At 31.9% G+C, this 142,940-nt stretch overlaps 14 protein-coding genes and 1 long non-coding RNA gene across 17 annotated transcripts; 7 read left to right on the top strand and 8 right to left on the bottom strand.

Annotated features, from left to right (window-relative positions):
• Nucleotides 1-5,177: 5,177 nt before the first annotated feature.
• LOC126680402 (cyclin-J18) lies at nt 5,178-15,522 on the top strand. 2 transcript variants are annotated; one of them, XM_050375533.2, is made up of 10 exons: nt 5,178-5,338; nt 5,424-5,500; nt 5,959-6,058; nt 6,166-6,264; nt 6,361-6,378; nt 6,448-6,518; nt 6,603-6,729; nt 6,821-6,881; nt 9,889-10,011; nt 15,116-15,522. In XM_050375533.2, exons 1-9 carry the CDS (start codon nt 5,267-5,269, stop codon nt 10,008-10,010), a joined length of 747 nt encoding a protein of 248 aa, XP_050231490.1. In that variant the 5' UTR covers nt 5,178-5,266; the 3' UTR covers nt 10,011; nt 15,116-15,522. The 2 variants fall into 2 exon arrangements, with proteins under 2 accessions (XP_050231490.1, XP_055961658.1); XM_056105683.1 differs by lacking the exon at nt 15,116-15,522 and adding an exon at nt 11,228-11,581.
• A 27,044-nt stretch (nt 15,523-42,566) lies between these two features.
• Nucleotides 42,567-44,004, top strand: LOC130015606 (uncharacterized). Its single transcript, XR_008790848.1, has 2 exons — nt 42,567-43,066; nt 43,130-44,004. It is a non-coding gene; the product is annotated as an uncharacterized LOC130015606 (long non-coding RNA).
• A 10,750-nt stretch (nt 44,005-54,754) lies between these two features.
• On the top strand, nt 54,755-60,227 carry LOC126680987 (65-kDa microtubule-associated protein 6). Its single transcript, XM_050376324.2, has 12 exons — nt 54,755-55,411; nt 56,261-56,464; nt 56,739-57,005; nt 57,175-57,390; nt 57,465-57,620; nt 57,693-57,852; nt 57,950-58,101; nt 58,492-58,579; nt 58,654-58,727; nt 58,823-58,897; nt 59,035-59,390; nt 59,859-60,227. The coding sequence occupies exons 1-11, from the start codon at nt 55,337-55,339 to the stop codon at nt 59,368-59,370; spliced, it is 1,803 nt and encodes a 600-aa protein (XP_050232281.1). The 5' UTR covers nt 54,755-55,336; the 3' UTR covers nt 59,371-59,390; nt 59,859-60,227.
• On the bottom strand, nt 60,197-63,997 carry LOC126680986 (PHD finger protein MALE STERILITY 1). Its single transcript, XM_050376323.2, has 3 exons — nt 63,580-63,997; nt 62,550-62,832; nt 60,197-61,714 (listed from the first exon to the last, which is right to left on the bottom strand). The coding sequence occupies exons 1-3, from the start codon at nt 63,875-63,877 to the stop codon at nt 60,331-60,333; spliced, it is 1,965 nt and encodes a 654-aa protein (XP_050232280.1). The 5' UTR covers nt 63,878-63,997; the 3' UTR covers nt 60,197-60,330.
• A 2,952-nt stretch (nt 63,998-66,949) lies between these two features.
• Nucleotides 66,950-69,448, top strand: LOC126682013 (uncharacterized). Its single transcript, XM_050377569.1, has 3 exons — nt 66,950-67,148; nt 67,580-68,882; nt 68,972-69,448. Exons 2-3 carry the CDS (start codon nt 67,584-67,586, stop codon nt 69,446-69,448), a joined length of 1,776 nt encoding a protein of 591 aa, XP_050233526.1. The 5' UTR covers nt 66,950-67,148; nt 67,580-67,583.
• Nucleotides 69,449-70,201: 753 nt separating this feature from the next.
• LOC126682012 (uncharacterized) lies at nt 70,202-72,217 on the top strand. The gene is made up of 4 exons (XM_050377568.2): nt 70,202-70,267; nt 70,368-70,841; nt 70,928-71,575; nt 71,737-72,217. The coding sequence occupies exons 1-4, from the start codon at nt 70,202-70,204 to the stop codon at nt 72,007-72,009; spliced, it is 1,461 nt and encodes a 486-aa protein (XP_050233525.1). The 3' UTR covers nt 72,010-72,217.
• Nucleotides 72,218-72,427: 210 nt separating this feature from the next.
• Nucleotides 72,428-73,359, bottom strand: LOC126679879 (uncharacterized). The gene is made up of 2 exons (XM_050374890.2): nt 73,114-73,359; nt 72,428-72,857 (listed from the first exon to the last, which is right to left on the bottom strand). Exons 1-2 carry the CDS (start codon nt 73,285-73,287, stop codon nt 72,603-72,605), a joined length of 429 nt encoding a protein of 142 aa, XP_050230847.1. The 5' UTR covers nt 73,288-73,359; the 3' UTR covers nt 72,428-72,602.
• Nucleotides 73,360-74,373: 1,014 nt separating this feature from the next.
• On the top strand, nt 74,374-79,486 carry LOC126682740 (IAA-alanine resistance protein 1). Its single transcript, XM_050378491.2, has 11 exons — nt 74,374-74,900; nt 75,522-75,605; nt 75,796-75,845; nt 76,031-76,082; nt 76,344-76,463; nt 77,471-77,724; nt 78,142-78,300; nt 78,428-78,535; nt 78,749-78,850; nt 78,950-78,994; nt 79,077-79,486. Exons 1-11 carry the CDS (start codon nt 74,591-74,593, stop codon nt 79,227-79,229), a joined length of 1,437 nt encoding a protein of 478 aa, XP_050234448.1. The 5' UTR covers nt 74,374-74,590; the 3' UTR covers nt 79,230-79,486.
• Nucleotides 79,487-80,155: 669 nt separating this feature from the next.
• On the bottom strand, nt 80,156-81,162 carry LOC126682011 (uncharacterized). The gene is made up of 3 exons (XM_050377567.2): nt 81,053-81,162; nt 80,790-80,945; nt 80,156-80,705 (listed from the first exon to the last, which is right to left on the bottom strand). The coding sequence occupies exons 1-3, from the start codon at nt 81,080-81,082 to the stop codon at nt 80,451-80,453; spliced, it is 441 nt and encodes a 146-aa protein (XP_050233524.2). The 5' UTR covers nt 81,083-81,162; the 3' UTR covers nt 80,156-80,450.
• A 10,854-nt stretch (nt 81,163-92,016) lies between these two features.
• LOC126682682 (protein BASIC PENTACYSTEINE2-like) lies at nt 92,017-93,979 on the top strand. Its single transcript, XM_050378431.2, has 2 exons — nt 92,017-92,142; nt 92,799-93,979. Exon 2 carries the CDS (start codon nt 92,804-92,806, stop codon nt 93,650-93,652), a length of 849 nt encoding a protein of 282 aa, XP_050234388.1. The 5' UTR covers nt 92,017-92,142; nt 92,799-92,803; the 3' UTR covers nt 93,653-93,979.
• An 866-nt stretch (nt 93,980-94,845) lies between these two features.
• LOC126682741 (F-box/FBD/LRR-repeat protein At5g53840-like) lies at nt 94,846-97,914 on the bottom strand. 2 transcript variants are annotated; one of them, XM_050378493.2, is made up of 4 exons: nt 97,674-97,914; nt 96,243-96,779; nt 95,713-95,856; nt 94,846-95,242 (listed from the first exon to the last, which is right to left on the bottom strand). In XM_050378493.2, exons 1-4 carry the CDS (start codon nt 97,674-97,676, stop codon nt 94,928-94,930), a joined length of 999 nt encoding a protein of 332 aa, XP_050234450.1. In that variant the 5' UTR covers nt 97,677-97,914; the 3' UTR covers nt 94,846-94,927. The 2 variants fall into 2 exon arrangements, with proteins under 2 accessions (XP_050234450.1, XP_050234449.1); XM_050378492.2 differs by lacking the exon at nt 97,674-97,914 and having other exon boundaries at nt 96,243-97,625.
• A 7,221-nt stretch (nt 97,915-105,135) lies between these two features.
• LOC126682009 (F-box/FBD/LRR-repeat protein At1g13780-like) lies at nt 105,136-107,051 on the bottom strand. Its single transcript, XM_050377565.1, has 4 exons — nt 107,037-107,051; nt 106,672-106,755; nt 106,444-106,587; nt 105,136-106,230 (listed from the first exon to the last, which is right to left on the bottom strand). The coding sequence occupies exons 1-4, from the start codon at nt 107,049-107,051 to the stop codon at nt 105,934-105,936; spliced, it is 540 nt and encodes a 179-aa protein (XP_050233522.1). The 3' UTR covers nt 105,136-105,933.
• An 8,372-nt stretch (nt 107,052-115,423) lies between these two features.
• LOC126682008 (putative F-box/FBD/LRR-repeat protein At5g22670) lies at nt 115,424-116,897 on the bottom strand. The gene is made up of 4 exons (XM_050377564.1): nt 116,796-116,897; nt 116,522-116,623; nt 115,943-116,086; nt 115,424-115,651 (listed from the first exon to the last, which is right to left on the bottom strand). Exons 1-4 carry the CDS (start codon nt 116,895-116,897, stop codon nt 115,424-115,426), a joined length of 576 nt encoding a protein of 191 aa, XP_050233521.1.
• LOC126680032 (F-box/FBD/LRR-repeat protein At1g51370-like) lies at nt 116,528-117,542 on the bottom strand. Its single transcript, XM_050375066.2, has one exon. It carries the CDS (start codon nt 117,385-117,387, stop codon nt 116,935-116,937), a length of 453 nt encoding a protein of 150 aa, XP_050231023.1. The 5' UTR covers nt 117,388-117,542; the 3' UTR covers nt 116,528-116,934.
• A 1,517-nt stretch (nt 117,543-119,059) lies between these two features.
• LOC126682889 (putative F-box/FBD/LRR-repeat protein At1g78760) lies at nt 119,060-121,683 on the bottom strand. Its single transcript, XM_050378656.2, has 3 exons — nt 120,655-121,683; nt 120,003-120,146; nt 119,060-119,742 (listed from the first exon to the last, which is right to left on the bottom strand). The coding sequence occupies exons 1-3, from the start codon at nt 121,585-121,587 to the stop codon at nt 119,428-119,430; spliced, it is 1,392 nt and encodes a 463-aa protein (XP_050234613.1). The 5' UTR covers nt 121,588-121,683; the 3' UTR covers nt 119,060-119,427.
• Between the last annotated feature and the right edge of the window lie 21,257 nt (nt 121,684-142,940).

The following is a 142,940-nucleotide window of genomic DNA, read 5'->3' as shown; positions in this document are numbered from 1 at the left end:
TGTTAGTTTTGTCAATTAGAATGGGACACCAAAAACTCCATATTTTGTCAATTAGAGTGGGACGGAGGGAGTATTTTTTTGATATTTTTTTCACAGATAGGGTCATATTTAAGATTACAAATACATGAGATGCCAACAAAAGAGATGAGGTATACATAAGGGATATTTTTGTATATTTTCTCAACTTCTAAATTAGGTGTTTACAAACAGAAATAATTAACTTTATGGTGTAAACATCTCTCACAATACAATCGGCTTATGAATATTTGAGATTAAAGGCCACCAAAATTGAAGCTCAACAAATTAATGAAAAAATGATAAAATAATGCATAATTTTATTTTATTTCCTAAGGATGATTTTTTTGTTAGAAATCTCAGAGAAAATCCCTTATTTGTGCCCCTATAGTAAACTATTTCTCTATACGTTATCCGTTTTCAAACAATTCTTGATTTGTGCCTGTTTTCTTAGGGTTGTTGCATAATTTATTTGCAAACAATCTCTTTTTATGCTGTTTGCAGAAAACTTCTACGAACACCATGGATTTTTCACGGTGGCACACCAACATGAAAAATATGACGACGTTAAGTTATGTTTGCAGAAGTCTTATGTGAATGACATTTAATGATTCATTGCCTTGTCAGAGAATTAAATTACCTGACTTGTAAGACACTCGTACGCATAAGACTTCTACGAACAGGTCTCTATATAACTCCTAATCCGTTCACAAAACTGGAATTAGGTGTTTACAGACAGAAATAATTAATTTTATGGTGTAAACATCTCTCACAATGCTTATGAATATTTGAGATTAAAGGCCACCAAAATTGAAGCTCAACAAATTAATGAAAAAATGATAAAATAATGCATAATTTTATTTTTTTTCCTAAGGATGAATTTTTTGTTAGAAATCTCGAGAAAATCCCTTATTTGTGCCCCTATAGTAAACTATTTCTTTATACGTTATCCGTTTTCAAATAATTCTTGATTTGTGCCTGTTTTTTTACGGTTGTTCGCATAATTTTTTTGCAAACAATCTCTTTTTATGCTGTTTGCAGAAAACTTCTACGAACACCATGGATTTTCCACGGTGGCACACCAACATGAAAAATATGACGACGTTAAGTTATGTTTGCAGAAGTCTTCTGTGAATGACATTTAATGATTCATTGCCTTGTCAGAGAATTAAATTACCTAACTTAAAAGACACTCGTACGCATAAGACTTCTACTAACAGGTCTCTATATAACTCCTAATCCGTTCACAAAACTGGGTACCTCTTGGGGTCTAAACCCACATGGGAAAGACCAAATTTATAAACCCAATAAATTGAATTCTTCTAAGCAATGTGGAAAAACCACAAAACTCTTCATATTCTCATTTCTAACAATAAGGCACTTTTTCTTTAATTTTTCAAATTCCTTTTTAATTTTCAACATTATCTTTCAAATATATGTGAGTTTATGAAATGTGCACGAGATATCTTGCAGTGATTTATAATTTTTTTAATATATGATATATGTAGCAAATATATCTCTAGTACTTTATTAATACGTAATTTATAATTTAAACTGTTATATATATACACATCGGATACACACACTCATATACGTAATATAACAATTTTTGTTTATTATAAAATATAAAATCAGTTATGGAAATATCAATTACATACATAGTTTTAAATAATTTGATAAAAATTGATTTTAATGAAAATAATAATTATTTTATTTATCAATAATTATTACATTTGCTTGATCAATTAATATTATTTTTAATTTTTCTAGAAAGGTAGAGATAAAAATAAAAAAAACCAACGCGTTAGCCTCTTGTCCTCTAATTGTTGTCTTTTTACTCACACTCTTTATCTCTGTTTTTTACGTGTCTCTATTTGATTGGTTGGTTAGTGTAATAACCCGTATTTATATAACTTCTTTTGGTGGCTGGTTGTCCGATTAAAGTTTGGTTTGTGATGGACTTTGGCTGTGTTTTCACTTCGACATGTTCTCGTTGTGCTTCCGACTTGTTTTCGGATTGATTTATGTGCGAATTAGCATATGTGGTACCTTGGTTGTGTCATGTTGAATGACTTATGTGTACCCCTTGAACCTTTAAGTATTTGATGTTGAATTGATTTATTTCCGGGTTGTTATCGAAACAATGTCTGCATGTTTTCTAAATGTGCCATGTTGTAGTAAAACGTCCATATCTCCCAATTTAACCGTCGGATCGGGCTGCCCTTTGGATATGTTGTACCTAAGAGGATTGTCTTTCAGTCGACCGTTCGGATTGTCGTTTCGACCCTTTTTCGGGTCAACCGGACCTGTGAACCGGACCTGCTGGGTAGATCAAGCCGTAGGTCCGGTCCACTTCGTTTTTTTGGGTTTCAGTGAGTAAACCGGTTCTATAACCGGTTCTACTGGGCAGAACCGGCCATAGAACCGGTTGGGTTCGTTTTGGAGGCTTTAAATAGACTTTACTCGACCTAAACAGCCCCCATTCAATTTTTAAAAACCCTAACCTCATTCTAAACTATTCCTAGGCGATTTCCCTCTGATTATTGGTGTCCATAACACTTGGTAAATGTTCTAACCTACATTCCATCATTCAATTCATGGTTTATGTAATCGAATCGTTTGGGTATTCATTGGTCATTTGATTTTTCATTATTGTAGCAATACATCCACTATTTCTCTGAGATTTCCCTTGCTCCTTGGGTTAACAAGGTATTCAATCCACTCTTTTGTCATTCGATTCGAATCTATGTGTTGTGTTGTGGCTGTGTTACGTATAAATCGATTATTGATTTTGATAAGGCTTTACCCACTGTTTTGTTTGATTGATTGGCTATCCATTCTTGATTTGGATTAGATCCTTGTATTTGTGAATGTTGTATCATGATTTGGTTGAATCTTAGTCACATATCAAATTGGTTAACTGTTACAATGTTGTAGCGATAATGAATTGTTATAAATTGTTTTGGTTGTTCTTAATATAGGGCTGTAAATTGTTGAAATACCATGAGTTTGGTGATCTAAAATCAAATTAATAGAGTTGGATTAGTTGGCTTTGTGTATATCAAGTTGTGCGTTAATTGGTTTGATAATTGTGATCATTAGCATGTTTTGACTAAAGAATTTGAATATGAAAATAGAAATAGTTTATGCCAAATGCCATTTTTTAATTTCTTGTTGTGTTTTGGTAAATTGATTACAAAATTGCTTTGTGGTGTTACTTTGGCTTAGGTTGTTAAGTTTGTTGAGTTCCTTGGATTCCAAGTTGATATTGTTATAAAGGTTTCCGGATTTTTTTTTAAAACTTGGTTTATACTTTGGTTGTTGGGTCGAGTTAGACATTGGTCGCCCGACATGTGAGAAGAAACTGAGCGACGAGATGACTCAGTTGACTCACTACTTTGAAATTGGTTTTTACGAGATAATGAATTTTTATGATTTATCAAAGAATGTTCCAAATATTACTATGGTTTTACTCTGGTTAGTTTTTGGTTCGGGTTAGACTTGAGTCGCCCGATTTGTGAGAAGATGCCTTGCAACTGTGGAGACTTGGCTGACTTACCTTGTTGGTTTTAAACTTGGTTTATGAATTTAACTAAGTTATTTGAAATGGATTTACGGATTATGTTTTCAAAATGGGAACTCAATTTAACTTAACTGGTTGTATGACTTTGGTGATAGTGTGAGTAAATATGATTACTCCATGTTTGTTATGCCTTGGCATTTTGGCTATTTATGTGTAATGACATTGTGATGGTCTATACTTCGGATTGATTGATATCTGTGCTAGTCTTATGTGGTGTCTAGTACTCTCTAGAGTTAGGGGATGATATTAATTATTATTTATGTTTCTTAGACTCGTCGACTGCTCGTGCTTCGGAGTCGAATCAGGTTTAGTTGCTTGCCAGATTTTCACGTGGATTCGCAAGCAGTGAGTTTATATCGCTATTTACCTCTTTATTAAGTAAATTGTGTATTTTCATATATATAAATGTTTGCGAACTGTTTTAAGTCATTATGGATCTGGATTGGAACGAGCTACTCGATAGGCATGTATCGAGACTGTGTGCACCGGTAAGTACTCCGGGATCGGCAGACTAATGTCTTGCTTACGCTGGGAATTGACGAGGATTTGTTCCCGTCTACTATGGGATTCAGTGTGATACGTCGCACTTACGCTGGGATCATTTCAATACAGTATTTCCATAATGTTATATTATATTAGTATAAAAGTGATTTGGGTTTTAAAGGTTTTCACTTAATAAATGTAAATAGTTGTATGAACTCATCTCAGTATATCTGACCCCGTTGTTTTCCCAATTTTCCAGGCTTATGGTTTTGAGAGCGTTGGTCATCTCCGATTTCTTTGATTCCTCGGAGGTCTTTTTATGTTATTAAACTAGTCAACTGTTTTACTTCTTAGACCGCAGTAGAACTAGTATAGTGTTGATTATTATACTTTGGTTTGTCGTAATGGTACGACTTTTATGTTATCATACTTTGGCATGTTACATTGGATTTTTATATATGAGGCATGTTTCGTAGTTTCGAATTGTTATCAAATGATTATATTAGAACTGTTATATAAACTGTTAAACTTAGGCTGAGTCTCGGTTGCCCCCGAGCATTGGTTTTCTTGCAGGTTTATTTGTTTATAAGGTTCTCCGTGAGGCTTGTTACGGGTTTTGGTACAATCATACCCATATCCTAGCGCCGGTCGCGATCCATGAAATTGGGTCGTGACAGTTAGATAATATAATTTTTTTTTATTTTTTCATATATGTAAAAAATTTGAGTTTTGAACATTTGACTTAAAAATTATTTAAATAGTAATATTTTTATTTTATTTTTCTCTAAAAAATACTGAAATATTCAATCAATTAGGCGCACCTTTTTGACACCACTAAGGTATATGTATAGTAATAAAATTTAAAATAATATCTTTATATATTTAAAATTTCAAACAGAATTTTTTCAAAATGGATAAAATAATTTTGTAATTTCTATTTTTTAGTTATATTTGTGAATATTAATGATTTTTGCGGTAAATCATGTAAATTCTTGGAAGAATGGAAACAGATTTATACCTGGGCTCAATTAGATCCAGAAAATGATCAATCAGGCCCAATTAAAATTTTCCTCTGCACCGTGTTTGAATCTTTTATTTTTATTTTTTTAATCACTGGTCGTTTTAGACATCATCTCAAAATTTACGAACTCCCGCCAAAACTCATTCGCCGGAATAAAGTTCTCCATGTCGACGAATTGTGATCTCCCTCCGCATCTCCGCCTCCAATCACTGGAGTTTTTAATCGAATCCGCTCATGTAGGTTCAAATAATCATCTTTTTAGCAATTTAATTTATTGTTTTTGTTTTTATTTCTCTGTAAATTTTAATAAAATTTGCGTAGGAACTTGAAGTTACTCCACTCGTCAAGTACACTGCGTTGTCTCTCTTCGCTGATCGATTCTTCCGTTCTTTCTCCAGGTAATTGCTAATCAGTATTTTATTTCGTTCTTAATTATTGTTTTTGGTGATTTGTTATTGAATTGCAGTTACTGTGCTTAATTATCGTTCGATTAGTTTTAATTAGGATTTTAAATTTTTTGTTTGTCGTAATTAGGTTAGTTAATTTCCTTCATTGGAAAGCACACTGCTACGAAAAATATTGACACGCTTTTTGCAAGATTTAGAATACAGATTATATATGAGGTAGCACGGACACGGTGAAACTGTGTTATTTTAAGGTTTCTATGTAGAAAATGAAGTTTCGTGTCTGAAACGTTTATGAAACAAGACAATTTATTAATGAAGTGTCCGTGCAATCTATCGTGCATAGGTGATTTATTATTTCAAATAATCATTAAATTATAAACCTATGCATATATAATGATTGTTCATAGTATGATATGCTATGCTAATTCAGTGTGTTCTGCTGGTGAAAGGTTTGTTGGACAAAAAAATCAGAGAAATTTGCTTTTGCAATCCATAACAGAGAGCAATCTGCAGTTATTTGCACTTATTTCTCTATGGATTTCTAGCAAAGTAAGTAATTTACTATGCTTAAGTACTATCACTATGAATTGCCTTTTATTGTCCATGAATTTCTTGCACATCATCAGTTACTGTATATGTGAATTCTGTTTTTTCAGATGCATGATTCTCGTCCATTGTCTGTCAAAACTTTGAAGATTTTAAGCCATAAAACCATTAAAGAACAGCATTTTACAACTCGAGATTTCTTGGAAGCGGTAAATTGTATATTTTTGATTAGAATTTATTTCCTAAATTTGGTTAGTCTTTATAGTGTTATTTTACTTTAAGAAATTGACAGGGGCATTCTTCAGGAGGTGGTCTTTTTGCAGGTATATCTAGAATTGTTACACCAGTTCTGATTCAAGTGAGTTGGTTAAAGTATTGGAGTTTATTTTAAGGTGCTGAATTATGAGATTGGTGCTGGAAATATTGTTTTTAAATTTCTTGAAGATCTTCTTGATCAGTTCAGGTAATTATCTTTTTTCATTAAACCATCAAAGATCAAGAAATATGTACTGAATAGTGCATAATTGTTATGTAATTTTCTATCTAGGGAAGTGGCAAAAGTTGGAGAACTAGTGAAATTTGAGGCATGCATGGATATAATGGATCTTCTGTACGAAAAGGAGGAGACGTCAATTCTTTACAGTTCTCCTTACTCGCTTGCTGCATCCATCTTGGCATGTTTTCCTATCTTATTTTAGTCATTTACTTCTGTTTCTTACTTGTTCCTTTTAGCAAAAGTGTAATGTGGAGCTGAATCTTTGCTAGGTTGCTTCATATGTTATCACAGTTCCTAATCGGAGATGGAAATTCCCTGTTCTTGCTTGGGGTAAGGTTCATTTCAAAGTGTATCATTGGTGCTATAAATTGGTTTAATAGAACCTCTTTGCTTGGGGTAAGGTTCTTTCTTCCATTCGACATTAGTAAGCACTTAGCAGTTTAGAACCTCCCTAAATGGTTTTCAGAAAATTAAATTGCCAAATGAAGTACTAGAAGAATATGCGAGTTTCAACATTTGGGCTTAAAGTTAGTTTTAATTTTATTCTGTGCATTGAGCCCTCAAATTATTAGTCAGGCCCATTTTTCTCTTGTCAGTGAACTACTTCTTGAATGCCATTGCGTCTTCTATTTTTTCAAATTTCTTGGTGACAAGTGCAGACCAAGTTCTAATTCTTTGACCCAGAAAGTGGCTTGGTACTTTGATACCCCCTCATTAATTAGTACAGTCGTGCTTCATTTACATGTGAACTCACAGCCTACAAAGAATGACAATTGACCACCGCCCACAGGAATATCAGTCATCGATTTGGTGGTCCTCCACTGATAGTAACATATCTAGGACTGTGGTCCATGGTACTATTTGTGCATGATCTTCTTAGAATCCCTGATGACAGCATATCAGATATCACCAGTGTAGAAGCTATGTTCAAAAAATGTAGAAGCTATCTGTCACCGTATATAAGTTGCAAAACAGCCCATGTCATGCCTGCCTAAGCCTTCTCTTTTCTTTATTTAGGTCTAGTTTTGATTACTCCCTGAAGACCACAAGCTGTATCCATAATACCTCAATATACGGGCCGCATTTGTGTTTACTTTGATATTCTGAGTCCTAATAAGTGGATATGAATAAATCCAAATTTCTCTGCCTTAGTAATCATTTTAAATGTATTTCATGAGAAAATTAGAAACTATAGATGTGCATATTTTGTATTTATATGTTGTTTTCTGAAGAAGTGCATACATTTGCATGAGACTAGGGAGAACTTTTATCATGGTTTATATCTTAGTACCCTACTATTGCATCCTTAGTCACTTTCAGATTTTGAATGAACTTAAAACTGAGATTTTAGATAACAACATTTTGGATTTCTTTGTTTCGTTTGTCGCAATGTATTTAAGAGCGGAATCTAATAAGGTTGATATTTCTGTCATTTAAGGAAGTAGAAAAAGAAATGTACATAGATTCGTGAGCATTGGTTCAGTGTTTTTTTTATATAGTTCCGTGGCTGATCAATTCATTTATATGTGAGTTTATGCATACAGAATTACTCTGATTGGTTTAGTGACTTTTAAAATCTTATAACTATATCAGTCTTAATTATGCTTGAATAAATATGAAATACAATTCTTGTCTCCACTGACTTTTATATGATGATTTATATGTTGCTTATAACACACTCGCTAAAAGAAGTCGCTAGTTCTTACTTCCCAATGATGGTCCCAGTTACTTTGAACAAGTCATCTCTTTCCTTATTGGATTTGTCTTTGATTTAATTGGTAGGTAAGCTTTTTGGCTGTTTATGTTATATGTCCCTTCACTGGTATCCATTAATTTACTTGTATGATGTACACAGTTGAAACTTATTTTAAAATTTAATACTTTTCAAATATCATTTCGTTATATTTGTTTCTGAATCTCCCGTTTCAGCATTTATAAAAGAGAGGTCTCGCATAAAATAGCCATACTCTTAAAAGTTTTAAAAATCAAAATGTAGAACTTCAACATATAGGAACGAAATTTCCTTTTTCTTCTAATGGAGAAACGAATCTATTGACTTATCATGAATTTGAATGTGTGGACTCTTATGATTAAGGTGGGTGATAATGGTTGGAAGGGATTCCTTCAACAGGCTGGCTATGACTCCTGAACTTGTATGAACTAATTTCCATCCACTAGAAACATTATATTATACTGTTGATGCTAGTAGGATGACCATAATAGTAGGGGTCTCTACTTGGACCCAGTGGCAACCCATTTTTAGTTTATCTTACTTTCAAGGAAGACTAATGTTATTTCTTTCACTGCTACCAAATCTACCCTGTTGTTGCTGGGTCCTTCCTGTATTTCTACTTTAAATAATTGTTCATTATTTGTCCGTAGCTTTCTGGTACTCGTAGCATACTCATTATTCAAATTATGAACCTTTCATAGCTTCTACTACCTAATAATTAGTTGACCCTGTTTAAATTGATTCACGAATTTGTCTTATTTTGAACCTTTTGCTTCTCTTCTAGGTTAATATTTATAGTTTTATACCTATCTTTATGCACATGGACAATGCTTTAATATAAGGGTTAACTGCTAAAAAGAATTATGAATTTTAGCTTTGTAATGTTACAACACGAACTTTAAAATTCGACAGTGTATATTAATTTTCAGCAATTAAGAACATCTAATCATTTCTCGATATAAAAATATTGATGTGGATATTGTATATTTTGGTGTCTACATCGGCATCTTTTCATTGAAAAGTAGCTTGGTGTTCTAAATTGTAAAAGTGAATAGTTTATTTGTGACTTTCCCAATTTCTAAATTTGTGTTGTAATTGTAAAACACCCTAAAGTTGATGATTCAGTTTGCATTTAACCCCTTAAATAATTGAACAAAAATGTGTGATTAGGTCATTCATGGGTTAATGCTTAAACCTATACTAATTTAGATCTTGTATTTTGTACTATTCCTATTCAATTTAGCTATTATTCATACCTCATAGAATAGGATCAAGATTCTATTTTACCTGTGGTTTAGATCATGTTCATGTTTGGCCAATTAAGTAGTTACTAGATTGAATAAATGTGTTAAACTAAATTAAGAGGGCTCCACCGCCATGAATGTCCTGAAGAGTTTATTGCCTCATCCATCCCATGAAGTGATTTAATATGTTATCCCCACGTGTATAATCTCCTGTTATCTGTTATTTGTCATGAATTATTACCAGTATGGAAGCATGTGAAGTCTTTTAAATTTCTGATTGATTTTGTGTAATAATATAGTTGCGGGATTCTCCGGCAGAGATACGAATTTTTAATGTGGAGAATTTTATTGTTGGATGCAGTTAAGTTTGCAACCTCATTCAAAGAAGAGGATATTGTTGAAATTGTCAGAGACATTCTTAAGCATGTGTTTGAGCCTATTGATAAGAGATGCAAAGTAATGGAGGAAAAGACATTCTTTTAAGGTGCATTTCTCTTACTATATCAATACTTGAATTAATTTTCATGTCTGTTTTAGCCCTTTGCAAGAGTTAATTTGATGGAGAAAAGGGTGAGTTCAGTCCATAAACGTATGTCGTAGGATTGGTTAGATACAGTTTCATCTATTAAAGTCAAATAGACCCAAAACTTTATAATTTCAGATCACATGAATTCAATTTGTTTTTACTTTCATCTTGATTTGGACATATTTAACATGATTTTAGAAAATTTTGAGTCTTTGATTCTTTGATATAAATTTGTGAATTGCAACCATCCTTGTGCTCTACTTATAGTGTAAAAGAGGAACATAAAAACTATAAATATGAAAGGAAAAAAAAATATTGAAACGAGAATTTACTTTCCAAACACATCAGTGATCAGATATCTGTGGCCTTTAGGGGTCTACCACACGGCCAACTACTATTTTTTGTAGGAAATTGAAATGTATACATACACTTCTATTTTTGAGCTTTTCATTGGCAGTGGGTTCCATTGGAAAAAGCTGAAATACAGAGACATAACTTGCCTTTGGATTTCAACTTCATGTGGCACTACTCACTACCTTTGCTTTCCCATTACTTTGTTCTCTCAAATCATGTTTTATGGTCTTTTTTCTTTTTTCTAATCATTTAAAAATACTTAATTTTTTCTGATTTTTTTATTTATGGTTCAATTTTTAAAAAACCTCGGTCAGATCTAATTTCGATAAATATATTTCAATTGTAGTCAAAAGATTCCCGCCCCAAACTTTTTAGTTTCGTCAATTACATCTTAATGTTTATTAGTATTATTCAATTGGCAAAAAAAATAGATATGGTAAAGTAAAAAAATAGAAAAGGTTTGATTTTTTTATATAAACATGCGTAGTTGCTATAATTGAAATGTATTTATCGAGATTAGGTCAAAATTGACGTATTTTAAAAAGTTTGATCATAAATAAAAAAAAGTTAAAAAAAATTAAAAATGATAAAGCCCTTTTCGTATTTCTCTCATTTTTTTTAGATGTTTGCTAATGTCAATTAGATTATAGAAACCTAGTGGATTTGACATATGATGATTATGTATCTTTTGATGATATGTTTATAGAGGGCGAGATACATAGTTTAGCACCAGCAACGTTACAAACAAGAAGCTAATAGAGTCAATTTATGTAAAGCCATTCCTTTATAATTTAACATGATCTTATTTAAATGTCCCTAGGTGTATGTCAGCATTATTAATTATTTGGATAATTATGGATTAAGAGGATAAGTAGAGGATTGTGATTCAGATAGCGCTGGCCATTTGGAACCAACCAGCTGCTTGTGGGGTTCATGATTTGCTTAGGCTAACTCCGACGGTAAATATCCCATTTTCTCCGTCCCCACAACTCCAACAACGAACCATTTTATACTCCATTTATAGGGTGATGCACCGTAGCAAATATTATGTTATCTTTAGTGTATTGTTGTTTTGAAATGAATAGAAATAAAAATAGAAGAGAATCTAAAAGAAATATTCTGTGTTAAAATTGGTGCTATGTTTTGGATTATTAGAGTTAATGTGGTGTCTTTACCCTTAGTTAGCTTCTTTACCTTTTCTTTAATTTTACTCATATAATCTATTTTATGATAAATTACACAAAATGGTGTTTGAAATTATTAAGATATTAAACTTTATAGATCAGTGAACTTTCACTAAATTTTAAAACGGTTATTAGTATATTATTTTTTGTTTCTTTTTAGATACCAAAGTTATTATTTAATTTTACCGAAAGTCATTTGTCGAAAATCGATACCAAATTATCATTTTTGTTTTTTATTGGTTACTAAAATTAGTATCTTTTTTGAAATAAAATTTAGTCTTCTATTTTATATGAAATTTATAGTTCAATGACTTTTTTGAATTTAAATCTCGGCAATTAACCTCCTAGTGAAATAAAATGTTAATTTTGATATTCAAAAAGAAAGTAAATATACATTTTAAAACTTAGTAAAAGTTCAGTGACCTATAGAGTTTAATACTCATTTAAAATATGTAATTTGAATGTCTAAATGTTTATTTAATTTAAATTAGTGTTTTAATTTCTTCTTTTTTGAGGTTTTTGATCAGCGGACTAATAATAAGACCAAAAATTATTCTAAAATTTGCATATATGGGTTGATATTCTAATTATATAATAGTAACTTGTAAGTGTATCATTGTGCACACAAACATATTTTTTACTAATATGAGGTACAAATTAAAATAAAATGTGACTTATTTTTATTTTTTAGCACACGGTGATTGAAAATGACTACATGCACCTATTCAGCTACAACTGGTGTAATTGTTTTTCTTTATTTTATTTGTACATAATTTATTTAGTAATTCGTATGATATAAATATAACCCATTCTATAAACTTTTTATAAAAATTTAAAAAGAAAAAAAAATTAAAACGAATTAAGCGCAACTATATTTATTTAAATTTTTTTTATAGAATTCATTTAAAACAAAAGTCCCATTTAATTAAATACTAGGATTTTATTATCTAACTTTAAATACAAGTATAAATTTTGCAGGTCACAAATCTCTACCGATATGTGTATTTTTTTCTTTCTTATAAGGTCCACCACACGAGGGACTTGATCCCTTCACCAAATTCATATACATTTATAATTTACATTTGTTTGGTTGTCAGGAAATAAAGCACCAAGCTTCCAAAAACTACCTAAAATGTGTTAAAGAATCTAAAAAGGAGGAATGCAATGCAATGTCTAATAAAAACCTAATTCTTTTTTCCCTTTTCTTGTTGGTACAATTGTCCTTAAAATAAATATGGTATAGGTGCTTGTCTATCACTAACCAGGCATATTTGAGTTAAATATGGATTTTGGTTAGTTCAAATAAACATATGGTATGGATTTTAAGTTTCACATATTGAATTCTCCGAACATTCTTAATTTAATGAAAAACAAATTGCTAGTAAATTTCTGTTTCTTTGAATTATTTTTAAATTTTATTTAAATAATAATAATCATGCTTCAATTCTAGTTCACACCCATCTGAAGTGATGGTACATTTTATGTAAACTATTAGTCTAGGAGTATAATCAAACTTGTCTAATGTGGTAATTAAGTTGATTATAGATTTAGGTAAACCATCATCCTAAACAAGTCAATTATCAAATAATCACTTAATTTGATTGTGTTTAAATTGAGGCCACACATAGCAAAGCGCAAAGCATAAGATTAAGATCAAGTTAGTTATGATGGTGATGTTTGATTTTCTTTTAAATTCACTAACTATCATATTTAAGGAAGATTAGTTAAAGATTAAAACAAAACTTGCTAATGACTTCTTTTTGTTTAAGGCCAAATATTATTTATGTGTCGGTTAATAAGCTTAATACTTTTGTTAATTGTGAACCCCACACCTACTTATTGCATAAGAAAAAGTTGGGTTCATTCAAAAATACATGTATTTGCAGCAATATATATGTTCTTGGTAAGTATTAAGTAATATTTAATGTCAAAAAGAAAAAATTAATTAACATTTCTATGTTTCTGTTTCTCTTTGATTGGGGTAGTCAGTCTAAAATGGCTGCTGAAGGCTAACTAATGAACCCTAACAAATCATTTGTGGGTCTCAATATCTCTCCAGTATTTTAAATGGTTCTACACTTAAAAAATTAAAAACATAAAACATATCCAACATAATATAGCTAATATATATGTAATAAAGTTATAACTATCCAAAATATATAGATTAATCCATTTTAAAATCCTTAAACTTTCAGTTTTTAGTTTATCTTGTCCCTGAATTTGCATTTGATTTTATTAGGTTTCTGAACTTTCTATCTTTTAATTTATTTGGTTCCTAAACTTTTATCTGTTTGAGGACCAGAGAAAGCGAAAAAAATCAAAGTTCAGAAACCAGATAAGATCAAATGAAAGTTTAAGGACTAAATAAAATAAAAATATAAAGTTTATGGATCAAATAAACTAAAAAATATAAAATTTAGGAATCAGATAAAATCAAATGAAAGTTTAAAGACCAAATAAACTAAGAATGTAAAGTTTAGAACCCGATAAAACTAAATAAAAGTTTAAAAATCAGATTGATTTTAAAATAGATTAGTCCAAATATATATAAAGAAATTCATTGGATTGGTATTTTAATAATCTAAGTTACTGTATCCTTATAACATTTTAGGATCATATGAACTAAACTGGGGGAAGACTAGTCCAACAATCCTACCATTAGGATCTCTCTCTTCAATATGGATTATAACAATTAAATCTAAAATGTCGTCTCTATTATGGAGATAGAAATTCGAATCAGTGACCTAATCATATGTCCTCAACTCACACTATATTTCTTTGCGGATTGAGCTACCATATAGCTGACTATGTTTACTAAAGATACATGTACACATCAGTACCAAGAAATTAAGTCATGCCAATTCTATTTAAAGAACAAAATTGTGTCTATTTAATAAATTTTTGGCAGCAATGCGGGATTTATAGAGAGATTCTTAGGTAGACTCAGTTCACCACGTCATCCGTAGACTAGCCTATAATATAATGACACGTCATTAAAATGATGGCAATCTTGTAAATTAGTCTATTACTTATTTACACATTTGAATAGTAATATTACAAAATTGCCATCATTTTAATGACGTGTCATTATGTGATACGATTAGTCTACGGATGACGTGGTGGACTGAATCTACCTAATAATTTCTCGGGATTTATACTTGATTTGGGAAGCAAATTTGCCCTTTTGATACTACCTTCTACGAATGATAATTTATGTAATCCAATTACTGCTCACGGGGTTGTGTTTTTATTTAAGTGTGGTGATCTAATATATATAAAAAATGCAAAACTCTCTCTCTAAAAAAATTGCTCTCCTTTCTCTCTAAAAACTTCTTCTCCATTTTCATATTTTGAAGGATGGGAGAAGGTGATTTCCGATTAATCGGAAATCACCTCCTCTCCGCCCATGAATAATTTATATTACATAGTTTATTCTTGTTTTTAATAAGACCTCTTCGATTTGAAGGCTATCGCTCCGGTAAGGATTTTATCTTTTTTTGTAAGAATTTCTTTGTATTTTGTAGGATTTTGTGGCTTGATTTCTTAGATCGTTCAAGAATGTTTAGCGATTGTTCGGGCTTTCGAAGTAATCTCTTGTAGATCTACGATTTGAAAAGCTATTGATCTATCTTCTTAAAATTTCATTTACAAGATGATCGGAAATACAAACATTCAAAGGAACAAGCGGGTCGTGTATGGCCGGTCTATCGGAGTAAAGGGCATATCCAAGTCCCGCTCCAACGGAACTCTTGCTTCTCGTTTCGTCAAAAATTTATACGGAATCTATAGCTAGATTTGCCGCTCCTTCGATTTACTTAGCTTGTATGATAGTTTTGTTAGTTTTTTAGATCTACAAATTGAAAGATCATATTTTAATTTTGTGATATGACTTTCTTTATGTAATTTAATCTTGATTAATGGATTCTAACTATGGGGCTAAAAACCCTTTGGAAAAAAAATCTAATATATACTAGTATTTTATTATTTGCAGCATTATTATGATGCATTTTGCTGATATGACAACTAACTTATTGAATGTACATGATGGACTATCAGTTGTGATTGTAAATTTTTATTTAAAAATTAAAATGATGTAAATTTCCTATTGAAAAGGTTAACACAATGTGTGTTTTGAAAAATAAGCTCACACCTTTTATTGATTTGATGAATCGTTTATATACAAGAAAGAGTAACTGCTATTTACAAACAGAATAACTAACTCCTAACAATCTTTGTTTAGTCAACAAATGACAGCTACTGACAGCTAGCTACTAGACTTGCTTAATTAGCAAGTAACAGCCTATGAACTAAATACATGCAGAAGATGAATTACATAACTTAGGAGCTGAAAAATAAACTAAGTAATATTCTGTTAGCCCCTCTCAAGTTGGAGTATACAAATTTTATATTCCCAACTTGACAATTGATGAATGAAAAGCAGGAGCTGGAAGTGGTTTGGTGAAGCAATCTGCTAACTGATTTGTTGATGAAACTGGGAACAAGTGTATCAGCTACTCATGGATTTTATGTCTGATCAAATGGCAATCTATCTCTTTATGCTTCGTACGTTCATGGAAGACTGGATTTTCTGCAATTTTGATATCAGATAGATTATCACAATAGACCTGTGCTGTGGGAGAATGAACATGCAGGCCTTGTAAGAGGTAATACAACCACTGGATCTCACAGGTTACTGAAGCTAGGGCTCGATATTCAGCTTCTGAAGATGATCGAGAGACTATTGCTTCTTTGATTTCCATGATATGAGTGTTGAACCAAGAAATACACAGAAACCTGTGATAGATTTCCTTGTATCAGAGCAGGACGCCCAATCAGAGTCTGAGAAGCTTCTGAGTTTCAAACCATTGGTAGCTGAAAAATGTAAACCTTGGCAAGGTGTACCTTTGAGGTACCTAAGTACTCTGTGCACAGTTGAGAGATGGAATGTAGTAGGGCAGTCTTAATATTGTGATAGTTGTTGTACAGCATAGGAAAGATCTGGTCTTGTTGTGGTGAGATATAATAGCTTTCCCACAAGTTTTCTGTAATCATGACTATCTGTTAAAAGTGTTCTTGAATTCTTAACTAGTTTGCAAGAGGGAATCATTGGAGTGGTAACTGGCTTTGCTCCCAAGAAATCTGTTTCTTTTAATAGATCCAGTGCATATTTTCTTTGACAAAGATTGATTCTTGAGGTAGAACGAGCTATCTCCATGCCAAGGAATAACTTAAGGGGTCCCAAATCTTTTATTTAGAATTCATCATCCAGAAATTTCTTGATAGATGTAATGGTAGTCATGTTGTTGCCATTTAAGATGACATCATCAACATAGACTAAGAGTATGGTGATGGTTGCATTGTCTTCAAGTATAAACATGGAAGAGTCAGAGTTGGCATTATGAAATCCTTAGCTTATTGAAATAGAAGTCAGCTTAGAATGCCACAGACGACTAGCTTGTTTTAAACCATAGAGACTTTTGTTTAGTTTGCAGACCATTTGATGATCGTTATTTTCAAATCCAGGAGGCAAAGACATATAAACCTCTTCTGTTAAATCCCCATGAAGGAATGTGTTATTGATATCTAACTGACGAAGAAACCAGTCTTTAGATGCTGCAAGTGCTAGGATAGCTCTAATGGTTTTCATTTTCACAACTGGTGAAAATGTGTCTATGTAGTCAATCACAAATTTCCGGGTATAGCCTTTTGCAACTAGGCGAGCCTTATACCGTTCAATAGAACCATTTGATTTATGCTTGATCTTGAAAATCCACTTGTAGCCTATAGCTCTTTTAGAAGGAGGTAGAGTTGTTAACTGCCATGTATTATTATTTTGAAGACCTGTAATTTCTACTTTCATGGCTTCATGCCAGCATAAGTGCTTGATGGCTTCATTGTATGAGTTGGGTTCAGAGGTAATTGATAGTGCTAGGGAATAGTATTTATGATTTGGTGTTAAGTTTTCATAAGAGAGAACTTAAGAGATGGTCTGTAGAGATGAGTTTCTAGTAGCTGGTTTAGAAAGGATATAATCCTTGAGATGAGCAGGTTGCTGAATTATTCTTTTAGAATGTCTTTGAGGATTAGAAGAAATAGGTAAAGGCTGTGTAATGGTTATGGGTGAATTTGTTGGTAAGACTTCATCATTTGGAGAAGGATGCAGTGTAGATGAACTAGAATGTGTTATATCAGTTTGTGTCCCTGCATTAAATTTAGTTTCGTATTCATAATAATAAGAATTATTTACATTAGGAAAAACAGTGGAATATGTAATATCAGAATTATCAGTGGAAGCAAAAGGAAAAATATGCTATGTAAATATGACATTACGAGACACAGAAATATTGATGCTTGATATGTCATAAACTCTATCTTTCATATTTGAAGGGTAACCTATGAAAACACAATTGGTGGCTCTAGAGTCTAATTTGTTTCTATGAGGACCTACTATAGACATAAACCATTGACAACCTAGGATTTTGAAATCATCAAAAATGGGTTGAGTGTTGTAAAGGACAAACTATGGACTTTTATCATCAAGAATTGGAGTGGGAATGCGATTTATGAGATTTGCATGTAATATACAGTCTATCCAGAATTTGAAAGAAAAAGAGGCCTGAAGTCTAAGCAAATGAGCCACATTGAATAGGTGGTGGTATTTTCTCTCAACTACACCATTTTGTTGAGGTGTATAATTGCATGAAGTTTGGTGTAAAATTCCTTTAGAAGCAAAGAAAGCAGTCATATTAAATTCTTTACCTTGTCTTCTTTATTTTCATAGAAAATTGAGTTTTAACTAAGGTTGCAAAATTTTCAATAATTGTTCTAACTTCTGATTTTTGTTTCATTGGATAAATCCATAAGTATCTACTTTTGTCATCAACAATGGTAAGAAAGTAGTAATGACCATACACTGAAGGGACAGAAAATGGTGCCTAGATATCAATATGAACTAATTCAAAACAACACTTGCTAACAGTTGTACTAATAGGAAATTATGGCTTTCTTTGTTTAGCCAAATGACAAACATCACAATCAAAAGGGTTATTCAGAGTAATCTGATTGTCTAAATTATGAAGGACACACATCCTTGAGAATAAAGGGTGACCAAGTCTGCAGTGCCAGCGGTTTTGAGGTGAAATTTTACAACTATTGATAGCAGTAGCATTTTTAGAATTTAAAATAGAATTAACAGAAACATCATTAGAATGTAAAACAAACTTATTAGGTATCACTAACTGATATTAACCATTGATGAGTTCAGCTATACCAATCGTTCTCCATCTGAGAATGTCCTAAATAAAATAGACATGAGATTGAACAATTAAGCAACATTTTATGTTTTGCAGAAGTATGCTTATAGATATCAGGTTAAAGGAAAATGTGGAACATATAAAGCATTATGTAAAATGAGTGTATTGGATATATGAACATCACCAATGTGAGTTACTCTAACAGTTTGTGAATTTGGTAATTTGACAAACATGTGAGAAACTGGTTTATAGTTTTTAAAGAAATCAAGGGAACTAACTACATGACTAGTTTTCCTAGAGTCGATGATCCAGGCATGACTTGATACTTTAGTTTTAACAGAATTAGAGTTTAGAACTATACCTGAATCCTCAGCTTTTTTAAAGTTTGCAGTAAGAGCATTGACTTGTGGTATATTGTCTATAACAGCCTGGAATTATCTATGAGATTGCTGAGATTGTTGCATAGGGTGTTGAATTAGAGAAACCAGTTGGTTATATTGGTCCTTGGTGAGAAACATTGGAGAGTTGTCAACTTCATCATTGGTTGAGTAGGGTTCATTTGCACTCATTGCAGTCATTGTAGTCTCTTGTGAGTAATTAGTGTCTGTCTGGTTCACATTTCCAACATAGTGCTGCCCTGGAGGTTTGTAACCGAGGGGGGGGGGGGGTATCCATGCTTTTTAAAGAATTTTTCCACAGGATGCCCAAAACCTCCACAGGATGTGCAGGTTGGCTTCTTGCCTCCATTTTTATACTTCTTAGGAGGACCAGAATTGTTCCGGTTGAAGGAATGGTTATTTAACCTATAGTTGATGTTTGTTTGACCATTGTTGTTGTAATTTCCTCTTCCAACATAGAGGATATTAGGCTCAACAATCTGAGGTGGAATATAGTTACTTCCAGTCCCAGATTCACGCTCATGTTGTATAACAAGAGAAAATGTTCGGTTAATAGCAGGCAACCTATGACTTAATCATTGCAAAACCTTCATTAAGTCCTTTAAGAAATCTTATCACAAAATCTTGATCACGATATTTCTCAACAGTCTCAACTAATCCACAGTCACAAATTGATTGACAATGACATGTAGGAGCTGGTCTCAAACTACCCAATTCATCCCAAATAGTTCTTAAATATGTAAAGTAATCATTGACAGATGAATTACCTTATTTTTCAGTGAATAGATTTCATTTTATAAATTAGAGATTCTAATAGCATCTTCTTGTGCAAATCTTTCATCCAGATCATCCTATAGATCTTTAGCAAAATCAATCCAGATTACAATTTGAGCAATTGCAGGTGATAAAGATCTTACTAGCCATGACAATACAAGAGTATTGCATCGTTCCCAAACACAATAACTTATATCATTCTTGCCTGGTACAGGAATTGTGCCATCAACAAATTTAAGCTTGTTCTTAGAAATCAATGCCATTCGCAGTGATCTAGACCACGAATGGAAGTTATTTTCAGTTAACATAGAAGTAGTGAGAACTAGAGAAGAATTCTCATTTGGATGCATATAGTAGGGACTAGAAGGAAAATCTTCTGATCTGCTAGTGTTCGCCATTGATAGAGCAAACAAGAGAGCAAAAAATGAATGAAAATTATCAAGAAATGAAGCAGTAATTGACTATTTGGCTACTGAGAACGTGCAAAGAAAATGGTGAGAAAATTTTCTTCAAGAGAAGAAGAAAGATGAGCTTAACTGCTCTGATACCATAACACAGTGTGTGTTTTGGAAAATAAGCTCACACCCTTTATTGATTTAATGAATTGTTTATATATAAAAAAGAGTAACTATTATTTACAAACAGAATAAATAACTCCTAACAAACGTTGCTAAGTCAGCAAATGACAACTAATAACAGCTAGCTACTAGACTTGCATAATTAGCAAGTAACAGCCTATGAACTAAATATATGTAGAAGATGAATTACATAACTTAAGAGCTGAAAAATAAACTAAGTAATATTATGTTAAAGGTATAACACTACTAGAAAACAGTCGATTTGCGACGGATTTTAGCGACGGATTTGAAATCCGTCGCTAAAATCAAAATTTGCGACGGATTTAGCGACGGATTCAAAATCCGTCGCTAAATCTTAAAGAAAATTGGCGGGATGAATCCCGCCACTTTTAGCGACGGAAATTCCGTCGCTAAAAGTGGCGGGATGAATCCCGCCAATTTGTTTTTCACTTTTAGCGACGGATTTTGTAATCCGTCGCTAAAGTAATACATTTAGCGACGGAATACCATATCCGTCGCTAAATGCTAACTTTTAGCGACGGATTACTAAATCCGTCGCTAAAAGTATTATTTTTATTAAAAAAATTATAATTAAAAAATATATTTATTAAAAAATATATTTATTAATAAAATTATAATTAAAAAATATATTTATTAAAACAAATATTTATTAATAAAAACAATATTAATTATAAAACAATTTATTAAAAAATTATTTATTGTAATTATTTATTAATAAAATAATTATTTATTATAATTATTTATTTAAAATAATTATTTATTTATTATAATTATTTATTAATAAAAATAAATATTTATAACAAAATTATTATATTAGAATGTGGGAGTAAAGTGTAATATTAATAACTTGTTGTTTTTATTTAAAATAATTATTAAAAAATAATTTATTTTATTTAAAAATAATTAGTATGAAAAAATAATTATTTTATATAATATGGGAGTAAATTGCGGGAGTATCTTTTTGTTATATTTAAATATAATATACATAGATATAAAACAAGAATTTGAGCTGGATAAGTTGGAGTCACGCGCGGGGGAACTACAAAGTTAAAGAGGGGTGGATGGGAGTAATGTGAAGGATGGGTGACCTACTGGGAAGTTGGAAAATTTGCGATATTTGCGGGTCAGTGCGGGTGTGTGTTGTATAGCCAGTGGGTGCGTGACGGTGGTTGACCGTTTAAATAATATTTCATTTTACGATTTTAATTAAAAAATAATTTTTTTTTATTTTTAAAAATTTGCGACGGATTTAAATCCGTCGCAAATTTTTTTAAATCCGTCGCAAAAAAAAAAAAAAGTATTCGGTCGCTGCAAAATTGGCGACCAGATATTTAGCGACGGACGTTGTCCGTCGCTAATCCGTCGCTAAACTCGTTTAGCGACGGAATTTAGCCATTTAGCGACGGAAAAATCCGTCGCTAAATGGCTGTTTTTTAGTAGTGTAATAAATAATGAACATAAGTGAAAAAGATTTACCAACCCATTTCCATCGATTTTGAGTCGAATGTGGTATTTGGTCCATAATTGTAATTCAATTTCTATGCTGGTAATTTTTTTTATATTGTTCTTGTTTAATAATTGATAAAAATTCGGAATAAAGTGACTATAGATAAAAACTTTGGGAGTGATATGTGGAGCCATTTCAAAATCTCCACGGATTGAATACGTGAAAAGTTGAGTGGTTCAATGTAAAAATAATTAACACTTGAGAGATAGATTATCGAAAATATGATAAATACTGCATTAATAGAATGAAAAACATATAAAAATGACTAACTAATTCATTATTTTGGGATCTTGGGTTGATGTGGTTTTCTTTCCAAGCTCATAAATTTGTTATACATTGTGTTTCTACAGACTTAAAATCAATTTTTTGAGTTGAAAGGACTAAACTATAAGAGATTTAAATTCAAGGGCTCAAAAAGTATATTTCTTTTAACGTTAATAAAAGAATTTATTGATTGTCTTTTGTCACGACCCAAATTATTGAGCCGAGACCGGCGCTAGGGAATGGGAGTGGTAGCTCCGAAACCCGTAGCAAGCCTAAAACCACTCTAACTTTTTCGCGGAAACGCAAACACAACTATTCTATAAACGTGTAATAAGAAAGACACGTTTACAATCATAACATAACATCATATATAAACACATCATCGATACAATCATAGTGGGCATTTCACTTCCGTAACTGGTACGTACTAGCCCATCTATCGATCAATACAAAAACTGACAACCAAAAGATGTCACATCAAACAAACATTAAACACGTACACAACCTATAAGATCTAACTATACTAGGCTAAGACTCGTCACACGTATACTACTGCAGCACCAAGGGGTCTTGTACCCAGCACACCAAAGACGGTCTGTCTGATCCGACTCTATACACCTGGAAAACATCAATGTGAGGGGTCAGTATTTGGGGAAATACTGAGTGAGATAACACATTACTAGGGTATTATAGAAAATAACATCGCATTTAAAACAAAACACATATATACAAACATATTATACTTCAAGCATTTGATCCGATCGAAACCCTAATACCTTAGTATGCATAATGAACATTATCACAACATCTAACGATCGATCGATATGAGTCCGGGATAGTTCAACCAGCCGACTCGCAGATACAGGCCCCGGGATAGTTCAACCAGATAGGCTCTGTATCGCATGCACAAACAAGTATGATAGACGACCCATGAAATCTCTATCTATGACTTACCCGGACGCTGGTGATCACACAGCCTATTGACACCCAATAGGTAGCTTGTTTCCCCCGGATCATATACTAGTTTTCACAATCTATATATATTCGATAATACGATGCACAAATTCATTTCTATCGATAAAATACTATAGCATGCGATGTAGTTTAATATTATATTTATAATATAAAAACTATCTATTGCGTAATAATACTCAAAGTAAAGTTTAACTCACAACGATCGCTATTCCTTATATCCAAACGTAAGCTCCAGGAGACTGGTCCGTCAATCCTCGTCGAGCTTCTTGGTTCGTCATACTCGTAGATCGATAGTCCGTCACATCTATCACAGGATTCTATCGTTAAAATATATACTTAGAGAATCTTGTTCTTAAAAACTGCACTAGGTACCTAACACGACAAAAGCACGAAATATAATCGTCGTGTTCTAAACGTATCTTTCTCTATAGATCTCTATTCATATCTCTATTACTCATCATGTTAATGTTCATTGCTATAATGTCTTATTAATATTCATTTTAAGACATTTGTCAGAGTTCTACGCCCAAATCATGCCATCAGAGGCCAATTTTCGCTCCCGGAAGTCCCCCGGAGGTCACGATCGAAGTAGGGCACGTCGTGCTAGCTTGGCACCTCGTGCCCTTCATTTTTCATGAAGGGCACGACGTGCCCTTCACTGGTGCACGTCGTGCACCCTTGTGGTGCACGTCGTGCACCCTTCTGGTGCACGTCGCGCACCAGCACGACGTGCTGAAGTGCAGCACGTCGTGCGCACTTTGGGGGCAGCGTTTTTTGATGCTTCTGGACCATTTCCGAAGCTCCAAATACCCCAAAATTCATACCAATGCATACCTAAATCATCTAGGCTCAAAACTTATCAAGAATCTATACGAAAATGGTGGAAAACGACGTGTTTTTAGCGTTTCGATTCAAACATAGCATTTTTCGTCGAAACAGCCCGTAACCTCCGATTTCAGTAACCAAAACAACAAAATTACCTTGATTTGAAGCTTGAGTATGATAGAGGATCGAATTCTGAACGAATCGATATAAAGAACTCGCGATTTGGGCGAGAAACGGCGAAGCGGCGGCGAAACGACGGTGATCGTCATTTTCTCTCTTCTCTGGATCATTCCTTCTGATCCTTTCCTCATTTCCTTATGCTTAAGGAATTCTTATATATATATTGGTTAATGTACTCTTTTAATCCTTCATTTCTTTAACTTAAACCCTTTCTCTTTTAAACTTTCAATTTTAACTAAACGGTTATTTATTCATTTAACTCGATTATCTACGTATTATTTATATCCCAATAAATAATACTACTCCAAAAATACTTATTTCCGTCGATAATCTTCCAATTTCTATTCTCGAGGCTAAATTGGCTAATTTGTACTTTGATCCTTGAATTCTTCAAAATTGACAATTTAGCCCAAAATGAATCCGCGTCCAAATTTTAAAAGGTCTCCGATTGACCTGAAACTTTTACCACCAATACTATAAAACATTTCGCGGACCTTGGCGAAATAATTCTATTTTCGGACTTAACTGGTTAAATTACCACTTCAGTCCCTGAACTCTAGTTTGTGACTTTTCTTGATATTTTTCCTTATTTTCTTATTCCAATCCATAAACAATTACGTCCTACTCCATATTATCCTTTTCTTTAATATCCAATATACTTAGTTCTGTAACTCCGGTCCTTCTCTACCGGACACGTTGTACTAAACGGCACCTGAACTTACGGGGTATTACATTCTTCCCTCCTTATAAAAATTCGTCCTCGAATTTTCATATTACCTTTTAATTTATCTTAAATCGTTAACATCTTTAGCTCCAAAATGTATAATCATATCGTCATTCCATCATTGACGATTTTCTAATATCACGCAATATTCACATCATCTTATCATAAGGGCAATCTTCTATCTTCAAAGCATAAACTATAAATCGATTCCTATACTCAACTATCCTCTTTTCATACTCCTATCATACAATATGAACGTCCTAGTTCACCGTCCAATCATTTTCATTCCGCTATTCACGTACATCTATCATTCACTTCTCTTATACAAACTTCATCCTTCATATCCACTTCTTCTCTTATATCCTTGTTTAAGATCTTTGACATCCCGTCAAAGAGATACTTACTTTCTAACACATCACTAATCGGGTACATATCACTGTTCAACGTATTCACGATCTTAACTATATACTAGCTCGTTAACTTGAAACTAAGTTCATATCCTAGAAGCATAACGTCTATGTTTTCGCAACTATACGTATTCATTCGCCTCTTGGTCTTGATCGCAGCTTGCTCGCGAGCACTTCACTTCCGTTACAGAGTTCTGGTCTAGGTATACTTACATGAAAACAAAACTCTTTCAAAACTCTTTCGATAAAACGATTCATCTTGAACTTTAAATCAAATTTCATTTTCATTTTAACAAAATTGTGCACTAGGGTGATGACGTCTCTCATCCCCAAAGAGTTGCCACATCTCACCTTTTCGTCCGAACATAATGCATATGATGCATGTCCTATCGATGTATGTACAGATATATGTAGTGATGCACTTCTATCAATGTCGTGGCACTTATCGATGACTGTCGCGGGTCTAGGCACAATTATGTTTTCCAAATTGTTTAAACAAACAACTTTCAAAAAGTTTTAAACTTCGAGTTTTGTAAGTTCTCTAGACATTTAAACTCTGTACACGGTAGGTTCTTCCACTTCTGTAACTTCATACTCCTTCCTCTTGCACATCTCGACATTTCGATAATTCGATTTCGATACCATCTATACATCGTATACGTATTTCGCAAAGAAACAAACAAAGGTTTCACAATCCATCGATCATACTTATCATAATGAAACAAACAAGAATTCTCAATCAATCAAAAATTCACAATCAATCAGCTCGATCTTAAAACAAATAATACAAACGACTTGGATCAGACATGGCTCAATTCTATAGCTGCAGTAGTTCCTAGCTTAGTCTAATGACCTAATACCTAGGAACAAACAAACATCAATCACAGACTCGCAGTGGTATCATGGACTAACTGCACTCAAATCATATATTAGCAGAGGTAACTGGACCAACTGCTCTGATACCAACTTTGTCACGACCCAAATTATTGAGCCGAGACCGGCGCTAGGGAATGGGAGTGGTAGCTCCGAAACCCGTAGCAAGCCTAAAACCACTCTAACTTTTTCGCGGAAACGCAAACACAACTATTCTATAAACGTGTAATAAGAAAGACACGTTTACAATCATAACATAACATCATATATAAACACATCATCGATACAATCATAGTGGGCATTTCACTTCCGTAACTGGTACGTACTAGCCCATCTATCGATCAATACAAAAACTGACAACCAAAAGATGTCACATCAAACAAACATTAAACACGTACACAACCTATAAGACCTAACTATACTAGGCTAAGACTCGTCACACGTATACTACTGCAGCACCAAGGGGTCTTGTACCCAGCACACCAAAGACGGTCTGTCTGATCCGACTCTATACACCTGGAAAACATCAATGTGAGGGGTCAGTATTTGGGGAAATACTGAGTGAGATAACACATTACTAGGGTATTATAGAAAATAACATCGCATTTAAAACAAAACACATATATACAAACATATTATACTTCAAGCATTTGATCCGATCGAAACCCTAATACCTTAGTATGCATAATGAACATTATCACAACATCTAACGATCGATCGATATGAGTCCGGGATAGTTCAACCAGCCGACTCGCAGATACAGGCCCCGGGATAGTTCAACCAGATAGGCTCTGTATCGCATGCACAAACAAGTATGATAGACGACCCATGAAATCTCTATCTATGACTTACCCGGACGCTGGTGATCACACAGCCTATTGACACCCAATAGGTAGCTTGTTTCCCCCGGATCATATACTAGTTTTCACAATCTATATATATTCGATAATACGATGCACAAATTCATTTCTATCGATAAAATACTATAGCATGCGATGTAGTTTAATATTATATTTATAATATAAAAACTATCTATTGCGTAATAATACTCAAAGTAAAGTTTAACTCACAACGATCGCTATTCCTTATATCCAAACGTAAGCTCCAGGAGACTGGTCCGTCAATCCTCGTCGAGCTTCTTGGTTCGTCATACTCGTAGATCGATAGTCCGTCACATCTATCACAGGATTCTATCGTTAAAATATATACTTAGAGAATCTTGTTCTTAAAAACTGCACTAGGTACCTAACACGACAAAAGCACGAAATATAATCGTCGTGTTCTAAACGTATCTTTCTCTATAGATCTCTATTCATATCTCTATTACTCATCATGTTAATGTTCATTGCTATAATGTCTTATTAATATTCATTTTAAGACATTTGTCAGAGTTCTACGCCCAAATCATGCCATCAGAGGCCAATTTTCGCTCCCGGAAGTCCCCCGGAGGTCACGATCGAAGTAGGGCACGTCGTGCTAGCTTGGCACCTCGTGCCCTTCATTTTTCATGAAGGGCACGACGTGCCCTTCACTGGTGCACGTCGTGCACCCTTGTGGTGCACGTCGTGCACCCTTCTGGTGCACGTCGCGCACCAGCACGACGTGCTGAAGTGCAGCACGTCGTGCGCACTTTGGGGGCAGCGTTTTTTGATGCTTCTGGACCATTTCCGAAGCTCCAAATACCCCAAAATTCATACCAATGCATACCTAAATCATCTAGGCTCAAAACTTATCAAGAATCTATACGAAAATGGTGGAAAACGACGTGTTTTTAGCGTTTCGATTCAAACATAGCATTTTTCGTCGAAACAGCCCGTAACCTCCGATTTCAGTAACCAAAACAACAAAATTACCTTGATTTGAAGCTTGAGTATGATAGAGGATCGAATTCTGAACGAATCGATATAAAGAACTCGCGATTTGGGCGAGAAACGGCGAAGCGGCGGCGAAACGACGGTGATCGTCATTTTCTCTCTTCTCTGGATCATTCCTTCTGATCCTTTCCTCATTTCCTTATGCTTAAGGAATTCTTATATATATATTGGTTAATGTACTCTTTTAATCCTTCATTTCTTTAACTTAAACCCTTTCTCTTTTAAACTTTCAATTTTAACTAAACGGTTATTTATTCATTTAACTCGATTATCTACGTATTATTTATATCCCAATAAATAATACTACTCCAAAAATACTTATTTCCGTCGATAATCTTCCAATTTCTATTCTCGAGGCTAAATTGGCTAATTTGTACTTTGATCCTTGAATTCTTCAAAATTGACAATTTAGCCCAAAATGAATCCGCGTCCAAATTTTAAAAGGTCTCCGATTGACCTGAAACTTTTACCACCAATACTATAAAACATTTCGCGGACCTTGGCGAAATAATTCTATTTTCGGACTTAACTGGTTAAATTACCACTTCAGTCCCTGAACTCTAGTTTGTGACTTTTCTTGATATTTTTCCTTATTTTCTTATTCCAATCCATAAACAATTACGTCCTACTCCATATTATCCTTTTCTTTAATATCCAATATACTTAGTTCTGTAACTCCGGTCCTTCTCTACCGGACACGTTGTACTAAACGGCACCTGAACTTACGGGGTATTACATCTTTAATTCAACTTCTTAAAAGAAACTTACTATAAATAATAATAGACTTAATGTCCTAAAAAAATTTCGACCTTTTAGTCCCTTTACAATTTCACCCATACATTATAATATCGCCAATTGTACCTAAATTCACACTTTTCACTTTCAATTGTAACCAATTTTATAAATTAGACTCCTTTTCATTTGAAAAAAATGTAAAAAATTTCTTATAAATGATTTATTTGAACTCTTTTCCATTTAAAAAAAATCAAAATGAATGACTTATTTGAAACTTTTTGCCAATAAAAAGGAAGTTAATTTGATTAGGAGAGGAATGATTACTGATAATATATGTTCCGGTTGTAATAATGCAGGAGAATCTCAAATCCAGTCGTTGTGGTTTTACAGGCAAGCCAGAAAGGCATGGAAGTCCTGGGACATGAATCAAATGCTAGCGCCGAGAAACACTGGAGTATGAAGGACATGCTGTTCAGGGCTTTTAAGGATCTTACCAAGGCAGACTTCAATGTGTTTGCAACAATGTTGTGGTTGATCTGGCACGAAAGAAATTGCATGTTACATGGGTAGAAGTGCAAGCGAAAGAAGCTCCTGGTTCAGTGGACAGTAAAGTACATAGAGGAGTATCAAAAAGCAAAGAAAGGGGAGCTGCCAGAGAAGGTTTTAGACAAAAGCAAAATGGTAAGAAGCTCAGACAAGAGATGGATCCCTCCTGCAAAAGAATGTTACTGCATTGATGTGGATGCATGATTTAGTACCAAAGAGGACAAGTTCAGCACGTGAGCGATTATTAAAGACTGAAAGGGAGATACTCAAGCTGCTGGTTGCAGGAAGTATGAAAAAGCAGTTTCAGTAGAGCTAGGAGAAGCTATTGCATAAGAGATGGAGTCATGCTAGCAGTAGAAGAAAATCTTATCCTTTTTGTTATCAGATCTGATTCAAAAACAGTGGTGAAAATCTTCAATCAAAAGTTACTGTTTTGTAATGATGTGAGCCTTATTACTGAAGATTGTAATTCTTTATACTATGACTGGTTTGTGGGAGTAGAACATGTAGGTAGAAACTCTAATATAGTGGCTGATTTCCTGGCTAAAAAATCCATTAATAGTTTGGAGCCAAACCTGAAATGGAGGGCACATGTCCCTTCTGATATTCACAACTATGTTTTGCCGATCAAAGGCTTTTAAGTATCTAATAAAAAAATTCTTTCAAAAAAAAATCAATTTAGTACTTGTGGTTAGGGCTGTGCAAAAACCGAACCAAACCAAACCGTTTCACCGAACCGAACCGAAATTACAATTGCGGTTCGGTTTTTTGGTGACTATGGTTTGGTTCGGTTTGTAATTAGGTAAAAGTTTGGTGTTCGGTTTTCGGTTCGGTTTGAGCATTTTAAAAACCGAAAAAACCGAAAAACCGAACAATTAAATAAAAAATAAAAAAGATATATAAATATATGTAAATTTATATTTTTTTGTTTTAATATTTTAATTATAGTTGATATATAAGTTAATAAACTTCATACAACATATAATTATGCTAATAACTATATAAAAATATTTATTAGACACTTATTATTTAATATTATAATTTTTATGATAAAAAAATTAAAAAAATAGAGAAAGTAAAAAATTTCGGTTTTTCACCGAACCGAACCAAACCGAACTTTTCGGTTCGGTTTGGTGTAAGCCAAAATTAAAATTCGGTCCGGTTCGGTTTGGAATTTTTACCAAACTTCGGTGTTCGGTTTGTTCGGTTTGGTGACCGAACCGACCGAACTAACCGAACGCACAGCCCTACTTGTGGTGCAATTGAAAGTAAAAGGTGTACATTTGAGTACAATTGGTGATTTTACAGCGTAAAAATAATATTAAAAAAGAAATAAAAGTTCGAGATTTTTTTCTTTTTGACATTAGGTCTAATAAAAAATAGCAACATCTGAATTATTACTCTAAGATTCCTATGTACCCACATGTTTATTTTTCTCCATTCTTTATTACTAAAGTTTATCATTAGCTTGGAACATTTAAAAGCAGTTGGTTATTATAATTATATATTTTATCTAATAAGTATGTGTTATCATAAAACTTGATAGCTAATTAGTTAGGTGTTGGGAATCAATTATTAAGCAGAGTCTATTAGCCACTTAACTTTTATTTCAATAATATTATCTTTACTCTTTTCTTGAAAGAGTGGATAGAGAAGATATGCTATACAAGAAATGGGACCATCATAAATTTTTATTGCTAATGATCTAATCAAAATGGCATCTTCTTTGCATGATTGTTATGATTAAATTGAAAAACATTAATTATTTGGGTCCTTATATACCATTGCCAACCAGTGATGAACTATGAGAAATTTCTAGGTAAACTCAATCCACCACGTCATCCGTAGACTAAACCTATTATATTGTGACACGTCATTAAAATAATTGACACCATCGTAATATTACTATTCAAAAGTGTAAATAAGTGATAAACAAAATTACGATAGAGCCACTATTTTAATGACGTGTCATAATATAATAGGTTAGTCTACGGATGACGTGGTAGACTGAATCTACCTAAAAAACTCTCGATGAACTATAGTCTTGCTCCTTAGGAAACTATTTGGAGATAATAGTAATAAAAATGAGTTAATTTAACTACTATATGATTTTTTTCTTTTAATATAAAGAATTCTGTGCATTTTTTATGTTACAAAGAGAACTGCCAAATAAACGTTTTTAAAAAAATTAATGTAATTAGTTATATTAGTTGAAAGATTTAACTATTATAATGAAGTATAATATAGAAATTTTATTTATTTCAGTATATATTAATTTAATTATAAATAAAAATATATAATATATTAAAATTATAATATATTTTTTAATAACTTTATAAATGAAATTAATTTTAAATAAACAATTATTACAATTATTACAATTTTTTATATATTTTTATATTTATTTTATACTGAAAATAAATTTACCAAAAAAGTATATTTTATTTATATTAATGAAGTAGATTTTATTAAGGATATATCACATATTGCATAAATTGACCTAAAAATATCATTTCACAATCTACCCTTTTGATGTCAATTATTCCACAAACAAATTTATATCAAAAGTACAAAATCACATAGTAGGTAAATAAATTTATCCTTTTTAAAATTATTGTTGTAGGAGCTCACATGACAAAGATTTAAATTAGCTATTTGATATGATATTAAAAAAACCTATGTGAAGTTTAAAATTTGATTATTGACAATCTCGGTTTAGTTAATTAAAATGCACAAAAGCAAACATCATGTTTTTAGTTTTGATAAAAAAATTTCCATACGGAGTTTTTGGAGATAATAGTAGTCGGACCCAAGATCTTCGACTTTTATGTTTCATTAAAATGCACAAAAGCAGACATTATGTTTTATTTATATGTATTAACCACTTTTTTAATTTGTGTGTATTATTTCAAAACGATATAGAGTTGAATTGGTGAGTAATAGTTTTTTTTATGCATCTTCAAACTGAACATTACACACTACTAAATTTTGCCATTTAGCGATGAATTTTTCCGTCGCTTAATGGCCGAAATTCGTCGGTAACATGTTTAGTGATGAATTTAATCCGTCGGTAAATTTCTCGTCGCTAAACTATTTAGCAACGGAAAAACAATTAGCGACAAAATTTTAAAAACTTAGTGACGGATTTTAGCGACGGATTGTCACTAACTTTTTTAATTAAATCGTAAAATGAATTATATTATTTAATCTGTCGCCCACCGTCATCCACCCAACCGCGACAAGTGATCCACTGTCACTACGCCATAATTTTTGAAAACTTCCTTATAGGCTCATCCCTCCATTGCTCTCAGTCAAGCCTCTTTAACTCTAAAGATCTCTCACGCATAGCTCCATTTTAACCAACTCAGATTCTTGTTCTATATCCATTTATATAATATTTAAATATAACTAATAAGGATAAATGTTTATTCCTGCATACTAAATAATTATTTTTTTCATAATTTTTTTTTTCATAATAATTATTTTCTAAAATAAAAATATAATTTTTTAATTTGTTTTTAAATATTTAATAAATAAATATTTACTAAACTTTTTTTACTTTTCTTTTTAAATAATCATTTTTTAAAATAATAATAATTTTTTAAAATATTTTGTTTTGAAATAAAGTTTCTTAAATAAATATGTTTTTTAAAAAATTAATTTTTTTAAATAAAACTTTTTCTACATATATTTTTATTAAATAAATATTTTTTAAATAAACAATTTTCTAAATTAATATTTTTCTAAATTAATATTTTTTTAAATAAGAAATTAATGTTTTAATAAATATGTCTTTTTAAAAAAATTAATATTTTTTTAAATAATTTTTTTAATAAATAATTATTTAACGACAAAATTTTGAATCCGTCTCTAAATCTGAATATTTAGCCACTGATCTGTCGCTAATTTAGCGACAGATTTAAAATATGTCGCTAAATTCGTCAAAATCCCTCGTAAAATTGACGGGATAAGTCGCGTTAATTATTTGAGGAATTTAGCAACAGATTTGAATCTGTTGCTAAATTAGCATCGGGTAAAAAAAATTCAAAATCTGTCACTAAATCACTAAAACGCAGTTTTCTTGACTATATACAAAATTTAATAAAGTAATAACGCTAAATATACATATTGTACCCTCACGTTTGGTTCGGTTTTGAATTTGAACCTTAAAATATTGTTTTCGATGGAGGTACTTAATGTTATAGAAAAAAATTCACATCAAACCCGCTGAACCTGAAATGTCACATGTCCTATAATGACTGGCTAATGTGAACCTCGAACCTAATACGTCAGCAGTGAGTTGGCCGATAACCAACGAACATGTGGCATTTTAGGTTTGGAAGGTCCGATGTGAATTTTTTATAACGTTAAGTACATCCAGCGAAAACAAAATTATTAGGGTCCAAATTTAAAACTGAATAAAACGTGAAGCTCCTATCTGTATATTTAGCCAAGTAATAAGTAATAGGCCTAATATCTTAAAAACCATGACCTTTCATCCCTTTTCCAATCCTACTCTGACGTTGCAAATCATTCAATTTTACCCTATTTTGTATTTTTTTTCATTTCAATTGTACCATAAAGCATAAAATTGACCTTTTTTTATTTGGCAAAAATTCTCTAAGTTGATCCTTTTTGTATTAGATTAACTTTTTTTATTAAATTGACCATTTTTGAAGAATTCTTTTGAACTTTTATCAAATAAATAAAAGTCAATTTTATGCTTAAGGGTACAATTGAAATAAAAAAAATGCAAATTGGGGTACAATTGATAAATTTTCAACATCAGATTAGGTTTGAAAAGAGGATGAAAGGTCGGAGTTTTTTTAAGACATTAAGCCTCAGTAATACTATACATATGATATCTTAATTTTTACTTTTTAGTTTGTGTGCCATACATAACTTTTAAAAATGGTCATCCAAAACCTTAGGCGAATAAATGATTCGTTTATCTCTGCCACGTAGGATCACACTAACGGAGTTTTAGGAGCAATGAAACGGCATTAAACTGAGGAATCTGATTGTCTATTTTCACAAACGTTGGGAGTATATGGGTAAACTTTTCCAAACGTTGAGGGCTTACTTGATCCAAATTCTGAACTTTAGAAGCATGGATGACCCTTTTCCCTTTTAAAAACCACTCCTTCGTACATGCAAAAATTAATACTGTATTATGCTTAAGAATCATAATGCTAATCATTTTTAATCACTACTGCATTTCTTCAAATAATAAATTCTCTGACCTAATCCACCTATGACATATCCAATCATCTTTACATGATTATCTCCATAATTATATAATTAATAAGATAATGTTTTTGATGCTAATATATCATACATCAATCAGCAATTACATGTGAGATATGGATGTTTTAATTCTTTCAATAATAAACTTTTTAGATAAATAGCCTACTTTTAAAAGACCCTAAGGTAAGAATGTAAAAATAAAGAGTGACGGAAATATAAAGAGAAGGAACGAAAAGAAAAAAGAATAAAAAAAAGTCTGATAATAAATTTATTTGTGTATACTAGTATATTCTATAAAATAAAGAAAAGAAAAAATATTTTCTTTTATTTAAAAAAATAAAAAAAAGTAACAATAATTTAATAAGATAAAAACACCCCACAAAATTTATTATATTTTTGAATATGTTTTATATTATTTTTTAGAAATTAATTGACTATTAATAAATTTTAATTTATTTATTTTTAAATTAATTACTTTACCTGCTGCACAGTTTAAAAGATATTAATATTCATTTTAATTAATAAAACTAAAAAAGTATTCTATGATAAATAATTATTGAAAATAAAAAATCCACTAAGGTAAAAAAAATAAAAAATTGTTAATTAAAAAAATCCCACTAAATTATTTAAATAGATATAACATTATATAAAAAATGATATTAGCTAATAATTTTTTCATGTAATCTAAAAATTTGTCAGAATAAATTTAAAATTATTAAAAAATTTATACATATATTATAAAAGAACTTTTTAACTGAAGTTAAAATTATTTACACCCCAAAAATGAAATATCATTGATTTCAACTCTTATAAGGTGAATAATGAAAAATGATTCATCTTCTATTTTCTTCTCCTTCCAACTAATTATTTGTCCGAATAAAAAAAATTAATTTTTTCTATATTGTCTTTTCTTCCTCTTTCATTAAACCTAGTGGATTTTTTATAATTATAAATGCCAAAAATAAATGATTCTTACTAAAGGATAATAAAAACATTTATACTCAAAAGTGGAGTGCAATTACAAATGATGGAGTGCAAATTACATTTATACTCTTTCTTTTCCGGCGTCCATAGTGAATGTGAATTTAACTTAAGCATATCTTTTACTTTTGATAATGAGCAGTGCTATATAATCCTCATTTTTAACCCAATTTCTTTAGCCCACCTGACGTGGCAACAAACTAATGGATGCATTAAAAGTTGTTTTTTGAGATATACCCTTTTGGAGGGTAATTGGACGAATTAAATGCTGCCACGTAAGGAGGGACAATGAAGGAGGTATAAAATGGTGGGTTAAATAGCATTTTCCTTTGATAATTAATCAGTCAAATTACCCAAACTTCAGGTAATGAATTCCAAGGCCTACCGCATTTATATTGTCAAAATGATGGTTATGAAAGCTTCTAGCATTAATTAGAAGCATTGTTTTTAAAAAAATTAAACAGGACCGGCCGATCGAACTGGTTAAATCGAAAACTGGCCAGTAATTAAGTATAAAACTGTAAAAAATCAAATTTTAGAGTTGGACCAGATCGAACCGATAAAAATTCAAAAATTGAAACGGTGTACCATAATTTCTTTTAATTTTTTAAACTTTATGAAACCGGTTAAACCAGTTATTAAATAGATTCAACCAAAAACCAATAACCTCAACAATTCGGCTACCGATTCGATTTTTAAAACAATGATTAGATCAAATTTAAATAAAAATTAATGTAGTTAATACCGATATATAAAAAATATCTTTCTTTAAAATATTTTTAAATTCACCCATGCATATTAGTTATGCAATACTTTTCCGGTTCATAATACTCGTCACTTTTAACTATTTTATAGTATATATCAACAAAAAAATATTTTTAGTTATTCAAATTAATTACTATCGTTTTTATATTTTAATATTTTTCTAGTCTTATAAAATTATTTATTGATAAAAATTAAACTTAAAAAGATAACATTAAATGCACTTTTAATATTTTAAACTAACAAGAATTATAAATTAAGAATTTTTTTTATAAAACGATAAATATTATCGACCATATGTAGTGTATTATCAGTATTTTGTTTTTTATTTTAAACGTTTGCTCTAGAAAGTCAAATTATCTTTAACCCAGTTGACAAAAAGAAAATCTTCTTTCACTCCGTAAAAATAAAATAAACAATTATCACTTTTTGCTTCATATAAAAATAAAAAGTTATCATATTTAATCTTAATTAAAGATAATTTAATATCCTTATAATTTTATTGTGTGAGCATCAATTATAGTGGCTCTATAATGACCCGCATCTAAAGAAATTAAAAGCGTATTATAGGCATATTTTAATAAACTAGTCTCGCATTACGTGCTACGCACGTGGCTCGTAATGTAACTCGGTATATGAATGTATAGTTTATTTATAATAATAATTATAAAAAGAAAAATAAATATATTTAAGTATTAATTTTTTATTAAACAACAAATGATTATACAACAAATGTGTATGGTCTTACTCCTTTTTATATTTATTTATTTATATTTATTAAAATAATAAGTAATTATACATGTGTTTTAGATTTTTATTTAAATAAATAAATAAATAATTGTAAAATTTAATTTAATTGAGTGAATAGTTAAAATAATCAAATTCATTAACACATATATTTCCATTAACTTGTATTGGATTTGTAATAAACATAATCACGGATAGGTGATGTATTCTATTACTATACGAATGAATTACTTAATTAAGTGTTTATATTCTTTAACTAATTCATTTATAATTAAAGACAGATTATACTTATAAAGACCAAAGAATAATAAATTCAATTTGAATGGAAAAATAATAAGTCTACGACGGAGGAGAAGATTCAATGCATGCATAATGAGGAATTTGAGTTATAGAAGGACAAAGATGTTGTAGGGATCAAAATATATAGGAAAAGAGATAAGTGAAAAAAGTAAATATTCTATGAAAAAAGAAGGTTTGTAATCAATAGGATTCTATACGAATTAGTGCTGTAATTAGATTTTCTTTCATTTAATAATTTGACTTTACAATTAATTAGACAGTGACCATAAAATCAGTAATTAACTAATGAATTAGAAAGGGCTTTTAGGTAAAAGTGCATGTCCCCCCCCTATCCATGCTTTTATATATAGTATAGATATAGATTGATTATAATCAATAAATTTTTGAATTTTTTTGTGTGACATTATCTTTTTTTATTATTATTTTTACGGAACAATAGTATTTAGGAAGTATAAATACTAATGACTATCCTATTTATATAAAGTAAGATAAGTTTCTAGTAATAATTTTAATATTATATTGTGGAGAGATGGACACTTTAGAAATGAAAAAAAGTAACACAGTAAAAAATGACTAATTTAAGAGATTTAATTTGGCTTAACTCATTTAGAGGTCTTTATACTTTAACATTTTTTTGTAGGTCTTTATATTTTATTTTTATATTATTTGGTTTCTTTATTTATTTATTTTCGATTTTCAGGTCCTTTTTGAGTTTTTTTCAGTCTCTCAATTTACAATTTTCTTTTCCTCCAGTTACATAAAAGGACTGGAAAAAATTCCAAAAAAAATCTGAAAAACAAAAACTAGATAAATAGAGGAATAAAATAATATTAAAATAAAATATAAGAATTTCCGGAAAAAAAAGTGTAAAGTACATAAAATTCTAAATGGGTCTGACCATTTAATATTTTGAGAAGTGCAAAGCATATAATGGAATGATGAATGGATTAGCAATTACTACTATATTAGGTGAAGGGTCAAATGTCTATAATAATTAATGCAAATAAAACTAATTTGTCATGTTAACATTCAAGTATTTGTAATCTTTTCAAAAGCAATTTTATGATTATGAGTGATTGATAGTTTTGATATATATAAATCTATCTACATTCTCTTTATAGTGCAAGCATTATTCTTAAGTGAATTAACATTTCATTGATTAAAATGTTAATATGAATTGATGTTGAAAACAGAAAAGTTTGACATCATTCACAAATAAAAGCCCATTAAATAGTTATTAGGAATTTTTTTTTATCTTTTATCTGCTTGCGCAAAATAGGCCAAATGGTATAATTAGGTGGACTTTTTGTTGCTTTTGTTACTAATGATTTTGACATTAATACTAATTTCAGTATTACCAATAAAATTGAGAAAACAAATTATGTGTACTACTTTTATCAAATAGAGTAATCATTACTTCAATTATTTTTATGGTAAAAAATCCTCCACACTCCAAACAAAATTTATTTAAGATATATGGTAGTATTTTTATTTTAAAAAATAGAGTTTATTAAAATAGACATCAAAGTATATCATGGTTGATGTTAATCTCATCGTAGTTGTTGTTTCCAAGCCAAACTCGACCGTAACCTTGGCTGCCTTGCCATGCATGGTCGCTGTGACCTTTCCCCTTTGATTTTCTCATTTGTTTTGTTAATAGCTAGCTGATCTTGGCTTGGTTTTGTATGATGATGCAACTTATGTTATTTGTTATTGCATGAATTATGTTATGATTCTTATAATTTGATATCAAAGCTTCTAGGCATTTTATCTTTTGCCTTGAATTAGGTTTGCCATTAACTGTTAAGTGAAACTTGGCAACAGATGGTTGTTTTCATGATGTTGTGTTCTTATTCATTTGAATTGTTCATTGAAGGGCTAAGTTAGTTGTTAAGATTGTTGAAGTTTTACACGGTGATTGGTTTGATTTGACTCAAGCTTGGTTTGCATGGGCACGTTAGTGACCGTTCATGTTCTTAAACCTTGTAATCTCATAAATTCATGAATTTGAATAAATGATTCAACTTATCCTTTGTTTAAATTATTTTTGATCGTTTGACAATTAGATTTTAAAACGATAATTTTTTAATGAACCTTTGGTTGAATAATTACGTGGTAATTATTGTTTTGCAAATATTGGCTTTATATGTCATTTTGGTTAAAGTTATGTTTTAACTTTTGAAACATTTTCTTGACTTAATAAGTTAAGTATTTAATCATAATAATGGGTATTTGACCTTTGAGTCCCATTTTTTGAAATTAATTATTTTATCAAAGTATTTTAGAATTATAACTTGGGTTATATTTTGATAAAATTTTTGAGTTGGGTTAGACTTTGGTCGCCAGAACCAAGTGGGAAGAAGATTGGTAGTTTTGATAACTCGACCGACTCACTGAAATGGATTTTAACTTGGGTTATATTTAAGTTGTTTTATGAATCATTCGAATTATGTTTTGATATGGAAACTTATATGGTTTATATTCTATAAACTTGAGTTATGGTTATACGTTGGCTTGTTGATTGTTTGTGCTATTTCTATGTGGTATCTAGTACTCTATAAAGTTAGGGTCTGTTTTTAATTATTATTTTATACCTTGTCTAGACCCGTCGACTGTTCGTACTTCAGAGGCGAACCAGAGTTAGATTGCTTGTCAGGTTTCACGTGGATTAGCAAGCTGTGAGTTTATATCTTTATTTACCTCTTTGTTAAGTAAACGTTATATTTTGTATATATATATATATATATATATATATATATATATATATATATATATATATATATATATATAGCTTTCGAACTATTTTTGGCATTGTGGATTTGATTTGGAACGGGCTATTCGATGGGCATCATCGGGACTGCGTGCGCACCAGTAAAGATTATATGATATTGAGGTAGGTTTGAGATACGTCTCGCCTTAGTGAGGACGCCGGTGGAAGATACATCTCCTGGGACTTACTAGTATATTAAGTTACAGTCGGGGATTATTTATTGAGATACGTCTCGCCGACACGACAAATGGATTTAGAATTGTGGTTTAGGGTTTCTTTGATTATCCAAAATAAAATAATATTTTATAAATGTTTTAAAGGTTTTTCAACTTAATAAATGTAAATGGTTATATAAACTCTACTCAGTAATCCTGACCCCGTTGTTTTTCCAAATTTTCCAGGTTTATGATTTGAGCGTTGGTTAATCTCCATTTCTTCACTTTTCGGAGGTTCATTTATTTTTCAGAATAAATGGTCGAACTATTTTATAACTCTTAGACCGCATTAGTATTAGTTTGCTTTATGTCTTAGACTTACATTTGTGTTCTAGACTAGACTATTATTTTGTTGGAGTGGTCCAACTATTACTTTATCACTATCGGCATGTTTACAATATTTATGATTTACATTAATATTGCCATACTAGTTGAGGTCATCTTTGAGACAATTATAATTTGGAATACATGTTGTATTATGTACTGCTAGACTAGGCTGAAGTCTCGGTTGCCCCCGAGCAAGTGGTTTTATGCAGGTACATTGTTCTAAACGTATAATGTTGGTTATTCGCAAGACTAGCTACGGGTTTTGGTACAACCATACCCATACCCTAGCGCCGGTCGCGATCTATGAAAATGGGCCGTGACAAGAGAGTCTTAGGATTCCCTCGGAAGAGTAGATTTTATGTGACTCAGATCTACTATACTTATGCTGAAATTTGGTTTCCATCATTAACCTTCCTCGGCAAGTTAGATAAAACCTTGGTATTTATGCTTTGTTATGTTTTAGCTTTATTTGGGCGAGTCGTTCTCTCTTTTGGCGAGTCATTTCTTTTACCAGTTGATTCTTTTGATTTTTTTTGTCTATGACACGTGTCAGTTGAATGTTTTTAGATTTAAGACACGTGTCTTGATTGTATGGCGTGTGTTTGTTTACTTATTATATAATTCCTTTAAATTTGGTTCCTCTTCTTCTTAAAATACCCCATTTTCATCCTTATTTTCTCTGCAAATTTTCCCAGATTTTAGAATTTTTGTTGCTGCTTTTCATCTTTTGCTTTATGTTTGTTTCATTCTTAGGTATTATTTGTTCTTGTCGTTTTCCTTGATTTCCTGGACTTTCTTCGTGTTCTTTATTTTTATTCTCTTTCTTTGTTTGATATTCTTTTCTTTTCAAATTTCATTTTTTGTTGATGGTACCTTTTTCCACCTTTAGATGTCGCCTAAGAAGAAAATGAAAGTTAAATTTATGGTTATGGCTAATATTGAATCTTCTCTGTCTGAGGAAGAGTTGTCCCTTATTCCTTGAAAATATAGATTTCCAGCAGATTATTGGGTTAGGAAACCCGACTTCAGTATACAATCGTTTGGGTATCCTGGTTCACCTCGATTAACTGTAGTTTTTGAAGAGTAGCTCGTGGATGGTCATAGGTTTTCTTTGGATCCCTTCATTATCGAGCTTTGTAGCGATCTAGATAATGCTATAGGAAAACTTCATCACAGGACCATTCAAATTATAACTTCTTTTGTATAGGTATGTAGGCTTTGGGGCAGACCCCTTCTAAAAACATTTTTTTTATTGTTTTGTTTCTTTATTTAGGAATGACAAAGTTTTAGTCTTCGCCAATGGTAGGAAAGGTCGGTCTTATATTAACTTATCGTGTCGCATTGGATGGCGACATAGGTATTTTATTGTTTCTCATGACTTTACTTTTTCTCATTTCCCAAAGGGTTTCTCCCGCGAGCCAATAAATTCTCCTATTTTGTCATTAAGTTTTCCTGAGTCTATCTTAGCTTTTAATTTGTCTTTTTATAATAATTTTCAACAACCGCTTTTGCCTGTTTTAGTAAATAGTTATGTCAGGTGTTGATGGCTTCCTTTTGAAGATCCCTTGAAGGGCCTTGTTGATCTTTCGTATGATTTTGTTCAAGGTATTATTCCTGATTTTATTCCTTTTATTTTTCTTTTATATGATATCTTCCTCATTTAATGATCTGCTTTCTGGTTTTAAAGTAGATGTGAACATTCAAATGAGCGAAGTTGCTCTTATTCCGGCTGAGGCTATTCAACTTGTTATGGTAGATGCTGAAGCTGTTGAGGTGCTTGCTCCCCCTAACTTTGGCGGTTCCTTTAGGAGAAACTGTTGATGTTATAATCAACGACTAGGAACCGGTTGTTGACGAGGTTCCAAGTTCTTTAAAGGGTGTTCACCCTTCTTTGAGTGTCGAGCCCCTTACTTCGGGCGCTGATGTCCTTGTTTTTGACGAAGACGAATCCCAAAACAGGAAGAGACGTCGACTAGCTTAGGGAAGCGGTCTTTGAGGAACCTCCTTCAGAATATTTGGATGTTGTTTCGAAGCTAGCTGATTAGGCCGAGCGACAGGAGAGACCGAGTCTATTGAATCCCATTGTTCTAACGGAGTATATTAAAAGTCTAACTATTCCTGAAGATATCGATTGGTTTGACGAGAAGGCTGGTGCTAATTTGTCAAACTTTGCTTGTCTTCATGGCTTATCGGTATGTATTTCCTTTATTTTTTTATTTTTTTATCTGCTTTCTCTTATTTCTTGTCTTTTGCAGACTATTCAGGAGATCTTGGTTTTAAATGACCATCGCCAGTTTGCCGAGGGAGAAGTCCAACGGCTAGGTAATTTATTGGCTGAGGCGGAATCTGGGAAGGCGAGGCTAAAAGGATCCCTTGAAGAGTATGACTCGCTGCTCCTGAAGCTGAAGGCTCAAAATGCCATTCATGACCGCTAAGTGATGCTCATCGAGAAGAAGACTGCCGATTTAATGCAAGAAATCGAAGCCCTTATCTCGACAAACACTCACGTTGGTGGTGAAAGAGATAAGTTGAAGACTGAAGTGGAAAAACTTCATGTTCGCTGATAGGAGTATTTTACTCCTATTTAGAGTGTCGTTTCCGCATGCTTTTATTATGTTTTGTCATGTTTTTATGGTATTCCGAATGCCTTATTGCATGTTTTAGTATTTCAGATACTTGGGAGCATTGCGGAAGCATTTTGGTGCAAAAGATGGAAAAGTCGACGAAAGAGAGGCGAAAGCTCATTTGCAATTCTGAAAAGCTGACCCCTCTGCACTATTTGACCAATTTGGATCGGTTAAAGGTCTCTAATGAGTTTGTGTTCTTCATAAGAGTTAAAGTAGACATCCTAAGCTTTCCAACGGTTTAAGAACCAACTCATGTGGACATTTCTACACCGAGTTATGAAGTTTTGAAGTTCAAGGTTATGGAGTCTGAGGGTTGCACGAATCGTGCAACACCTTGCACGAATCATGCATAAGTAGAGCAGAAGCAGATTGTTCCCAGAGATATTGCACGATCCGTGCACCCATGTTAAGTTGGTTTGCACGATTCGTGCAAAGGCTTAAAGTTAGAATCGAAAATCTGAAGAAAAGGACAAGGCTTATGCACACTTTCTCTTTTGGCCCAATACTCTTTTGTATGATGTTTTTATTTCCCTTTTTGAGAACACTATAAGTACTACTTTATGTTTCAAATTAGGGGATAATGCAACAACACTTATTCTCTACAACTTTTAGTCATCTTTTAGGAGTAGAATAGTTTAGGGTTTTGTGCCTCCATAGTTCTACCATTATTGGTGCTTGGAAGCTTTTATTGCTTTGTAAGAACAAGATTTATCTTGAATGCAAGTGCTTAAATTCAATCTTATTCTTCTAAGTAAGTATTTCTTATCTTTTATTTCTCTTTATTTAGTAGTTAATGTGATGTTTAATATGATTGGCTAAACCCCCTTGTTTGGAGGTTGATATGATGGTTGAAATAATTACTAGATTGGGTTAGGGTTTGACTTGTGTGTTCTAATTAATTGCTTAATGCCTATTCTAGATTGATCACCTAGTATTTGTTGCTAGATTAATTTTCACCTTGAGAGAGGGTTTATTAATTGGAATTAATTAATTAGATGCTTAATTAGTAACACCATGAGAGTGGGTTAGTAATTAGGTGGCCTATGAGTTGTGTTTAATTGCTAATTGCCTCTAATTGTGTTTAGTGCTACGAGAGTAGGTTAAGCTTAGTTAGTTGTGGTTTTGTAACTCTTTGAGGCTCGAGAGAGCGGGAGTTGCGATTTAGAAAAAAACTCGGTCCACGTTTAGAAGCCATAGTCCGACCCCTTGATAGTAATTGGTTAATCGTAGTATCAACCCTCAAGCTCGTTATCCATAGTTTATCTTAATCATTCAATTGCTTCCTTATTGCTTTTTGCTAGTTAAATTGTTTAGTAATTGTGTTTACTTTAGATAATGTTTTAATTGTTCAAATTCCAAATCATCTATCCAATCGTTGTTTGCTTTCCGAATTGAATTTCAAAATCATATTTTCATTCTCATTAAACCTCTCATCCCTGTGGGTTCGACAACCCGGACTTATAGTCCACTCTATTACAAGTTGGTGAGTAAAATTACCAACAAGTTTTTGGCGCCGTTGCCGGGGATGAGGTTGCGTTTAATTGATTGAAAGTATTTTGAAATTCGGTCGAGTTAGCCTTATTTTCTGTTTTTATTTTTATTGTTCATTTTTGCTTTTTCGTGGTTTACGCTCGATGTTCTTGTTTGTGGTTGTGCAGGAAATTTGTTTGTTTGTTGGTTTATCTTCAAATATTAGTTTTATGGTGAATCTTTTTGGGCGAAAGTAATGGCACGGAATCCAAATTGTGAGATTTGTGGGGATTTTAGTCATACCGGACCCGAGTGTCCTACACTCTATAATTGGAATGACCATGTCAATTATGTGGGTGATCAATGGCAAGATAATGACACTTATTCCGACATGTATGATCCGGGGTGGTACAACCCTCCGAACTATGGTTGTGACAACAATTGGGAGAACTTTAATGAATACTTGAATTTCAACTCAAGTTATCATCCACATCACGACCAATGGGGCTTCAACTCCAATTTTGGTAATGAACCACAACAATCACAAGATTTTCAGCAAAATAAAATTTCTTATGAGGATAGCATGCTTGAAAAGATCTTGGCGGAACTCGATCAAATGGATGAGGATAATGTGTGCCACCTTGAGTATCAAGCCGTCACTAATCGCCGTCTTGAGACCCAAATTGCTCAAAGGGCACTTTTTCTACAAGGTGAAGCACAAGGTAGCGTATCATCTACAATAGAGTCTAATCCGAGAGAGCAACTCAAGGACATTGAGCTTAGAAGCGGAAAAGCTCTTGATGACCCTCATGGCAAAAGACCTATGTTGGTTGAGGATGAGCCAAGTTTTAGTGAGCTATGTGCTAGTGAGGAAGTGGTAATTGAGATTGAAGCTCCTTATGTTAAACCACCACCCCCACCTCCTTATGTACCAAAAGTCCCTTTTCCGAGTCGACTCAAGAAGGCTTTGGACAATCAAAGAGGATTACTAGCCGAAAGTGAAGCTACTCCAACGCAACATGCTATGGCCATAGATTTGAAAGATGATGGTGCTTTAGTAGAACATCCTCCCACAAAGGTTCACATAGAGATTGAAAGAGAAAAGTGTGAGGATGTTGAACTTGAAGCTCCAATTTCCAAGCCACTTACTTGTTCCAAGAGCGTAAATGATGAAAGTGAGGAGAAATTTCGTATTACGATACTCTACGAGGAATTCTACAAATCCTTTGATTATAAAGATCCATTCTTAGAGGGGTTTGATTCCGAGTATGACGGAAATAATACTAAGTATATGAAGATGCTTCATACTCCTCATGTTCATTATTTTAGAGTACAAGCATACTTCATATCACATGAGCTTTATTTGAAGGAGCCAATAAGGCAAAAGAGGGAGAAGATGCTACCAAGACGACTTCCGCATGTTAGGTTGTATTTTTAACAATCTTACGCGAAGAGTCTAGCTTTAGACTCCAACTAAAGCGCACTCGGGAGGCAATCCCGAGAGGTTCGATTTCTTAGCTTTAGTCTTATGTTGTTAGCTTTTAATTTCATGTTTTATGTGTTTAATTTCTATTTTTTTTTGTTCAAGATAACTCCGGTGTATTTTGGTTGTGGTGTGTAGGAGAGTTGCGAAAAAGAAGAAATTCAGAATCCCCCAATCTGTGCATTGCACGATCCGTGCAAGCCCTTTAAGTTCAGTTGCACGGATCGTGCACCACTAAAATAGGAAGCAGAATGCTTTTCAGCTTTGTGCACGGATCGAGCAACACAAAGACCAAGCATGTCTCGATCCGTGCAATTCAACTTAAAGAGGGGGAATTGAAAGTTTCCTATTGGTCCATCATTAAGGCACTTGGATGGTAATGGTGGCATGATCTAAGCCCATCAAAAAGAAACACATTTCACTTGGAGAGATGAGGTGGCTCCATCTCAAGCCTTCAAATTCAAACCTATACTTCTTCTTCTTCAAGTCAAATTCCGGCCACCACCCTACACCATCTGCGGAACCTCCGGCGTTCGACTAAACAATATTTGCATTTCTCTAACTCAACTCATACAATTTTGTTTTATATTTCTTACTTAGGGACTAAGTTTGAAATAGTGTGAGGAGGGTTAGTCAATTGTATGTCGTTTAGTTGAAATTTATCTTGTTTTATGCTTTAGTTTGTTTGTTTGTTGTTTTAGTGGTTTCGTTGTCGAGTCGCCTCCGCTAAATATTTGTTCTAAACTTGTCAGTGAATGAAATGGATGTTTGTGATTGTTGGCGAATTTTTGGAAATTTATCAACTCTTGACATCTCCCGGTTAATAATGACTAACCCAATTCAAGTAAAAACTTGTTGGTAATTTTACTCACCAACTTGTAATAGAGTGGACTATAAGTCCGGGTTGTCGAACCCACAGGGATGAGAGGTTTAATGAGAATGAAATATGATTTTGAAATTCAATTCGGAAAGCAAACAACGATTGGATAGATGATTTGGAATTTGAAAATCATATTTCATTCTCATTAAACCTCTCATCCCTGTGGGTTCGACAACCCGGACTTATATTCCACTCTATTACAAGTTGGTGAGTAAAATTACCAACATTCGCCTCCTTGATACGAAATCTTTCTAATCGGCTCTGAAGAGAGAATATGGACTATCCATTAGGAGTAAGTTTTGGGAGTAGAATCCCGACATAGATCTTTCAGGCGTTAATGATTTGGATCCTCGACAGTTAGCCAAGACTTTGATGGAAAAGATGGTGAGAGATCGGGCTGCTCTTCTAAAATCATCTTAACTTTTATTTTTGCTTAAGGCAAATTTTTATATTCTAAACAATTTATTGTATTCTTTTCTATTTTTAATGAAGATGTTATTTTGAGTACGTTATTGTTACTGTTGAGGGCGATTCCCCTCTTTTTAATAATGTGTTCCTTCTGTTTTTGCCTCTTTTACGATTTATTCCATTTGTTTTTGGGTGTTTTGCCTCTTTTAAAATTTATTCCATTTGTTTTTTTTTACGTTTCACCTATTTTTATGATTTGTTCCATTAATTTTTTGGCGTTTTGCCTTTTCTAGAGTTATTCTAAACTCTTGCATTCGGGAGTTAATTTAAACTTGTTCTTTGGTCGAGAATTAATCTAAACTCTTTTCTTAAGGTTAATCTAAACCTTAATTTATTTTTAAAGGTCAGACTCATTTGTTTTGATGGGGTATTGGACCCTTCTTTTTCCTTGGAGCTTTGAGTTCTTTATTCATTCGGGGTTTTTGTTCCCTTGTTTATTTATGGCATGATTTGCGTTATTTGCTAATTCTTCCTCATTCTTTGTTTTTATCTTGCTTCTGCTCTTGGAGGTCAACTATGGTTTCGCCATACCATTTCTTTGCAGTTTTCTGATCCCCTCTTTACGTCACTACTCCGTTTTACGTAGGGATTTTCATAGCGAGTGCTTTAATGCTCATGACTACCGCCGAGTCATGGAGGAACGGTCTCCCTAAGATAGCGTTGTATGTCAAGTCCATGTCTAATATATTAAATAGGTGCATGATCTTTTTGTTCATTCCTCTTTCTGGCCCGATTATGACCTTCAGAGTCACCGCACCGAGAGGAATGATGGATGGTCCTCCGAGTTTTGACAGCGGGATCGGGACTCAATGTAATTTTGCGGCTATTCCCCAAGGATTTTGTAATCCGCGTTTATCATAAGGTTGACTGCACTTCCTTCATCTACTAAGATACTTTCCATGTTGCAGTTTTCAATGATTGTTGTCACCACCAGTGCGTCGTTGTGAGGTGCCTTCACATGCTCATAATTCTCGACATCAAAAATTACTGAGGGCATGTGTGTTTCCCTAATATTCATTACTTCTTTCCTCTGCTTTTTTTCTGATGGTCGAGCTGCTAGATCCTCCACCATTAATCATATGAATAGTCCCTAAGAATTTTGACGGTCTTTCTTTGTCTTTGTCTTTCGCTTATCATTTCGGTGTCTTTTTTCTCCTTGATCGCTGTTTTTTTTATTTCTTAGCGATGAACTTTATGAGCTCACCTGAGTCGATCATCCTGTCTATTTCAACTTTGATATCTCAACATTTGTTTGTTTTGTGTCCATGTTCGTCGTGGGATTTGTAAAATTTCATGGTGTCCCTGATTTTGGCTTTCATCTTTGGCGGCCAATTTTACAGTTGTCACATTTTCTTTGATCCACATCAAGACGTTGGTTCTGCTTGTGTTGTGGTGTGTAATTCGTTCATTGCCTCAGAGGTAATTTCTTACTTCATATCTGCCCTGCGGGAGAAGCGCCTTCCTTCTTCAGGTCGATGGCATCTTTCCTCTATCTTTGACCTTGGCTTATCCCATGTCCTTTATTTTGACTCTTTGTTGTTTGTTTCCTTTTCTCTTATAGATCTTCGCCCTTCATCTAGCTCGAAATAATTTTGCGCAATCCCCATTAAGTTTGTGAAAGATGTGGGTTTGTTGATTAGCAGCTTGCCTACCAACTTTCCAAATCGTGTTTCCTCTCTTAGAGCTTTGATGGTCATGTCAACGTTTAAGTTATCGCTTTTCATGGCTTACTTTTTGAATCTTCTATCTAGTTTTTTAGTGTTTATCCTTCTTCCTGAATACATGATCTCATGATGCTTATAGTGGGTTTGGCCGGTAGATTGGTGAGATATTTGTTTAGGAATTCGTTTGATATGGTCGTGAATTTCTTGATAGACCTTGGCTTGAGCTTGTTTTACCACCTTTGAGGTGTTCCTGTCAGGGTGATGGGGAAGACTCGGCACAAAATTGCGTCTGAAATGCTCAACAAGCCCATCGTCGCCGAGAATCTCGACGTGTGGTATCTTGGGTCTCCTTCGCCGTTGAATGTTGGCAAAATGTACAGCTTCATATTATAGGGAATCATTTCCTCCATTATCTCATCCGGATGAGGGCGAGCCTTTTAGCCTCGGATCATCTATGTTAAACTCTTTAACTTTTAGCTTTTTCAGTGCTTTAACTATTTTTTCTTCCAGGTCTTCTTCGGCCACGTACGTGGTTTTACTTTTTTATGGGGACTTGGATGACTTGCCTTCATCCTCCTAATTTTTATTCTTTGATTGTGCTTTTTGATGGAATTTTTCTGTTTCTTTTTCTTGTCTTTTGCTCATTGTTGGAGCATCCTCTCCCACCCTTCGTTCTACTCTTTTCAAATTTAGGTCGCTCCTGGCTTCATCCTGATTTTCATCGTTCCGCATGGCATTCCCTCAAATCGCCTCATTGCCTTCTTTTTCGTTCCCTCTATCCTCTTTGTTCTCACAGTTCTTACGCTCGTCTTCATTATCTCTTTCAGCTCTGTTGATTCCTTCCGGAGTTCCTCGATTGTTGGGGTTTTTTCCTTCATGCTCTCTACATGAGTATTTGTTGAATTTCAGTCCTCTTCAACCATCTTATCCAGGTTGGCCTGGAATGCTTCCGACATCTTTTTTAACATATCGTGATAGACCTCTAGGAATACCACGTTTGGAACTTGCTCCCTGGTTCCATCTTGATTAGGGAAGATAATTGGATTGCTTCCCCTAATCTCTTGCGTTTGATATTGGAGTTTTTATGTTCAGGGGGTTTGAGTGTGAACTTCCCATGGTAGTGGTGTTTACTTTGGTGATGTTGATACCGTCTTTGCCGGTGACATTGTATGTTCTCGAGGTGTTTAAACCTTGCAGGAGTGTTTGATCCAGATTCTTTCGATCCATGGGATGTTTATTTTTCATATTTGATCTGCTAGATGTCATTCCTTCAATGAATTTGTATTTAATTCGGAAAGCTCCTTCAATCTTTTGAAGTTTTCAAGCTTTTTCACAAACGGCGCCAATTGATGGAGTTTGCATTCTAAATATCCAATTAAACCTGCAAAATAAGATAGAAGGTCAATAAGACGGTGATTGTCCGATTAACTCTCTAATACCAAAGTCAGTATTGAGTTTTGAGCAACATTTTAGCGTATTGAATATAATTGTGTATTTAGACATACATCATGCTCCTTATATAATAGTGAGGGAATATCTTGTAAAATCAAAATCAGAAAGTGATCCCTATTTGGTAGCTTGTGTTTGAATATGAAAAATGATTTTTTATTCGAAATTTTTTTTATTTAGGAATGTCTTCCCAAATAGGTTTATCTTCTTAGATAGGAGTTTGTCTCCGAATAGGAAAGTGATTGCTTATATCCAGTCTTCTAAATATTATTCATTTTCCATGTAATCAGGTCTCTGGCGACACGTTTTTTACTTGATTCCGAATATTTACCGAATCCTCATGGAGTCGGTCTTACTGGAAATTTGGGCGAATCCCTCTTCAACCTTTAGGCATGGGGAGTCTCATGGAATCAGATATTGATGTTATTGGATTTTTGCTTTGGCGAGTCCTAAGATTCATTCGGAAAAATAAAATTTGTACGACTCAGTTTTACTATACTAATGTTGGAATTCAGTTTTCATCAATACATATTTACAAAAAGCCCTAACAATTGATCCACTTGAGAAAACGAAACAATAAATAAAAAATAAAATTTTAAAATTTTAAAATGCAAGAATCGCTGGAAGAAAAAGGAAGTTCTTTTTTTATGTTATCCACTGTTTGTTCGAGTTTACATCCTTTGCATCTTTTGACATTTCTAACCAAATTGTTGTAAGAATTTTGAGCATCAGTTTCGCCTAAGAACGTCCATTCTACCTTTTCCCGTTTTCAATACAGTTCAATGAAACCAACCTCAATCTTTATTTATTAAAAAATTTGAATAAATTACAAAACAGTCTTTATCTAAATAAGGACTGACACACTAAATTTAAAAAAAAAATGCTGACAAAAAATGCACAAAAATCACATTGAAACATGAAAACCACATCGGAATACAAAAACTATAAACAAACGGGCTAAAACCATTGATTTTTAGACCAAAAGTTAAGAACGCCAAATTCAATACGAAAAAAACTTGAAACGAAGGAAATGAAACTTTTAAAACTTTCTCTCTCTAACTAAGGAAATTTTTTAAATATGTATAATTTTTTAAAAAATAGATGTTTCTTGAATTATGTATGATCCATAAAATATTTTTTTGTCACATAAAATTTCTCTTTTCAGTTGATTAATTATACATCTATTATCACATCCTTAACAAGAACAAAATAGCCATCTAATTTTATTCTATTTTTTCATAATACAAACTTGTTTACTAAATTCAAAGATATAATTTCCACAAATAAAAAATAAAAAAGAGCCAAATATACATCTGCGAACTATAAACGTGATTATTATTTTAAAAAATTGTCATCATCATCTTAGGAATATAACAAAAAATGACATTTCAGCCAATTGTAATTTAACAAAAGATAAATATATATTTATGCCCCTAAACTCTAAGTCATTAGTCAATTGAACAATCAAACACAGGTAATATATATTTTAACACCTAAGAGCAACATTTTTTTTATATTTAAACACTTTTCATCATAGTCAGCAAAATTGAAGTTAAAAAAAAGTCGAAAAGCACGCGGATCCTTCAAATTTTTGAAAAAGGATCAATTAAACTCTTATATTTTTATCAACAAACTAAATTAGGTAATTTTTTTGGATAATTTTCTTTCTATTTTTTTTGAGAAACCAACTAAAATAATTTTATAACTAATAATTTTATTTTGTCATTTTCAATTAAAACTTAGGATATGTTTCAAAACAAAATCTAAATTTTTATTAAAAATTAAAAGTAATATATTCTTTTAATAAGAACAAATGAAATAATTAGTACATATAAATATTTTTAATTTACAAACATTAATATATTAAAATATGTTTGAAAATATATGTCTTTTTATAAAAAAAGTAAAACATTTAATTTTGATACAATAAAAATATCCTATACAAACATCAAAACTAAAATTCTACTTAATAATTTATCTTTATTTTTATAATATTTATATAGATTTATATTTTTTATTTTATTTATAATAAACATTGGGAATTAAATTACTATATTGTTTAACTATGCTGTAATTAATAATATATAAATAGTTCATTATAAAAAAATATTAAATTGTGTATTGTTAACTAATCTTCATATGTATTAACAAATAAAATAAATTCATAATATGTGACAACGTAAGCTTGTCAATTAAATAATAAAATATCTTTTAAATATCTTTTTAAATTTTAGAAAATATAATATTAAACTTGTGATTTATTATCAAATTAAATATATTGATTTGTATACTTCAGTAAATATTAATCAAGTTAGTATTAACCGTTATTTATGTTGTAGTTATTTTTTTAATGTTATATTATTGATTAATTATTAAATTTCAAATAACTTTTATCTTATTAATTTTTTTAATTACAAATACAACACATACTTAGTTAAATAAATAATTTTATATTATTCAAAAAATCAAAATATTAAATCATCATATTAATTTTCAAAAAAATTAAACTTAATCTATTTTATTCCTTTTAAAATTTATGAAGTTAATCCATATTTCGTCAAAGCAAGTGAGTCTCACACATGGTACAAGTGCATGAAGATAAAGAAAATATTATATTGGCCAAATTCATTTTGAGATATCTATATTTTTATACTTTTATTTATCTAGTATTTTTTTAAAAAATTATATTCATTAGATTTTTATACTTCACAAATTTGGTTTAATAGATTTATTTTTTAGACGGAACTACTATATGTGTGTTTAATTGCCTTTACTATATGAAAAAAATGATATAGTGGATTTCGATTAATGGGTTAAGTTTTTTTTAAATTCAACAGAAACTGTATTTTTAAATTTTTATTTATATGATTTTTATATATATGGTTCTTATAATTTCAAATTTTAATTTATTTGGTTCCTCTTTAAGTTTGGCCTTATGCTAGTTTTACGATGAGTGTAGTGCACGCTCCTTTTCCATCCAAAAAAGGATTTAGAGATTCAAAATATATTAATTATACGGATACAATTTTTTTAAAAATTCAGATAAACAAAAAGATAAAAATACAAGAGTTTCAAAATGGTTTCGTCCTTTTAAATTCAAGTGTTAAATTAGTTAGCAATTAAGTATGAGTGTTAATGTGACTAAAGACCTAAAATTTTAGAGCACAAATATATATTTAGCCTTAAATAAAAATAAAAATAAAAATAAAAATAAAATAAAAAAATCTGCATAAACAGGGAAAAGGTCATCCATGCCTTTAAAATTTGATTTTACGACCAAATAAACCCTCAACATCCAGAAAGGTTCAATGCTCTTAACGTCTTAAAAAGTGACCAATTAGACCCCGATTTAGACGTACAAATGAGACGTTGGAAGTCTAGTTGACAAAATCAGAGTCTTGTTGTTCATTTTCTAAAATATTAGGATCAAATTTAAATTTTTTCGGACATTAAAAATTTGCTATTTGATTTTGGATACAATTTTAAAGGTATAAATGACTATTTTTCCGCATTAAAATAAGAATTCTCTTTTTTATCTGCTTCAACATCAAGACAGCTACTCTTTTTATTTTCGCCAAGAACATCAGACAGCTACTTCAGTCAGTAAGGAAAGCTATAAATTTTTCAACCCTTCACCACGCGCAGTTCAGCAAGTGATGTACACTCTCATATATAATTGGATCGTTTATATAACCTCACACCCAATAGTATCACCATTAGTATTTTTACTTGATAATTAATTCTATACTTCATGATCACTTCACTCTCTTTATATATACAAAGACAACAAAAAGAGTGAAAAAAAAAAAAGAGAAACCCTAAAAAAAAATGAAAAAATGGATCATATTTTTGTTTCTTTAGCACATTTTTAAAGATTTTATTGTTTTTTCTGAACTTTTTTTGCATTTTCTTGAAGTTTGTGAGTTGTGTTTTAAGAGGGTCCTCTTAGCTTTTAAATCAAGAACCTTTCTTTTGTTTTTTTTAATTGCCAATCATTATCCTTTTTTTTCTTTCTGTTTTTGTTTTCTTGGTCTCTTTACTTTTCTTTAATCTTTCTTTAATTATTCATTTAGAATATTAATATTTAAAGAATCAAGAAGGTGAAATTTGAAGTTCAGATCTGAGGCAGCTAAGTTTGTTTTCAAGAAAGAAATAATGTGTTTGTTATATAGTATAATAATACCAATTCTTTAGTTTTTTTCTTTAATTAGCTACTCATTTTCTACTTCTTTAAAAGGTTTTGAACTTTTTTTTTTCTTGAAAACATTATTAGTCTTTGCTTTTGTGTAAGTTTTTTTTGAGTTCTTGGCTCTTGTTCTTGAAGGGTTTTGTTTTTTCAAGGAAAAGGTTTAATCTTTTCTATCTTTGAGGGAGGCAAAGGAAAAGAAAAAAGGAGTAATCTTTGAAATTTTCTTGAGAAAATGTTGGCTATTGGGAGCCCAACAATTAGTGTGCGCACAAGCATTACTTGCAATGCTTTACTCAGAGAGCTTGAGGTTTTTTTCTATACCCTTTTCTTTTTTCTTTCTTGTAGTCTATGATTTGTGGGGTTTTTCTTTTCTTGAATGATGTTTGGTAAGTAAGAAAATATTGTTTCTTTTGTTTCTATTTCTGGAAATTTTGCTACTTTTCACTAGTAATGATGGAATTTTGAGAAAGTTAATTGTTTTGCTTTGTTAAAGATGGGAGCTTATTGATTGTTTCTTTTATTGAATATTATAATGGTCTAGACTTAAAGAGTTATGAATTAGTAGGTCAAAGTCTTATAGTTACCTATAATTTCCTTGTTAAATTTATTGTAGCTTGTTGAAACAGTTGAAATACTGTTTTTAAGGGCTTAATCTTAAAATTAAGTTGCTTAAATTTTGTTTCTTTTTTTGATATCTTTGTTGTGTGATTTAATTCTTACGGTTGGAGTGTTTGAGGGTGGTGTGCGTTACAATAACTTCATTTGTGGGTTGGTTGGGTTTTGAGTTAGTGGGTTGTTGACATGAAATTGTTTATATTCTAATTTTGTTGCATATAGGACAATTTTCTTTGTTTCAGCATTTTCTTGTAACTTGTAACTCAGTAATTTAAGGTACTATCTTTAAAGTTTTGACTGTAAAATGTTGCATTTTTACTTAGGTTATTGATTATTCTGAGTTCTTGTTAGGATCTATTAGTCTGAATTTCTTATGTTTAATTTATTGTTAATCAGTTTATCTTTAGGCTTCATTGATTCATAATGTTGTAGGATAGCGTATGGAAATCTAGCATAGTTATGCATATTCATATTCATAATAGAGAAGATGGTCGATATTTTATTTATGTATTTAACTGTGGTTTTACTACTGCATGAGCAGCAAATTTGGAATGATATCGGCGAAACTGAAGCCGAAAAGGATAGAATGTTATCGGAGTTGGAGAGGGAATGCTTTGAAGTGTATCGGAGAAAGGTTGAGGAAGCTGGCAATGCCAAAGCACGCCTTCATCAGTCTGTTGCAGCAAAGGAAGCTGAACTTGCAACCCTAATGGCTGCCCTTGGCGAACTTAATATTCATTCACCGGTGAGTTCAATTAGCAGTTGGAACAATATTGTTTAATTTGGTGTGATCTAGTTTCGGCATTGTAACTGTTTATATTGCATCGATATCATTTAGAACCTTCCTATCGTGTTAGTTTTGTGTCTGCTTATTTTTATAAGATTGTTTACATGAAAAATAATTTGTCAACTTTTTTCCAAGTAGGCTCAGATATTCTACTTTTAATTATTTGGATATTGAAGTTTTTGGTTTTGGTCTATCACTTGCTCACCCAACTCTCATTGCCATTAATTTTCAGATTCAAACAGGGAAAAAGGCATCATCATTGAAACAGAAACTTGCATCCATTACACCATTGGTGGAAGATATGAAGACGAAGAAAGAGGAAAGGATGAAGCAATTTGATGATATTAAGGCACAGATTGAAAAAATCAGTGGGGAAATTTCTGGATACAGCAACTTTAGCAGTTCTATGATGAGTTCCATAACTCTGGATGAGGAAGATTTATCACTAAGAAAGCTTAACGACTATCAAACGCATCTTCGCACCCTTCAAAAAGAGAAGGTAAGCAAATTGTGATACGACTTTAAGCTTAATTTCTAAGTGGACGGTAGTATTAAATACATTTTGGCGCTGTCTTTCTGTTGTCTTTGAATTGTTGTGAGATAATTTTGGATAAGTATACTTTTTCCTCTGATGTATCATGAATATGTTTTTTTTTTCCGGTTTGCAGTCTGATCGGCTACATAAAGTGTTAGAATATGTGAACGAAGTTCATTCTCTTTGTGGTGTGCTTGGGTTGGATTTTGGCCAGACTGTTAGTGATGTGCATCCAAGCTTAAACGGTGTAAACCAAGAACAATCCACAAACATTAGCGATAACACTCTGGAAGGTTTAGAACAGGCCATTGTCAAACTGAAATTAGAAAGAAAAGCTCGCATCCAAAAGGTAAGACACTACCCTTGTGCTTTAATATAGGTTGCCCTTTGCCATGTTTACTTAAGTTGTAGTTTGAAATCCAGTTGAAAGAAATCGTAGCATCATTGTTTGAGCTCTGGAATTTGATGGACTCGCCAAAAGAAGAGAGAAGTAGCTTCTTAAAATTAGCATCTATTATTGGATCAGCGGAATCTGAAATCATTAAGCCAGGTGTTCTCTCAACGGAGATAATCGAACAGGTTTGCTTGCTTCCTAAATGTGTCATCTATTTGAGATTTAGAAACCTTTTGTTTATTTCGCCTTTGTGACAGGCATCAGCAGAAGTGGAGAGGCTCACGAAACTAAAAGCAAGCAGAATGAAAGAACTAGTAATGAAAAGAAGATTAGAATTAGAGGATATAAGCAGAGTGACCCATATTGAACCCGATACAAGTACTGCTGCTGAGAAATCTAATGCATTGATAGATTCCGGTATGTATTTTCCTCTTTTTCAGCCAGTTTCATGTCCGGCATTTTAATGTCAATTGTGAAGAACCGTTTACTAGTAAAACTTGCCATTTTCTCTCAGGTTTAGTGGACCCTTCTGAACTTTTGGCAAACATTGAAGCCAAGATAGTAAAGGCTAAAGAGGAAGCTATAAGCCGAAAAGAAGTCATGAATAGGATTGACAAGTGGCTGTCAGCTTGTGAGGAAGAAAATTGGCTTGAAGAGTACAATCTAGTAAGTTGGCAACTACCTGCTACCTAAGTATCACAAACACTTCATTCAATCAAAGATTTGGGTTTCGGAAACGTGTCAGACACATGTCGGAACATGGAATTTCATTTTTAACATAGAAAACCTTAAAATAACAGTTTTGCTGCGTTCATGTCCAAATGTCGTGTTTCCCGTATCCGTACTACATAGCCTGCTCCATGGCTTATTTGCCTGTGCCAATCAGATTGTTGTGTGATGGATTTTGTTTTCACCCTATCTTTCTCTTTGCACGTGTCTAAGTTATATGATGTTTATGTAAATGATGTCTACCACGAGAAGTATTATTTTAAGCTCTAATTGTTACCATGGCTTCTAGCTTGTCATCCTTACAAAACAATTCTCCTCTAATTTCAGGACAGTACCAGATACAGTGCAGGGAGGGGCGGACACATTAACCTTAAACGTGCAGAGCAAGCTCGAATTACGGTTAGCAAAATTCCAGGTATTATTTCCTTCCCTGGAGTATTTTCTTTTAGTGTACACTTGTTTAAGAGCTAATAAATTTACTCTTTCCAGCAATGGTTGACAGTCTGATAAACAAAACACTTGCATGGGAAGAAGAAAAAGAGATGTTATTTCTCTACGATGGGGTGAGCGTTTTTTGATTTTCCTGTTGTATAGTGCCCTGCACACATTTTCCAGGGCCTTCTGTTAACACAAATTGATAATTTGATACTAATTGCAGGTAAGATTGGTGTCAATTTTGAATGATTACAAACTTGCCAGACAACAGAGAGAAGAGGAGAAAAGGCGACACAGGGTAAATACGACGTTCTCTTGCAGCCACAAGGATGAAATTAGATGTTTAGATTAATTGTACAATATATTGTTTTTGGTTTAGACGGTCTAATTATGAATGTTGTGCTTCTTGCATGTAATTTTATGAAATCTTCACAGGACCAGAAGAAACTCCAAGATTTGCTGCTTACAGAGAAAGAATTAATGTATGGCTCTAAACCGAGTCCGAGAAAAACTAACAGCTTTAGAAAACCAAACGGGTATCGTGTAAATGGAAATGGTTCGATGACTCCAACACCCCGTCGGAACTCAGCTGGTGCTGCAACTCCGGAGCTCCTCACTCCCCGATCTTACTCTGGACGTCAAAATGGATATTTCAAGGAAATGAGGAGATTGTCTACAGCACCACTCAACTTTGTGGCCATATCAAAAGAGGAAACAATGTCATTTGCTTCTGTTTGTGGTTCTGAGCCTGACTCTCCTCCTCAGGGTTAAGTTTAGTAAAACTGAGAATGGTATGTCCTAATTAATGTTTTTTGTTTTTCTCTAAATAAGTGCAGACAAAAGAGAAATAAACGATGAATTTGCATATGGTTTTTCTAGAAAGTGCAAAAACCAAATCAAATCAAATCACACCGACTAACTGAATCAAACCAATAAATTTGGTTTGGTTTAAAATTATAAATTTTTTGGTTCGATTTGGTTTTGGGAGAAAACCAATTTGAGCTTACTTTTAGTGCAAACCGAACCAAAAGAACTGAAAAATGATCCAACTGAATGGTTCGGTTTGATTTGGTTTGAAACATTAAAACTTTATAAAATTGGTTCATTTCGGTTTTGAAAAAATGGTTTCACTTTGGTTTGAACTGTTTGCACGCACACTGTCATGCGTTCAACTATATTACACCAGAAAAAAAAAAGTATGCTTTATTTTCAACTTCATATTATACCAGAAATGTGATGTTGTTTTTGTGCTGTGATAGGTGACATTGTAGAAGTTCTATGACTGGACATTGTTAGTCTAAGCAGTGGAAGCTTGTGAATATGAAACAGATGTACACTAGTAAGGTTGTGAATTGTTAGAACTCGGAGATTGGCTACTGACACGTGCGTTGTTGAACATCAGCTTCGGAAAGGGGGTTTGAAACACTCGTTACTCGTTAGATTATAGTTTGAAACTACTTGTTAACCTTTTCTACGTCTCGTTTTACAGTATAGAGGAAAGCAGTAATGGTAGTCTTATAGCAGCAGTAGTAGTACACTGACCATGCTTTTTTGTTGATTTTGCTTGTGGTTTGCATATCTGTGTATAAAACTGAAATTGGTGTTAATCAAGTAGTTATTATTGGAAAGATGTTTCATACATCAGCTACAAAATATGCTTAATTATCAACTTTCTTTCTTTAATCCTTTAACAGTAGAGTTAGATGATAAAGTGAACTGGAGAAATTTTAATTATGGTAGAGAAGGTGAGATTATGATCTCGTGCTCGCACCGGCGGCACAGAAATATATGCGGAATTTCTTGATGATTTGGGATCCGAACGCATCTTGTATGCTGCCAAACCTCGCAAATATCACATGATACCATCCGTTCACCATCGTCATCTTTAGTTCCACAGGGACAGTCTATAGTTCTGCTGTTAAGACCACTTTCGCATATCAACTCGCTGATCATTCCTCTTTCGCTGGTGCTACCTTCGAGAATAATTTTCTGACCCACATCGACTAGTCCGAAAACTAAATCAGTTCCGGCGGCATTCAAGTTCAGCATCGACTCCGATACGAAACCTCTCAGTCCCCAGTACAGTTCACTGAAATTCCTTTCAACTTCTTGCTTAAGCTCATCAAAAGTTGCATTAGCTTTCAATGTGATACACTCAAATGGTGGCATTGTCTTGTTTATTATCCCCTCATCACTTGCTTCAATACTGTTTCTTAAAACAATTGTGCAGTAGAGTTTCAGTTTCTCTCCTAACCCTAATTCAACTCTTGAAGGCAATTCTATGTGATAATCTTTGGCAAGAAATTTAGTGTCCAGAATTACCCTTGCAGCTGCTTGTATTGCAGTAAAAATCCCCAAATTTAGAGTGTTCTTTTGGTCTTTTAGAATGTACTTGTAAAAATAGTACATATCCTTCATAACTTGAGATTTTGTTATCTTGTATCTACCCTTCAATTTAGAGTTGTTAGTGCTCAAGCTTTCTTGAGCAGGAAATACATTTGATACATCTTCTAAGCAGTACTCCAAAACCTTGGTAACCGGATTCAAGCTTCTCCGAACTAAATAATTTCCGACTATTCGATTTCCGAGCGACTTAAGAACAAAGTCTAGTAGCCCCGTATCACCAATATACGCACGGGCAGCATCCCTAACTTCTTGCCTCGAAACCCATCTGAAATCCGCTCTTTTCAAGGCCTCAACGATCACTCGAGTCGCCATTTCGATTCTCTTAGGCGACCATCTACAAGTCGGTTCCATGGCGATTCCCGTGCTGTAAGATTCGATACAAGTTTCCTCCGGAAGACGAGATTTAAGCTCGAACATGAAGTGAAAAAGGTCGCCGAGTGTCGCCAAGGAGAAATCGGATAGGGTTTGGTATCTTGACATAATGCCTGAAAGATCATGATTTGTGTTGGTAAGGTAATGAAGTAATAAACATAAGGGCATGGATTGTATAGTTTGTATAGCTTTATGGTAGATTGGTCCGGTCACACCAAAGCTGCCTCTCTCGAACTTGTAACTCCATTGTCCGAACCAAGGCTCACCATATGCAATGCCATAGAGTAACCTCAATTCCATGCTTCTCTTTTGTGAAATGTCTGTCAAACTGACTTTCCTGCCAATTTATGAGCATGCATTGGAATTTTGAGTTGCATATTAATGAAACATTAAAAGGGTATGAATACGAGAGGTTTTAGATCCGATACATAGACCTACCCAGTCAAATGCTAGCAAAATAAGAAGTGAGAGAAAAATATGTTAAATTTTCCATACATCTTTTACGGACCACATCTTAATGCGAATTTTTCCGACATATTAATTAAAATGCTATTACTAAGGGTTGTGCAAAAAATAGGCCAAACCGAATAACTGAACAAACCGACAAATATAGAGTTTTTTTTTAACGAAAACAAATTTGGTTTGATATTATGAAAAAGTTTGGTTTTTGATACGGTTCGGTTTTGAATATAATATATTCATCTCACTTTTGATACTAACCAAACCAAAATGAATAATCAAACTAAACCAAAACCCAACGGAACCAGCCAGTTTGGTTCGGTTTGGTTTGAAATATTTTAAATTTTTATAAATTCGATTTGGTTCATTTTTTGAAAAATAATCAGTAGTTTGGTTTGATATGGTTCGATCCAAATGCACACCCCTAGCTACAAAACCAAAACCAAAACCAAAAATCAAAAACCTAACCAAAAATAAAACCAAAAACCAACCAAATCAACGGGTTTGTTTAAATTTTGCATATTCGATTCGGTTCAATTTTGGAAATTAGAATTAAAATTTTGGTTTGTTTAGGTTCAAACAAAATGCACACTCCTAACTACAACTAAGGGCTAAAACTTTTTTTTTTTTTATGAATGAAAAGTATATTAAAACCACAAGAAGTATCTAAAAAGAGGCTCGAACTTGAAATGACCCTAAATAAAATGACTAACCTTGCTCGTAAACCGGTGCATAAACGATCCCAAAACTCCATGATCTGACGACCAGCCAAGTTAGAACCAGCCTCCATACCATTAACACACAGCAAATGTGCGAAGCCATTAGAATGAAAAACACCATGCATCATATGCCCTTGTAATTCCACTATATTCAACTTACCTTTCATTGAAATTGCTCCATCAAATTTCCCTTGACAGTTCAGTATTGCTATCACTGTGTCCTTTGATGGTAACACAAAGTGATACTTCTTGTTGCATATTAGATGGTGTCCCCAGCCTGAACTATATGAACACATTTATTAACATTTTTTGCATGATTAAAATAAAATAGTGTACCAAATAGCTTACCTACCAAGTAATGCTAAAGTAGGAAGTTAATTGCGTTTATTTAAATGTTTTAAAGATATTATTTGAGGAAATTTTTAAATTGTACATTATGAGAGAATGTGTTGTATTAAACATTGTGATATTAGTCTTATTGTTACTTCAAATTCTATTATGCAAACTAGAAATTTTAGGAAAATTTAGGCTCGTGAGGTTAGGTTAAACTTAATAACTTTTATGAGTTTTTTTTCTTCTTCTTTCTGATATTTAGGCATTAGGATTGCCCTTATTAAGGGTGCGCAAAAACCGAACCAAATTAAATAATCTCAAATTCAATTCGCAATTAATTTAGTTTTAGTTCTTTGGTTCAGTTTTGAATATTAAAAGTTTTTGTTGAGTTGTACAAATATAAATCCACCTGGAAAAAAAAATCGACGAAACCGACTAGTTTATTTAATTTGAAAAAATTACTTCTACACAGTTTTAGTTCAGTTCGATTTAAAAGACAAAATTCCAATTTGGTTTGGTTTGTTTTGAACCGAATGCACCACCCTCGCTAAGTTAAATGGAACTAAATTATCACAAAGAAATTTTTAAATATTAATTTTTTAATTTAAATTTATGTGGTAATAACAGTTTTTAAATAAATTTTATATAAATAGAAAAAGAATGTAATAAAACAAAGGAATGAAGACTTCACCAACATAAAGGCAATGTTTGCAATGTTGATCAATAGAAGCATCAATAGGCTCTTCAATAACAAACAACAAAATATGAAAAGGTGGTTGGCAACTAACTTCTAGTTGAAATGACCAACTTGGAATTCCACTACAAATACTACTCTCACAATACCCAAATTCAAGAAGTTCTTTCACATTTTCTCTAAATGACCCATTGAACTCAATTGGATACCCATTTTCACCAAATGTCTTAAACCTAAACATTTTCTCCCCTCTTTTTCTTTTCTTGCACCCACTCATAAGCTCCAAATGTGACATTTTCAAGATTCCAAAATGTAACACCCAAAAATGAAAGAAAGAATCAAGATTTCAAGAAAGATTTCAAGAAATGTAACAATGGAAAACATGCTTACTTATACATACATAGAATTGCTTGGTCACACACTTAGTGCCTAGAAATAAAATTGGAGATGACACAAAAGAGTATATATAAGGTTTATAAATCAAAAATAGGGGTTATTAATGCTCACTATGTGCATGATTATTTTCTTTAAAATTTTGAGTTCCATGCAAATCTATCGCTAGCTATAACAGTCTTAAGTAAACTAAGGGTGGCATGCTTTTTATCATGTTGGTTTTGGTCCTTTAGAATTTCCAGGCAAATTCTATGGTCACCTTGCAAATGTTCATCTTATTAATTATTATTCATATTTTGTTTCAAAGTGGACAAACATAAAATGCAACATTTCTTGCTCAACTACCCTTGCTAATTTGCTTTTATCTACTCATTTAAATTCTATCACATGATAACTTAGCTTCTACATTTTTCTATCACTATATAACCAAAGATTCAAGAACATGGAAATCGGCTCTATATCAACCAAGATTTCTCGTACAAATAGTATTATTGGAAATTAGAGGAAACAATATTTCATATAAATAAATTACTATTATCAAAAATGAAAGTTGTAAATTTGAATTTGGACACTATTTATTGTAGATCTGAATTTTCTCTACAATATTATTCCTTATCTATATAAATAGTTAAATTAACAAAAAACATTGTATTTTGAACAATGTTTTTGAGTTCATTAAATCCCCTCATCTCTATAAAATTTTCAAAATAATATATGTCAATTTTGTTTTGCCTATTTTAGTATTTTTCAAAAGAACACTAAAAGGCCATGATTTAAAATTTACTTTCAAACAAAACCATGATAAATTTTTTGTCTTTATATCAATATTACGTGTTATAATTTATGTTATATATGATACTATTTTTCGATATGTTTCATCTTATAAATATTAACTGAAGTCTTTTTCTGTTTCAAGCATGAAATTTAGGGGTGCACAGTCGGTTAAATTGAACTAAACTAAAATTTTAGGAAAAAATAAATTTTCAAACCAAAGTGAATGGTTTTTTCGGTTTCGTTTTTTAGTTCGGTTTATATGGAAAACTAATTTTTTATGCACCAAACTAAGAGGCCGTTTGGTTCGCCGAAAAAATGGAGGAATGAGAATGATTCTCATTGTTTGTGTTTGTTTTGTCAAAGTGTAATAGGGAATGAGATTGTGATTACCCCTTCAATGGGAATCACCCATTCCTCCGCTACCCCATGAGAATGGACTTTTGGGAATGAGAATCAAAATTTAACAAAATATTTTAATAATAAATAATCAATATATAATTATTAAAAAAATTATTTTAAATATTTATTTTAAAAAATATATTTGAAATAATAAGAATTTTTTTTTATTTTTTTTAAAAATAATTTCGTAATTTCTTAAAAAGATTAAAAAAGATTTAATTTTTTTTAATTTGTTTAAATTTTTTTAAATTTTTTTTATAAAATTTTTTTAAAACTTTTTTATATAAAAAAATATTTTTAATAAATAATAAACAATTTTTTTTATTAAATTTTACTCATTCCCATTCCCACACTAATTTTGAACCAAACAAAAAATAAAAACAATTATTCGCATTCTCATTCCTTCTCATTCCCATTCTCATTCCGATTCCGATTCCGATTCCCAACTTTGAACCAAACGGCTCCTAAAATTAAACTGTACTAAAAAAGTTTAAACTAGGTCTAATGTCTTAAAAACCCCGACCTTTTAGCCCCTTTTCAATCATAACCTGACGTTGAAATTTTGTCAATTTTACCCTATTTTGCATTTTTGTGTTTCAATTGTACCCTGAAAAATTAAATTAACGTCTTTTTCGTTTGGAAATTTGTTTAAAACATTCTCCATGTCTAGCATATATTAATTGTACGTTTTTAAAATTTATTTAAATTTAGTTAAATTAATTAAGAATTTAAGTTAGTGTTAATATGATTATGAGTTTTAGTTAGTTTTTAAAAATAAAGGACTTATTTGTACTTTTTTGAATAAAAAAGAATTTAATTTCATGTTTAAACTTAGTTAATTGAATGATTTCATCATTTAAGTTAAAAAAATTAACAAAAATTAAAAAATTGAGGTACAATTGAAAACGGAAAATTCAAAAATAGGTAAAATTGACAAATTTTCAAAGGTGAGGGTTTTTTTGAGTGATTAGGCCTTTAAACTATAATAGTAAAAAATATTTAGAACAGGACAGGATTTACCTGTACTAAAACTAGATTTTTAATTTGGTTTTTATCCCTAGACTATGAATGATAGTTTAAACTATTCAGAATAGGATTTACCTTTACTAAAACTAGATTTTTACTAGGATGTATGTAAAAAGGATTCAAATGATTTTTTTTATGTCTCTAAGCATTTGATGAATTTGCAATAGTCATTTTCTCAAGAAACATATATCAACGTAATCTTCAAGCTTTAAGGATTACTTAATAAATATGAAGCATCTATTTTGAATGTTATCCCAATTAAAAGAGTTCAATTTAATGTTTTAGAATGTTATTGAAAATTAAAAACTCAAAACAAAGGTAAAATTGACAAGATTTCTTCATGAGGGTGGAATTGAAAAATAAAATAAAAGCCGGTAATATTTCAGTTCTTTAGCCTAATAAATAAAATAATAGTACATACATTTTTTTTAAAAGGCCAAACCCATTTTGAGGTCCTTAAACTATACGATTTTGGTTTATTAGGTCCTTAAACTTTCAAGTGGCTTTCTAAGGTCCTTAAACTTTCAATTTTTGGTTCCGTAGGTCCTTTAGTGGATCTCCGTTTGTTGCGTGGATACACGCGCTAAAATAGGCGAGTTAGTGCTTACATGCTGCCACATAGGATTACAAGTATGAGTGACATGTAATTGACTAAACGACTCCGTTTCATTAACCTAAATTTCCCTCTGAATTTCCCAAATTCATTTTATCTCTAATAAACCTTCACGACCGTTTTCGCCGTCTTTCTCATACTCTCACTTTCTTATCTCTTTTACAAACTATCAATTCTTACCTTTTTCACTTTGTTGTTTATAATGAAGAGTTTTCTGGGCCATGCTCTAAGTATTTTAATGAAAGATTCCATGTGCTGTTTTTAGGTTTTTGACTGTACTCAAAAATTGATTCACTGGGATTTACAAAATTTCAGAATAGGCGAGGAATCGACATTCTTGGAACCGGTGCTTGTGATAAAGGTTAGTATATTTAATTTGGTTGCAAGAGTTGTGGTCACTAGTCAGAATTGTAAAATATTTGTTAATTAGGTTGCTGACATTGTGTTTTATTCTGTATCATTGAACTTTTAGTGTATTATTCAATTTTTTTTAATTTGGTTGCAAGAGTTGTGGTCCCATATGTTGGCATTTTGTTGTCTATTATTCAATTTTTTATGTTCTGTGGTCCCTAAAATAAATTAGGGTTTCAGAATGATTTACCTTTTAAATAAAAATCAAAGTCTTTCTTATTTCTTTTGCTGTTAACTAATCCTAAGTAAGAAGAGTTAAAAAATTATGTCAACTCAGTTACCATTTTCTATTTAATTAGATTATTATATTATCAAATTATATAAAAAGGATAATTATATTATAATGCTAACAATTTATTTTCAAATTTTGCTTTGTGGCAGAATTATGGATGATGTATTTGCCAAAGATGACAGAGTAGCCAAAGAGGGTAATTATGAACAGGAGATGGATGAGTTAGCTGAGGAGGGTGTGAATGAAGAGGAGATGGACGATGGGCTACCACAGCTAACATTTGATAATGTTTGTGTGAATGTGAGAATCATGACTGATGACGAAGATGATGAATTACAAGCTGCGAGAACAAATGTCAGAAAATCAAAAATGGGATGGATGGAGAAATCTGATAATAGAGATGGAGATGCGAATGAGGGACATACTAATCCATATGAAACTGACATATTGGATGAAGAAAATCCTGAAGTGGATGAAGATGACAGAGTTAACTCAGGCAGTGAAGAAGAAGATGATTCTAATGATAGTGTCTATTACGACAGCGATGATTTGGGCAGCTTTTATAGTGAAAGCGATGAAGAATATAAGGGTGATGCAATGAGGAGGCCTAGCAATCGGTTTTGGTACGATCCTAATACCCAAGTTCCTATTTTTGGAGTTGAAATGATATTTAAAAACATTGAAGAATGTCGACATGCGCTTTCTAAGTATGCTACTGTAAAGAAGTTGGCTGTTCATTTTGTAAAAAATGACAAGTCAAGGGTGAGAGCAGAATGTGCAGTTGGTTGTCCGTGGAAGTTCCTTGCATCCAAAGATGGAAAAGAGGAAAATTTAATTGTGAAGACTTATAAGGGGCATCATCACTGCCACATTGTCAATCAAAATCGTATGGCCACAAGCAAGTTTTTGGCCAAACATTTGTTGACAAGATTAGTGTCCCAACCTAATATGAAGCAGAAAGATATCAAGACTTTGTGTCGGGTTGATTTAAAACTAAATGTGAGCTTGACTATGTGTAAAAATATTAAGAAGAGGGTGTTTAAAGACCTTCAAACATTATACACCAATGAGTACTCGAGGCTCCATAATTATGTTGAGGAGTTGAAGAATAGCAATCCTGGCACTACATGCATTGTGACGGCTTCAAGAGAGACTGGTGTTGGCTTGAATCATTTTGTGAGGTTTTATGTTTGCTTTGATGCTTGTAAGAAGGGTTGGCTTGGTGGATGTAGAAAAATCATTGGTTTAGACGGGTGTTTCCTTAAGGGTCTGTGCAAAGGCCAACTTCTATGTGCGGTAGGGAGAGATGGGAACAACCAGATATTCCCTTTAGCATGGGCAGTCGTATCAGTAGAGAACAAGTTTAATTGGGGTTGGTTTTTGAAATGTTTGAAATATGACTTGCCTTTAGGTGACGGCAAAGGATACACTATCATCTCAGACATGCAAAAGGTATTTGTTAATATGGTATCATTTTATTGTTAATTGCAAACTGCTTTGTATGTGTTAAAAATGTATGACTTTTTTCAATTTATTTGTAGGGGCTTGAGATTGCAATTGAGGAACAGCTTCCTGAAATAGAGCATCGCATGTGTGCTAGACATGTGTATGCTTCCTGGGCTAAAAAATGGAAAGGAGAAGAGAGAAAAATAGAATTTTGGAAATGCGCAAAGTCTACATATGTCGAAGAGTTGAGGAAAAATCTTAAGTTGCTAGAGCTAATGGGGGATGAAATTGTTCAAGACTTTCTGGACTATGATATTGAGAAGTTTTGCAAGCCTTACTTCAGATGCGATATCAAATGCGATGTCATCGATAACAATCTATCAGAGACTTTCAATGGTTGGATTCTTGAGGCTCGATGTAAGCCCATTATTAGTATGTTGGAGGATATTAGGGTTCAAGTCATGACAAGGTTGCACGTGAAAAGGCGAATGTGCACCACATGGATTAACGATGTAGCACCTAGGGCAATGCAGAAGTTGGAGAAGAATAAGAACTTATCTCACATATGGTGAAATCCCTAAATAGCTACCTTAGAGGGGGGTGAATAAGATTTAGTGAGTAATTAAAATTTAGTAGGAGTTTAAGAGAAGAGAAATTGACACAAGCAATTTAGAGCGGTTCGGATTACAAACCAATCCTACTCCACTACTCAATCAAGGATTGAGATTTTAGAATTCACTAATGGATTGTGCTTTAAAGCTAAACACAAACTTTACAAAAGAGATTTCCAAGAGATAATCTCAAACTCACAAAATGTTTTTCTAAGGATAAACAAAAACCTACAACACTAATAATTGAATCACAACGATTAATCAATCAACAAAAGAGGTAAGCAATCAATTAATTGATGCACAATAAATGTAGAGAGAATAAATTGAATGCTTGAGTATATGTTTTGTTGCTGGAGTGTGTAACCTCATAAATGAGATAGACAAGGGGTATTTATAACCCCAACAACAAACCCTTGAATCTTCTAGAAGAAAACTCAAGTTTGTGCTGAAAAGCACCCTGTCGCGCCCGTGATTCCTATGTCGCGCCCGCGATATTCAAATGTCAGGAATTCACCCAATGGTTGAAGGCCACTTGTCAAGCAACTGATGGAGGGCTCTGATATAGCCGTTGGACCTTCAACGTTCATATTCATCGCGCCCGCGATGTACATGTAGCGCCCGCGATACATTTGGAAAACCAAAGCTGTTTGATAAGTGGTGTATCGCGCCCGTGATGTTATGTATCACGCCCGAGATTCATGTATCACGCCCGTGATGGAAAAGGGATCTCGGGCGCGATATGCTACTGGAACTAGTCGGAATATGGAATTTTTGATTCTCGCTAGAAAGCTCCGATTCGATCCGGGATGGTTTCTATATGTTCCTACACACTAATAAACATGATTAGGCTCTTTAAATTGATTGTCAAACTCAAAATTAGGGTTCAAATGGGACTTGGTCCAACATATGGGCATTGTCATATAATGGAGATGATGAGTATGAGCTGACAAACATCTATGAAGAAGATGACCGTCACACGTTGGATATGAAAAGTCGTACATGTACTTGTAGAGAGTGGGACCTAAGTGGTATACCGTGTCCACATGCAGTGGCAGCAATATACAGTGCTGAAGGCACTCCAGAGGCATATGTAGATATGAGCTATAGGGAAGAGACTTACAAGAAAGCTTACCAGTACATGATGAAGCCAGTGAGGGGTAAAATATTCTGGCCTAATAGTGGTAAAGAACCTATAGCACCACCTCCATATAGGAAAATGCCTGGGCGGCCCAAAAAATCAAGAAGAAGGAAACCAGAAGAACCTCGAGTGGGAAAATTATCAAAGAAGGGAAAGGTAATGACATGTCGTTTCTGCAATGAAGTTGGTCATAATATCAGGGGCTGTCCTCATCGGGTACGTTTCAATCTTAAGTTTCTTTGGATGAAATTTATAACATGAATTTGCTTTAAGTACAATTTTTAACTTTCAATTTGTTACAGGGAACATCTACTACTTCCCTAACCAAGAGAGCTAGAAAGGATGAAGCATCCGGATCACAAACCAAGTCTAGGCCTTCAGATGAACTACTTAGAGAGTTTCCAATATCGAAGAAGAAATCAAGGAGGTCAAGAGGAACCATGCCACCATATGAATCAAATGAAGAACAACAGCCTAACATTGATATAAGGCTAGCTGAACTACAACAGCCTGATCTTGACGAAGCGGATCGACAACAGCCTGAAATTAATGAAGCACAACCACATGAACTTGAACAACAACAAATTCAGTTTCAGTGCAGTCAGCCTTTATGTGGATGCGAACCACAGTCACAACCTAACTCTCCAAGGGGACCACTTTTACAATCCAACTCAGTAGACCAGATGGTGGACTTGAATGCATACACTGAACATTTGAGGACCGAAGCTACAAGAAAAATGCAAACATTGAAAGAATCGTATACTAAAAGTGAAATTATTGATAACTCAACTATAGCACCAATTGCTAGTGGCAGAGGAAGAGGAAGAGGCAGGGGACTTGGACGAGGAAGAGGAAGAGGCAGGGGACTTGGACAAGGAAGAGGAAGAGGAAGATTTGCTGTTGGCCCGGGTTGTTTCATCGATGAGGATACTGGTGCTGGTACATTTAATGTAAGTTCATTTACTTTATTGTTTTAGGATTTGAGTTATACTTATCATTATTGTTGTTAGATTTGATGTTGTGGTAATTAGCTTGATTTATTGATGTTTGATTGGTGTTGGTAATTTAATATTTGCTTAAATGATGTTGGTATTACTTTTATCATTTGCAGCCTGGTACAAAGATTGCCACTCCTTTGTTTGGAGCTTACGGGACGCCGCAATCACAAATCCCTCTTAAACCTGATCCTAGGACATCATCAAGCGGCCAATCTTCTGCTCTGGTGTTAGAGTTCAAAAAAAGAGAACTTAAGTGGAAAGGGAAAGCTGCTGTAACCGCTAGCCAGCTACAAAAAGAGGTTGAGATGAAGAAATCTGAAATGATTGGAAAGAAAGAAATCAGATTGGGATGCAGTACGTGTCCAAAGCCAACAAAAAAAAATTGAGAATTTATTTGCCTTTTGTTATAGGGCATCACCAAGTCCTTTTAATAGGGGCTGATTTTTGTATGAAGTAGAAGTCATATTAATGAACTTGTCTTCAAGTCCTCTGTATAGGGACTAATTTTTGCATTTTGGAGAAGTCAGTTTAATGAACTTGTCTTAAAAGTGTAATGAATGTTATATTTTGGTTATGTAATGAATATTGACAATATTCAGGTTAGGTTATTTAACGAATATGGATGCTTAGGTACTAATTGTAGTTTCGGGTTATAAACGTTTATGATAGTTACAGGTTATGAAGATTGGCGGTTTCATTTTAGAATTTTGTGGTACCATTTGAAATGAGTTGAAATAATGATAAAATATGTCTCTTAAATCAAGTCATATTGGTATTAAACTGAAAACATTGGAATGACTAAGATAATAAAGACACTTAATATTAATATTAGTACTTCAATTAGATCTAGTTTGGGTTAATATTACAACAAAAGAGCTATTACAATACCAACTAACGTACAATCAAAATTATAGGGGACATATAATCACTACATTGTTCAAAATGTGTTTCATGAGCCCCGACTCTATTGTTCTCAATATCAGGCACTTTCTGAAGCTTCCCCTTGAACTCTTTCAGCTCCACTTCTAGTGTATTTTTTGAGCTCATTCTCCATTGCAATGGCATCAAGTACACTTGAATGGTCACTCAGATATTTCAAATAGAACAAATCTCCTCTCAGCTTTTCCCCTTCCTTCTGCAACATGTCAATCTTTTTTTTCATGTTATATAACATATACTTAAGGTGAGGAGCATATTCCTCATCATACCATTTAAAAAATGTGCACTGGCTACCCTACAAACAAATAGAGACATACAATCATAAATATGCAGGTTTAAATCTTAAATAAATCAACAATCTACAGAAAAGGAGCCTAAACTCTAAACAACCACCATAAAATCATAAGAAGATGAAACATGTTGTACAAATGTCCTTTTCAAATTCACAAGTCAGTAGGTGCACAAAATCGCTCCAAATTGAAAGGTGAGTCGGTACAAATTTACTAAATAAACAGCACATTTGCCTTTGGTTTTGGACATCGAAAACTTGCCATAGGTTTTGAACATCGAAAGAAACGTCTTTCTGGATTTTTCTCAGTCCAAGCAACCATGACCCTTGCTTGTACTCCGCATGTACATTGTGGAACATTGAACACAGGGAAACCATCGTGATAATCCTCTTGATCTTTTAGCTTCTCGACCTCTTTCTTTCCACCTTCAGCCATTATTTCTCTCTTTTAAGTGGGTTTCTTATCTGTTCCTGTGTTTTTTTTGAAAGAACCTAACCCTAAAAATGTCAACACATTTTACCCATTTATCTTTAGTTTTTTTACCATACCCATTTACCCATACCCGAACCCATTTCATGTAACCGATGACATGGCAGCCTTATTTTCATACGTGGATATTCGTATTAAACATTTGTTTAAGTTAACGGCGCGTGTATCCACGCAACAAACGGAGATCCACTAAAGGACCTACGGAACCAAAAATTGAAAGTTTAAGGACCTTAGAAAGCCACTTGAAAGTTGAAGGATCTAATGAACCAAAATCGTATAGTTTAAGGACCTCAAAATGGGTTTGGCCTAAAAAAAAACATTAAAGAAATTAAATTATTACACAGGCTTAATTCCTTAAAAAAACCCCACCTTATATTTTTTTTTCGTTTATACCCTGACCTTGTAAAAACACCATTTGTACCCAATTTTGAGTTTTTATGTTTCATCTCTACCCAAAAGCATTAAATTGTACTCTTTTCATTTGAAAAAGAGTTTAAAACAATCCTTCATTTTTAACTTATATACTAATTAGATATTAATGTTATTAATAGTATAAAAATACCATCTTTTTCAAAAAATTAAAAATAATAATAATTTTTTTTAATTTTTTAAAAAAATATTTCCGAATTTTTTTTAATTTTTTAAAAAAATATTTCCGACAAAAAAACGAAAAATAATAATAAATTTTTTTAATTTTTTTATTATTTTATAAAATTAAAAAAAATTAATTATTTGAATGTATTTGATTATTTTTTAAGTTTAAGGATTTATTTGTATATTTTAAAATAGAAAAAAGTATGTTTTAAACTCTTTTCCAAATGAAAAGAGTACAATTTAATGCTTTTGGGTAGGGATGAAACATAAAAATTCAAAATTGGGTACAAATGGTGTTTTTACAAGGTCAGGGTATAAACGAAGAAAAAGTACAAGGTGAGGTTTTTTTTAAGGAATTAGGCCTATTACACACTATGCCTTTCTCTTGCAAGTTTCAGTAACAGTCTAGTATCCACTTCAGTCAGAGATCTTATATTTTAGAAATCCAATTGTTTTATTGTATTTATTAAAATTAGTTTTTGAAAAAAAAAATTGAGTAATGGAGAAATGGATGTGGTATTATTTGGGATAATAATCGGCATAATTGTACTCTTCTTCCTTGCAGTTTTATTCATCACCATTGAAGCCACCTGCAACCGCCGCCAATAGTTTCTTCTAAACCCTAACTAAATCTTACTTCTTTTTTCTAAATTCAATGGCGTTTTCTAAGAAACAGAATCATAAAAATCAGATCTTTTTTTCCTCTTCTCTTTTACTGTTACTGCTTTTACTCCATTTTACCGATCTGTGTATTGCTACTGCTGGAGGTGGGTGCTCTCATGGACACCACCACCACCACCACCACCACCATGATGAGCATGATGATGAACTGATTCAGACCAAGTTACCGGAGGAATTAGCTGAGGAGGAAGATATGAAGCTGTATGGATTTAGCAATCATGATCATGGTCATGGTCATGGTCATGGTCATGATCACCATGATTTGAATAAGCTCACTGGGCTAGGTAACTTTTCTTTTTAAGTTTAATTTCAGGTTTGAATTGTTTAGTTTGTAAGTGGAATGAGAATGTTTAGCTTGTAAATTTATGGTCTTTATAACACACATTATTGCCCGTGCGGGTTTGGTTTAGCGATTTAAGCGTTAGCCATTTGGGCGCCATGGTCGCGAGTTTAAACCCCGGGTACACCCTTTTTAATAAATGGAGTAGTTGGGATTGAGCTGTTGGCCATTATAGTCTGCTAGGTATGTGGGTTTGCGGACGGTCCATATACCGGGGTTTGAATTGGTCGATAATATCAGAATCCGCTGAATCAGCCCGGGTCAGCTTACTAATGGGATGTCCTACTGTTTGACAGTGATCCTAGGCTTTTGCTCAAGAGAGTGAGTCCTCGTCACCAAAAAAAATCACACATTATCCTAGTAATAAGAGGGTGCGATTTTGTGGATGGGGATGGTACCAATTGTAAAAAAAAATAAGTGATGAGAATTTATTTGTTTTTCGTGATTTTAATTGCTAGTTTCTAGTTTTCCGGTTACATACCAATATGCTTTACTTAACAATTGCTAGTTTCTAACTTCTCAACTAATGATTATGAATATTTTTGAGTTGCATTTTTCTTAACAGGAATTTGGCTACATGCATTAGGCTGCTCACTTTTGGTGAGCTTGGCTTCACTTATCTGTATCGTTATCTTGCCACTCTTATTTAGTAAGTTCATTTCTGATTACAGGTCTCATGTTTTAATTTGTAGTTAGCTAAGTTTTTTTTAAAGTTCTTTTCATATGAAAAAATCTCACATAAAGTCTTAATTCTTGCCTCAAGCAATTTTTTTAGTCTTTTAGTATTTTTTTTTACGTCAAAATAATTCTTACTATGCTGTTTTCTACTTCTGTTGCAGTTCATGGAAAACCATCAAAGGCGGTTGTTGATTCATTGGCTTTATTCGGGGTTAGATTCATCATTTTGATAATTAACTTATGTTTTTCACATATGACTTGATTATAATCATCTGCTTGACGACTTCAGTGCTTCTGAATTTTCATGTTGACTTAAATGTGGTTTCTGCAATTATGTGGATGGTTTTTATTGTGGTTTGTTCATTTTTGGTCCAAAATTTCCTTTGCAATTTGTAGGCAGGAGCTATGTTGGGGGATGCTTTTCTTCATCAATTACCCCATGCTTTTGGTATGTCTTTTTAATCAAGCGCGCTCCTTTACTTAGCAATGGTTACCACGGTAATTATCTTAACTAATGATCGATTTTTTGGCTACCTTCATTCTACCGGAAATTGGAACTACGAAGATTCGTATTTTTTTTTTCTTAAAATGGCTGACTAAACTTTACGAAAAGTTGTCTAGAACTATAAATTGAATGTCTTTGGTTTTTGGGTTTCAGGTTCAGCTGCATAGTTAAATAACTACTAAAATACCAAATAATGTTTTGCAGGTGGTGACCACTCTCACTCTCATAATCATGACTCAGACCATTCTCATCATGCACATACTGAAGATGGACATTCACATGCCCATTCTTTGAAAGATCTCTCTATTGGATTATCTGTCTTGGGTAAGCATTGAGATACATATGCAACTTGTGTACTGGTGTTAATCCTTTTCCTCTTCTAATGCATTATACATTGGCACTCCCCCAATAATATTCAATTTAGAGAAGACACTGAGTGCTTTTTTAAATCTTAGATTGTGAACAAAAATGCTCCCTTATTGTTTTTAATATTTTTGGGTTCTTCAAAAGGAGAGAAATAGGACTGTTTTTGGTGTAATCGTCAATGCCTATTCCTGAAAAAGTTCCATGATTCATAGATTCGATGTTTTATATTAATCTTCTTCAATATTTTAATTGGTTATCCTATTCAATTTCTATAAAATAATATTACAGTTTTCATCATCTGAGTCGATATCAAATGGCTATGGTCGGAGATAACTGTGTATGATAGAGCGTACATGTTAAAGTCATAACTAAGTGATGTCTTGCTGGATGTTTTAGAATGACTTTGTCAATTCAAACGAAACAGTGTTATTTTGTTTTTTATCATTTGAACAATACGTAAAACAAAGCACTCATACAAGTCAACATAATCAGTTGTCTGCTTACTGAAAGGAGGCAGTAGAAGTATCATACTAGGATATGTAGACTGTTTAATCATGCCCCTGCTTGTCAGAATCTAATTTCTGATGCAATTTGTTTAATTGCCATTAGACCCGAACTTGCTATGGCCTATGATTGTGTGAAAGATTCTGCAGATCCCTTGTTTGCTATTCTCACTCCTTAAAGAAAGTTCAGCTTACTCTATTGATTCTGTAACTAATGCAGAAGAAAATACTGTTCATACTGTAAATGTTTAGTGTCATAGCTTGGATATTTTGGAAAGAAAAAAACATTTGAGATATCTAGTGCCTTGCAATTTTTGTTTCTAATGTTTTGCAGTCTAGTATCTTTATTTACCATTACAGCTTTTAGGATTTGTTAACCTTGTGTTCCTATTATCACCAGTGCAGGCTGGGTTTAAAATTTAAACAACGTGAATTCTGATCATGGTGTATTAATTATGGCAGCTGGTATTGTACTTTTTCTTATTGTGGAGAAGGTGGTTAGGTACATTGAACATAACTCTACTGGAGTTCATGGATGGGGTCATGGTCATCACCACCATCATAACAAGAGCATTAAGAAATTGAAAGATGATGATGCCGATGACGTGATGCAGCCACAATCTCTGAAAGAAACTGAAGGAAAAGGGTCAGATGAAGTTACAGACAACACCTTAAATGGGGATAATTCGACTGAACAGGAAGCTCTTCTTCGGAAGGTAAGCTGAAAAATTACACATCATAGTTTATTCAGCAAGTTTAAGATATCAAAGATCATTATTTTGTGACATTACTGCTTGCAGTAGGCTCATAGCATCATGTTATTTTTATGAGTTAGTTTGGTCTATGCACAATGCCTAAAGAAATAAACAGAAATAAAAGCTTCTGAACTTAATTAGGAGTAAAGCACATGCACAATCAAAAATTACTTTTGGTATTTTGTTTCTAATGCGCGGCGAAGCTTTGAAGATCACGTTTCTTAATATTTTAGAATTTATTGATATAGAAAGAGGCGTGAAATCTTAATGTTTAGCCCTAAATTAAGAAATCATTGCACTACTACAGGATCAACCCCATAGTTTAGGAATAGTTCAGTACTTCTACGAACATGATTTGGTATTACTTGTATCCTGCAGAGAAAGACTACCCTTAATGGAAAGACTGGTATATCAGGTATTGAGTCTAAAGATGGCTCTACTGATACAACTAAATCATTGACCAAGAAGGAAAATGCCGAGACTCAGGGGTCATCAAATCTGGTGTTTGGTTATCTCAATCTGTTTTCTGATGGTGTTGTAAGTATGTGTTCCTTTTCATTTCCACCAAGTTTTCATTTACTTTTTCATTAAAACATTATTTGCTCATTTTAAAAATAAAAAATATTTTTCTGACTTATATACGCTATGGATGGCGACCTTGCAGCACAATTTTACTGATGGGATGGCTTTAGGAAGCGCATTTCTGATCTATGGATCTGTTGGTGGATGGTCTAGAACTCTATTTTTGCTTGCACATGAGCTTCCTCAGGAGGTTTGAGTTTTCTCTTCTTTCACTTTAATGATTAATGTAGCAAAAGGACCCATCTTAGACAATTAGATTAAATATGCGCTTATTTAATCAGACATATAATAGCATGAATCTATGCTACTTCCAATTATAAACGAATCTGTTAATTTACTTTATTCCTTCAACATCTAGCATATTGAGGCTTCTTGAAGTAAGTGTGCTTATTCTCCTTTACAGATAGGAGATTTTGGCATACTCGTTAGATCTGGTTTCAGTGTGTCGAAAGCCTTGTTTTTCAACTTCCTCTCAGCATTAGCAGCGCTAGTGGGAACTGCATTGGTTAGTGCCTTTTTATGGTATTCCTTTCTAATATCAAATGATAAAAATAATTGGAAGAAAAAGGGAAAATGAAATTTAAGATTTACTATTTTCTTATAGGCTTTGCTCTGGGGACAAGATCCAGGACAATCATCTTTGATTGAGGTGAGGTTACCGGTAAATTGCCTAACTGCAACAGTTCTCGATTATATGCTAATGTTCTTTTGCGGGGGGATCTTTCATACAGGGATTTACGGCAGGTGGATTCATTTACATATCTGTGGCTGGAGTGCTTGCAGAAATGAACAGTAGCAGCACTACATTCAGAAGTTCGGTGATCCAGATAATTTCGCTGGTACTCGGCATGGCTGTTGCCCTCTGTATCTCCCTTGTAGAATAACATTGTAATTTCATTTATGTAACTTTATACAAAATTAACTGAAAAGTTATAAGGACTAAGAGTCATGTCCATTTTATAACCTTACAGATCATTGGCACCAGCAATTGATGGTGTTGTTCGTTTTGTCACTTATAGAATGAAAATGCATTTTAAAAACTCTGTAATCGTAGGCAAATGTCATTGGCACCCGGAATTGGCGGTGTCACCGTTTTTGCACTTGTAGAATGAAAATTCATATTGAAACTGTGATTCGATTATTTTCCTTGTCTGAGAAGTTCCCAAGCAGTTCCTCTCGATCCATTTTGACGAGTTATAACTAGGACAAATATTTTTCATCTTTTCTACTATTTTTAGTTCAACTTTAAGCACGTAACTAAAATTTTATGTAACAATTAGATTGAAAAATTACTAAACGGATTGTATTCGTAAATAAAGAACATAATGATTTTATCAGCTAAGGCTCGGTACCGAACATTCAGAACCTGATAAAACTGAATGAAAGCTTGTCTGATTAGGTCTTATAACACTGCAAATTTGTGAGACCCCAAATAGAGAAAGAAATTTCACTAAATAGGATACTTTTTCTGAAAAGGTTGGCTATATCAGATGACTATATATATATATTATGCGAATCTTTAAAGTGTTACTCAGAGAAACTAGTGGATGCTGGAAATGATTGGCTAAGTTTTCTTTTTCTTCTTTTTATAAAGTGAAAAATGGTTTTGGTTGGTGCAGTGCAATAGTGCATGAATGGTTTCAATTTTGTTCTCTTTTTCAACATTCACCTGATGCCAATAAAGTTGAACAATGTATTGCAATTTACGACTGATAAACTCATTTTCCTTCGGAACATTTCCCGTAACCAGTGACGGAGGTAGGGGGGCATGAGAGCGCCATGGCCCCTTCAACTTTCTGAAAATATTAAATTAGTGCATGAAATTTTTATATTTTATGATTTGGCCTTTTCTATTTTTGAAATTGCCTTCTCCATATAATACATATTGCGAATTGACCCTCTAATGTTACAAATGCTGGCTCCGTCACTGCCTATAACCGGACTAGATTGGACAATATAACACAAAGTAAAATACTAGTACAATATGAAATCCTTGCTGCATCTTAAGATTTTCTTTCTATGTAGAATTAAGCTACATAATTTGATCAAACATATATAAGATAGATGAGAAATAGTTTATTTGGATACTAATCTTATGTACCTTGCTAGCAGCCATACTCATCTAACTGTTGCAGCATATGAAAGATGGTAAGATTCTGGCTCGGCAGAGGAGGAAGCGAGGTCGACGTTCTCGTTACAATACGATCACCCTCCGCAAGAGCATGGTGTTTTTTACGCACCGCTTCGAACGGAGGGGACTCTGCATCCACAATAACAATGCCTTGTTTGTTCACTATTGTCCGTATTTCCGCTCTCTTCCTTAAGCTTTCGCTATAACTTTCCTCCCGCGCCCTTCCGTCCTGCACGAAAGGTCGATTTTCAAGACTTTACGCTCAAGAAACATTGAATTTATTATAATTTGAAGTAATTAAAATTTTGCTTACATTGATAATAGAAGAAGAGGCTGGTATCGGACATTTAACGGGGCGATCTTCGTCCTGCGGTTCCATGGGATGTTCAAGTGGCCAGAATTCGACATCGAATTCAACTGCATGATACTGATGGTGCTGCTGTATCTCCATTACAATCTCTCGTTCTTCCTAAAAACAACCCAAGATTTAGGATTTCTCAATGTTCAAGACTCAAATTTCATATAATCCAAGATTACTTACAGCACAAGAAAAAGGGTTGAGATAGAGAAACTTACAAAATCATGCTCCCCATTGGACAAACCCATGAAGAAAAAAAACTCACAAAATCTAACTTTGTCTCTCTCTGTATATATCTGTATTTGCAAGAAAAAAGAAAGACAGAGATAAAGAAAAAGATAACGATTGAAAGAAAGCAAAGTTAAAGAAAGCATGAAAAGGAGAAATGTGGGAACTCACCTGTGCAGTGAAAGATGAAAATTGAAGGCTACCAATGAGTTGTAACTCAAATAGTATAAATATTGGCGTGGGTTTATTTCCTCCCCCACAAGCGCTCCCCTCTCCAATTATAAAAAAAATAAAAATATAAAAGGCTTAATATCCTGAAAAACCAGACTTTTTCTATCCCTTTTTAATTTTACCTGACATTGTAAAATTGTCAATTATATGCAAATCTACACCTTTAATTTTCGATTGTATTCTTAAGTATTAAATTGACCTCTTTTCATTAAAAAAATTCAAATCAGTCACTTTTATTTTAAATTTTTCAAATGAAAAAAGTTCAAATAAGTCATTTATAAGAGTTTTTATAAAAAAAAAAATTTGAAAAAGAGTCCAATTTACAAGATTGGGTACAATTGAAATCCAAAGTGTAAAATTTGAATACAATTGACGATTTTACAACGTCGGAGTGAAATTGAGAAGTGGTTAAAAGATCGAGATTTTGTATGACATTAAATTAAAATGATAAAGAAAGATTCTTTGTCCACCAACCACACTGTTATCTTTACTATACTTTATTTTTTTACGTAAAAACTGTTTCCTTACTTTATAATCTTTACCGGGTTTATAATAAGTTAGCTATATAGAGAGAGATAAATATTTGCTTTTTCTTGCTTTGCAGAAGAGTATATAGTTTATAGATTAGTTGAACAATCTCTTCACTTTTTGGCTTTTCTTGGATTTGTTGCAGAAGATTGGGAAATCGAATAACATGCATAAGCTGTTCTTGAGCCACTTACTCTGAAAAGTTAAAGAAAATTATGAAATTTCAAGCTAATTAGAGAACGGAAAGCAGCAGCTTCATTGCACTTTTTCTTTAGCTAGCCGTTTGTTCATTTTCAATGTAATGATATATTTTTGCTTTTAAGAGCAGATAAAATGTACAAATACACTCATGCATTGGTTTACCCTATGATCAAGAAGAACCTTACACCTTTTTCTGCCATTTCTTTATTTGAAATAAACTTGTTTGTGCGCCCGGTTTGAGCTGGACTTGACAGGCTTTGGTATTTTTGACATATGTCTGAATCCAGTCCGGGCTTCGTATTTGCTGGGTCTTTACCTAATATATTGAAAATTGAACCGAATTTACTTTTATACAGTCTAAAGCTAAAGTTTACATTTCATACGATCCAAAATTAAAATTGTAACCTAATTTCTTTGAATTCTTACTTTCTTACTGTTTTTTCTTTTTCTCTTGAATTTTGACGGCTCCTTCTTCTTCTCTACGATTCCAGTACAGTTTCTCTACGTTCTTATTCCTTCGCTTCCACCGTTCCGCCTTTGTCTCGCCGCGCCATCTTTCTTTTATCTTTTTAATTTTAGATCTGAAATTTTTTGTTCTTTTTTTTTTTCATTTTCAGATCTGTAATTTGTTTATATTTTACTGTTTATTTACCATTAAACATGTATAAATAGTATTTTTAAATAATCTAACACTTATTTCATATTATATAGAATAATTTTGTGATTTTATGCAATTAAATTCTGTTATTTCTGCATTTTTTGTATTTTATTGTATTTCTGCATTTTTTTTATTATGCAGAACGATTTGTTGCTGATTATTGATTGTTGAATGTAATGTTACAGTGTTGTTGATTTTATGTTGATGTTGTATATTGCATTTTTAATCTTGTGTTTTTTTTTGGTATGTTTTATTTATAGTAATTTATGTTTTAAATTAGTTTTTAAATCTGTATATTTTTTATTTTGAAATAGTTTGATTTTATATGCAGGTTGCTGATTTTGAAAAATTATTAATTTTTATCTTTTCACTTGTTGACATGTTGTTGATATGATGTTGACTGCAACAGTTACTTAAAACTAGGTCAATTTCTAGTTTCTCGAAGAAGGAACCTTATAGTAAACCTGAAAAGGATTTGTATGATGTCTTTATTAAGGTAATTCATTTTTTTTATTTTGTGAAATGGAATTGTATCGTACCCGAATTTGTCAAAGTTTGGTTAAGCATGAGAGATGGAAGACGGAAAACAGTTACACAAGTGAAGTTGAAGGAACTGTTCAGTTGCGAAGAGAATTGAGGAAGCAAAATATTTTGAAATAGATTTTTTTAATTTACGAACTATTATGTTGGTTGTATCATACTGTTTTTATTTTTATATGTAAAGATGATTTTAATTTTTTATTTGAATTATTGTTGTTTTTTTCATATTGTTTTGAGTAATTACTCTGATAATTTTGGTTCATTTATTTTGAACTTTTTGTATTTTTATTCTTCTTTAATAGAATTACAATTATCATATTAACAAGTTATCAACATGATATCAACAATTAGCGCTAATTTAGTCAGGATGTTTGTAAAATGAGAACATTGATTGATTTAAGTAAAAAACAATCAACATATTATCAAAAACATGTCAATAGCTCATTAATACAACAATTTAAGACTAACTTTATTTTTCATTTAATGATTGAAAAATCAACATGTTATCAACAGTATATCAACAACATGTCAACATAAAATTGAAAATCAAAAAAATTGAAATACATATCAACATAATGTCAACAATAAATTAACACCGGATCAACATAAGGAATAAAATAAAATATTATTTTTTGAAAAACTGTGACAATTAACAAAATATCAAAAAGAAATCAACAACATATCAACATGATAATGTTAACATATAATTATCTAGTCTCGGTTAAATTTTATTTTATTTAGTTTATTTCGCGGACAAAATTATCTAATTTTCCAAAACAATTTAAAAAAATAAAATTTTCCAATGTTAAAATCAAGAAAATACCAACTGATTATCAAATCAACAAATCAACTACATGTAACATTATAGTAATTCAGCAATCAACCATCATAAAAAAAACGAGCTGCAAAATAAATAAATACAGAAATACAACCAAACACAAAAACAAAATGCAGAAATAACAAAATTATTCCATATAGCCATAAATTTGTTTTAAATAACATGAAATTAGCATTATATTCTTTAAATATAATCTGTATACATCTTTAATTGTGAAAAAACAGTAAAAAATTATAGATCTGAAAATAAAAAAGAAGAAGAAGAAGAAGAAGAAGAAGAATGAATAAACTGTAGATCTGAAATTAACTAGATGACGACAACGAGCAGAGAAGATGATAGCGTCGGCGAAGATGACGACGGAGACGATGATAAGAACGATGAGCTGTTGATCGTGAAATTGAGCGCTGGTGAATGAGGAGAAAGAACGCGAGCTGAGAGAAAGAGGAGAGAGAAAATAATGAAATTGTGATTTTTTTATCTTATTAGGGTAGATTATATAGGAACCGTATAAAAATAATTATTTATAGCGTGTACAGTAGTTTTGATATGTCAAAATAGACACTATATAAAAGTAATATATTAGGGAAAGTAGGTTATTTGTGTAAAAAGCCCTATTTACTATCCAAACCGGCTCTTACACTCTAGTCTCTATATATGAGGGTTGGGGCCGAACTAGGGCCAGATCTTTCAAACTTATATAAAGAACTATAAGAAATGAAACTTTAAAGCCTGCCTATTAAATACCGAACTTTTTCAGATCGACTCGTGCTCGAGGCGGGTTTGGAATAAAAAATTATTGAAGAAACTTGGATAAAGGAAGATGGATCGGGCAAGTACGAGGCCTATGAACATGTATAATCTGATATGAGAAATTTTTATAATATAAAAAGTTAAATATTTATAAAAACACTATCTCATTTTTCTCTTTACAAACAATACCATCTTTTTAAAAATATTTATAAAAATACTATCTATTTTTCATCTTTTTCATTTTTTATTTTCTCAAATCCTAATTTCTTTCTCTGCCTCCGCTACTTTCCACCACCACCAGCAACTTTCACCTCATAAACCTTGTCGCGGCCAATATCTGTCACCGCCGCCCTTTGTCTTGTGTTCGTTGCACCGCCCCTCGTCAACTCTTCTACGCCGCCGCCGCCGCCGCTCGTCAGCTCCTCCACCCTACCGCTGCCCGCTGGTCTTCCACGGGGCTGTCGCCGCTCGTCATTTATTCACGTCGCGCTCGCCATTTTATTCGTGTCGCCGCCGCTCGTCGGCCTCCATAGTGTCGCCGCTTGTCAGATTTGAAATATCAAATTTGAAATTTCAGATTTGATATTCTCAAATATAAATTTTCTAAAAAATGTATATAATTCGTATTATATACGGATTATATAAAATAAAATTATATACATATATTATCTGATTTATATACGAAATTTATACTGAATGTATATAAAATCGTATTTTTGTATACAAAAAGATAAAGTTTTTGTAAATATTTTTAAAAAGGTAGTATTATTTGTAAAGAGAACTTTGAGGTAGTTTTTTTATAAATATTTTCTATTTTTATAACATTTGTGTAAAACCCCCGTCTGATGGACACTAATGAAATACCAATTAGCTATAATTCGAATAGTATGTATGAAGACATATTTCAACACGGGCTGTGAGATCAAATAAATCCTTCATATTACTTCACATTTTTCCAGTTTGTAATTTTTACCTTCAAAAAGTTCAAAGATGAAGAGTATGGTTCAACCTTTTACCACTCCAATTTAAACAAATGCTATAATTAAAACTGAAAATTAAGAAAATAAATGAAAAAAATCAAAAAAATGAGGTATTTTTTAGTGACTAAGTGTTTTTTTATTGGCTTAATTCCTTAAAAAACTCCCACCTTGCACTTTTTCTTCGTTTATACCCTGACTTTGTAAAAACACTATTTGTACCCAATTTTGAATTTTTATGTTTCATTCCTACCCAAAAGTATTAAATTATACTCTTTTCATTTGGAAAAGAGTTTAAAACATATTTTTTTCTATTTTAAAAAATACAAATAAATTCTTAAACTTAAAAAATATTCAAATACATCCAAATAATTAATTAATTTTTTTAATTTTATAAAATAATAAAAAAATTAAAAAAATATATTATTTATTTTTAATTTTTTTGTCGGAAATATTTTTTAAAAAAATTAAAAAAAATAAAAAAAATTCGGAAATATTTTTTAAAAAAATTAAAAAAAATTATTCTTTTTTTAATTTTTTGAAGAAAATGATATTTTTATACTATTAATAACATTAATATCTAATTAGTATATAAGTTAAAAATGAATGATTGTTTTAAACTTTTTTTCAAATGAAAAGAGTACAATTTAATGCTTTTGGGTAGAGATGAAACATAAAAACTCAAAATTGGGTACAAATAGTGTTTTTACAAGTTCAGGGTATAAAAAAATAAAATATAAGGTGGAGTTTTTTTAAGAAATTAAACCTTTTTTATTTGATGTCTGGATATAATTTAACTCAAAAATAAAACTACTGAACCAAATTATCAAATATTGCATGTCCTATATATCTATCAATTTCACCATAATTATAGATATATGAATTCATTTTGTCTTTCACAAATGTGTAAATGTTATGATCTCAAATCAATAAAGGTTATATTATAGATGTGTAGTTGGTTCAAATCATATCAATTTTTTTTTTAAAATTTATATCAAAAGGAGTTTAAAGTTTTTCAAATTGCAAATTTTTTAGTTTAATTTTGTTGATTAGGACATCTCCGACCATACATCAAAATACCTTTTTTTTGGGTGAAAATCATCTGTAAACTAACACTATTTTGAATACCAAAATGTTATAACATCGTTTTAACACTACAAATGATGTCAAAATAGTGTTGTGTTATTCATTTTTTACCTTTTTTATTTGATTATGATGAAGTGGGTGGAGCATAGTTTGAATTAGGGTTTTTGATGGTTGGACCGCTCCTCAAAGAAGGTCGATTATCAATTTTATAACGACATTTGAAAATCGTCCTATGTTTTTTAACATTGCGAAGGTGAGTATAAAGATAAATTCTTTACTACCAATTTCATTAGAAACAAATAAAATTAGCTGGAGAAAAAAATGTTGTTCAAATAATTACAGATAGGCCTAATGTCTTAAAAAACCCCGACCTTTTAGCCCCTTTTCAATCATATCCTGACGTTGAAAATTTGTCAATTTTACCATATTTTACATTTTTGTGTTTCAATTGTACCCTGAAAAATTAAATTAACGTCTTTTGCGTTTGGAAATTTGTTTAAAACATTCTCCATGTCTCGCATATATTAATTGTATATTTTTAAAATTTATTTAAATTTAGTTAAATTAATTAAGAATTTAAATTAGTGTTAATTTGATTATGGTTTTTAGTTAGTTTTTAAAAATAAAGGACTTATTTCTACTTTTTTGAATAAAAAAGAATTTAATTTCATGTTTAGACTTAATTAATTGAATGATTTCATCATTTAAGTAAAAAAATTAACAAAAATTAAAATATTGGGGTACAATTGAAAACGGAAAATTTAAAAGTGGGTAAAATTGACAAATTTTCAACGTCAGGGTGGAATTGAAAAAACGTTTAAAGATGAGGGGTTTTTGAGTGATTAGGCCTTACAGATAATGCTTTGGTTTGTAGAGCACCTGAGTAGCTTATTCAAAGTAAGTTTTCAATAGTTATAGTTTATACTATAAACTTGACATTAGGGCAATTTGTGGCGCAAATAACACCCGATGTAATGAAGAGACAACACGTAAGTAAAAATGTTGGATTTTTGCATGAAAACGGTACGTTTTATATGAGTGAATCCTTTGAAATAAATGATATAGTTCGGCGATCATTTTATAATAAAAATTTGTTTAATGATTTTTGTATAATTTGAAAAAACTCTAATGACCTACAAAGTTTAATGTCCTATTTTTTTTAATCCGATGATTATGCTTGAATATACATGAATATTTGAAAAGATCACCATATATATTCAATCTTATAGTAAGCTATTGTTCATTTTTTCAAGCTCAATTCAAGCTGTAGCCTAGAATTATGATATGTTATTTAGCAGTTACGAAAATAAAAGGACTTTTGTTGTTATGTACTGGTAAAGTAGCATCAAGTTACAAGGATCTCACGAAACATACCAAGTTTGACAGTTATATAAATTTGTTGTTTAGCTCTGCCATTATTTGAAAAAATAAAACTTTTAACATTGCAATATAAATCAAGTTTACTGGAATCACTCTCCACTGGGCGTGAGCATAGATCGGTTCGGTTCGGTTGAAATTTTTTCGATTTTTCCAGTTTTTAGTTTGAAAAAACTCCAAACCGAACCAAATTTTTAATTTGGACGTAAAAAACCAAATCAAACCAAATCAAATTTTTTGATTCGGTACGGTTCGGTTAAAACCGAATTTGACTATTTTTTAATTTTTATATTAAAATTAATTCAATATTAAATAATTACAGGTCTAATAAGCTTTCATATATGTTTAAATAATAATTATTAATTCATATATCAACAATAATTAAGATATAAAGACAAAAAACATATAAATATAAGTATATATATATTATTATTTTAAAAATATATATTTTTTTATATTAAAGTTGGGTTAATTCGGTTTTTCGGTACTCGGCGCAATTTGGCTGCGTTCCCTCCTAGCATCTTGTACGCAACATTTGTCATAAGGTTTATGGCACTTCGTTAATGAGAATTCAGTTCATGTTCCAGTTTTCAATGATGGTTGTTACCACCAAAGCGTTACTATGAGGTGCTTTCACATGCTCGTAATCCTCGAAGTCAAAGATCACCGGTGGCATGTGTGTCTCTCTGATATTCACCACTTCTCCACTTCTCTCCTCTGTTTTTTTTTAATGGTCGAACTGCTATATCCTTCTCCATTGATTATATGCATTCCATCAACCATTGATTCCAAAGGAGATATAAACCACATACCTCTTACTTGTTGACAATCTCGAAGCGCATGCTCAATCGTTTCTTCGCCTTCATTACAGCGGGACACAAAGCAGAAGTTGGTACATGTCTGATATTTGATAAATCCAATTGTTTTGGATATTGTGTTGATCTTTTCAAATTTAATGTGATAGTTTAAACTTATTTATTGCAAATTATAATTGGCTTTAATAATTTTTTTCGCAACGAATTCAATTATTAAGTTGATGTTTTTTTTGAAAAAACGAATTTTGTATTAGTTCCAATGAAGTTATTTAATTTATTTTTAGAAGTTTGTAAAACATAATTGTCATTTAAGTGTTTCTTATTATAGCGTTTCTTTTTATTAGATCATCAGATTTTTTTTTATTTTTTTTGTGACTATTTTTATTTATGAGTTAATATAAAAATCATCATGTTAATCTTCTAAAAAAGTGGTAATTTCCTATAATACACTATTCGCTAACTTATTTATAAATTTACCTGCCAGTTTTTGACTTTTTTTTCTTACTTTTTTTATTTACGAAAAATGCCTTTTTTTTAATTTCACAAATATCTTTTTTAACTTTTTAATAATTTATTTTTTATAGATTTTTTTTTCTGGAATTGTTTTTTGTTTTTTATCGTGTTTTAATAATGTAACAATAGTGTATATATAGTGTATTTATGGTGTTTTTATAGTGTAACAATAGTGTATATATAGTATATTTATGGTATTTTTGTAGTGTTTTTGTGGTGTATACCATAAAAACACAGCAAATACACCATAAACACTGCAAATACGCCATAAATATACTAAAAAAACAGCAGAAATACGCCAAAAATATAGATATTCCAAAAAACACCAAAACATACACTATGAATACACCAAAAATACACTATAACGTAAATATATAAAAAAATCACTATAAATACACTATAAATCAATTTGTTCTTTACAAAATCAGTAGCAATAAACAAATCTGTGAATAAGAGAAAGACAAAATAATTATATGAATAATAGAACAATTTTATAACAAAAAAAAAATTTATTTACAAAATATTTTAATCATCACAAAAAACCTAAGAAATTACACAAATCTAAAAACGATATAGAAAAATCCAAATCCATAGCACGAATGGAAGATATGAAAATCAAACAAAAAAGAAGAAAAAAAAGAAATCAGAAAAAAGTGGATATATAAAAATTTAACCTAAGATGAGATAAAACTTTTATATATAGTAGATAATTTTATAAATAAGTTAATATAATAGGCAGCGACGGAAGTTAAAAAAAGATGATAAAAAAGGCGTAAATAAATTTTAAAAACAGAATATTTTGTAAATAATCCCCAAAACAATATCATGTTAATTGTAAAAAATAAAATGCGTCACTAATTATACTATACATTAAAACTGAAGAAAAACGACAGAGGAATATAAACGACACAAATCATGGATGAAAGGCACTGATAAGAAGTGAAACATAATAAAACGGCAGAGTTAATAAAAATAGCAACACTTTTATCCACTATCGCCTAATAAAGTCAAAAGCATTGGAAAAGTAATTGTTAAGCCCTTACTATATGTTAATACGTATCTATAGTGCTCAAAAGAATTGGAAAAGAGTTTTTTTGGTTCTTACTATGTTTTTTGGTAAATAATGCTCCTATTTAAAAATGGCAAAAATTATAGTATGTATGCTTGATTTTTTTTTAAAAAATTCTTAATTACAAATATTGAAAAATGAGATTATAATAATAAAAAAAAGGTTATATGTTTAAATAATTTTTAAAAATCATATTTTTATTTGTATAGATAATATTCTTAGAGTCAACAATTATTAAGAATTCAAGATTTTAATTAATTATATTTCAGACATTCAAATATAAAACTATATATTATTACATTGATAATGAATACTTTAGATTGTAAAGTTTAAAATTAAAAAAATGATATTTAATATTTAATATAGAAAAGATTTTCTATTCCGCATTGAAAAAAAATGAAAGATCATACAATTTATTTTAAATAAATTTCCTAAAAATTTATAGTGTATAATATTGTTTTAAAGCGGGCCAATGGTTGTACAAAAAATTAATTTTCTATTACTAGCATTTATATATTGTAAAAAAAATCAAATAATTAAATAAAATAATTTATATATATAATGAAAATATTTTTTTATAACATATAAATATAGTAAAATTAAACAAAAATTTGTTCAATCCAGACTATCAAAAAGTCAATGGTTGACTAAATAATTAGATGAAATTTAGCTCAATTGAAAAGAAAAAATATAATCTTACTGTATATAGCCACCATCAGGTCCATTATATAGCCACCGTCAGATCTCTTACATTTTCACCGTGTTCTTTTTCACAAGTTACTGTTTAAATGACCAATTTACTTTTTTTTTATTCACAAACATAAAAAAGCAATTAATTATGGTGGATAATATTGATGGAATTGAAAATTTCATTTTATAAAATTTTATTTGTTTTCTCAATAATTATATTCATAATAAAAATTTGAAAAATCTATTAAACTATTTCTATTAAGAAAATAAAATGATAAACTTAAGTAATAAAAATGATATTTAAACTTAACGATAAAAAATATTATTAAAATTTATAATAATTGTATATTATAATATTCCGCTGCATCGCGCGGATAATATGCTAGTATCAATTGTAAAAAAAAAAGGTAAACATCACCCACATCATATAAAAGCATATTATAGTTTAAAAAACAAAAACATCCAAGCAAAAGGGACGAAGTGGCCTCAAATTGGTAAACAAAATAGAAATAGAATAAAAGAGGATAAGAATTTTAAGCTAATGTTGTCATATTTAGATTATTTATTTCATTTAAATAAATTCTATTATAATGTTAGACATACATAAATAAATTTATCATATCCTTTCATAAAAATATATATTTATACCCTTCTCTTTCATACACATTTTTAGGGCATAATTATCATCTCTCTCCTCTCTCCTCCATCTTTTTCTTTCTCAAAAATAAAAATCCTTCTCTCTCATCTCTCTTAGTTTTAGTTGATTTCTCTCTCCAGAAACCCTAAAGAGCCGTTTACTTCCCCCAAGTAAGTTTTCTCTCTCCTCTCTCTTCCTTTCTCTCTCTAACTTTCTCTTTCTAACATTTTTATTTTCTAATGGGTCCTCTCTCTACTTCAATTTTTTTTTAAAAAACCTTCCTTTACTATGCTCATACCATCTACATTCTCTTGCTTTTAATTTTACAGATCTTAATTTTCATGGGTCAAGTCAAATCGTTAATTTTGAAACCCTAATTTTGGAGCCCTATTTGGTTGGCATTTTGAATTTTTTTGTAGATCTGGTTAATGTGTGTGTTTGAAAGTTTGTAAATTTGAGAAATTTGGTTAATTTGGGTGATGGGTATTTGGAATTTTGGATTTTTGGTTGATGGGTATTTTAAAGATCCATTCTTTTTCTGGATCTGAAATTTGCTGCATTTTTTGTTCGTTTAGGTGATCTGTTTGAATGTGTTTAAATTTGAATGGATCTGTGCTTTTTATGTATGTAATGTGTACATTTGGTATTTGATTTGATATTTATTTGCTTAAATGTTGATGCTTTTATAATTTGGATTGAACTGTCAATAATTTGATTTGTTTGTGGTGGAAAATGATATAATGGCTTGATAATTATGAACAGAACAAAGTAGTTTACAATGTAGCAACTGATGTAATTGATCCCTTGTGTTTTGTGGACAATGTAGTTCTAATGGACGATGACAGTAATAATCAAGATACGTTGAGCATTCGCAATTGGGGCTATTATGAGCCGTCCTTTAAAGGGCATCTCGGTCTGCAGCTCATGTCGAGCATGGCAGATCGTGATACGAAGCATTTCATACCCGGGCGTGATCCTACTAATGTTATGGTTGGTGCAAATGGCGCTTTTCACCCACGCGATTGTGTGGTGTCTGATGCCCCTGGGCCTATGAATTATATGAGAGATACTTGGATGAGGGAGAAGTACTTTAATATGCTAGCGCCAAATCCTGGTTATGCTGTTCTCCCCGAAACTTCTGCTGCTCACTCTTTGCAGGTTATGCAGCCGCCCAATCCTTCAAGGGATGAGAGGTTGAGTAGGATTGAGGAGCCAATTGTAAATAAGGAAGGTAACCAGCTGAAGAAAAGGCAGAGTGGGACTACCCCGAAACCCCCCAAAGCGAAGAAACCTAGGAAGCCGAAAGATAATAGTAATAACGCTGTTCAGCGTGTGAAGCCAGCTAAGAAAAGTATGGATGTTGTAATAAATGGAATTGATATGGATATTTCGGGTATCCCTATTCCAGTTTGCTCATGCACTGCAACTCCTCAGCAGTGTTATCGCTGGGGCTGCGGTGGATGGCAGTCTGCTTGCTGCACCACAAACGTATCGATGTACCCCTTGCCAATGAGCACCAAAAGACGGGGGGCTAGGATTGCTGGAAGGAAAATGAGTCAGGGTGCGTTTAAGAAAGTATTGGAGAAACTAGCTGCTGAAGGCTATAACTTTGCTAACCCGATTGATTTGAGGACTCACTGGGCAAAACATGGCACCAACAAGTTTGTGACTATCAGGTAGTTTTCTACATGTTGGTACCGACGGTGGGACTCCCATTGCATTTGGTCTGCATCTCTTGTATATATCTGTGGCCTTTCGCAGAGATCTATCCAGCTCGTTGTAGTTCATGAATCTTCACAGATATGATACATGTTTTTTGAATTTTAGTCTTCTGCTTATTTTTGGAACCTTTGTTAATTTTTCAATTCTGTTATGTGTTATAAAGGGAACCAGTAACTTCTTCCCACCAGGATGTAGGATGTGGATGAAATTATTTTTGTTGGATTTTTCTTTAACATCTTATTTAACATTCAAATTATCATTGATTGGTAATTGATTTCTTCTTTATTCCATTGCATTATATTGCAACTGAATGTTCTTTTGTTTATTTCATTTGTAATGCATGCTTCAGACTGTTTTAAGAGCTCGGATTTATTTTCGCTCTCTTGCTGCATTTGCATAATAACACGAAACATAAACATGTTAACTTTTGGTGGAATCACACTATGGACTTCTGTTGATTTCTGTTGTCCCCAGTTGATTTTACTCTCTGAATAGAATTGAAGTGAACTGTAAACTTACGTCGAACATGATACTTATGCTTGCTAGATTACTGTGTTAGCGTAGTCTTAGTTATCCTTTAATCGTCTTCCTGGGTTGTTCTGTTTATGTAAGAAGAAAGAAATGTCTCGGCTATATTGCATAGAAACTTATCAATTTCTACATTGAGGAGTATCATTATGTTTTCGAAAATGCTTCCGAAACTTCAAAATTCTAAATTATAACTTATTTTGTACAAAAATATTGTATTGGAATGTAGATATTATCTGTTCTGTTTCTGACTGTCATTTCATTTGCTTGTTATATGCAATTGGGATTGCTTATTGGATGTGTTTGATTTATTAGCTGTGGTCTTTGAATTATATAACCCTATCGGATTGGCTAATGTATAAATATGCCCTTAATGTTTACCGTATGTAATAGTTACAAGTTTTAATTTATTTTTTTATATTGAATAACAACTCAATGTTTGGAATAGTTAAAAGTTTTAATTTTTTTTTTATATTGAATAACTACTCAATGTTTCAGACTGTTTAATTTTGGCTTTTATACAAGCGTTTCTAAATCAAAGACAAATAACAATTTTTTTTTGAGAGACAAATAACAAATTAATGTAAATCTATTATCATAGGTTGAAATTATCAGAACGGGGAGGAAAATTTGACAGCAGGGTTCTAGATCTTGAATCTATAATTTGCTAAATTGAAGTTTGTAAATTGTTTTAATTTAAACGAATTACAAACTGAGATCCACATACATTTCATAAGATCTAGCATATTCGATCTTTACTCGACATTCTGGCAACACCGATAACTTGTTTAAAAGTACTTCTTTGACTGGTTCCTCCGAACTTTTAATACAAACTGCAATTATGAAAATTTCCTTCAACACCTTTGCGTTTTTTAGGACGTATTCTAGCATTTTCACATCTATTGGACAACACGAGTATCCGTTGAATACAAATCTTTCAACTGACGATGTCAAGCATTGGGGCACTGCATTTTGTTCATCATCCCAAGATTCCGACGAGAATACACGACGATAGACATTCTGAGAGAGATCAAATATTTGATGTTAATGATGACATAGCTCGACATTGAATACCAACAAGTCATTTGAAGAGAAACACCCATACTACAACATAAAAGTCATTTTAATAGCAGTTTGAAAATTGTTGTAATAGCATATAAAAGATAAAATGATTTTTTTTATTCATGACTTTGACCAATTTATGAAATTTATCTTTAAATTTGTAGAATTCTATCCAAATACCACTTCAAAAAACTTTATTGAGTTTCTCTTTTACACCTAGGACAACCGAGTAAATCCACATAAACAATCTATGTTGAACTTTATACATTCTGGAAATATTTATTTCAATTTATAAAATTAATGACCAAATTGTTGAATATTTTCACAAATTTATGTAATATTGAACAATTTGGTCGTTAATTTTGACCAATAAAGTATTTAACCTTGTAATTTACACACCACATATACATAGAGATGATAGTACTAACCCTGATGAGTGTAAGAACTTTTAAATTTGGTAAAATCCTGAGCATATTCAGCAAATCCGAGGTGCCACTTTCGAATAAACTCACCACCAATTGATTCAAGTTCGGAAAAGAAGGCATATAGGTGTTGGATGCATAAAAAAGATCCTGAAAATTAATTAGATGCAAGATTAGCAATGATATGGTGTCCAATATGCAAACCATGTCATCCGCTATTAACAGCGGATGACTTTTTTTTTTTTTGAAAAAAAATTATCCGCCATAATATATTGAATTCAATTTATGCAAAATGAGAGATTTGGATTTTTGAAACTAAAAAGGTCTGATGACGGAAATAAAACACTAAACATAGAATTCTATAAGTTTTTCGACAGTTTCACATGTCACAACTTTTTATAATTCAACATGACGAATAAGGTTCATGTAATTAGACACATACTTACCTCCAAAATGTCCGGAGATATTCATGACAAACTGAGCAACAAGCAAATTAGATTCATGTAAAAAATATATCATAAAGGACAAATACTTACCTCTAAAATGTTTGGAGATAATGTTAAGGCTTTAACAGTCTTGGAGATATTTGTGAGAAACTGAACAATTGAGCAGTGGAGTAATAAATCAAGATTCAAAACCACATCAACTATTGAGCATAAATTGTTAGTCTCAATCTCAACTACTCGACGGTCATTACTACCAAACTCGAGAAATTCAAGTTGAGGCGCATCAATAACAACCCTGGTCGTCTCCATCATCAAATGATTTCTCATTTGAATCTTCAAAACTTTCAATGAAGAAGACCGAACGTAAAGAGTCTTAGTTTTAAAATAATTATAAAGTACCAATTCTTCAAGATTCCGGGAGCTCGATAACAGCCCTTCTAAGGTAGATTCGCTCAGATACCTGACTGAGCGAAGACGAAGGATCTTGAGATTCGGCAGGAAGAATGTAGTTTTCGGGATTTCATAGCAACCAAGTCCGCCAAGCTTCAAAACCTGAAGCGATTCACATCTGAAAAGACAATCGGGGATTCGAACAGGTATGCATGTAATATTGCAAAGATCCAGTTCCTGAATTTTATACGCAATAACAGCATCAATCCATGACTCTACGGTTGAACATGAATACGTTCTTTTAAGTGTAAGTTTAAATCTTTTGACGAACGGTAATGAGCGAGTCTTTGTAATTCTGTTTATAAAATCGTTGAATGATTCGATATTGATAGGGTTGATTAAATCTAAATTGGTGAGAGAGGTCCATTTGTGTCTCCAACTCCTTGACAAAACGCTAGTTTTTATGGCGTCGTTTGTTGAAAGATGAGATAGTATTTCATGGTGAATGTCTTCTGGTAATTTGCTGATCCAGTCTATCTCGGAATCTTTTTTTGATGCAGAACCCATTAGCGGAAGATGGAATGTTGGCGATGATGGTATAAAAGGTATTAGGGTTTAGAGGATTCTTGTCAACAATAGAATAAAATAATAAAAGGAATTTATTTCAAAAAAATATGCAAGCTATATATTTAAGGGAAAAGGTTTGTTTATGCCCTTAATGTTTACCCTAAGGCCCTGATTGGCCCTCACGTTCTATTTTGGCTGAAATGAACCCCTAACGTCAAAACTAGCCTGTTTAAGCCCTCAATTTTGACGGGGTTAATTTTTTTAAATTTTCCGTCCTCTCTTTTCTACGTGGATGATGACATGAATGACAAGGCTGTTACACCTATGCACACGTTTGATTATGCCCTTAATGTTTAGCACAAGGTCTGGATTAGCCCTTAAATTAAAAATTAATTATAATTATTTTTTCAATAAAAATTGAAGGACTTTTTAAAAAACTTTATTCTCTGTAACTTCGTCGAGTTCATCGGAACAGACATTGATACGAAGTCGTAAGTAAAACTTAATTAATCTATAATTATAATTTGATTAAATTCTAATTTATCAAAAACAAAATTCTATTACCATCGCACTCTCGCACTCGCCCACCACCGCCTGCACTCCGGCCTACACTAAATGACCACGGAATGAACACCGTTCATCCTCTGGCTGTGGATGAACAACCACTGTTCATCCCCAAGAGGATGAACCCGTCGTTCATCCTCTCTGAGGATGAACCCAGATCTGGGTTCATCCTCAGAGAGGATGTTCATCCTTTCTGAGGTTGAACTCCGGCGAGTTCATCCTCTCTGAGGATGAACCCAGATCTGGGTTCATCCTCTCTGAGGATGAACCCAGATCTGGGTTCATCCTCAAAGAGGATGCACCTGTTGTCTTACAACTTGTATGGTGGCACTTTTCTATAGGCTGCCACCACACAATTTTTTATTTATTATAAATAGATAAATTATACAGTTTAGTCTTTTATCAATTAACCTATTAGTCCTTGTTACTTTTTCGGTCTTTTTAATTGATCAAAGTTTTGAACAAAAAATCTAAATTGTGTTGTTAGCCATGATTATAATAAAATTATAGAGGAATAATTTTTTATTTAAGCAAGCACTGCTTACTGCCAGTCTCAACAAATAGTAAAAGTGACCACAACCATTTCAAAAAGTAAAGGCACTTTCTTTAATTATTTTCTCTTTATAATAAATTTGGTTTATATTAAACTTTATATCAGTTAAAATTCATAAAACATTTGACTTAAATATTAATATTCAATCTTATTATTTGAAACTTTTAATCAGTTAGTGGTCTAATATTGATATAATGCATATATATTTTAATTAATAATTTTATGGATATCAAAGTATCATGTATTTTTCATCCATTTAATGAGTATATATATGCATTACTAGATAATTTGAAAAGTAAAGCTAATTTTTTTTTTAATATACTTTCCACGTACTATTTTGTTTGTCACTTTTTGTACTTTTTTAATGTCAAAAAGAATGTAATTTTATATTATTAACACAATTTACTTTTAACATTAAATCATTTATGGATTTGTTAGATAGATTAATGACGTATTTGATTATATTATATTTTTAAAGTAAAAACATAACTATAAAAATGTTATACGAGGGTAAAAAAAAATTATCTATCGCATTGAATATATTTTAAATGTGCGAAAAAAAATAAAAAATGAATAAAATGGAAAATAGAAGGCATGCAACAGTGTTTATCATTTTAATTAATTAATTAGTGTAGTTCCTAAATTAAAAGGACTGAAGTTGTTAGTTAACCAAATTAAACTATATAATTTTGCAAATAAAAAATTGTGTGGTGGCAGCCTATAGAAGAGCGCCACCACACAGAATGTAGGACTTCCTGCTGCCTTAGGCAGCTGGAAAATATTGTTCTTGCTTTAGCATGAATGTATAATTTTTAAAATTGATAGAAATTTCAATAGGATTAAGAAGTAGGTAAAAGGTACAAAAGAAATCATTGTAATTTCCCCAAAAGTACACATAAGCTCTTAAGTTTTGTATACAAAAAAGCCCTTAAACCCTATGAAATTTTAAAATCAAACAAATAAACAATTCCCTTATATAGAGTCAAATTAGTTAAGAAAAAAGTTCAAAAACATTCTTAATATTTATAATATAAATCATATTAATCCTTCAATTTTTTTATTAATAAAAATTTAAAATAGGGACTTAATTGCACATTTTTCTTTTCCAATTAAAAATATTTTTAAAAAACATCAACCTCTGGCGACCGGGTCTATTCTCAAAAGAGAACAAATCGGGATCCGTTCTCTTTTGAGAACAAATCCGTTCCGACCTCTATTCTTTGACTACAATATGTTCTCATTAAAGAGAACAAACGGCCTTTAGTGTGCCGGCAGGTGGTTCGATTGTTTTATTTTTAGACGTAGAGTGTCATCTGCCGCCTATTTTACTTATTAGAATGGTCGAGGCCGATTGATTAACCTCTTTGGAATCAGCGAGCATTCCAGCCATAGCAGTGTCAATAGCCTCCTGATTTTCAACTCTAGAAGCACCAAATGATCTTTAACAAACAGCTGAAAAAATTACTCCCGAATTGGAATGTTCAACGTTAAGCAACGAGCAATACTTACTCTAATAACAAGTCTCTTGAGCTTGTTCATTGCTGAAAATTGCATAATCTCACCTAAAACTTCCACAATTCGCTTCTTCATAACTTAATCGAAAAGGAATTTCTCTGAAACTCTGCGTTTACAACATTCTGAAGCGATGTTTTTCTAAAAGATTTTCATTGTGAATTCACATTTTCGGTTAAAACTCGAAACAATCACAAAAAGCAAGCACTCAACAAGCAAATATCTTAATATCATAGAGATAAGTTAAGAGCACAATTTAGCAGCATTAATCAAACAACGGATACATGAAAGTGCGAGCTAAAGATCAATATTTAAATTCATCAAAAACGTTAAATAATCAAATTGGAAATTAAAATCATTACGGAAGACCTCAATTGACAAAGAAACACAACCGTAACAGCTCAATGTTGAAACCACTCAATTTTAACTTGACATGTCTTTGGCAACACAGATAGCTTGTTTAAAAGCTTTTGTTTGTATGGTTCCTCAGAATAGATAGAACAGTACGCTAAAATGTAAAATTTCTTCAACGCCTTTGCGTTTCTCAGGATGTACTCTAGAATTTTCACTTCTGCTGAACAGCCAATGTATCCCTTAAATTCAAGCCTTTCGACGGATGAGTTCAAGCACTCAGGCACAACATTTTGTTCACCATCCCAATATTCTGATGAAAAAAGAGGTTCATGAATCTGCAAAATGAAATTAATTACTGCGGTTGATGTTAACATGGTTCGACATTGAATTGCGACAAGTAATTTGCATAAGGAACACACAATGTGGGAATGAAAACGCTAGTTTAAGAGCAGTTTCTAAATAGTTGCAATAGTATGTAAAACATATAAAAATATGACTATAATTCTGAGGAAAGAGTTTAATTATTGCGGCTAACACTGTTTGCAAAAAAAAAAACATGTAATTTACACACTCATATACATACAGATGATGGTATACTAACCTTATTGAGTACAAGAACTTTTAAATTTGGTAAAATTCTGAGCATATCAAGCAAATTTGACATGCCACTTGAGAAATATTTCACCACCAATTGCTTCAAGTTGGGAAAAGAAGGCACATTGTTGTTGGATGCATCAAAAAGATCCTGCAAATTAATTAGATGGAAGATTAAAGTCGGGTCACCAAATGCAAAAAAAAAAGCGATAGTTTGGGTATCCGTAGGATCAATTACCCATCTTTTAATATTAATGAAGGCCAAGCTCATGGTTTTGAAAAAAAAAACAAAACATTATGAACTTGATATTTTAACTCGTTTTATCATTCAGCTTCAAATTGCATGTCCAATAATTTTCCGCCGCTCAAATTTGAATATAATGCTCAAATCATTTTCTGTCATTCCATTTGAGGAGATAAATCGAGCCAAAATATTAAATTCATGGGGTGTCGTTTTTTTTTTTTCAAAACTATGAGTTATGCCTTATTTGATATTTTGTGCAAGTTTAGAGGTTAAAATGAGCCTATTGATAAGTTATAAATATAAATTATTGAAATTTCCATAGCAAAATTTGAAAATGAAAACAATATAGGATCCTACAAGTTTCTCTTTAACATTAGTATAAAAGACGAGTGTTTATCTCATGTATTGGTTGTGGCATGTCATATTTACAACAAACCAATTGGAATTTACAATAGAGAATCTTTTATTTATTACTTAATTTTTTTATTATGAATTTTTTCACATGGCTACGCATCATTAGTTTATTGCACGAATGACATGGCGCAACAGTTGGGTGCAATAATTTTTCATAAAAGACACATACTTACCTGCAAAACGTGCGGAGATAAGGCTAAAAATTTAACAGTACTGGAGATATTTGTGACAAATTGAACTACAGCTGATTGAATAGCGGCATCTTTAGGGTAACTCCTCAGAAATGAACTATACAAAACCGCATGAACTATGGAGCATAACTTAACAATCAAGCTTGAGAAATTCAAGTTTAGGTGCATCAACAACAAAGTTAGTAATTTTGATTGGGAAATTATTAAGTATGTTAATCTTTAAAACCTTGAATGAAGAAGACCGAACGTGGATAGTTTTAGTCTTAGCAAAATGATCATTCAATTTATAGAATACGAGTTCTTCAAGATTAATGAAACTCGATAACATCCTTTCAACAATAGAATCGCTGAGATAGTTGATAAATTCAAGACGAAGGATCTTGAGATTCGGCATAGATATAGTTTCAGGAACACAACTCGTACCAATAAAACAGCCTGATCCCCAAAGCTTCAAAACCTTTAGAGATTCGTAACTGAAAAGATACCGGGAACTAGAAAATGTCTTTGTTGGACGTAAAGATCCAGCTCCTGAATTTTGTATGAGATGGCAGCTTCAATCCATGATTTTAAGATTGATCTTGGACAATCTCTTTCAATTTTAAGTCTAAATCTTTTGATAAATGGGAATGAGCGAACCTTCAGAGTCGGGTTAACGAAATCAACGAATGGACTTGGTAGATCAAGATTGGCAAGAGAAGTACTCAGAGACGGATCCAAGGTAGGGCCAGGCGGTGCCTGGGCTCTACCTCAGATCATTTTTCAACAAAATTTACCTTAGAAAATATTTATAAGTTATATGTACAGGATTTGTAATTGTTCTTCTACCTTATAATGTTTTCTCTTATCAATTTACCCATCTTTAAAAAATTTTAAAATATTTGTTCTTTTCATATTAATGTCCTATTTTATAATTTAAAAAGTCAAAACTTTTAGTATTTTTTTTTGGATAAATGAAAAACTTTTAGTATATTATTCAGGCTAAATCACAAAAAATACTAAATATTTGCGAGATTTGTCAGTTATATCTTAACTTTTAAAAATCAGTTTATTAGCATTTTTTATAGTCATTTTTTGAGTCGAACCGAATTTTTTTGATTTGTCGGCAACGTCACTGTCAATTCAACGATGGAGTGACATGGCAACACTGCTCATCCAACTAAACCACATAATAACCAAATATTTTGGTAAAAAATTGGTTTGATTCAAAAAATGGCTACAAAATGTATCAAATATGCTGAAACGGGCTAAGTGTGTCGATTTTAAAAGTTTGTATATAATAGACAAAACTCGTTAAAATTTGGTATTTTTTGTTGATTAAACATGTTATTTTGTAATATAAAATATTAATTTTTTTAATTATATTATGCCCAGTCTCAAATTAGGGTCTAGCTTCGTCACTGGAAGTACTCCATGTGTGTCTCCAACTCCTGGACAAAACGCTGGATTTGGCGGCATGTTTTGTTGAGAGATATGACAATATTTTCACCATGAATTGCTTCTGGTAATTTGCTGATCCTGTCTTCATTCATTCTTCCAATGTTTTTGTCGTTTTGATGCAGATATTTGTGGAAGATGGAATGTTGGCAATGATGGTTTTAGGGTTTGGAGAATCCTTGTCAATAACGGAATGGTAATATTTTGTTAAGGCTTAATGTCTTAAAAAAAACCGACCTTTCATCCCTTTTTCAATCATATCTTCACGTTGAAAATTTGTCAATTTTACCCCATTTTACATTTTTTTATTTCAATTGTACCCTGAAGCATAAAATTGACCTTTATTTATCTGATAAAATTTTAAAACAATTTTTCAAAAATGGTCAATTTAATATAAAAAATTAATCTAATACAAAAAGGGTCAATTTAGAGAAGTTTTGCCAAATAAAAAAAGGTCAATTTTATGCTTTAGGGTACAATTGAAATGAAAAAAATACAAAATAGGGTAAAATTGACTGATTTCCAACGTCAGAGTAGGATTGAAAAGGGGATGAAAGGTCAGGATTTTTTTTAAGATATTGAGTCTTTTTCTAAACCAACGGAATGGGAATATAATTAATGATAAATTAAACTATCATGTACTTTAGCTTAATTCATTATTAGGTTTTTAAATTTTACATTTTCTAATTAACTAGTCTCTAAACAAAATTTTAATTTTTTGCTAGTCTCTGAATTCAGAAAACGTGCCTTCAAATTCTTCGATGGATCTCTGTTAGAAATTTCGTTAGTTATGTGGCATTATTTTAAGGTTTTATGATGAAAAAAAATTCCAAATTTTTAAGACTTGTTGTAATTTAATTCAAACCTTTTAATTATTATAATAAAAGCCAAATTGAGTTCTTTTATTGCGATAATAATCAAAGCATTTTTGTGCTAATTATTTTGAGTAATTTTGTGTTTTTTGCCATTTATTGTGGCTTTTAATATACCATTATTTATCAAATATTAATAATAATCTAACAGTCTAATTGAAAATAACTAGTTTGTACTGATTTGACTATTATTGCAATATAAAAATTAATATATTTAGATTAAATTGCAACTAGTCGTAAGAGTATAGATTTTTTTCCACCATTAAGACTTAAAGCTATATTTTTTTTATAAATTCAGAGACCATAAACAGATAAAATTTAATTTTAAAAACCAACAAAGTGTGAAGTGAAATATAAAAATGGTATGAATTTTTACCAAAAAAGTTCCATGTTTTCTTATAAGAGTTTAATTGTAAATTAATACACTAAATTAGTCCAATTTTAAAAACAGCGTGTTTACAATTTTTCGATCTTTTGTTTTATAGGAAATATAACTGAACAGTTTTTAAAATTTTGAAGATGTTTTTGACATTAAAAAATAGTAATTCAAATGTTAGGGATATATTTGTAGTTTAGTTCTTGATAGAATGGGATTAACTATTTACAGGGTAATTAATTCTCACAGTATGAAATGGGAGGCTTTCCAGAAATGAGAAAACATTAAAACTAAAAGTGGTATTCACTGATGCAACAAACTAAAATAGATAGCAGCTGATAGAAGCTAGTAATGATATCTGGAATTTTTCTTATTTATAATTACCAGCTCCTTATTTATTACAGTTGGCTGTCAAGTCGCTCATAGACAAGTACATGCGTCTGTCCTGGTCGGAGCTGCTCGGATACGCAAATTTGTTGGTAAGAAAATTTCGTCAATACCCCCCATTTGTCTGTAATTAACGTCTTCAATCTCTCGAGACGGAGGTAGAAAAGGATCGGAAAACTTGGGCCCTATCTTAATTCTTTTACAATTTTTTATCTTCCATTTGTTTTTTTTAAAAACATCCTGTCTAAAATTTCTAATAATTAAATTTTTTGTCGATTTACGTTGGCTTCATCACTGCCTCCATCTTTTTGATATTTTTTTTATCAAAAATCTTTGTGACTTTAGGTCTTCCATCGCATTAAAAAAGCTAAAATCCCTGCAGAACTCAAAAAATAAAGCAGGATCTTCCACCTTGAGTTACCGCCAAGGTAGTTCCAAGCTTTCTAGCTGAATAAATCCCATTAAAGCCCTAGCAACCCCATTATAAATCCTGCTATAAACATCAAACATTTTAATAATAACACAATCCGCCGCTTCAAGTATCATGCTTTCTCTCATGTTATTAGCTAATAGCTTAATCTGAAGCAACATATCAACCCAAGATTGCCAATTTTCAAGCTTTACAAGCTCTTGTACCATTGAATTATTGTCCTTCAATCAACGCTCGTCAAAGTTGCTATAGCAAGTGACAGAGGTCTGCCACACAAAGAGTGAGCATTTCAGGATCTAAAAGATCGGGGACAATAATCAAACTAGGGAAAGAAAGCTTTTTTTTTTTTCCTTCAGTTCTGTTAAATTTACACTAGAAGGATAAAATAAGTTATCACAAGCCAGTTAAAATTCGAAACTATCACAAATAGCACTCACTTAACAAGCCATATCTTTATATCAAACAGATAAGCTAGGAACACAATTTAGCAGCAATAATAGAACTGCTACATCAAAGTGAGCTAAATATCAATTTATAAGTTCATCAAGAAGGCAAGCATGTGCTATGGAGAAAAGGAGAAATTTCAGAGATCAAAAGTAATTAAATTAAGAAATAAATATAGCAAGTGAAAATACATCATACCTTCCTCTAGTGCAAATTCGAATAAGAGCAACCTTTGGGTCCAGACTCTGCTTTTCAACAGCAACAGAAGCTCTCGCTGTGAATCTGAATGTTTGTTCCTTGAAGCAATTCAGATTTGGAGAAAAAGTTTTATTCTTCAAACGTGCAAGAGTTTTATTGTTTAGATACGAGGAACTAATGAAAGTTAAATAATCGAATTAAAAATAAAATCGTTATGTGGAAGACCTCAATTGACAAAGACACAGAACCATAACAGGTCAATATGGAATACCCATAGAATGTTCAATTTTAACTTGACATGTCTTTGGCAACACTGATAACTTATTTAAAAGCTCTTCTTTGAACGGTTCTTCAAAATCGTTAGAAGAAAGTGCTAAGATGAAAATTTTCTTCAACGCCGTTGCATTTCTCAGGATGTATTCTAGCACTTTCACTTCTTCTGAACAGCTTGAGTATCCCTTTAATTCAAACCTTTCGAGGGATGAGATGAAGCACTGGGGCACTGCATTTTGTTTATCATCCCCAGATTCCGACAAAATATAACGATGACAAATCTGTGAAAAGAGATCAATTGTTGCGGTAGATGTTAACATAGTTGGACACTGAATACTGAATAGCGACAAGTAATTTGCAGAGAAACATACATAATGTGGGAATTAAAACACTAGTTTAGTAGCAGTTTCAGAATTGTTGCAATAGTATATAACATAAACAAAAAAATATGACCATAATCCTGCGGAAAAAGTTATTGCGAGTCGGCGACTAACCTTACTGAGTACAAGAACTTTTAAATTTGGTAAAATTCTGAGCATATCAAGCAAATTGGACATGCCACATTGGAAAATATTCACCACCAATTGCTTCAAGTTAGGAAAAGAAGGCACATTGTTGTTGGATGCATCAAAAATATCCTGAAAATTAATTAGATTAATGATCACAAGCGAAAACTTATATTGCAGGAAAAGAAAAGTACCGAAAGGACAAAAGATGATAACCTGAAGAATGGCTGAAGATAAGGTCAAGACTTTAACAGTACTAGATACATTCTTTGATGAATTGCGTCTGGTAATTTGCTGATCCTATCTTCATATGCACACTCCAAGACTTTTGATTCAGAACCCATTTGTTGGCGATGATGGAATTAGGGTTTAGAGAATCCTTGTCAACGTTGGACTGGAAATATAATTATTTGTGCTTTTTATGTTTTGGCCTCTTTTTAAGGTAATAGGTACAAAACAAACTTTCGTAGTTTCCATAAAAGTACAGTTTATTTCTTTCATTTTTTTTTGATAAAATTAAGCTTTTTTTATTTTTAAATAGAATAAATAATCTATTCTATCTAACATTATTATAAACATACTGTAATGGACGACATGTTTCTCATAATTATATAGAAAAAAGTTTAAAAATAATTTTAATGTTTATAATATTTACCGAAAATTTGAGGCTCAAAAAATAAATTAAAAGAGTTTATTTGTTCGATTTTAAAACAATGAGGGTTTAATTCTGTCTAAAAAAATAAAAGACCTAATTTATACTTTTAAGAAAATGTCAAGGATTTTTTTATACTTTTTGCCTTTCATAAATAAGCAACTTTCTCCGACTTTTTACATTTATATACCCTTCATCCCATGAAAATCCTCATATCAACATTAATTTCTCTCAACTCCGATTTCACCTTTCTTCTTCGTTTCGCCCTCCTTCACTGTTCCGCCTTCATCCCGCCATCGAAATCATTTTTCCATTTGTTGTCGAAGCCATTATCCACTACTAGAAAACTGCTTAATCGCGACGGATTTTAGCGACGGATTTTAAATCCGTCGCTAAAATGAAGATTACCGACGGATTTAGCGACGGATTTTATATCCGTCGCTAAATCCTACTAAAAATTGGCGGGATTCATCCCGCCAAATTTAGCGACGGAAATTCCGTCGCTAAAATGGCGGGATGAATCCCGCCAAAAAAAAATGCACTTTTAGCGACGGATTTTAGAATCCGTCGCTAAAAGTATATCAATTAGCGACAGATAGTTTAATCCGTCGCTAATGTCTAAATTTTAGCGACGGATTAAATTATCCGTCGCTAAAAGTCCTATTTTATTAAAAAATATTAATTAACAAAAAAATATTTAATAATTAACAATATTTATTTATTAAAAATAAGTAATTATTAAAAATAATTAACTATTAAAAATTAATTAATTAATTGTTTTTATTTAAAATAATTATTTATTAATTATTTATTTAAAAAATAATTTGTATGAAAAATAATTATTTTATAATGCGGGAGTATATAAATTACGAGTGTAAATATTTCCTCATTTTAGTTATATTTAAATATAATATACATACATATGTAATAAGAGTTTGAGTTGGTTAAGATGGAGCTGCGCGCGGGGGAACTCCAAAGTTAAAGAGCTTTGGATGGGAGCAATTCAATGATGGGTGACCTACTGGGAAGTTAGGTCGATTGCGAGGATTGTTGGTGGGTGACAGTGTGTGGTCTATCGCGGGTGAGTGGGTTACGGTGGGCTATTGATTAAATAAAATTTCATTTTACAATTTTAATTAAAAAAAATATTTTTTTTAATTTTAAAAAATTAGCGACGGATTAAAATCCGTCGCTAAATTCCGTCGCTAATTTTTTTTAAATCCGTCGCTAATTTTTTTTTCTGTCGGTAAAAAATTTTGCGACCAGAAATCCACCGACGGACTGAGTCCGTCGGTAATCCGTCGCTAATATCAATTAGCGACGGATTTTAGGCATTTAGCGACGGAAAAATCCGTCGCTAAATGCCTGATTTCTAGTAGTGATCTATGCTCGTTATCGTCGTTTTCTATTTTGATATCAGCAAATCTGAAATCCATTGTTTTTTTTTCTTCTTCCTTTCAAGGGTTAATGTCACCATATAGCATAATCTTTTGCGTGTTTTTCGATTTAAGCACAAATTTAAACATGTCTTATCCATTAGAACAACCTTTCCAAACTTTTCATTCTATAGTTCGGTATGCATTTTATGTTTTGTTTTTTGGTCAATAACATCGTTTTTGGTCGTTTGGATGATCAAAACGACGTCGTTTTAGACATTTTTGCTATATATGCCACATAATGAAAGATTGTGATATTAGTTGAGACGCTTTATAGTTTGTGCTTAAATCCAAAAAAAACACAAAAGGTTGTGCTTTATGAAGACATTAACTCTTGTTTTAAATATATAATTTTGTTTGTTTACTGTTTTTATATAACATAAAATATTTACAATATAACATATATAAAGACTATTTTTCCATGTTATATAAAATAATTTTATGATTTTATGAAATAAAAATATGTTATTTTTGTACTTTTACTTTGCTTGGTTATATTTACGCGTTTTTTTTATTCTGCAACACGATTGGTTGATGATAGTTGATTGCTGAATTATTTTAATATTAAAGTGTTGTTGATTTTATGTTGAATATATGCTGATATTGTGTTGATAATCTCTTGATATTTTTTTGATTTTAACTTTGGCAAATAAGATAATATTGTCCGTGAAATAAACTAAAAAAATAAAAATTAAACTGAGACTAGATAATGATATGTTAGTATTGAGAAGGAAAATTATGATATTGAATTATTGTAATGTTACAGTGCCGATATTGTGTTGACTTTCGGTTGATATTTTGTTGATTTTAACATTGATGAAGAAGACAATAATAATGTTGAATTATTTTAATGTCACTGTTAATTTTGTGTTGATATTATGTTGATATTTGATTAATTTTACTATTTTAGTATTATCAAATAAGATCATATTGTACGTAAAATAAAATTAAAATTAAAATTAAATTGGAACAAGGTTGAAAAAATAAAAATCACTGTAAAAGAAGATTTAAAAATTTAAATTAGTTAGTTTACTAAATGTTGTTGATATTGTGCTGATATTAAAACTGACGAATAACATCAACAGTTAAAAAAGTCAAACTTAAAAATTAAAATATGATATTAAGTGTAGAAATCTAATGATGAAAAAAAATTAAAAATAATGAAAGAAAATGTTGGAAAAAAATAGTTATTATAAAAGTAATTTTTTTTTTCAAAAAATAGTATAAAAGAGAAAAAAATTTGGAATGGAATGTAAATATTTAAAAGTAATAGTATAAAAGTAAATATTGTAGGAAAAACAATATTTTATGTAAAGACCCTTTTTATTTTTGTGGCCTGATCATTTCAAAAATATCTCACATTTTTAATTAATTTTTTTAGAGCTCGAAATTTTATGGGTTTTTTTATATAGAATACGGGAATTTATGGACCAATTTATTTCATACGGTATGCTTTATTTTTTTACTTTTCCTATGGTACTTTCTTATAAACATAACCTAATTTTTCCAAAAAAATTATATTATTTCTTATTTGTCTAAAATTGGCGGTTTCTTTCTCTCTTCTCCACAATTGCCTTCGCTGTTTTTGCACGATCTCCATTACGATGGTGAAGATGGAACATCATCGGCGGCAGTAGCTAAACTATGGCGAGGCAGAACGACAATGATAGAGAAGGAAGACCGACAACGGTTGAGAAAGAAGAAGAACGATTTTTCTCTCCTCTCCATGATTATTTGAATAATTGTTGTCTCTATGTTTAATTTGAAATTTATTTAGTGAATTCCTTTTATTAAATTGCGTGTGAACAAATTAGGATTTATAAATAAATTTGTTAACAAAGTAGTGATAATTTTGATTGATAACAACTGTTTGTTTGTAATGCTCATTAGTTGATTTGTTAAAATAGAGGTGGCCATGGGCCGGGTTAGCCCGTGAACCGGCCCGGTCAAACTCGGCCAGGAATTGGACTAAACCGGCCCGGAACCGTACAAAGGGCGGTTCCGGGCCGGTTCCAGATTTGTTAAACTGTGAACCGGCAGTTCAAGGGTCGAATCCGTTGATAAAAAATATTTATTATATATTTAAAATATATATTATACTTTTATCATATAATATATTTACTTTTGCAATAAAATATATGTTATATTGGTTTTAGTTATATTTAATATTTTAATTTAAAAAAAATTCTTTATTTTTTTGTAATACTATTTCCGTGAGTTATTTTGTTGTTAAATTACATTTTTTAGTAATTAAATTTTATTTTTATTTTTACTTATAATTTTTAATTTTATTTTTAATTTTTTTTCTAAACCGGAACCGGAACCGTCCGATTCTGAACCGTCTCTTAGACAGTTTTGGACCGGTTCCACTTTTTCTTGATCATAATCACAACCTATAACCGTCTCTTACGACTAATGCTGATCTCATCAATGTTGTCAACAATGCTAGAACAACAGGATTTAAGGTAATAGCTTGTGATTATGATCATGTATTTGGGTGGATGTTTATTCATGTTAGCATAAATATGAATGCCTTTCTATTTTCTCCTCCATTTATATCTATAAATTACAGGTAAAAGTTACATGCATTTTTCATGTCAGCAAAGATATGAATGCTTTTCTATTTTACTTATCTTTATTTGTGAATCATATTTTGTGATACAGGTTATAGATTTTTCTACAGACAAGTCGAGATCATTGGTTAAGAAATGGCAAACTTGGTTAGAAGCTCATGTAGATGTGAAAACAACCGATAACTACACATTGACGATGTTCTGTATTGACGGATCATAAATGCTTTTCTAGGTGTAATCTAAAAGACATACTATATACAAGAGTATTATTAATTTATATGTTGAATTGATTTTACATACTATAATATAAAAATTTCAGTTTATGTTGTATCATATATCCCTACAAAACTCAAAAAAGAAAGATCTTCCACCTTGGGTTACCGCCAAGGTAGTTCCAGCTGAATAAATACCAATAAAAACCCTAGCAACCCCATTATAAATCCCTATAAACATCAAATATTTCAATAAAAATACAATCCATCGCTTCAAGTATCAAGCTTTCGCTCATGGTACTAGCTAATAGCTTGATCTGAAGCAACATATCAACCCAAGATTGCCAGTTTTCAAGCTTTACAAGCTCTTGTACCATTGAATTATTATCCTTCAATCACCGCTTATCGACGTTGCTATAGCAAGTGACAGCGGGCTGCCACAGAGAGAGTCAGCATTTCAAGATCCAAAAGATCTGAGACAATAATCAAACTGGGGAAAGAAAGTTTTTTATTTATTCTTTTTTTTTTACAGTTCTGTTAAATTTACGCTAGAAGAATAAAATAAGTCATCACAAGCCAGTTAAAGATATGAGACAGTGGTGAACTTTCTTACGCCATTTTATTCTAAAAGATTTTCAGTATGAATTCACATTTTTGGAAGAAACTCAAAACTCGAAACTATCGCAAATAGCAATCACTTAACAAGCACATATCTTTATATCATACAAATAAGCTAGTAGGGACACAATTTAGCAGCATTAATGAAACTGATACATTATAAGTTCATCAAGAAGGAAAGCTTGTGCTATAGAGAAAAGGAGAAATTTCAGAGATCAAAAGTAATTAAATTAAGAAATAAATATAGCAAGTGAAAATACATTGTACCTTACTCTAGTGCCAAGTAATAGTGACAAGTAATTTGCAGGGAAACACACATAATGTGAGAATAACAACACTATTAACGATGACAAGTTTACATAAAACACGAACAATAAAATTTACCAGCAATTAACACATTTTAATGACAATTAATGATAGAGAATATGTAGGCATTCTCAAAGTTCAATGTAATATATGAACTTTGTGAATACATCTGAAATTTTGTACTTCATGATTAGTTTTCAAAGGACTCGAGCTTAGAAGTGCTATAATCTGGGAAGCGACAAGTAACATCATAAGAGTTCAACATTTAACTTCTATAATCACATAAACTCTTCAGTCTTCACACTAACATCAACATCCATTTGCACATTACACAGGTGATAGGTGTAGAATTACACCTATTATGTGGGTCTATTTTGATGTGATTATGCCATGATTAGTGTCCATTAAAGTGGTTTTATTGCTCATTTTCATGTCGAAGTGTTTTAGGTACACATTGACGAGAATCGGGCAATTTGGAGCGTAATTGGAGCAATCAAGACTAGAGGAAGCAGAAGTGATCAAGTCAGAGCTTGTTTCTATCGAAACTTCCTCAGAAACCTCCTCAGAAACGTCTGTCTCGATCGAGACAGATTGGTTTCTATCGAGATCTCCTCAGAAACCATGTCAGAAATGCATCCAGTGAGCTTTTCACCTAAGCCTGTTTCTATAGAAACCATTTCATTTCGATAGAAACAGCTCATTAATGAAGATACGTGATTTGGAGCTAAAAAGGCACATGTGGACAATTTTGTGATCTATTTTGATTGGCTATCTCATTTAGACTTGTCATATAGTGTATTTTTATTCCCTTTTTATCCTTGAACTATAAAAGGATCCCTTCTTTTCTATTTTTAGGATATGCACTATTATTAGAATTTTGTAGCCCCCATTTCACTTTACTATTCTCAGCTTTTTAAATTACACTTGTTCTTAGTTATATTTTGAGTTTTTGTCATGGATTGAAGATTATTATTATTAATAGAAGATTATTGGTTCCTTTATTATTGTTCTTCATTATCTCTTTTATGCTTTGGGTCTTCAATTATTACAAGGTAATTAATCTCTACACTATGTTTATTCCTACTTCTTACTTATTAGTTATTGTTAGCATGTTTGTGATTAGTAGCTAAACCCCCCTTGTTTAGGGGTTGTTAATGAAGTTTGATTGTGATTAGTTGACTAGGGTTTGAGTTGGGTTCAAGTTTTGTAGTGATTTGTATGCTTAATGCCTAGGATAGATTGATCTCCTAATCCTAGGTTAAAGGTTAATTAATTAGGCGAGAGTCATTTAATTACTCGGAATTAGCAAATCACTTAATTAGGGATTAATCACGCGAGAGCGGTTTAGGACTTAATCGATTATAGGTTAGCTTCGTGATTGGATTAAATTAGTATAATCAAAATCTAATTACGCGAGAGCGATTTAGATTTTGGTGTATTAATTTAATTACAATTAGTTCTAATTGCGGACTCGAGAGAGCGGATTAGACATTTTAGGAAGACTTGACCCGAACCATTTACCAAATCAACCCCGGTTACCTAGGAACGTTTTCAAACCTAGTTAGCAACCTCTAAACGCCTTCTACCTATTTGTTTTTCCTGTTTAATATTTGATCGTTTAATTATTTAATTGCTTGCTTAGTAGTTAATTGTTGATTTTATTGATTTTAAAGTTCCGTAGTTATTACTTCAAATCAATTTACTTGTTGCTTTCCGAATTGAATTTTAAAATTCGTGTTCGTTCACTTTAAACCTCTTGTTCTTGTGGGTTCGACCTCGACTTGTCGAGTACTACAAGTTAGCGAGTGAAAATTCTCTAACAACAGGCCATAAAATTGAAGTCTTTTTGGTTTATATTATTTGTATGCAAAATCCAAAGACTTTATGCATATGTAGTCTATGCTTGAGTTTTTCTATAAATAGAAAATGAAAATCAATAAATTATACTAACTATTGCACGAAAACGACAAAGAAACGTAGTTTCAACGTTTCAACTTTTCCCATTTCAACGTTTCCCTTTCAACATAGATTACATTCATAAACTAAGTGTCTATTATAGGGCATAGAAATGACAATCTTCCTTCACTTTAGTCCATGTCAATTGACAGGCTAAATATGTACAGATCAATTCAACAGCATACGGAACGCTCAGACGATACAATTAACCAGATTGTTTTCCTTTGTGTTCAAATAGCTACAACATGAGACAGAATCAACAGAAGTAAGTGACTATACGCTCAGCGCATTGCTTACAGAATGAACTTTCCTTTTATCTTCTCAAGAATTACATGAGGCCAATATCTGTTTGGAGAACAGATAAAACAAACAATTAACCTCTCAGGTCATATAGATGTTGGACCGAGTGGTCATGTATGTCAATCATATGAACGTCAACTCAAAATGAAACCCTAGTCGTCTCTCTTTTGAAAAACCTCTCAAATTCTAGTAAATTTTCTTCTTCTTGTTCATTTGGGAGTGGTTTTGGCCAAAAATCATCTCCCCAATCTCTAAAATCCAGTTTTTTCCAGTTTTTATTTTTAGATTTAAATAAAGTTTCTTTCTTGACCAATTTGGTTAATTGACTAATTTAAAAAAAAAAATAAGACCATCATTGAAGCATATTATAAACCAGGTAAAGTGCTATTGCTATATGTTAAAAAATAAATCCATTAAAACTACAGATAAATTGCTAGTAAAGAAATTATTTATGACGTCAAAAATTACCATCAGAATGCAAATTATTTATGAAGCCAAAAATTCATGTGAGAATGCAAAATAGAAAATTAGAATTTAATTGGTGAAAATTGCATAATCTCACCTAAAACTTCCACAATCTGCACTTCTTCAGAACTTATTCGAAAAGGAATTGCTCTGAAACTCTGCGTTTACAACATTCTTAAGCCATGTTTTTCTAAAAGATTTTCAGTGTGAATTCACATTTTCGGTTAAAATTCGGAACAATCACAAATAGCAAGCACTCAACAAGCAAATATCTTAATATCATAGAGATAAGCTAAGAACACAATTTAGCAGCATTAATCGAACAACGGATACATGAAAGTGCGAGCTAAAGATCAATATTTAAATTCATCAAACACGTTAAAAAATCAAATTGGAAACTAAAATCATTACGGAAGACCTCAATTGACAAAGAAACAGAACCATAACAGCTCAATATCGAAGCCACTCAATTTTAACTTGACATGTCTTTGGCAACACGGATAACTTGTTTAAAAGCTCTTGTTTGTATGGTTCCTCAGAATTGATAGAACAGTACGCTACAATGTAAAATTTCTTCAACGCCTTTGCGTTTCTCAGGATGTATTCTAGAATTTTCATTTCTGCTGAACAACCTCCGTATCCCTTAAATTCAAGCCTTTCGACGGATGAGTTCAAGCACTGGGGCACAACATTTTGTTCATCATCAATATTCCGATAAAAAAAGAGGTTCGTGAATCTGCAAAAAGAAATCAATTATTGCGGTTGATGATAACATAGTTCGACATTGAATAGCGACAAGTAATTTGCATAGGTACACACAACGTGGGAATGAAAACGCTAGTTTAAGAACATAAACAGAAAATATGACGATGATTCTGTGGAAAGAGTTTAATTATTACGACTAAACACTGTTTGCCAAAAAACATCTAATTTACTCACTCATATACATACAGATGATGGTATACTAACCTTGTTGAGTACAAGAACTTTTAAATTTGGTAAAATTCTGAGCATATTAAGCAAATATGACATGCCACTTATAATATATTTCACCACCAATTGCTTCAAGTTGGGAAAAGAAGGCACATTATTGTTGGATGCATCAAAAAGATCCTGAAAATTAATTAGATGGAAGATTAAAGTCGGGTCACCAAAATGAAAAAAAAAAGCGATAGTTTGGATATCCGTAGGATCAATTACATCTTTTAAACTTGACACAAAATATTGATGAAGGCCAAGCTCATGGTTTTGAAAAAAAAAACATTATGAACTTGATATTTTAACTCGTTTTATCCTTTAGCTTCAAATTGTCTTATAATTTTCCGCCATTTAAAGCTCAAATTTGAATATAATGCTCAAATCATATTCTGTCATTCCATTTGAGGAGATAAACCGAGCCAAAATATCAGATTAATCTTTTTTTTAAACTATGAATTTGTCATTTGAAGATAAGTTATAAATTTCAGAAATTTCTAAAGAAAATCTGAAAATGAAAACATTGTAGGATCCTACAAGTTTCTCTTCAACATTAGGATAAACGACACATACTTGCAAAATGTGCCGAGATAAGGCTAAAATTTTAACAGTACTGGAGATATTCGTGACAAATTGAACTACAACTGATTGAATAGCGGCTTCTTTTGGGTAACTCTGCATAGATGAACTATACAAAACCGCATCAACTATAGAGCATGAATTCGCCTTAATATCAACTTTTATACAGCGATAACAATCAAGCTCGAGAAATTCAAGTTTTGGCGCATCAACAACAAACTTAGTAATTTTGAGTTGGGAATTGATTAAGCATGTTAATCTTTAAAACCTTCAATGAAGAAGACCGAACGTGGATAGTTTTAGTCTTAGCAGTATGATCATTCAATTTATAGAATGCCAGTTCTTCAAGATTAACGAAACTCGATAACATCCTTTCAACGATAGAATCACTTGGAAAGTTGATAAATTCAAGACGAAGGATCTTGAGATTCGGTAATAGTTTCCGGAAGACAACTCGTACCAATAAAACATTCCCATCCCCGAAGCTTCAAAACCTTTAGAGATTCGCAACTGAAAAGATGACCGGGAACCAGAAAACGTCTTTGTTGGACGCAAAGATCCAGCTCCTGAATTTTATATGAAACCGCAGCTTCAATCCATGACTTTAAGATTGGACTTGGACAATATCCTCCAACTTTAAGTCTAAATCTTTTGATAAATGGGAATGAGTGAACCCTCAAAGGCCGGTTAACGAAATCGACGAATGGACTTGGTAGATCAAGACTGGCAAGAGAAGTACTCCATGTGTGTCTCCAACTCCTGGACAAAACGCTGGTTTTGGCAGCATCTTTTGCTGAGAGATATGACAATATTTCACCATGAATTCCTTCTGGTAATTTGCTGATCCTGTCTTTATTCATTATCCCAATATTTTTGTCTTTTTTGATTCAGAACCTACTTGTGTGGAAGATGGAATGTTGGCGATGATGGTTTTGGGGTTTGGAGAATCCTTGTCAATAACGGAATGCGAATATTTTCTTTTAACCAACGGAATGGGAATATAATTAAAGCTTAATTTCTTAAAAAACTCTCACCTTGCATTTTTATTTACTAGTTTCGCATTACGTGCTACGCACGTGACTCGTAATGTAACTCGTCAATTTATATATTAAGTAAGTTCATTAATGTTTTAACAATTTATTTTATTATAATTAATAGCAAATTAATTAGAATTTTTGTTAATATTTCAATTTATTAATTTTTAAAATTAATTATTTGTAATTTATTATAGAAGTATGTATAGTATTATATTAATTATATTAGTTACAATTCTGCTAAACTATAATCTATACTAATACTATGTATATGTATCAATTAAGTTGTTTTAGATAGTAGCTCTAAAAATCAACCACCACCGTAGAGAGTATTAGGGACAAAGAGGTAGAAAGTATTAGAGATATAAGAGATGGAATTAGAAAATTGAATCTAAATATTGCAGTGGTAGATATGATTGACAATTCTATAAAATAGGAGAGTATTTTAATTGAATTAAAAGTCATTTAAATTAGCTAATATTTAGATAGAATAAGATAGAAGAGTATTTTAATTGAATTAAAAGTCATTTAAATTAGCTAATATTTAGATATAATAATTATTATTTAATGATAATTAAAATAGTTTTGAGGACATTAACGTAAATGGGCCCGTCCCCCCCCCCCCCCCCCATCCGTGCTTTTATATATAGTATAGATTTATGAAAAATTCATGGACTGTGACTAGGTAAGAATTTCCTTTTAAAATAATTAGTTTGACAATCTATTTGACTATTATTACAACACAAAAATGCAATTTATCTATTATTATAAAAATTAAAAGAATTAGATTAAATTGCAACAAGTCGTAAATTTTTTTTTCACCATTAGACCTTTTTTTAAGTGAAGGACTTAAAACCAAATTTTTTATAAGTTCAGGGACCAAAAAAGATAAAATTTAATTCAATAAAGATCTAATTCTTTAACTTTTTGACACAAGGTGTGAAGTGAAATCATAAAAATGGTATGAATTTTTACAAAAAAAATTCCATGTTTTTTTATAGGCTTAATTTCTTAAAAACCCCCCACCTTGTACTTTTTCTTCGTTTATACCCTGACCTTGTAAAAACACCATTTGTATCCAATTTTGAGTTTTTATGTTTCATCCCTACCCAAAAGCATTAAATTGTACTCTTTTCATTTGGAAAAGAGTTTAAAACATATTTTTTTCTATTTTTAAAAATACAAATAAATTCTTAAACTTAAAAAATAATCAAATACATCCAAATAATTAATTAATTTTTTTAATTTTATAAAAAAATAAAAAAATTATTGTTATTTTAAATTTTTTTGTCGGAAACATTTTTTAAAAGAAATAAAAAAATTAAAAATTTAAAAAAAATTCGGAAATATTTTTTAAAAAAAATAAAAAAAAATTAAAATTATTTTCAATTTTTTAAAGAAAATGGTATTTTTGTACTATTAATAACATTAATATCTAAATAGTATATAAGTTAAAAATAAAGGATTGTTTTAAACTCTTTTTTAAATGAAAAGAGTACAATTTAATGCTTTTGGGTAGAGATGAAACATAAAAACTCAAAATTGGGTACAAATGGTGTTTTTACAAGGTCAGGGTATAAACGAAAAAAAAATACAAGGTGGAGGTTTTTTAAGGAATTAAGCCTTTTTTATAAGGGTTAACTGCACCGATTAATAGACGAAATTAATCCAGCTCAAAATTTTAAAAATGGCGTGTTTACGATTTTCAGTCTTTTGTTGCAGAGGAAATATAATTGAATAGTTTTCAAAATTTTGAAGATGTTTGTATGAAAATTTCGTCAGCAATTTTGTTGTTGATATCCATATATTATTATCATCACCCTTTTGATATTTTTATCAAAAATCTTTATACCATACAACTAAGCCTTATTTAGCAGCATGAAACTGATATGGAATACCCATAGAGTGTTCAATTTTAACTTGACATGTCTTTGGCAACACTAATACCTTATTTAAAAGCTCTTCTTTGAACGGTTCCTGAGAATCTTGCGAAGAAAACGCTGAAATGTAAAATTTCTTCAAGGCCTTTGCGTTTCTCAGGATGTATTTTAGAATTTCCATGTCTCCTGAAAAGCCTGTGTATCCCTTAAATTCAATTCTTTCGATAGATGATTTCAAGCACTGGGGCACAACATTTTGTTCATCATCCCAAGATTTCGACAAAACAAAATTTTCATAAACCTGCAAAAAGAGAGGAATTACTGCGGTTGAAGTTAACATCGTTCGACATTGAATAACGACAAGTGATTTGCAGAGGAACACATATAACGTGGGAATGACAACATCAGTTAATTAGTAGCAATTTTAAAATTGTTGCATAAAAGAAATAGAAAATATAATGATAATTCTGTGAAATGAGATTAATTTTTGCGGCTAATGTTGCTTCAGCAAAAACATATAATTTACACACTGATCATTTACATACAGATGATGGTACTAACCTTAGTGAGTACAAGAACTTTTAAATTTGGTAATATTCTGAGCATATCAAGCAAATTTGACATGCCACTTTGGAAATATTTTACCACCAACTGATTCAAGTTGGGAAAACAAGGCATATTGTTGTTGGATGCATCAAAAAGGTCCTGAAAGCGAAAATTAATTAGATGCAAAAGTAAGCCTGGTTGCCAAAATAAAAGAAAAACGACATTTTCAATATCCGTAGGATCAACTATCCATCTTTTAAAAGAATAAATTATATTATAAATGTTTATTTTACCCTTTGAACTTGACACAAAAGATCAATAAAGGCGAAACTCATGTTTTGAAAGAAAAACATTATGAACCCGATATTTTAACTCGTTTTATCCCTCCAGCTTCCAATTGTTTAATAATTTTCCGCCACTTAAATTTGTATATAATGTTCAAATCATTTTCTGTCATTCTATTTGAGGATATAAACCGAGTCAAAATATCAAATTTATGGTGTTTTTTTTTTAAATTATGAATTTAGCCTTAATTGATCTTTTGTGTCAAATTCATTGATAAGTTAAAAATATAAAGTTATGAAATTTCCAAAGAAAACTGAAAATGAAAACAGTGTAGGATCCTAGAAGTTTCTCTTCAACCTTAGGATAAATAACACACACTTACCTGCAAAATATCTGGAGATAAGGCTAAAACTTTAACAGTACTGGAGATACTCGCGACAAATCGAGCTACAGCTGATTGAATTGCGGCCTCTTTAGGGTAACTCCATATATATGATTTAAGATACAAAACCGCATCAACTATTGAGCATGAATTAGCCTCAATGTCAAGTATTAGACAACCAAAACTATAAAGCTCAAGAAATTCAAGTTTAGGCGCATCAACGACAACCCTAGTCTTTTTCATATAGCATCCACTCAACATGTGAATCTTTAAAACTTTCAATGAAGAAGACTGGACATGGATAGTCTTATCCTTAACAGTATGATCAATCAATCTATAGAAAATCAATTCTTCAAGATTAACGAAACACGATAGCATCCTTTCTATGGTAAAATCACTCGAATACTCGATTGTATCAAGACGAAGGATCTTGAGATTCGGCATAGACATAGTTCCTGGAAAATAACTGTTACGAATAATAAAACCACCACGTCCCTCAAACTTTAAAACCCTAAGAGATTCGCAGCTGAAAAGACGACCAAGAAGATCAACGCCTCCTTGTCCGATGCAAAGATCCAGTTCCTCAACTTTATATGAAACCGCAGCTTCAATCCATGACTTTACGTTTGAACTTGAACAATCTCCTTGAATATTTAGTCTAAATCTTTTGATAATTGGGAATGAGCGAACCGTCAGCGCCCTGTTAACAAAATCCACGAATGATTTTCGATTAACGTCGCGTGGACTGTGTAGATCAAGATCGGCAAGAGAGGTCCATGCGTGTCTCCAACTCCTCGACAAAACGCTCGTTTTGGCGGCATCTTTTGTTGAGAGATATGACAATATTTGACAATGAATTGCCTCTGGTAATTTGCTGATCCTATCTTCATATGCATTCTCCAAATATATTTGTCTTTTTGATTCAGAACTCATTTGTTGGCGATGATGGAATTAGGGTTTAGAGAATCATTGTTAACATTGGAATCAAAATATAATTGATTGCGTTTTTTTTTTTTGGCTTAATCATTGAAAAAGATCTCACACTTTCGACTTATTTTGTTTACGACTCAAACTTTTAAAATCGTCAAATTAGCCTATTTTTTTATTTTCAATTTCAATTATAGCCATTTATTTAAATTCGAATAAAAAAAATTAAAATATACCTTAATTTCAATTATGACACCCTTAGTTGAACTGAAATTGAAAAGTGAATCTCATTTTATGTCAATTAAACGGACTTAACCTGACATTCCTTATTATAATGTAAGATTAATTTGATAGCAAAATTTTTATGTGCGAAAAGAAAAACATCTAACTAACCACTGCCACTTCCATTTATTCCTCGGACCAAAATCCACTGCAATAATTAATTTATAATCTCTTTTTCTCATCTTTGGCACAATCAAACTAGTACGGATTAAAACATACTGCAACATAATTTGTTATTTAATTGAGCATTATATTTTTTCCAATTTTTCTCCATATGATGCAATTTAATACAAGATTTGCTACAAAAAAAGGTGTAATGATCTTAGTTACAAAAAATAGTGTAATTTTGTAATCTGATTGTACAAATACAAAAAAGTACAGATGTTATTGGAAATTTCTTACAGCACTACAGAAAATACTATAATTAGCAACAATAAATTTACAGCTAAATTAATTTTGCTGCTAAAAGACATTTTATAACATCAGTTTAAGAAATTGCTGCCTATGTCGAGTTTTATGCAGCAATTTAAACAAACAAAGTATAGTAATTATTTATGCACGTCTATATTCATGTAGTATTTTTGGTAGTTTAGTAACTAACCTTTGCATACCTATTTATATTTGGATATTGACAAAAATAGGACATAGAAATAGGTTTGATTTTTAACCAATATCTTGTCTCTTCATGATTTGCTTATTTGTTCAATGTACTTCTATTTTTTCTCATTGCTTTTGTATTTTCCCTTTTTCTTCTTTGCCTAATTTGTGCATTTTCCAGCATTATATGTTTGAGTCTCCTATGTTTTGTTTTTTACTTAGGTAACAATTTGTCCCCTCAACTTGTAAACAATAAACAATTAGCACATAAATTAATTTTGTGGACAAATTAATCATGAATTTGCTGATTAATGGCAATTAGCCCCATTTTAGAAAATTAGCTTAAAATTTAATGGGGTAAATTGCCAATTGAGGGACAAATAATTTATAAGTTTAGGGGGTAAATTGCTAAAATGGGGCGAATTGCCCATAATTAGCAAGTTCATGACTAATTTGCCCACAAAGGTAATTTATATGTTAATTGCCCATTAGTTACAAGTTGAGGGGGGAAATTTGCTACTTAATTCTTTTGTTTTTATGTTCTTCTGCTGCTGAAATGGCTAAGAAACGAGAACAGGAGCGTCAGAGGCTAGAGAAACTTGCAGAAACAAACCGGTTAAGCCGTTATAGGCACCGCAACCGCAGCAGGAGCTATAGTCGTTCTCCACCTAGGTATTTATCATGACCTTTTCCAATTTTTATATAATCCTTTTTTTCAACTTTTGAATGAAACTTCTGCCTGTGTTGGATATCCTGTTGTGTGCAATTTTTATTTAAGGTGTGTACATTTCTGATCTTACTTTTTTTATGTAAAATCTTAAAATTCCCTTAAAACTACAAAATTATTACATGTAAAATTTATCATAATATTTCCTTAAATCACAAAATTATTACGGTGAATGACTGGCTTTATTGCACTTTTTGCAAAATGTCAAAATTAGTAATTGATTAGCTGGCTTTCTTGCACTTTATTGATTAGTTTTCTACACTTGTTGAGCATTGTAAAAGTGTTTTCTACACTCCATTTATTGATTAGTTAATTAGTTTGGATATTACCAAAAAAAATTACAAAATAATTTTCATGTTTGATCTCTGACGTTATACTTTACAGGATCACGTGTTCTTTCAGTACAGCTCAATCATTTTAGATTAGAATCTTTGTTATAGTTACGTTATTTGTTTGAAGAAACTAGGCCTAATGTCTTAAAAAACCCCGACCTTTTAGCCCCTTTTTAATCATACCCTGACGTTGAAAATTTGTCAATTTTACTCTATTTTGCATTTTTGTGTTTCAATTGTACCCTGAAAAATTAAATTAACGTCTTTTCCGTTTGAAAATTTGTTTAAAACATTCTCCATGTCTCGCATATATTGATTGTATATTTTTAAAATTTATTTAAATTTAGTTAAATTAATTAAGAATTTAAATTAGTATTAATTTGATTATGGTTTTTAGTTAGTTTTTAAAAATAAAGAACTTATTTGTACTTTTTTGAATAAAAAAGAATTTAATTTCATGTTTAGACTTAATTAATTGAATGATTTCATCATTTAAGTAAAAAAATTAACAAAAATTAAAATATTGGGGTACAATTGAAAACGGAAAATTTAAAAGTGGGTAAAATTGACAAATTTTCATCATTTAATTTTATTTTATACTTTTTTATAAGAATATTTGTATTTTATTATTTATTTTACTTATAATGAAATATACAAAGAGAAAAATAAATTTTTTAACTAATTGATTTTAAATGAAATTTTGAGTTATTGAATAATTTTTATGTTAATCTTTATTCTCAGCAATTCAAACAATCGATTCGATCGTCATATTTGAAGTTACTTTTTTGTCATTTATTCTCTCAATAAATAATTTATTACTACTATACTAGTAATTTAAATTTTATTGACTAGAAATGTATTTAAACATGTCTGTAGTCATTGTTTCATTAATATTTAAAAAATAAAAGATAAATAAAACTATCTTGATTACTTAAGGAGTACAAACTGTGACTCAATACTTTTTTACGAGTACAAACTGTGACTCGATACCTTTTTACGATACAAATAATATAAATTAAAAAGTTTAGGAAAATTTAAAGATAATAATTATCAATATATTTCAAATTAATAATTTTATAAAATGTAAATTAACAAAAATGAGAAGAGAGATATGTGTGTAAATTAAATTTGATTCAATTTTAATTTTAATTATTTGTGGGTTGATCTTTTGTTACTTGTTGGTTGCTTTTTAGTTGCCCGTTGATTGCTCTTTAGGTGCTTGTTGGTTGCTCAGTGTATAAGATGTTTACTCTATTTATTTATTTGCTATTTAGAACAAAAATTGTATATCTATCGTGATAAATGATCTTTGTAACTTCTCTATATCTAAATTAAATTGAAATTTAATAAGGTCAAAAATAATAATGTTAGTTTGTAAATTACGTTTGGCGCTCACCTTTCTCTTAATTATTATTATATAATGCATTTATATTTATATAAAAAGCTAATATTAAATAAAATTACCACAATTTAATATTAACGTGTAAGGCGATTTTATTGTTATATTTGATATTTGGCTAAAAAATTATATAATAATTAGTATCTTCGATTAAAATATAATACAACTTACATATTGGGTATAAAACAAAAAATAAAAAAGGAGAAACATAAAGAGATAAAAATATTTTGGTTTTGAAAAACTAAAAGATGAATTGGAGCAGTTAGAGTTTAAAAAGGTAAAAACTTAAAAGTTTGAAAAAAGAAATTAATAATCTTCAACAAATTAGGTTTAAAGTAAAAAAAATAGATATACAAATAATTAATTGGTTATTGTTAAAGCCTTAGATAGAAGGAAAAGAAGTTTACATATGTGGAGTTTGGATTTTAGTAGTAATAATACATATTTAACTGTTAGTGTTTCTTAAACCAATATAAATGCAAAAGATATAGGAAAAGAGAAATAGATTTGTAAGTTATTTTGGTAGAGAATATAAATGCAAATAAGTGTATAAAACTAGGTATTTGTGTAAGAAGCTCTATTTGTTTTATTATTTTTGGAGTTGTTCGGGTCTCGGGACGTGGGTCTCGGATTTAGGCCTTGGGCCTTGAATTTTTAGAGTTGTTCCATCTATATTGTTATTAGGGGTGAGTATCGGTCGGTTCGGTTCGGTTCGGTTTCGAAATACCCAAAACCGACCTTACCGAAATGAAGAAAACTGGGCACCGAACCGTAATTTTTTGACCAAAAACCGAAATAATTTTTAGCCGAATTTGTCGGTCGGTTCGGTTTGATATCGGTTAATTAAATCGGTTTGGGCCTTTTAAAAAGCCCATTAAATTCAAGGGCCAATTTTGCTAAAGCCTTTAAAAAAAATTGCAAACATAAATACTTGTAAAATTAAGTTTCATTCATTCAAAAACATAAGTATAAATATAAATTTACAAGTTACAAGTTACAAACTTATCAAAACAAACTAATTAAACAAATTACAGACCCTTCAAATTGTTCAGAATACAAACTGAAACAGAAATATTGAAATACAACTTAAGGCAAATTACAGACACTTGAATCAATAACTAAACCTTTATATATTACATTCATCCAACTTTGAATTTAATAACAAAAATAAGTTAAATATTACATTCATCCAAAAATGAAGTTAATGTTTAAAAGTTAGCAAAAATGTAAAACTATAAAAATGTGTCACTCACTGCCATTTATAGCATTCAAAAAAGAGCCATTTGCAGCAAATTGGGAGCATTAATGATGATTCACAGAATTCAGATTCATTTCCTGAATTGAAACCAATTTAAAGTAATTGGAAATCAGAAAGTTGAAGTAATTTTAAATTAACAAACTCTAACTTTTAAAATACAACAAGTATAATTTTAAAGTCAAAAAATGATTTTATTAAAAAAAACAGAGGCTCAGATGTAATGTTTTCAAATCTTTATAAGGCGATGTAATCCGCACGGTGGCTAACAAAGAGCCTCATCATGAAAATATGTCAAGGCATTATGTTTCAGATTATATGAAGTGGTGGAAGCTTCATCATAGCCCAAAAACTCAAACTTAAAAGCAAGTACAAAAACAGACTTAAACTAATTGAAAAATTAAAAGTTTAAGTAGTTTAATTTAACAAACTTGAACTATAAAAATGCAGCAAGTATTTACATTTTAAAGTCAGAAAATGATATTTTTAAAAATCCAGGGGCTCAGACTTAAGCTTTTTAAATCAGGATAAGGCGATGTAATCCGCACGGTGGCTAACAAAGAGCCTCATCATGCAAATAAATCAAGGCCTTATATGTATCAGAATTTTGAAGTGGTGGAAGTTTCATCATAGCCCAAAAACTCAAACTTAAAAGAAAATAAAAAGTTGAAACCAAAACAGTCAGTTTAGCATCAAATTAAAATGTTAAAAACCTTTAAAATAGATAGTTTTAAAGCAATGTACAAGTTAAACAATAGAGTAAAGCATTTTGAAGTTAGAAAGCAATTAAAATTTCAAACTAAAACAATGCAGTACTAGTTAAAATGAATGTAAATGTCAAAGTTAAATCAAAACCTTTATGCTTCCACCACCATGTTTTTCTGGTTAGGGACAGGGACAGTCCATGCAGCATTAGGCATTTAGCAACAGGCAGCATTAGGCAATAGGCATCAGTAAGCAACATCAGCAAAATTTGGCTTCCACACCAAGTTGCCACACAAAAGCAAAAAGCAGCAAGAGTCCAACTTCTTAGTTGGGCAACTCTGCAATAAGAACAAACAGAGAAGATAATATTATTAGATAATGTGAAGTATATAAAGAAAACATTTAAAATAAAAAAAGCAAAGTTGAAGCACATAACCTTGCTCAAATGGTTCCAATTCTTCCAAGCACTCTTCAATCACCAAAGGGGAGGATTCTGCTCTAAGCCAATCCTGAGTGCACACCAGCGCTTCCACCAATCTTGGAGTTAAAGAACTCCTAAAGCAGTCCAGTACTCTTCCAGAAGTACTGAAAGCAGATTCAGAGGCAACAGTAGAGATAGGGACAGCAAGAATATCTCGAGCCATCCTCGAAAGGATTGGAAATCTCCCTGAGTTTAGCTTCCACCACTTCAAAATATTGAATGCATCATCATTCTCAACCGTAGCTTCACTCAGGTACACTTCCAGCTCAGATTTCCTACTATCACTTTCTATACCCTTATTCTGAATATCAAATTTGGCCTTCATAAGGGACATATGTTTCTTTGCAGGTGGTGGCATGACTGGTGTTTGAGCAGAAACACCCTCTGAAGATTGACTAACACTCACATATGCAGATGAAGTAGCATTCACAGAGGCCTTTTGATACTCAACAAACAGACTAGTCAACTTATCATTGACAGTTTGAAACAATTTTGGTCCTTCATCAGACCCAAATAAACTAGATAAAGCAAACAGGAGATGTTTCATTTTGTTTGTTGGATCAAAGACATGTGAAAAAAAAATCAAAACATTCATCTTCTGAGGATCACCCCAGTATTTGTTAAACTTTTCCCTCATTTTTCTGCCCATTTGCACAATTTATATGTCCTCATTAACAAGCATTTCATCCAACATAATAGAAAGGTCACAAATCTCTTGAAAATGCATGTTGGATGTGACATACAAAGAACCAGAAATTCTTAAAGTTGTGACATAGAAATAGGACAGGCAAGTAGCAAATTTCTTAACAGTTTCCCAATCAAAAAAATTAGGAATGCTTTCAATCATATCAGACCTAAAATTCTCATCAGATGCTTCATAACTCTCAAAAACAGACTGAAATAAACAAGCAGTGTCGAGCATAAGATAAGTGGAATTCCACCTGGTTGCCACATCAAGACAGAGGGACTTTTTGGTGCCAAGTTTAGCATCAGCAATGAGGTCTTTAAATTTCTTAAGTCTAGATGGACTGTTCCTAATGTAACGGACACAATCTCTAACTTTCTTAACAGAGCTACTCATTTCTTTCAAGCCATCAGATACTGTTAGATATGTAATTATCTTATTGTTTAGGAAATATATTATTTGATTAATTTGTGAGAAATTATAGGCTTAGTTATAGGCTTTGTCAATGTACAGTATCTGTATATATATTCTTCTCATATCAATAATATTTCTCAAGAGTTCAAACTCTATTATGGTATCAGAAGCCTAGGTTTTCTTCTTCTTTTCACAACCTAGCAGCTGTAATACTCATGGCCAACAAAACTCTTACCTCCATACACCCAGCCCTCACAGTTTCTAATGTCACTTCTTTCATTAAGGAGACTCTTGAAATCGAGAAAGGGCAATATACAACATGGGCTGAACTTTTCAAAATTCACGCTAAGGCGTTTCTTGTTCTCGATCACATTATACCCTCCACTGATGATAAATCAGAAACCTCTTCTTCTGTTATGAAATCAACAGATCCAAGTCTATGGTCTAGGATTGATGCTATTGTTTTGCAATGGATATATGGCACAATATCCAGTGATTTACTTAATACCATCATTGAATCTAATTCAACTGCTGCTCAAGCATGGAGTCGGCTAGAGGATATATTTTCTGATAACAAAAATTCAAGGGCCTTATATCTTCAACAGGAATTTTCCAACGTCAAAATGGAGAATTTTACCGATGCTTCCTCATATTGCCAACATCTCAAATCCTTGTCAGATCAGCTATCTAATGTTGGCTCTCCCGTTTCTAATGATCGTTTAGTTTTGCAATTAATTTCTGGTTTAACAGATGCATATGACACGGTGGGTACTCAGATTCGTCATGGTGACACCCTCCCTCCGTTCTATAAGGCACGATCTATGCTCGTGCTTGAAGAAACAGCTCGCGCTCGGAAAATTGTGCACCCATTGGAATCAGCCTCCCTCTCCGTCACTTCAGCCAACCCGTCTAGCCGTTCGCCCACTTCTTTTCAAGCACCTCGGCCCAATTTCAACCGTGGAAACAATTTCTACCGTGGCGGCAGAAACGGCGGACGTCATCACAGGGGGCGACATGGTCGTAACGGAGGACGAACCACCGCTCACTCTGCTTTCCATTTTCCTCAATTTGCTCCATGGGGCTATTCCCATCCTTGGGCTTCAATGCAACCATGGGCAACTCCACCATGTCCGTATCCTACTGTTTCTTGGCAAAATCAGTCCTCACCACATCGTGAGACTTCGCAGCCGGGTATTTTGGGTCCCCGTCCCCAAGCTCATCAAGCTCATGTTGCTCAAACTTCTCCATCATATGTTCCCACTAATATTGAGGAGGCCATGCACACCATGTCAATTGCCCCGACTGCGAAACAATGGCATATGGACACCGGAGCAACATCTCATATGACTGCAAATGGAGGTAACCTCACATCTTATTTTAATATGAGTCAAAATCGTAATATTGTTGTCGGTAATGGTCAGTATATTCCTATTCTCGGTTGTGGTAATGCATCCTTGCCTAATACACACACAAATTTGGCCTTAAACAATATTTTGCATGCTCCTAAGTTGATTAAAAACCTTATTTCAGTGCGAAAATTTACTATTGATAACCATGTTTCTGTGGAATTTGATCCTTTTGGTTTCTCTGTGAAGGATTTACAAACGGGGAAGAGTATCATGAGATGTAATAGTGCGGGCGATCTTTATCCAGTCACTTTTAATTCTCCAAAATTATCTACTCCTTCTGCCTTTACTGCTTTATCTCCTGCTATTTGGCACAATAGATTGGGACATCCAGGGGCTCATGTTTTAAGCACCCTAAAGAATAATAATTTTATCTCTTGCAATAAAAAATTGGATACTTCAATTTGTTCTTCATGTGTTTATGGGAAACAAGTTAAATTGCCCTTTTATACGTCAAATAATTATTCATGCATGCCTTTTGATATTGTTCACAGTGATGTTTGGACTTCCCCTATTTTAAGCTCTAATGGTCATAGATATTATGTGCTTTTTCTTGATGACTACACAAATTTTCTATGGACTTTTCCATTATCTAATAAATCTCAAGTCTACTCTGCATTTCTATCCTTTTATACCTTTGTTCGAACTCAATTTGAACGAGAAATAAAAACTTTTCAATGTGATAATGGAGGAGAATATAATAATGCTCAATTTCATAATTTTTTCAACTTACATGGAATGAAATTTCGTTTCTCCTGTCCGCACTCTTCCTCTCAAAATGGGAAAGCCGAACGCACTATTCGGACAGTAAATAACATAATTCGCACCCTTCTAAATCATGCTTATGTCCCTTCTTCTTTTTGGCCTCATGCTCTTGATCTTGCTACATACATTCTCAATATTCAACCTCATAAAATTCTTGGCTATCAATCTCCCACTAAAATTCTTTACCAACGTGATCCTAGTTACTCTCATTTACGCACTTTTGGTTGCTTATGTTATCCTCTAGTGCCGTCAACTTCCCGTAATAAAATGCAAGCTCGTTCTTCTCCTTGTGTCTTCTTAGGATACCCATCGAACCATAGAGGCTACAAGTGTTATGAATTATCTAGTCACAAAATTATTATTTCTAGGCATGTCATGTTTGATGAATGCATTTATCCTTTTTCTCAAAAGACTTCTAAAGTAGTTCCAGCTCCCTCTCATTCTCATGAACCTAGTTTATTTCATCCCTCTCATATTTCCCATGCAAATTCCATGCAAGTCACCATAAACTCTCCTCCTACTTCTCCACCTACTGCCACTACTCAACCTAATTCTCCTTCCCTCAACTCTCCTCCTACTTCTGCCTCACCGCTCACGGTACCCATTACACCTCATCATATGACTACCCGAGCCCAAAATGGCATTTTTAAACCCCGTCGCATTCTGAACCTCCATACCTCTACCTCTACATCAATTTCACCCTTACCCAAAAATCCCTCTCTTGCATTACAAGACCGAAACTGGAAACCTGCCATGACCGACGAATACGAGGCTCTTATTAAAAATAAGACGTGGGTCCTTGTACCCCGTCCTAAGAATGCTAATATTATTCGTAGTTGGTGGATTTTCAGGCACAAAACAAAGTCAGATGGTTCTTTCGAGAGATATAAAGCACGTTTGGTTGGAAATGGTGCTAGTCAATTGGTTGGTGTGGACTGCGGTGACACATTCAGCCCGGTTGTTAAACCAGCAACTATCCGAGCTGTTTTGAGTATTGCACTATCCAAAAATTGGGGTCTTCATCAACTAGATGTGAAAAACGCCTTTCTTCATGGCGATCTTCACGAAACAGTTTATATGCATCAACCATTGGGTTTTCGTGACACCGACCATCCAGACTATGTTTGTCTACTCAAGAAGTCTCTTTACGGCCTTAAACAAGCCCCTCGGGCGTGGTACCAGCGGTTTGCTAATTTTCTCTCAACTCTGGGTTTCTCTCATAGTGTCTCTGACCATTCTCTATTTGTTTATCATCAGGGTAACGACACAGCTTACTTGTTATTATATGTTGATGACATTGTTCTCACTACCTCTTCTGATGATCTTAGACAATCGGTTATGTCCAAATTAAGTTCAGAATTTGCGATGAAGGACTTAGGACCATTGCATTATTTTTTGGGTATTTCTGTTACTCACACTCCTGGCAATCTTTTTCTTTCTCAAAGAAAATATGCTTCCGAAATAATAGAGAAGGCAGGCCTTACTTCCTGCAATTCAGCTGCAACTCCAGTTGACACAAAACAAAAGCTCAGCATATCATCTGGTTCTTCTTATCATGATCCGACTGAATACCGAAGTCTAGCGGGTGCTCTACAATATTTGACTCTCACTCGGCCTGACATTTCTTACGCAGTTCAGCAGGTTTGTTTGTGTATGCATGATCCCAAAACACAACACATGGCTGCCATGAAACGGATCATTCGATATATTAAAGGCACGCTTGATCTTGGCCTGACGTTCACTTCTTCCTCTCTGGGAAATTTAGTTTCCTACACTGATGCTGACTGGGGTGGTTGTCCCGACACTCGCCGCTCCACATCTGGGTATTGCGTCTTCCTTGGCAATAATCTGCTTTCTTGGTCTGTCAAACGTCAAGCGACTTTATCTCGCTCTAGTGCTGAAGCCGAATATAGGGGTGTTGCTAATGTGGTATCTGAAACTTGTTGGATTCGCAATCTCCTCCTTGAGCTCCGCTGTCCTATACAAAAATCCACCATGGTTTATTGTGATAATATAAGTGCAGTTTATCTTTCTGGCAACCCTGTTCAGCATCAACGCACGAAACATATAGAAATGGATATTCACTTTGTGCGTGAAAAGGTTGCAAAGGGCGAAGTTCGGGTTTTACATGTTCCGTCTCGATATCAAATTGCCGATGTCTTTACCAAAGGTCTTCCGCTGCCCCTCTTTGAAGATTTCAGATCTAGTCTCAACGTTCGCCCTCCTCCCGTTTCAACTACGGGGGTGTGTTAGATATGTAATTATCTTATTGTTTAGGAAATATATTATTTGATTAATTTGTGAGAAATTATAGGCTTAGTTATAGGCTTTGTCAATGTACAGTATCTGTATATATATTCTTCTCATATCAATAATATTTCTCAAGAGTTCAAACTCTATTAGATACAACCAAATTAATGACATGTGCAATACATCTCATATGCAAATATTCACATCTAGACACATCAGTCCCCCAAGACATGAGTTTTTTCTTAAATGCAGCAATTGCAGTGTTATTATTACCAGCATTATCCATAGTCACTGTGAAAATATTTTTCAGACCCCAACCCAGCAAACAATTCTCAAGTGTTTTACTTATGTAGTCCCCTTTATGCCCACAAACAGGTACAAGATTAATGATTCTTTTATGAAGCAGCCAGTCATTATCTATCCAATGGCAAGTAACACACATATAATTAACACGTTGAATACTAGTCCATGTGTCTGTTGTGATACTAACTCTTTGGCTTCCACTTCTCAATGTATTTTTCAAATTCAACCTTTCATCAAGAAACATTTGATAGCAGTCTCGGTTAACAGTCCATCTAGAAGGAATATGAAACCTAGGGCATGCAACACTCATTAGTTTCTTAAACCCCATACCCTCAACAAACCTAAAAGGTAGCTCATCAATGATTAGCATATAAGACAGTGCTTTCCTAATGTCTTCTTGATTAAATTTCCAAGTCCCCAATTGTCCCTTACCCTCATTTTCATTAGGACATGCATCAACAGGTTGTAGAGTTAACAAGGCCTGTCTAGTATCTTTACTATGAGGGTTCTTAAAGCATGAAAGAATATGGGATCTAAGGGTAGAAGTCCCATTAATTTTAGTATCAGAGTTATAAGTCTTTGCACAATACAAGCATTTAGACAAAATCAATTTTCCATTGTCATCAACAATGCGCTCAAAATGATCCCACACTTTAGATCTAACACTAACTTGCTTACGTTTTTTATCAACTGGTTTAGCTCCAGTAGCATCAGCTGCAGCACCTTCTTGTTGCTGCTGAGAAGGCTCAGATGAGCCCTCACCAGCAGCAACAGGTTGCTGCTGCTGAGTTGAAGGGGGTAACTCAGGAAATGAGCCAACAACCCCCTCAACACCAACACCAGCAACTTGCTGTTGGTCAAGGTTTGACATCTGTGTCAGCAAACAATGGCATTTAATCAATAAAACATATACAGACTTAGAGTGCAAACAAATAGCTTCCAAACCACTTTAAGTTTTTACCAAAAGTTTAGCATTTAACTAAATCATCATCAGAAACATGAAACAACATGCTAGTAACTAGCTTCCAACCACTTTTAAGTTATAGGTTTTTACCATTTGATTCATCAAAAAACATTTACATTGAAACACAGACTACAAAACTAGTGAGGCATCAAGAAACAAACCAACCAATCAATCATAGTGACTCAGTGAGGCATCCAGAAACAAACATATACAAACCAACATGCATATACAAATCAACATTTCAATTACATTAAGATTACAAGGAATGAAGAACATACCAGCAGATGCAGAGCAAACAGCAGGTAAGCAAATTAGTATTAGGTTTTGGATCAAGTGGGTCTGAGTCTCAGATTTGATCACTCATTCACTTAGTGAGTGATTCAAAGGGTCCAGGGGCTTCCACCACAAAAGATTCACTCATTCACTAAGTGAGTGAATCTTTTAACATTTTCAGAAACATGCCAAGAAGACAAAACAACAGAAAATGTTGTTAGTTTACATCCAGATATTAAGAACTTAAAACACAACAACAATCTTAAAAATTACAATCCTAAATATTAATTACCTGTTCTTGTAAAATCAAATCCAAAGCCGAAAGGGTTCCCAGAAATCCCCAGTTCAGAACATGAAATGAAAGAAAGAAGGAAAAAACCAATCAGTTACAGATTTAAGAAAAAAATCATAACAGACATAAGATCTTGAATAAACTGAAAAATAGAAATGGATTATTTACCTGATCATCGCATGGAAATCAATAAATCCCACGTTTTGAACATGAAAAGGGAAAAAAACGATCATCAAATAGGGCAGAAATCAAAACCCTAAAAATTAAAAATTGAAATTAAACCTCTAAAACAGAGGGTAATCAAAGATATACTCACATAAACTTTGATAAACTCAGTGAGATACTGAGACTATAAGAGATTATCAGATTAATCTCTTTTTCAATCGAAACGAAGGTTCAAATCCTTCATTTTCTTCGATTCAAAGCACAAAATAGTTGATGACAATAGATTAGGACTAAACGAATATGTATTGTGTAAGATTTAAGATTCAATCAGTGAGAAACTGAGAGAATAGAGAGAATTAGGGTTAGAGGGTTAGGGTTTTCAGAGAGTTTTAGAGAGAGAGTCGAGAGAGAGAGGCTGCACACATGAGAAATGAGGGAATCAGAGATTTAGGGTTAGGAAAATTTTAAGGGGAGTTTATATATGCTGAGTGGTACGCTGCCGTTTTAGGAGGGATTAGGGTAGGGGTTAAAACGACGTAGTTTAAGTATATTCGGTCTGGTCGGTTATTCGGTCGGTTCGGTTTCTGAAACCCTCAAACCGAACCATTAACCGAACTCCAGACTACCCAAATTTTAAAACCAAACCACTCCGAAATCACCAAACAACCGATAACCACACTGAATTTCGGTTCGGTTCGGTCCGGTTTCACGGTTTGGTTCGGTTTATGCTCACCCCTAATTGTTATCTATTACTACCTCAAATTGTTCTCTTTCAGGTATGTTTACTTAATTTCGATAATGACACTCTTAGTTGAACTTAAATTGAAAAGTGAATCTCATTTTATCTATACTATATATAAAAGCACGGATGGAGGGGGGGGGACAGGCAAATTTACCGAACAATCCTTTATAATTTACTACTAAATAATGGTATAATGGTCATTAATTAATTATTTGTTTAATTTATTATTAAAAATATATAACAATTAGAATCTTAATAAGATATGTTATGATAAGAGTCCTAACTAGAATAAAATTATATTATATGTAATTTATCTATTTATTCTAGATAATGATTAATTTATAGAAGTTAACATTACTATTCAAAAAAAATAGTAATCGATGTTAGCCAAGAAAAAGTTGCCAATATATTTTATTATTTAAGAAGAATACATATCTTAGCGGTGGCATTCCTAATCCAATTTAAAGTTGGATATAGTGCCATATTATTAGTTCAATGAAAATTTTATATATTATATCTATGATAACACTTGGCATAGGATGAGTTTTGTTAACAATTTGAGAAGAGTAAAACGTCAAATTATGGAATAGAAAAGATGAGTGAAAGGTTGATAAGAGGAGATGCAAAGATATGTATAAATTATCAACTGCTAAGAGAAAAAGAGAGGGAATTTTGGTGAGAAGTAGCGGCTGCTCTAGCCCTAAAAATTATAGCGGGCTACTTCGCGCCCTAACTTCTCAGAATTCCGACCGGGTTATATTATTTTAAGGTAAATAATTACCGTCCTTAATGTTTATTTTCAATTCACAATCGCGAAATATGATATTTTTCCGGTCTCTATTTGTACATTAGCGACCAAATTAATGGTCTTTCGCAAATATAAAATTTGAAATTAACAAAATTTATATTCCTAAGACAAAGTAAATAAACAGAGAAATTCTAATATTTTGATGGTATATTCTCGGATATTATGTCAATAATACTTATAGTATATGTTTCCAATAAAAATAAATTACTTTATAGAATATACTATTTTTAATTAATTATTATTTAATATTTTCTGTTATTTGACATTTTATACTCAAAAAAATTATAATTATTAATTAAATATAAATATAATTATCCTAATTTATGATAAATATAATTATCATTATTTCACGAGTCACACAACGAGTCACGTGTGTAACACGTAAAGCGATACTAGTGTTAATAAACGGACTAATGTAACGTGACATTCCTTCCTGTATATAATTATGTCGTACAAAATAATAACTTCGAAAAATTATTAAAGTATAAGATAAATTTGATGGTAAAATCATTACTTTTCTCACTATGCACTGCCACTTCCATTTATTCCTCAGACCAAATTCCACTGTTAATTAATTTCTAATCTCCTTTTCTTTTTTTGGCACAATCAAATTAGTCCGGATTAAAACACCGCAACATAATTTGTTTTTTAATTGAGCATTATATTTTTCACATTTTTTCTCCTTATAGATGCAATTCAACGAAACCAGCACAAGCTTTGCTACAAATGATCTTAGTTACAAAAAATAGAGTTATTTCGTAATCTAATTGTACAGATACAGAAAAGTACACATATTGGAATTTTTTTTGTCAAATCACCAAAAGAGAGCAATATTATTGTTAAAAAGAGGGCCCAGATATACAAGGGCTAAACTAAAACAAAAAGCATAGCACGGAGGCTAGCTAAACAACACAAACAGGCTATACTACCAGCAGCCTAAACACTATAGCAATCAAAGCAAGAAACACAGCAAGACAAAACACAAGGAAACTGCTTTTTATCTACCAAACTTTGCTTCAACAGCTCTTCTCATTTCTGAGAAAACTTGCTCATCAGAGGTGACCTTTTTGATTAAAGATGGATTTTTTGCATACCAGATGTGATAAACTGCAGTACAAAACCAGAGTTTTCTTATCTTGGCAAGTCTAGTTTTTTCTTTTGTTATTCTTAGAAAAGAACTAACCTCTCTTCTTCATCTGAGCTACTGCCTCTGGAAGCCCAAAACATTCAAAACTTTCCTCCAGACTGCTTCAGAAAACTGGCATTCAAAGAACATGTGCTCTATGCTTTCAGAACAGGCATTGCATAAAGAGCAGATATCTGAGTTTATTACTCCCCATCTAAGCAACTTATTTTTCGCATGCAATCTGCCCAAAATGGCTAGCCATGTTACAAAAGAGTACCTGAGAATCATACCTGCATTCCATATAAGAGCATGCCACACAACTTTCCTTTGCTCAGAACTAGGCTTTTCCAAGTATTACTAATTGAAAACTCACCATTTTTTTAAGCTTTCCAACTGATTTTATCATCATTGGTATTCATTCTGAAATTATTTTGAAGAAACTCCCAGGCTATCAAAGTATTGTCATCCATTGGATCTGGAAATCTCCATCTATCACTCCTCTAAAGGCTAGCAACCTTAGCATCTCATTTAACTTCAGTATCTTTAATATAGATGTTGGGAACTTATTAACCATGGCTTCCCCATTCACCCATGCGTCATACCAGAAGCTGAAACTAGTACCAGATGCCAGTTTATAGTCAAAAAACTGCTTAATAAATCGTCTAATCTTTAACAGATTATTCCAAGACCAAGAGAAGTCATGAGGTTTTGTTATCCCCCAAAAACTTAAATTCTTAAGCTTATTTATAGTAATCCATTTACTCCAAAGAGCTAGCTTTTCTTTGACTAATTCCCAAACATGTTTGGTTATTGCTGCTGTATTCCAGATAGCTATAGGCTTGACTCCTAACCCTCCATAACATTTACCAGAACTAATTTTTTTCCAGCTAACTAAACCACCTTTTCTGTTACTATTATTCCCAAACCACATGAACTTTTTGCATATAGCTTCAACACCATGGACCACTGCTTTAGGCAAAATAAAATTGTGCACCAATACACATGCATGCTCATCAACACAGTGTTTATCAATTGTAACCTCCCAGCATAGGACATGCTTTTAGAAGTCTAGGAGGAGATTCTACCTGAAATTCTGAGCATATCAAGCAAATTCGACATCCCGCTTTTGAAATGTTTCACCACCAATTGATTCAAGTTCGGAAAAGAAGGCACAATATTGTTGGATGCATCAAAAAGATCCTGAAAATTAATTAGATGCAAGATTGATTGTCCATCATTGCAAATTAAAGACGAGAAACATTGAAATGAAAGAAAGAATATATTGTAAAAGGTAATTAATCGTTATTTTTTATATGTTAGCGACCAAATTTTAATTTTTGTTTATTTTAGTTACTAAATTTTAGTCTTATAAATTTGGCCTTAATTGATAAGTTATAAATATAAAGTTATGAAATTTCCAATGAGATTATGGAAATGGAAACAGTGTAGGATCCTACAAGTTTCTCTTCAACATTAAGACACATACTTACCTGCAAAATGTCTGGAGATAAGGCAAGAGAGGTCCATGCGTGTCTCCAACTCCTCGACAAAACGCTCGTTTTGGCGGCATCTTTTGTTGAGAGATATGACAATATTTCACAATAAATTGCCTCTGGTAATTTGCTGATCCTATCGTCGTATGCATTCTCCGAATCTTTTTGTCTTTTTGATTCAGAACCCATTTTTTTTGGCGATGATGGAATTAGGGTTTAGAGAATCATTATTATAGCAATTCACTTACTATGTAAAGAAAGTACCAAAAAAAAAAAATTTACATTTCCTTAAACGTCTTAATAATTATTACAAAACTATAATTTCTTACTTTAATTAAAGAAAACTATAATTTCTTAACAGTTTACAAAATTTAAACAATAATAAATAAAAGGAGAAGATTTTAGAAGTGTAAAGAAATAGCTTTTTGTATTTTGGTTTTATACAAATATTTTTTCTGTAGTTTATAATAAAAAATTGAAAAAAGTTAGAAGAACCATTAATTTTCAGATTTTTTTTTTACAAAAGTAAGCCTCATATATAATTGAACTAGTACATAACCCTCGCCATGCTTCGGGTTTATTAATAATTTCAACTAATGTGGAGTTAATTAATTAGTGAATATATATTTACTACGATTAGCTAACATTATAACACAGATAAATAAATAAAAATGTAAATGTTTCAAAATATATATATTTACTCATTAATATTAGATATATTTTTGTTGAAATATTTTTATTTATGTTAAAGAGTAAATAATTACATAATACTAATAATTGAAAGAAAAAACTTGACTTTGCGGTTCATAAATAATTTATTTTAAAATAATCGTAATCATATGAATGAGTACTTTTAAATGAGGTAATATTTAATCAGATATATAGTTGCAGATGCTAAATAAGTGATCGAAGCAGTCAAACTCATTATAATCAATTAACTTCCGTCATAGCTAATCTCAAATGCTGGGGTTGAATTTCAATTTAAAATAGTTTGAATAAATAAACAATTTTAGTTATAAAATTCAATACCTAGTTTTTTTTTTAACTTGGACATCAAATTCATGATAAACTTCAATGAATGCTTTTGAGATACTTTTTAATTCAAAATACTTTGAATAAATAAATAAGTTGAACAATAAAAAGAAATATCAAATTTATTGCAAATCTTGGACACTAAGTTAAAGGATAGACACTAAGTTCGTGGGTAAATTTACCTCTCAAGAAAACATGTATAGATAAATTTGAATATTTATTTTGAGATTAAATTTTAATTTAAAATAATATGAGTTAATATACAATTTTTTTTAAAAAAAATATCAAAATTATAGTAAACTTGGACACAAAGTCTAGAACTAAATTTACATTTAAAATATTTGAACAAAGTGTAATTTCAATATTAAAAATAATTGTAAATTCTAACACCACACCATATTTATCGATAAATTTATAACTTGCTTTAGAAATGAATTTTAAATTAAACAATTTGAGTAAATATACAATTTTTTTAAATACCAATATAATTTGTAACTTGGACAGTAAGTTTATTGCTATACTTGAATATCAGACACTTACTTTTAAATTGAATTTGAATTTAAAATCAATAGAATATATTTATTTATACAAAACAGTTTTGATATATTAATAGAGCGATAGAAAAAGAATATAGAACTTAAATAATATATTCAATTCAATCCCAATATTATTTTATTTATTCTAGACCAAAACTCATTTAAAAACAATTAAAATAACATTCTTATTTAGTATTATACTAAAGATAGATTTTGATAATTTTTTATACGATAAAGTAGAAATAGAAATGGATAGAGTAGATTTATGAAACTTGGACAGCAAGGATTTTAAATTTAATACAATTTATTTTTTTTAATTTAAATCTAAATGACACGTGTTAATTATTTATTAACCTAAATCATTAGCTTGTAGGTTAAGGTATTTTAGATTATAAAACTTGAACACTAAGTTTTAAATATAAATATTCAGTAATTTCTCTAATTTAAAATGAAAGGCTGTATTTTCTTAAAATGAAAATACTTAGCTTGGAAGCTAAGGAATCAAATTTAATTCTCAAATTTGGATTTAGAAATTTAGAATAACAGGCTGCAATTTACTTCAAAATTAAAATATTTTTATTTGGAAGCCAAGGACTCAAATTAAATTCTAAAACTTGAAATTAAAGTATCTAAATTCGAAATAAAAGGATGAAATTTGTTTTAAAATGAAAATATTTAGCTTGGAAGCTAAGGATTCAAATTAAAGTCTAAAATTTAAGATAAATAATCTAAAATTTAAAATAACATGTTGTAATTTTTTAAAAATATTAAAATATTTTGCTTCGTAGCAAAATTCAAATTAAATTCTAAACCTCGGAGATCAAGTACTTAAAAGATATTATGATCACAGGACCTGTAATTGTTTTGAGAAGCCTTAAATTAAAAACAGCTAGTCAGTCCATAATTTGTTCCTTATGATAATCAGCAAATAGCAGAGATATATTTAGTCTAATAAAAAAATTCTAATAAGGCTTAATTACTTAAAAACCACCCACCTTGAACTTTTTTTTCGTTTATACCTTGACTTAGGAAAAAGTTCATTTATACCCTGACGTATGTGTTTATGTTTCACCTCTACCCCGAGGCACTAAATTAACCTCTTTTTATTTAGAAAAAAGTTTAAAATAGTCCTTCATTTAGAGAAAAATCCATTTCTAATTAATCTCTAATTAGTTTAGGTTAAAAATGAAGAACTATTTTAAACTTTTTTCTTAATGAAAAGAGGTTAATTTAGTTCCTCGGGTAGAGATGAAACATAAATACATACGTCAGGGTATAAATGAATTTTTTCTTAGATCAGGGTATAAACGAAAAAAAAGTTCAAGTTGGGTGGTTTTTAAGTAATTAAGCCTTCTAATCATGATGTGGAGTGTAATAATTCAAATTTTGTTGATTATCATAATGAGGAGTAGATGTGTTTCCAGCTAATTTTCTTGGATTTTCATTCTGAACTGTTATGTTCCACATTATAATTATTCACTTGCCTTTTGTAGCTTTATTCATCTTATAATGTTAATATCTATATGAAATTAAATTGATCCGAATTTTTTAAGAATCGGAATAAATGTTAAAAACTCAAAAGAGAACAGATAATAAACTTAGACATGCAGAAGCAATAAGAATCTACTGATAAAAAAAACAATAGTTTACTACGGAGCAGGACAACACTTAATTAAAAAAAATCAAATTTAAATTGTATGACATCAATCTTTATGCTGGTGCTGCTTCTTACAATACAAATATGATTCATGTGTTTTTGGTGACTTTCACTTTCAACCCGAATCACCGCCTACTTTGGCGCTTTTTCGGTGGAAGGTTTGTTGGAATGGAATCAGAATTGGTTGTTGTGAAAAATTGGATAATTTTTCAATTATTCATCCAACGTTAGTGACTCTAGGTGCTGGGACCTTGTTCCGAGATGTTTTTGCTGATATCGACCACAAACCCAAATAAATAGGTATGGAAGCTATAATTGTAAACCAAAAAATAATAATTTCATTTCCGGCTAGTACCCTTTCTTCTTCACTTCTTTTTCTTTCTTTGGATTATACACAATCTTAAACCATGTTCAAATGTTTAGCCTTTTCTTTTTAATTCCATAAAAAAGATAAAATAGAAGAAGAAAAAGAAAGTGACATCTTCTTAATTGAAAAAGTGACGTCAAATTATATTGTTTCAAAATCTGGACTAAGCAATAATGAATCGACAAAATTTCAAGTTGTGGCGATGCAAAGAGATAAATTTCTTGAGCTATGTTTAATTTTTTAAATAGTACTAAAAACTGGTTTAATTTTTCTAAAAGGTGATTATTTTTGGTAGCAAGCAAA

Source organism: Mercurialis annua, linkage group LG5, assembly GCF_937616625.2.
Source record: "Mercurialis annua linkage group LG5, ddMerAnnu1.2, whole genome shotgun sequence".
Classification (NCBI taxonomy): domain Eukaryota; kingdom Viridiplantae; phylum Streptophyta; class Magnoliopsida; order Malpighiales; family Euphorbiaceae; genus Mercurialis; species Mercurialis annua.
This window is presented reverse-complemented; position numbering and strand designations above follow the sequence as displayed.

What these genes read in the sequence shown, in the direction of transcription:
- LOC126682741 (XM_050378492.2), bottom strand. Translation starts at nt 97,109, where the DNA reads ATGGGTTCTGCATCAAAAAAAGATTCCGAGATAGACTGGATCAGCAAA. An exon ending in TATCTCCAAACATTTTAGAG is followed by an intron (nt 95,857 to 96,242) that starts GTAAGTATTTGT and finishes ATTAATTTTCAG; the next exon opens with GATCTTTTTTATGCATCCAA. An exon ending in AAGTTCTTACACTCATCAGG is followed by an intron (nt 95,243 to 95,712) that starts GTTAGTACTATC and finishes GATCTCTCTCAG; the next exon opens with AATGTCTATCGTCGTGTATT.
- LOC126680402 (XM_050375533.2), top strand. Translation starts at nt 5,267, where the DNA reads ATGTCGACGAATTGTGATCTCCCTCCGCATCTCCGCCTCCAATCACTG. An exon ending in CTCTATGGATTTCTAGCAAA is followed by an intron (nt 6,059 to 6,165) that starts GTAAGTAATTTA and finishes CTGTTTTTTCAG; the next exon opens with ATGCATGATTCTCGTCCATT. An exon ending in CGCTTGCTGCATCCATCTTG is followed by an intron (nt 6,730 to 6,820) that starts GCATGTTTTCCT and finishes AATCTTTGCTAG; the next exon opens with GTTGCTTCATATGTTATCAC.
- LOC126682682 (XM_050378431.2), top strand. Translation starts at nt 92,804, where the DNA reads ATGGACGATGACAGTAATAATCAAGATACGTTGAGCATTCGCAATTGG.
- LOC126682889 (XM_050378656.2), bottom strand. Translation starts at nt 121,587, where the DNA reads ATGAGTTCTGAATCAAAAAGACAAATATATTTGGAGAATGCATATGAA. An exon ending in TATCTCCAGATATTTTGCAG is followed by an intron (nt 120,147 to 120,654) that starts GTAAGTGTGTGT and finishes TTTCGCTTTCAG; the next exon opens with GACCTTTTTGATGCATCCAA. An exon ending in AAGTTCTTGTACTCACTAAG is followed by an intron (nt 119,743 to 120,002) that starts GTTAGTACCATC and finishes CTCTTTTTGCAG; the next exon opens with GTTTATGAAAATTTTGTTTT.
- LOC126679879 (XM_050374890.2), bottom strand. Translation starts at nt 73,287, where the DNA reads ATGGCTGAAGGTGGAAAGAAAGAGGTCGAGAAGCTAAAAGATCAAGAG. An exon ending in TTCGATGTTCAAAACCTATG is followed by an intron (nt 72,858 to 73,113) that starts GCAAGTTTTCGA and finishes ATTTGTTTGTAG; the next exon opens with GGTAGCCAGTGCACATTTTT.
- LOC126682009 (XM_050377565.1), bottom strand. An exon ending in TATCTTCAGCCATTCTTCAG is followed by an intron (nt 106,588 to 106,671) that starts GTTATCATCTTT and finishes ATTAATTTTCAG; the next exon opens with GATATTTTTGATGCATCCAA. An exon ending in AAGTTCTTGTACTCAGTAAG is followed by an intron (nt 106,231 to 106,443) that starts GTTAGTCGCCGA and finishes CTCTTTTCACAG; the next exon opens with ATTTGTCATCGTTATATTTT.
- LOC126680987 (XM_050376324.2), top strand. Translation starts at nt 55,337, where the DNA reads ATGTTGGCTATTGGGAGCCCAACAATTAGTGTGCGCACAAGCATTACT. An exon ending in GAAAAGCTCGCATCCAAAAG is followed by an intron (nt 57,391 to 57,464) that starts GTAAGACACTAC and finishes TTTGAAATCCAG; the next exon opens with TTGAAAGAAATCGTAGCATC. An exon ending in GGCTTGAAGAGTACAATCTA is followed by an intron (nt 58,102 to 58,491) that starts GTAAGTTGGCAA and finishes CTCTAATTTCAG; the next exon opens with GACAGTACCAGATACAGTGC.
- LOC126682013 (XM_050377569.1), top strand. Translation starts at nt 67,584, where the DNA reads ATGGATGATGTATTTGCCAAAGATGACAGAGTAGCCAAAGAGGGTAAT. An exon ending in TCATCTCAGACATGCAAAAG is followed by an intron (nt 68,883 to 68,971) that starts GTATTTGTTAAT and finishes ATTTATTTGTAG; the next exon opens with GGGCTTGAGATTGCAATTGA.
- LOC126682740 (XM_050378491.2), top strand. Translation starts at nt 74,591, where the DNA reads ATGGCGTTTTCTAAGAAACAGAATCATAAAAATCAGATCTTTTTTTCC. An exon ending in TCAATTACCCCATGCTTTTG is followed by an intron (nt 76,083 to 76,343) that starts GTATGTCTTTTT and finishes AATGTTTTGCAG; the next exon opens with GTGGTGACCACTCTCACTCT. An exon ending in GACAATCATCTTTGATTGAG is followed by an intron (nt 78,995 to 79,076) that starts GTGAGGTTACCG and finishes TCTTTCATACAG; the next exon opens with GGATTTACGGCAGGTGGATT.
- LOC126680032 (XM_050375066.2), bottom strand. Translation starts at nt 117,387, where the DNA reads ATGAATAAAGACAGGATCAGCAAATTACCAGAAGGAATTCATGGTGAA.
- LOC126682012 (XM_050377568.2), top strand. Translation starts at nt 70,202, where the DNA reads ATGGAAAAGGGATCTCGGGCGCGATATGCTACTGGAACTAGTCGGAAT. An exon ending in ATATGGAATTTTTGATTCTC is followed by an intron (nt 70,268 to 70,367) that starts GCTAGAAAGCTC and finishes ACTCAAAATTAG; the next exon opens with GGTTCAAATGGGACTTGGTC. An exon ending in CTGGTGCTGGTACATTTAAT is followed by an intron (nt 71,576 to 71,736) that starts GTAAGTTCATTT and finishes TATCATTTGCAG; the next exon opens with CCTGGTACAAAGATTGCCAC.
- LOC126682008 (XM_050377564.1), bottom strand. Translation starts at nt 116,897, where the DNA reads ATGTTATCGAGTTTCGTTAATCTTGAAGAACTGGCATTCTATAAATTG. An exon ending in TTCGGTCTTCTTCATTGAAG is followed by an intron (nt 116,624 to 116,795) that starts GTTTTAAAGATT and finishes TCATCTATGCAG; the next exon opens with AGTTACCCAAAAGAAGCCGC. An exon ending in TATCTCGGCACATTTTGCAA is followed by an intron (nt 116,087 to 116,521) that starts GTATGTGTCGTT and finishes ATTAATTTTCAG; the next exon opens with GATCTTTTTGATGCATCCAA.
- LOC126682011 (XM_050377567.2), bottom strand. Translation starts at nt 81,082, where the DNA reads ATGGGTTTGTCCAATGGGGAGCATGATTTT. An exon ending in CCAATGGGGAGCATGATTTT is followed by an intron (nt 80,946 to 81,052) that starts GTAAGTTTCTCT and finishes GGTTGTTTTTAG; the next exon opens with GAAGAACGAGAGATTGTAAT. An exon ending in CCTCTTCTTCTATTATCAAT is followed by an intron (nt 80,706 to 80,789) that starts GTAAGCAAAATT and finishes CCTTTCGTGCAG; the next exon opens with GACGGAAGGGCGCGGGAGGA.
- LOC126680986 (XM_050376323.2), bottom strand. Translation starts at nt 63,877, where the DNA reads ATGTCACATTTGGAGCTTATGAGTGGGTGCAAGAAAAGAAAAAGAGGG. An exon ending in CAAACATTGCCTTTATGTTG is followed by an intron (nt 62,833 to 63,579) that starts GTGAAGTCTTCA and finishes CATATAGTTCAG; the next exon opens with GCTGGGGACACCATCTAATA. An exon ending in TGCACCGGTTTACGAGCAAG is followed by an intron (nt 61,715 to 62,549) that starts GTTAGTCATTTT and finishes ATAAATTGGCAG; the next exon opens with GAAAGTCAGTTTGACAGACA.